The 143,038-nt window shown below is 40.1% G+C and overlaps 5 protein-coding genes across 5 annotated transcripts; 3 read left to right on the top strand and 2 right to left on the bottom strand.

Moving 5' to 3' along the window:
• Window positions 1-9,474: 9,474 nt before the first annotated feature.
• Window positions 9,475-18,016, top strand: RpL7 (ribosomal protein L7). Its single transcript, XM_065219779.1, has 3 exons — window positions 9,475-9,563; window positions 9,643-9,971; window positions 17,485-18,016. Exons 2-3 carry the CDS (start codon window positions 9,643-9,645, stop codon window positions 17,942-17,944), a joined length of 789 nt encoding a protein of 262 aa, XP_065075851.1. The 5' UTR covers window positions 9,475-9,563; the 3' UTR covers window positions 17,945-18,016.
• A 14,061-nt stretch (window positions 18,017-32,077) lies between these two features.
• Top2 (topoisomerase 2) lies at window positions 32,078-122,118 on the bottom strand. The gene is made up of 6 exons (XM_065219771.1): window positions 122,104-122,118; window positions 52,368-52,740; window positions 33,571-37,563; window positions 33,388-33,504; window positions 32,998-33,321; window positions 32,078-32,935 (listed from the first exon to the last, which is right to left on the bottom strand). Exons 2-6 carry the CDS (start codon window positions 52,380-52,382, stop codon window positions 32,849-32,851), a joined length of 4,536 nt encoding a protein of 1,511 aa, XP_065075843.1. The 5' UTR covers window positions 52,383-52,740; window positions 122,104-122,118; the 3' UTR covers window positions 32,078-32,848.
• Window positions 55,867-66,151, top strand: LOC135699486 (uncharacterized). Its single transcript, XM_065219767.1, has 3 exons — window positions 55,867-56,345; window positions 56,558-56,813; window positions 65,276-66,151. Exons 1-3 carry the CDS (start codon window positions 56,329-56,331, stop codon window positions 65,423-65,425), a joined length of 423 nt encoding a protein of 140 aa, XP_065075839.1. The 5' UTR covers window positions 55,867-56,328; the 3' UTR covers window positions 65,426-66,151.
• STUB1 (STIP1 homology and U-box containing protein 1) lies at window positions 78,926-108,616 on the bottom strand. The gene is made up of 5 exons (XM_065219777.1): window positions 107,873-108,616; window positions 80,167-80,507; window positions 79,994-80,099; window positions 79,878-79,934; window positions 78,926-79,807 (listed from the first exon to the last, which is right to left on the bottom strand). Exons 1-5 carry the CDS (start codon window positions 107,990-107,992, stop codon window positions 79,565-79,567), a joined length of 867 nt encoding a protein of 288 aa, XP_065075849.1. The 5' UTR covers window positions 107,993-108,616; the 3' UTR covers window positions 78,926-79,564.
• Window positions 112,266-115,973, top strand: LOC135699485 (uncharacterized). The gene is made up of 5 exons (XM_065219766.1): window positions 112,266-112,446; window positions 112,505-112,683; window positions 113,068-113,451; window positions 113,512-115,201; window positions 115,266-115,973. Exons 2-5 carry the CDS (start codon window positions 112,507-112,509, stop codon window positions 115,295-115,297), a joined length of 2,283 nt encoding a protein of 760 aa, XP_065075838.1. The 5' UTR covers window positions 112,266-112,446; window positions 112,505-112,506; the 3' UTR covers window positions 115,298-115,973.
• Window positions 122,119-143,038: the final 20,920 nt, after the last annotated feature.

Genomic DNA, 143,038 nt, shown 5'->3' with positions numbered 1-143,038 from the left:
TAGCCAAAAGATCAAAATGGTCGGAAGCTGTGAAAAATGTCAAGGAAAGAGACATCGTTATGATTGCTGAAGATGATCAAAAGGCAAAGTGGAAAAAGGGAATTGTTTTGAAAACACATGTAGGCAAGGATGGTCAGGTAAGATCGGCTGTTGTGAAAACAGCCTCTGGAGAATACACTCGACCAGTAGTTAAATTGGCTATTATGGATGTTGAGCCGCCAGGAGAAGCTTCTTCAAATGAAGACAATAAAAAAGAACAAGTAGCATCAAAACGGGTGTTGAAACACCAAGATGTTGAAACTATCATTAAAAAAGATTGCTTTGTGGGAATGATACACAAAGTAAATGACGAAACACTCGCGGAATAACGATCATATATAAGTAAACCTAGAAGGATTTACGGGCTCCGGAATGTTACCGCGAGGCAATTAATTTAAAACCAAAACCATAAGATAACCACATAGTTGCATCTCGTTTGCATAGCCCTAGCTGACGTTGATACCAAGGCCAAGAATATGAAATGAAAAGTAGGGCAAAAGGAGCGAGAGCTCGTTTTACATAATCTAACTGCAGTATTTACTTAGGAACGTTTCTGCGTTCAAGTAGGATAAACACGCCCACGCATGGCATGCTTGCGCATCTAGGTTACGTTTAGCTTTCCCTCTCTGTTTATCCTTAACGAAGGATATAATTATAATGTTTGAACGTTACAAATGTCTCATTCTTATTTGTAGAGCCATATCAGATCTGAGTTACGAAAATAAATAAACTTACAAGATATCTGAGAAATCCCAGATCTGAGAGGGCATAGTATATAAGGCCTGAACAACACAAATTTACCCTTTCAAGGGCGATCGGAATCCTAGTTAATTAGAATAGGCAAATTAGGTTAAAGTTCGGTATTGAAAGGGATATGTTAAACCCTGGACAAATCATGTAAAAGTTTTACATAATTATAAGTTGCTAATGCAACACGTAGCTGTAAGATCACTTTGTACAATTTTGTTGAATAAAATTAAGTTTCGTAGGTTACTCCAGATTCTTCTCTTTTTTGAATCCGAAAGAACTTTCGGCCTAGAAGTGAAAATTTCTCTCCTTAACCGGAGAAAAAAGTAGCTCCTAGAAGAACTCTTGACTTGGAAGTGAAAACTTCTCTCCTTAACCGGAGAAAAAAGTAGCTCCTAGAATCGAGAAACAGTGTCTGACCTAGTAAACGAAAGACTCTCCCTAACCGGAGAAGAAAGTAGCTTTTGGCGGCGACACTTAGATTATTTTACAGGAGTCAGTATTTTAACTGGGTTTTTGAATTGCTGAATCAATGAAATCGACAAATTTTATTTTCTGTCATTAAATGAGATTAGCGGCGCCAATGGTGATTGATGTTGTAAGCGTGATTGCCTCTCACCTCAAAAGGCCTGGGTTCATTCCCAGTTGGTGCAGCCGGATTATCTGAGGCATAAACACCTCACCTCACCACACCTACGGAAGGGAAGTGAAGCCGTCCCCGGTTCATGAGTTGATGAGTCGATAGGTAGGGTCCAGCTCGCTGGCGTCGTTAGCTCAGCACGGAAAACCAGATCGACGGAAAACAGATCAAAGGAAGAAAGAAAAAAAGAAATGAGATTAACAGAACTATATCTGTACAAGTTCGGAATAAGTTTTATATTTTTAAATTTTCTGCAGAGTTTTAAACTTTTGTTCGAACAGTCCGCAATTCAAAAACCCAGTAAAAACATTACTGACTGGATTAGTGTGTATATGTTATGTGCAGCTTATCTGTTGTAATATTCAAAGAATTGGTTCGGTATTGGTGTTTAGTTGAAAGTTCACAATCGCATAAATTGTTTCGTCCACGTCTTTGGAGTCGTCAGCAACATCTGGGAGCGCTGCCAATAGTTTTACGAATTTAATATCAATTGCAGCCGAGCAGACTCCGGCATCCTTAAGGCAGTTCTCCACGAGTCTTATCAAATAACTATCCGTTAGAAAATCGAATCCGTATTTGTACTTGAAGTCGACGACCAACCGAGCAAGGTCCAGCATTTCTCTTCCAGGGAGTAGCTGCACAGCAACCCGTATCCAATTGACCAAAAATCGCAACCCGGAGTCCAGCAGCGATTACTTCTTTTCGCATCCAAAATCATCCAGAGTTAGCATGTTATGCCTCATAAATCCATTGACCAATCCGACCAGTTCTGGACTGATTTCATGCCCGGCCTTGGACATGGTCATCGCCAAGTTTATCCACAAAATTCCAACTGGAGCTTCCACAGCGGGAGCAAATCTGGGCTTGATTCCTGTGGCAGTATTTACTGAATTTGACCAACGATTTGTACAATTCAATGATCGGCTCGGCTACCTCCAAAGCCTGCTGCTTAATTTGATCCAAATGTATCCACAGTTGAAGTGTGATGAATATAACGATTTCTACCAAAAGCTGATCAGGAGGGGATTTCCTACTGAGGATTTTCAATTTCTCAAATAGGGATTTCAGCGTTTTCATATCCAGAACAGAGCTGTTTTGAAAGTTGAGATACTTCCTCAAAATCCACACGGAACTTGCCGTTGGCTCAGGTTCTATTCTTTCAAAAATAGGGTAGAGAACTACTTCGGTCTAATCGCCCATTTTGGTCCTATCGAGCAGAAAACATCAAATAAATCCATGATTTCAGAATTAACAAGTCAATTATGTGTTTGGTACGATACTTTAGTCAATTAGCTGTCGAACGAAGTCAATAAGAATGCGTGATATGAAGCTTTGTACCCATTATTTTCACCGAATCAACTTTTATCTTCATCCGATAGGCCGAAGTGAATTCATTGGCGTTTCAATGCGTTAAGCCGAGTTTAGAATCCGTAGGCCGAGTTTGGCATCAAGAAGCAGTGTTAGACTTTTGACAATATCTGAACGATTGGTTTCTCTTTATTAAATCTTATGGTACGTACAGAAAGGTAAATAAATTTGGAAGCCATCAGTAATAATAACATTTCGTTTGATGCTAAACTGTGCTAGATTAAGAAAGACTAAGTGCGTGTTGTGCTTAATAGGCTGGAAAGGGAGTAGTTAACCCTAGTAGCTACTAAGAATCTCCACTAATTGTATGTACTCCTTGGTGTAATGTCCGACTAATAGAGGCAAACTGAATTCGTTGAGAAACCGTGATGATTTCAATAAAGAGAACGTTTTCTAGTTGATGTTTCAAAGTCGACTGAAACCCAGCTTCAGCTGTTGTTTATTTATCTCTATCTTTTTGTTGTTACAGAGTTACGCTTTTCTACTGCTCCACACACTACATTTGTATTACTCAAAATAAATATAATTTATACTCAATGAACTAGAGAAGTTTTTCGAAACTATCCAAATCGGATACCACAACTTCTTCCCCTTTCAAAAGGAAGTCAAATTCATAATTTGTTTGCAAAATATAAAAATTTGAAAATCTAATCCTTAAATTTCCAGTTTCTGAAAGAACCATTGAGTTCCTATATATTTTTATAAATTTCTTATGCATATTGCATCTCGAGTATTTGCGTCTTGTTTTCCGACCTCCCATTGGAGTTGTCATTTCTGTTTAATTCCCGCCTTTTGTGTGGTGTACCTTTACCATCTGCTGATCGATCCTTTGAGTTCGATGAATTATCGGACTTATTCAAATTGTTCTCTCTCCAATCAACCTCTGAAGTCATTCTAGAAACATTTGCCTTCAAATCGGAAATTATCATCATGTCCTTTTGGACTCCCAGGATGTATGCGCACAATAATGCTCGTGGTAGCCATAGTATACCCCTTCTAAATAGAGTCTGCTGAAAAATATCGTGAGAGTACATTTTAGTAATTATGTTTAAACATTTGAATAAATGAAAAAGGCAAATTTCATACCTCGTATAATCAGTTGCAACGTTTGTTTGGCTCGGGATTTCCCCGACATATTGAAGCTTTCTCTCCTTGTAGATAAATTCATGATTGAGTATTGATATCTTTCGTTTGTAGTGGTTCAAACTAGTTGATAAGAAATTTCCTATGCTATTCGTATAATAAATCTTAAATGTACACTTTTCATGCCATGTGTTATCCAATTCCATTTGGAATCTTGTCAAAATTTGCATTAGTGTTCTTATAAATCCTCTTCCCTTTATTGAGTCAAGTTTGTTGAATAAAAAATAAAGTATTCCAATGAGGTACACAAATAAACATAAGGTAAAATAAGAACTGTCGTATAACTTTATTTTCAATGATGCAATAGACGCTACCGACAAATTATGGATACATCGTAAATCTATACTTCTATACTCAGGGTCATAACTCCATTTGGAGAATACATTGAATAAATAGACAATGACACTACTTATATCACAATTAGAGATACAAGAGACATTTGTCAATCCTTTTAACTCATTGATAGTTTTTATAATCTTAATAATATAATGATTTTTATTTTTTTTAGAAATCTTATGACAGTCGTCGTTTTTAACCACAATATTATTTTCAAAACTATTGCTCAAAAATAACTTAAGTAACAAGTTTGAACAGAAATATGGACAGATATCACTTACAGAATTTTGGAAGCAAATCAGCTTAAACACATTTCCTGGAGTAATTACTCTCACTTCAATAAAATTCTCAGGTGTCCGAATGGTTGACCGTTTTTTATCGCTAATAATTTCAAAACAATATGGCTCAATGACTAATTGGTCACAATAATGGACATCAGCAATTGTGTTTGCATTTGCAAATCTTTCCAAATAAATCTCAGATACAAAGTGAATAATGTAATAGTTCATGAAGCCACCATAATATTCAATTAAATTACCGGAATCCCCGTGATTGGTGTCATGTACTGTATGTGTATCTACACAAATGTCCATGTTTATATCCTTTAACACCTGTTCACTGATATTGCTGAACGTGTTGTTATCAGAGTATACTTTTAGTGTATATGTAGAATACTTCCACCAGTTGTAGTAATATACTTGCATACAATTTTTGCCTAATAAAGAAACAACACCATTTTCCAAATCAAACACTAACAGTTGCGGCACTAAAAATGTATTTTCTTTAAATTGGAAGAAAAATGCTTTTGTTTCCCTCATGAATCTTCTACGGCTTTTATTATATTGCTTGATTTCTAGCCTGGCTTCAACAATACCTTTGCTGCTTTCAGTTCCCCTTTTATTATATGGTTTGTGATTGCTGCCTAATTGGAAAGTTTTAACTAAATTATTGAACGCTGTCATGTATTGTCCTCTTGACTTCGACACAATGGCTGATATCTTAATAAAACAATAATGCATGTACGTGTCAAAAGTATCAGCATTTGCTGTTTCTACAATCCACGGAGAACTGTATGTATCTGCTGTTACTAAGTTTAGTTGCCATTCATTTAAAAACTTTAGCCTCAATTTGCTACTTAACGGGTTCACAGCTAAGCGGTTAAAATTTGCAAGTTCTTGAAAACATTTAAGATCAAACAATTCGGCTTGTAGTATTAGAAGCAAGATAATTTTCTTCTGGGTTCCATCGGAAATTTGTAACATGAAACTACATGTATGACGTTGATGTAAATATGCTTCAGTTTTATTTAACAGGTATTTAGGCTTGAATACCAGATCATCTAAAATAACTTCCAAGAACTTACTGGTAGAGCGCATAAGGTTGATTTCAACAAGTAAAATTGGCTTAATAAAATAAACCATTTTGTTCAAACGGTAGAACAATTTCAAAATGGGGATCCAATTGTAGAGATAAGTAACACGATATGGTTCTCTTATGAACTCCGTATTATAGGACCTCATATTTAATGTTTGGTTAATTAATCTTCACTAAAATCCACAATGCACTGTAATTAATCTGTTTCAGTGAGATTAAAACCAAAATGAACTCCAGAAACACTTATAAAGGCAACAATCTTATCAATCAATCCTATGCCTTAAAAGACAAATCAATACTATTGTGCATCACAAAATAAAATGATAAAAGTGAACCAGAAATGAAAAGACACCTATCAAAACCAAATTCGTTCCTCCATTAGCATTAAAAACAAAAAAGTTTCAACTCACCTCCTAAATTCAAAATGTCCTAATCAGTCGACTTTGGCCTCACCGTGATACAACCGGGATAAAAGCACTTTCTCCTGATTTTTCCTATACCTTTTCACTATATTGTTTTCACACGCGATTTACTATAACTTTTACCGTCGTCGCCAAAACTGTAATGTCCGACTAATAGAGGCAAACTGAATTCGTTGAGAAACCATGATGATTTCAATAAAGAGAACGTTTTCTAGTTGATGTTTCAAAGTCGACTGAAACCCAGCTTCAGCTGTTGTTTATTTATCTCTATCTTTTTGTTGTTACAGAGTTACGCTTTTCTACTGCTCCACACACTACATTTGTATTACTCAAAATAAATATAATTTATACTCAGTGAACTAGAGAAGTTTTTCGAAACTATCCAAATCGGATACCACACTTGGAAGCCTCACCCAAGCTAAGAATTATTTCCAAATAAGGCAAACCTTGTGGAATAATTCTGCCATTTCCATCTCGCTAAACTTCTCTATATATCCCTGATGCGAAAAATTTCGCTGCACGCTTCTGATACACACTGAACAGTCAATACAGCAGCGCCGTTGAGTTATCGAACACATCGTTGTAGATCCCTACTGCTTTCGCCCGGATCGCAAACTTGTCCGACTCGGACCAATGCCACAACAATCGAATTGTGGTGGAGCAGATCACAACCAATTCAGACAAAATCAACTTTTGCTGATCCGTTTGCTTCTTCGTATATCGCCTTGAGAACCACCGGCTCACCCTTATCACACTAAGATTTTTTTACAGTATACCGTAATTTTTTACCGAATATGGAACAGCTGAACATTCGGTAATCTATTCGGTAATTTTTTTATTTACAATCCGTTCGGTAAATTTTGTTCCCTTGTGAGCTGTCAAAATGTACTGACCAGGACTGTAAATTTTACTGAATGATCGGTGAAGTTTGCAATATAGCGTTCGGTATAATTTTACCGAAATTGGCTGTACTTAATTTGCCTGAATTAATCATTATTGATTTTATTGATTAATTAATTCTTTATTTCTAACAACAAACCTGAAGATTCATTTGACTAATAATTTATTTATTTTCATCGCGCGTTCGTATATAAAGTAAATAAGAACCTGACCATGGTTAGCAACCAAGTAACGAACCGTGCACAAATTCGCTTTTTGCTGTTGTGGACGAGGTTTGTGTGTGGCATTTGGCCATTTAATGTCCATGTCGTCTGAAAGCTATTGGCCCAGAAATGAAAAAGAATTTGTATAATTAATACTTTCGATATAAATTGGACGGATTATAGGAAAAAAATAACGTACTTACTAGTCACAAAGGATAGCTTTAGAACAACTTCAAAATAACAGCAAAGCTTTACAGTGTGAAGTTTACAAATCTGTTGTGTATTTTTTACAAAAATATGGTACATTACTGCTGTTTGTTTTTGTAAAAGATTATGTTTACAGCACATTCGTCTCAATTTTTACAATATTGCGGAATTGCAGCAATTTACAATTTAGATCAGTAATTTTGATTTACAGTTTTCGGTAAATTTCTATAAATTACGGAAATTCAGCAGTTTTGATTGCGGAATATTGGTAAATCATTACTTTTTACAAAGCTTTCGGCAAAAATTATATTTTACAGAACGAATCCAGCAAAAAAGTACCGAACAAGATTTAAGAGATTTGGTGTGTACCTCTATGATATTACATCTATGGATGTAATTTTGTTTGCAAAATCGATGTACATCGTATAACGTTATATTACACAACCGATGGATTGACCTGGTGCAGCAGTTTGGATGTAATATTCAACAACTTTTTTTTCTGTGTACACAGTAAAAAAAGTTGTTGAATATTACATCCAAACAGCTGCACAGAGGTCATTCCGCTGGTGGTGTAATATTACGTTGTACGATGTACATCGATTTTGCGAACAAAATTACATCTATTGATGTAATATTTTATCTGCTTTTTGCTCGGCTTTTTGCACACTTAGAAAAAATCACCGACTTCGGTAATTCATTTACCGAATTCTCAACAGCTGAACGGTCGGTAATGTTCTCGGTAATCGAGAACATTACCGAAAAATCTGTAAACTGGATCAGCAAAATTAGCTGTCAAATTTACCGAACGATCGGTAACGTTTACCGATGTGCATTGCTTGATTTGTAGTCGACTTTACCGGAAAACTGTAATTTTGAGGACGATATGCAAATCGAAAATTACCGAGAGATTTGTAATTTTCTAAAAAGGTAACCGACTCAACTGTAATTTTCTTTAATATTGTTTCAAGGTGGCGGTCACTGCAACCCATGCAAAAATTTGGCTGTTGTCGTGATCAATAAGTTAGTGTTGCAAATTGCACCACCAATGAACAAAACCAAGTTTTTGTCGGAAGGATTCGGCACTACACTGAAAACAAGGAAGCTTTGGAAGAATATTCCAAATGCTGTTTTCAGATCGTCGCCAACGGGAATGGAACTTGGACCGACATAAAAAACAAGCAACAACATCGGCCATCTGTAATCGGTATTTATTTAGATAACGAAAATTAATTATTTACGGAAAATATCTACGATTCACTCATTTTGGTGTTGAATAACAGCTTCCATAATTTCACCTTCTTATTTTTCACAAGCACGAACGCTTTTAAAGTCGATCGAAAATAACAATATGGTGGATTTGACGTTTACCTAGACCATTACCGAACTCAGTAATAGAACGCTTTGTTTACCGAAAATTCAGTAAAATATTTCACCGAAGTCAGTGATGAGGCTGATTACAGACCTGCCGGTAAAAATGGTTACCGTTTTCGGTAAATTAAAATGAAATTACCGAAATTCGGTCAATTCATTTACAGTTTTCAGCAATAAAGCGAGAAAATACCGAAACATCTGTAATTTTTAGAATTACCGATCTAAGACGGTAATTTTTTTTTACCGAACTCAGGGTCTCTGTTTAAGTGTGTGCTTTTACATCATTATTTCATACATCAGCTTGAATTACGTTGATCGATATTACATTTTTTTTGCTGTGTATCTACAGGTGCACAGAAAAAAAACGTGTTGAATATTACATCCAAACTGCTGCAACCAGGTCAATCCATCGGTTGTGTAATATAACATAACATTGTACGATGTACATCGATTTTGCGAACAAAATTACATCCATTGATGTAATGTTGTATCTGTTTTTTGCTATTACATCATTATTTCATATCAGCTTGAATTACATTCTCGATTACATTGATCGATATTACATTTTTTTTTGCTGTGTGATGGTTTGATCTCGAGTTTGATCCTTTTGCGCAATTTGCACTAACTGAGACTGAGACAAACGGTTGATTCAAAATTAGAGAAACTCTCCACCCTGTGTAGACTTCTTCGTTTTCGGCAGTTCTCATCCGTTTTCTCAGCCCCCAACAGCTGTCAAATTCCATTGCTGCCAACTCATGACAACTTCCTTCTTTTTCGGTCTTTTCGACGTGAAACGTGCTAAACACAAGAAAGGTGCTTTGTTTTTCTCTGCCAAATAGTGGTGAATTTCGTCGTAAAAAGTTTCTAAACCGGTGTAAATTCTTGCTTTTAGATGCCTGCTGTGGCTAAAACTGCTCCGGTCACGATGGCGCCGGCCGACAAGAAGGTAGCGGAGAAAAAGTTACCCGCGGTGCCGGAATCGAAACTGAAGGCAGCCAAAGTGAAGGTGATCGCCCGTCCTGGTAGCCTCCATAGGCGCCGTCATCTGCAATCTGTCAAGCTGGTACGTCAGCGCCAGAATCTGCTCCGTGCGGCCAAGTATGCCAAGAAGTACCTGCGTTTGGAACGCGATGTGGTCGAGAAGGCCCGCGCTGCCAAGAAAGCCGGTAACATCTACATTCCGGCCGAGCCGAAGGTTGCCTTCGTCATGCGTATCCGTGGGTGAGTACCATCGTTTGAGGGTGGGAAAGGGGAGCAATTTCTTGTGGCTGATGAGAAGAGGAATAGGTGAACAGTGTGCGGGTGGAAAATGCTGAAAACAGCACCAGAATCTATTGTTTTCAATCACAGAAAGCGCCAGGTTATGTGCGAGAAATGTGTCAACAAAATGCTGCTACCGTGCATTGGTGAGCAATTGTGCTACTGTTCGGAGTGAGCATGCTTTCTGAAGCCGAAAGGCAGTAACTCAGCTGCAAAACGATTTAATGTTTTTTTTTTAAGTTTTTGGACGCTAGATAAGAACCTCGTTTATCAAACTATGTGGTAAAAATAGCGCGAGAAAGTCGATGAAAAGAATCGATCAATGCCAATAGGACGATATAAACTGCTCATCTCGAATGTGTTGGCCTTGGTTTCGTTATTACCACGAAATGTTCTACCCAAAATATTCCTAGTAGAGAGGGTCTAGTATACGAGAGGAGCGGACTGGCTGGTTTTGAGCCAAACGAACTGTCAAAGCCAGAGCCTTGAAGATAACTGCTTTTATCAAACTATGTGGCGAATATAGCAAGAAATGTGTTAACACAAAGCCATGGCTATCAAAAGAGAGGGTCGATGAAGATGTTAGTCTAGAAGTGAAATCGTAATGATTTTTCACTGAATTCGTTAAATTAGAGAATTTGTGGGAGAGGAAACCTTCAGCTTTTCGAATGTTGGACCACTCGGCTTAAAAGCCGAATTATGTACAGCAGGGATAAAGGTAATTTGAAAATTTTGAAGCCTTGAACGAAAAGCTAAAAATGTCAAGAGTTTGGTGATTTTGTAAGACATTCATAGTCGAGAGTCGAACATAAATGCATGCTAGAGGTGTGGAGAGTAGTTTCCTGTCAGTGATAGATGGGTTAGTCCATTTATATTAAACCCAAACAACTTAAAGGGTGAGTCCGGTGGCCATGTTCAGTAGAAAAGTATAGTTACGGGGATTTTCTTCGAATAGTCTGCATTACCCTACCCATAAAGGCATAATAGTTAACAGATAATGTGCTCGATTAGACTTGATAAACTTGAATTTCAAGGGCAGTTACTGTATGCTGCAGGTGTAGGTGCAGAGATGCGCAGGCGAACGTTCAGTGCAAGTTTAGTTAATTTTTAGGCACAACACTAGAATACTTTTAAAACTGTTCTGGAAATGTTCGGATATTTTTCCGGGAACATGAGGTCTGTTAGTAAATTATACATTCAGGGGAGTTTTCTGGGTCTAGTTCGTTTTAAACATTTGAGGTCGTATGTTTTGTTATTTAAAGATGTGTGCTTTCATAACTTCTCACTGCACATCCTCTATACTTGGCATACGCCAACTGTTCATTTGTTAATAACCTTTTACTCAGTTGTTGAATTTTTCTTCTTCTTTTAAGTAATTGATAGATTCGGATCATAGCTTACTATAGATATGCAAAAAGTAGATAAATCTTAACATTTGAATCAACACCAATGAATTTTTAATCTTAAAGTCCAAGATGTGTAGGCAGTTCTCACGTCATTTTAAGAACGAGAATTAAAATCTACTTTGTTTTATGTATATATAACAAGCTTAAACTCTATTCTATCTACTGCTTCAAAAATAACTATGTTTCGTGAACTCTGTGTAAAGTTATTAGCAAATGAGCAGCTTGTGACCAAAACTGTGTATGCCAAGCATGACATCCTCTTTGATCTAGAGTTGACCCCTTGAATTGGCTTGTTGTATAGAGGACTAATGTCGCTGATAGTGCATAAGTGTAATTTGTTCTTCTTATTCTGCGCATTCCAAGTCTATTGCTCTTATTGCATATTAGTTTCTTGCGTACTCTCAACTTGTTCTAGATACACTTCCATATTAATTGAGAGCTTTCGATGTCTGTACCAGTTTTGCGTTAGTATAATTGTGTGGCAAGTACACGGCGAATGAGAACGACCTAAATTTGAGTTTAGTCAACTCATAAATCACATAAAGTGTAGGAACTCAGCGATGAGTAAATTTGCCTCATGTTTTCCCAGGATTTTCCAGGGAAAAATTCCCGAATTTGAGAAAAGTAAAGATTGAATTCACTCAGTCTATTGGTACTACTACGAGACTGAATAAAATTTTCGTCAATTTCCTCATTTTCCGGCAGATTTTGTAAGTTTTCCTCAGGAAACCATGAGACAAATTTACTCATCGCTGAGTTCCTGCACTGGCGATTAAGAGTGAACTAAACTCAAATTTGGGTCGTTCTCATTCACCGTGTTCAATCATCATACCCAGGGAAGTCGAGACATTTTCCAACCCGAAAAATTCCTTGACTGGACCGGGAATAGAACACAGTAACCTCCAGTATGGTCTGTCTTTGTAGTTGCACCTTTACTCACTTAGCTAAGGGAGGCCTGTAATTTGTTGTTTTTAGAATAAAAGAAGAAGCACTCGGGAGTATTTTTCTCTAGAGCAAATATTCGAAAAAAGTTAGACTAGCTGAAAATGTCAAAACTGCTATAAGAATTCTGAATGAGAAAATAAGGTCTATCAGTAGTTTCTTATAACTTATCGTTGATATCCCTTCAGCAGCTTTTTTGATGTTTTTCTAGTTATTAATAAAAATTGCAGATTTTCTTTACAAAATATTACTTAATTCCATTGGCGGCAATATGAGCAGCACTGATATTTCAACTTTAATTCTTAAACCTCATCAAAAGCATTAGAAGCAATCCCAATCTGCTGTCCTTGCATGAACATGCGCAACTAGAACCGGAATGAAGTGCTCTAAGGCTCAAAAAATCTAAAAAAAAAGTCATGCCAGGTGATCTTGTTGGTCATCTAAGCATCTTACAATACTTCCAAAGAGGACCAGTGATGAGTATGAATGAAAACTGGAATAAACTCTGGACTAGAGGACAACTCTAGACCAACAATTGAAATAGATGGAACAACCAAACGTAAACAATGGCTTTAAATACAAAATTCTCGAGAATCAAAATACTAACAATGTCATTCGATAAAGGAAGTTTGCTCTATCAGATGATTATGTTAGATTTCTTCGATGTGCTTTGATTCTCAAGGAATTTACGTTTAAAGCCATTGTTAACGTGTGGTTGTTCCGCCTATTTCAATTGTTGGTCTAGAACTATGAAATTCCCTTCAACGTATGTGAAACGGCACGTTCGGATTGGGAAACTGGTGGTCCTAACGTTCGTCAAGGCTCAATCATATTTTTCACAGAAGATGGCTCAAAAATTGGAATACGAACAGGTGCAGGAATCTTTGGCCCCGGGCCATTTTCCAACAGTGTTTTAAGCGGAAATTGTAGCCATACTTAAATGTGTACATGCTTGTCTGAGGAGGAAATACAGATGTGCAAGCACTGCGTGCTTACAAACGTACATCAAAGATCGTCTGGGAATGTATTCTCTCGCTTCGTCAACTGTGCCAACGGAACTCAGTAAACTTATATTGGATATCAGGACACTGTGGCATTGAAGGTAATGGAAGGGCAGACGACCTAGCAAAGTTAGGTTCCAATTCACAGTTTTTTTTTGCCCAGAACCATACTGTGGAATATCATACTGTACGATAAAAATGGAACTCAAATGCTGGTAAAAGCAAAGGGTGATGGCCAATTCGATGACTGTTACAAACTGCAACCAGTCGAAGTCCTTTTATAACTCCTAATATAACATACACCAAAAAGCTCTTAGAGCTCAATAAAAGAGCTCTTAGTATATACACTGGTCTAGTAACTGGGTACTGTCCTAGTAGATAGCAAATGAAGAACATTGATCGGGTTCAGAGTGATATCTGTCGTTTTTGTAATTTGGAACGTGAAACCTTGGAACATCTGCTCTGCAGTTGTGGTGCATTACACAAGTGTAGATCTAAATTTCTTGGAAGTATTAGCTTACAACCTAGTGAAATTTGGTCTGCAAATCCTGAAAAGGTAGTTGGTTTTATAAACCACTCCTTTAAAAAAATATTAAATTTTACATTATTCCTTTCATAAGTAAGACTGTATCATATGAATTCACATTTTGAAGCAGCTACTTTGGTAAAAATCAGGTGTTCACTAGATTGAAAAAATAAGACCCTACATAGGCAATACTTCTTAAATTTAATTTATTCTACTGAAAATAATTGCTTCTTTTAAATCTTTTTATGCTAAAACTATTCATTGTTGACCCTTCATAAAGCCTCAAGAGAGAAGAATATTCTTACCCGTTGGTTACAAGGTCGCTTAAACCACCCCCAATGGGTGTTCATTTTACACCAACGGTTTAATTTCGGTTACAAAACGAACTTTTTTTTTTATTAAATCTTCTTCACGCAGGCAAAAGGACGTAAGAATTCCACAAGAAACACTTCTGAATGTTAGACATAAGAAATGAGTGTGAATTTCATTGATTTGCTTTATGAAAAATAATGTTGACAAAAAATAATAAATCGGAGCAGACTGAAACCGGAAAATGGACGTTGAGGTTAGGGGGCCATGTGTTGACCACTCGTATTTCAACGCTTGGGAAAATGAAATGGTTAACGGTGTATTAGAGCTACCTCATGTCACCCGAAAATTATTCATAAGTCACGCTTATGAAAAACATAGGGGAAGTGTCAGTTTCGGCATAACCTTGACCTATTATCGTCAGGGGGGTAAATATAGTCCTAGAGCACTCCTTTTATGGCCAATAGATGCTCTGAAACACAATGTATCCTCATGCCAAAATTGAGCTCTCAAGGACGTTGTTTACCCCCTGACGATAAAAGGTTAAGGTATTGTCGAAGCCGACATTTCCCCTATATGTTGTTCATAAGTCGACTCGAGTCTTATAAAATTCTTAGGTATATGTGCCTATGTGTTAAAATAAGTTTCAAAAGTTTACTTTTAACATTCAATTAGTATTCATGATGGGCTGGAAACTATCCATTTGGTTAAACATCCGAATTTTCCATTGAATTTTGTATGATTAGTGATGATTTGCTTAAGGTGGGCAAACTGCCCACTTTCCCCTAAACGGAGCGATTCAAGTCATGATGGCAGAGCTCTGGTTTTGAAAAGAAACGATTAAATAGATCATTAAGCCATTGGAGGAAAAGTAATTACCGTAAATTGCCATAATGTCGGGCACTTACATCTTAATTTCGCGAATTACCGAAAAAAAAAACCCCACAATAATGTGTTGGATATTTTGAATTGAATTGCAAATGTAGACAGGTATAACAGGGTGTCTACTATCTGGAAAACCTGGAATCTTCAGGGAATTTTATGTTTCCTGAAAAATCCTAAATTTCTAAGAGATTTATCAAACTCTTTATAAAGCAAAAGTTCTGGAACATGGATCATTTGTACAGATTTTAAACTTAGACAATTCAAGCTGAATATGGCATTAGGTCCTAAGTAACATTGTTAATAACTTGAGCACATAACAGTTTCTTGTTGTATTTGTCGTATTAGATGCTAGATAAAAACTTCTTTTATCGATCTGTATGGAGAAAAAAAAACCTCAGAATGTCTTTAATTGGCCGTGGGGATACAAAGAGAAAGTCGACGAAGAGAATCTGTCAATGTTACTTACAGTGTTGGAATAATATCAAAAATCAAATCTCACCAATGCTCAAGATCACGCTTGATTTTTGCAGACAAAAATCATCAAACACACAACTGCGGTTGATATTACAAGCTGTGATGTCGCAGCTCGGAATATCAAGCTAACAAAATTCATCAGCTGCAAATCTCTCCAAACTGTGAGATTGAGTTTCATGATTTTTGCTTTAAACCCGAACGCAACCGAAACTTCCATAAAGGGCCACCCACATTAGATCCGTTTGCGTTGCGTTGACGTAAATTTGACAGTTAGACAATAGATTTAGCTGTTAGCTGATTCAACTCTCAGCTTCAACTTTACACGTTGTGAATTCGCCTTGACACCATTCAAGTGACGTTTCTTCACACACATTTTGACAGTTTCTTATGGGGTTTTGCGTTGGAGTGAGAGAATAAGAAAAAGTTCGCCATGTTTCACACATAGACTGACAGTTACATATGAGATTTTTCCATAAGAGTGAAGAGTTACAGAGCTCTCGTCAACGCCAATAGTCTCGCAATATCAAAGGAGCTTGTAAAATCAATATCAAGCATTATATTTTCCAATATCACGCGTGATATTGAGAGCGTATGAGAGCGGAAAAATATCAATTTGCTAATGATCATACCATCACTGGTTACTTAGGACCTAATGCAATGTTCAGCTTGAATTTATTAATCTTTTAAATTTGTCGAACGTCTTAATCCCTTTATGAACAACAGAGGATCACGGATCTGGAACGAAATTAAATATTCAAGACTACGGACATAGAACAAATTCCAAGTATCCAAGATTAAGGACCTTACAAAAGTTTCAAAGCTTATGAACTTTAATAAGAATTTCCAAGGATCTCTTGAAACAATTTCAAGAAAATATCAGAGGATAATTTTCTGGTAAAGTGAAATTTGAGGATTCCGTTCGAATAAGTTCTGAGGAACCCCAGACTCGAGGTGAAACGTCGCAGTAAGGAGAATTCCACGGTAGTTCTTAGTTGAATTCCAAGGAAATCATGAGTGGGATTTAAAGTAAATTTACAAGAGGCAATTCCAAAGAGTGTTCTGACTAAAGCTGCTAAGTAATTTCGAGGTGACTTTTTAAGAGATTTGTGAAGAGAACTTAAAGGTACCGTAAGACAGGGTGACATTGGGTCAAAATTGAAAAATGTTTGATGCAAATATCTTGACTCCTGGAGTAAAGTGTCGATAACATTGACGAGTTGTTTCATTTCAATAAAAAATACCATACCCGAATGATAACCCATATGATAGAACTATTCCACAAATGGTTTCGATGATACACTGAACACGTCGTTAAGTAAAATAACCATACACATTTTATTAGGGAAGTTAAGTGTCATTAATAGTAGCAAAAACACGTTTTTTAAAATATCCACAGGCAAACAAAAGGTTGAACACACTTCTATGTGGATAGATGAGGGTTACACGCGATCATTATAGTGGTATAACCAAGTGGTCCATTTTCACCCTAAATCGAGCCTCAAATAAGGGTTTTCATTGGTCTATTTTTTATTTAATTGTAGGTATCAATTTCAATCTATCATTTCCATGACAGTCGTAAATATATCATTGCTTAAAATTGTTTCCATTTGCTAAAATGTGAACGATTTTTTTTTTTTTACTTTTTGGCCCAATGTTACACCCATTTACGGTACTATTTTCTCTTATTCCACGTTGCGAGTGAGGTGAATCTCCGTGCAATTCAAATCGAGAGTCACGTCACATTAATTTAAACAAAAACTTTTTTTTTATCGATCGCCTCATTAATTTAAACAAAAACTTTTTTTTATCGATTCGATAATTTCACACTGTTCGGAACATCTTTAGATCTAGCATTTTTTTCAAAAACACATCTTTGTAACTCAAAATAACGAAAACCTCTACCCTCTACCCGTTCAATTTCAATTTTCCAGTATCAACAAGGTCGCCCCCAAGGTCCGCAAGGTACTGCAGTTGTTCCGCCTGCGCCAGATCAACAACGCCACGTTCATCAAGCTGAACAAGGCCACCAAGAACATGCTGCGCATTGCCGAGCCGTACATCACCTACGGATACCCAACGCTGAAGTCGGTCCGCCACCTGCTTTACAAGCGCGGATTCGTCAAGCACCGACACAGCCGAATTCCAATCACCGACAACTTTGTGATTGAGCGCAAGCTGCGTGCCGGCTACAAGATGCAGTGCGTCGAGGATCTGGTGTTCCAGCTCTACACCGCCGGTCCGCTGTTCCGCAAGGCCAACAACTTCCTGTGGCCGTTCAAGCTTAACACCCCAACCGGTGGCTGGCGCAAGAAGAACAACCACTACGTCGAGGGCGGTGACTTCGGTAACCGTGAGGATAAGATCAATGATCTTATCCAGCGTATGATCTAAGTGGGACCGTTAAGTGGATAAGGTTTGCGAGAGAGCGAGTATAATAAAACAAAAATACCTTTAAAAATTGAATTTACATGTATAAGGATGGCTTATTTCCTAGTATTTTCTTTTACTGCCTAAGTTAGACGCTGGCTTGTGTTTGCAGATCCGAAATCCATAGTGCGGTAGTAATTGTAGTGCCTGGGTTTTGTGCAGGTCACTTGCGCTCGGCTGCCTTACGCATGTGAATCAGAACGAACAATGAAAGTAAATCACTTGGTTTCAGAACTGTCCGGATTTTCTTTTGCTCATTCAATACATTTGTACCTAGCTGCTTTGAAATCAAGAAAAGGATGGTGAGTAAGAATTTGTCGCAAATTAATACAGTACCCGTTCAATTTTGGCAACAGACCCGAAGATTTAGTTTATTTACTAGGCTCAGTAGTGTGTGACACTTTGCGGAGCCAAAAATCATTAATGCTTGAATTTACATTTTATACAGCAGTAGTTCTAGGCAGGGTTGCTTCCATTCACTTGCTATAAACAATATTTTTCGGAATTATGCAATCATTAGATGTTATAATGCTATGTTGCCCTTGTAAGTAACAACAAGAAGAGGGTGTAAAGTATGTGTTTGACTCATAAAACCTGTCAATTTCGCTTTGAGAGCGTCACAATCAGCGGTCTTATTATTCGTGAGCGTTCACTCAGAGTGAGCGCTCACGAGTCGTAAAATCGCTGATTGTGACGCACTGAAAGCAATATTGACAGATTTTATGTGTCAAACATATACCTCATGACCTCTTCTTGTAACTTACAAGTACTAATTAGCATTATACTATTTCATGATTACATAATTCCGAAAAACATTTTTTATAGCAAGTGAGTTGAAGTAACCCTAGTTCTAGGTTAGTATTGAGTACCAATTACTCGTGGTGGCTCGAGGTTAATGGGTAACAATTTCGATTGGAAGGAGCTAGGTAGGAAACTGGTTTCTGAAGCCTCCTTCAGAACTCTCGGACGGTTTACCAAATCCTGGCTGGGCAGGGGCAAGTAGCACAGAGACAGAAGGATAATAAGACTGGGACACAATGGCTGGTAAGTGTTCAGAAAGGAGAGGATGTTCACATCAAACTCTAACATCAGACAAACAAAGGAATTCGTAGATCGCCTGCATGTAGGGAAGATCACGGGTTCCCAATACATCTCTTACTTCACGGAAGGGTTGTCCCCCTCGGGCCACAAGGGTATGCAACAGTCGTGCTCTGAAGGCGTCATTACCCGGGCAATACCAAACTGCGTGATCGATGTCATCATAACCGGTTCTGCAACTACATATATTGCTGTCAACGAGGTTTATTCTGTAGAGATGTGCGTCCAGCGAGTAGTGGTTGGACATAAGTCTTGACATCACGCGAATAAAGCCCCGACTTACATCCAGACCTTTGAACCACGCTATCGAAGAAACATTTGGAATAATGGAATGTAACCACTGCCCAAGAGAATTACTTGTCCAATCGTTTTGCCAACTTAAAAGAGAACTCTGACGTACTAATGGGAAAAATTCATCTTGTGAAATTCTTCTATCATAAATCTCGCCTTGTTGTGCGCCCACCTTTGCGAGAGTCTACCTTTTCATTGCCTGGGATTGAGCAATGTGAGGGGACCCATACAAAGGTAACCATATATGGCTGCAATTGACTTGTTGGTACTTTTCCGAACTCCTTGAATAGCCTGTTTCATGGAGAGATCATAGTCAATGAGGGAACTGTAGATAGTAAAGCATACACGAGGAGGGTTATAGCACAAACGAAGTGACAGACGGAGCGGTTCGAAAACTTTGGTGACTAACCTGCTATTGCAATTTTTCAGTGTACCACATGGCAACACCACTACTACTAGATTGTACCACATGGCAACAATACTACGGTAGTACTGTATCAGGGAGGCAACTTCAAAATCATTTTCAGAACTTTGTTCTGAATCCTTTGAAGTGCTTTTTTTCCTGGTAGTGCAACAACTAGACCATATTGGCACAGCGAAAAGCATGGCCGGTCTAAAAACTTGTTTAAATATTAGAAGTTTATTCGTCAGGCAAAGTTTGGATTTTCTGTTTATAAGAGGTTACAAACATTTTATATACAGGGTGCGTGACGAATTTTTGCAGTAAATGGCATATTTGAGAAAAAATACACCAGTTAGTTATTCTAGCAATGAATTTTGTGCGATTTATTTTCTTTCGCAACATATGGAAGTTGTAAGTAAATTTATTAAAAAATAATGCCTTACCTTTCGACGACTGTAGTTAGATGCTTCCGGAAACTGCAGTATGCACGTTTTAAAATGTTTCGATCCATAGATGTCATCACTGCCTTGATTTTAGCTTTTAGCGACTTAAGTGTGGTGTAAGGGGTTCTATTGGTATCCCGTTGGACGACGCCCTATACAAAATAATCCAACGGATTGATATCGGGACTGCTTGGGGGCCAAATTTCTTCCTCCCAAATTTACGAAATATTTTCCGTAAGCCATTTCTGTGCTTTATTAGCAGTATGAGCTGGTGCTCCGTCTTATCACTTTCCCAAGCCTTTTTTAATATTATACACTGTTCTTTCAGACACATTTACCGACCGAATTATTTCTTTCATGCATACTCCGGCGCGCAACAAAGCGACAACGGCTGACAGATTGCTCTCTTGTTTCGACATCTTTACGTTTACTCAACATTGTTTGTTTAAATCTTACAATTTCTTCAATTTCAATTCAAGTGAGTTGATCAAGTCAGTTGAATGGCATGGTTTACACGTTCAATTCGCGTTCAAGTGAGTTGAATTCAACTGACTTGATCAATTGCCTTGCCCTGTGAAAACCCAGCATTAGCGGAAATGCCTGTGTCATCAGCGAACAAAGATGTGTGGCAACCCTGAGGCAAATCAGGGAGGTCCGAAGTGAAAATGTTATACAATATAGGCCCAAGAATGCTACCCTGAGGAACTCCTGCTCTAACACACTGAAACAAATCGACATGTACCGTTTATTGGATCCATCTTATAACATAGCAATGTCAGGAGATTTATTCATTCTATGTGATGATTAATAGATTCCAATGGATTATCACTTAAAAACTATGACTGCGATATGGAATGATTTCTATCGTAATTTCACATACTTAGTACTTGATAATACTTTGCTTCGAACGTGGTTAGCGATAGGTAAGATGTATATGAATATTGTCTGATATATTTCATGGTGAAAAACTGTTGATATGTCATGGGTGGGAACAGGCATCTAGAAACTAATGGAAAATCATATAAGTTTGCAATATGAGCAAATCGAGTAAAATGTACCTGTTTACATGATGAATATTGCTCACTAAAAGATATATGATATAAGATAATCATGTATATTTTATTGGAGTTGCTTTTAACGATTTTTGACGTTTGTTGATATGTCGCGTGTAAATAGACATGTAGAAACTATTGGACTGTCATTTAACTTTGCAGTATAGGAAAATATGTATATCTCATTGGAATAGCTTCCTTTGATTTTTGAGGTTTGAATATTGTAAAAAGATCTATCCCAATCATTAAATAGTCATATAGATTTGCCTTTTAAGAAATCCAACAGCAAACATTTGTTTTGGTATGTTTTTCTGGGATGAACATCGCTCCCAATAAAATACATCTTACATAATTGTTCTTTATAAATTATTGAAACAATTTTCAACTATGTTATCGTACACTCATTAGAATGATTAGTCGAACTAAATATTGCTTACAACAATGATACTGTAATAAATAATCATTGTTTGTTATTGTTTCATAAGATAAAGGGTTCCGGAAAAGAATGTTTTGAGATTGAAAAAAAAAATGATTCTACTGCAATATTTATTTGCTAAGATTCTAATTGTAAGCCTTCTACACGGCTAATTCAGATTCCAGCACTAGTACTCGAACTTCATGAACCAGTTCCATGAACTCATATAATGTAGTCGTTGTTTTATTGCACACAGGAGCATTAATAATGATTTGAATACACGACACCACTGAAACGGAGCATATATTGGTCAGTGCTATTTTTCTTCACTCTAGCAAAACGAGCATAACGTTGCTCTATATTCCATGTTGGGAGAGCTGTTATTACCGAGGGGGACGACTCTATCTACGATGCAGAAAAGATTGTGTTTTGCTGTGGCTAGCTGCGCGCACGCTGAGTTGATAGAAAGAAGATTGATGACGATTCTGAAGATTTCCTGTAAAAAGATGATGCTCGATGCAAGTAGATGCGACAAATGAAAGAAGATTTTTCGAAGATTGATTCGCTAGTGTGAGATTTGTTGAGCATCTTAACTTGAGATTTAGATGTGTCGCCCCCCTCGGTTATTACTTCATGCTAATTGAACGAGCTCAATATTGAAGTCAGCCGTGGCTCAATGGAATCGAGCGCAGACACGAAAAGCATCACAGCTCAACAGTTCTGGATCGAATCCCAAATCAGCTACAATAAAAAAACACAACTGTGAAAGCTCCCACTGCCTGGTGTTTATTTTTCGATTTATTTTTAGAAATCTATTAAATATATGTGTCAAAAGAATAAGTAAATTTCATGTGATTTTCACATAAACTTTACTTCGATTAATTTATGACACATATATTATATTACTATAAGTAAAGCTTATGCTTATGGGTTTCAAATCCATTTCAGTTAATTATTATAATTTGACCGATTTTCATTTATCATATGGCGATCATATAAAAGTTTTCAAATTATCAGCATTGTCAATGTATCAGATATTCATATTGAATTTACCTGACTCATTTTCAATCATATCATTTTCAATGGATTATCTTATAGCGCAAAATTATTAGACTTCCACATAACAGGAATATGTCAAATTGGTTCAGTGCAGGTAGTCGATTGGATTTGGAATTTTGATAATTTACCTGCACACTGAACCAATATGACATATTCCTGTTATGTGGAAATCTTATAAATTTGCGCTATAAGATAATCCATTGAAAATGATATGATTGAAAATGTGTCAGGTAAATTCTATATGAATATCTGATACATTTACAATGCTGATAATTTGGTAACTTTTATATGATCGTCGTATGATAAATGAAAATCGATCAAATTATAATAATTAACTGAAATGGATTTGAAACCCATAAGCATAAGCTATACTTTTCACCACAATATAATATATGTGTCATAAATCAATCGAAGTAAAGTTTGTGTGAAAATCACATGAAATTTACTTCTTCTTTTGACACATATATTTAATCGATTTCTAAAAATAAATCGAAAAATAAACAGGCAGTGGGAGCTTTCACAGTTGTGCCTTTTTTTATTGTAGCTGATTTGGGATTCGATCAAGGACTGTTGAGGTGTGATGCTTTCGGTGTCTGCGCTCGATTCCACTGGACCACGGCTGACTTCAAGATTGAGCTCGTTCAAATAGCATGAAGTAAGAACAGCTCTCCCGACATGGAATGCAGTGCAACGTTATGCTCGTTTTGCTAGAGTGAAGACAAATAGCACTGACAAATTTATGTTCCGTTTCGGTGGTGTGGTTTGTTGAAATCTTTCTTAATGCACCTGTGTGCAATAAATCAACGACTAAATTATATAAGTTGATGTAACTGGTTCATGAAGTTCGAGTACTAGGGCTGGAATCTGAATTAGCCGTGTAGAAGGCTTACAATTAGAATCATAGCAAAGTAAATATTGCAGTAGAATCATTTTTTTTTTCAATCTCAATACATTCTTTTCCGGAACCCCTTTTCTTATGAAACAATAACAAACAAAGATTATTCAATACAGTATCATTGTTGTTAGTAGTATTTAGTTCAACTAATCATTTTAATGAGTGTACGATAACATCGTTGAAAATTGTTTCAATATTTTATAAAGAACAATCATGTAAGATGTATTTTATTGGGAGCGATATTCAGCCCAGAAAAACATGCAAAAACAAACGTTTGCTGTTGGATTTCTTAAAAGGCAAATCTATATGACTATTAAATGATTGGGATAGATCTGTTTACAATCTTTAAACCTCAAAAATCAAAGGAAGCTATTCCAATGAGATATACATGTTTTCCTATACTGCAAAGTTAAATGACAGTCCAATAGTTTCTACATGTCTGTTTACACGCGACATATCAACAAACGTCAAAAATCATTAAAAGCAACTCCAATAAAATATACATCATTATCTTTTAAGATATATATTTTAGTGACCAATATTCATCATGAAAACAGGTATATTTTACTGGATTTTCTCATAGTGCAAACTTATATGATTTTCCATTAGTTTCTAGATGTCTGTTCCCACCCTTGACATATCAACAGTTTTTCACCATGAAATATATCAGACAATATTCATATACTTCTTACCCATCGCTAACCACGTTCGAAGCAAAGTATTTCAAGTACTAAGTATGTGAAATTACGATAGAAATCATTCCATATCGCAGTCATAGTTTTTAAGTGATAATCCAATGGAATCTATCAATCATCACATAGAATGAATAAATCTGCTGACATTGCTATGTTATAAGATGGATCCAATAAACGGTACATGTCGATTTGATTCAGTGCACAGTTCTGTCAGTTAAATAATTTTGATAACTTTTTCAATTTAGCAATCAAACCTTCATGCCAAACACTGTCGAATGCTTTTTCTCCAACTCCAACTCCAGTTGAGTGGCCTTCAGATTTGTTTGAACGAATTAAATTGGTAACTCTTAAGAGTTGATGAGTAGTTGAATGCCCATGGCGAAATCCAAACTGCTCATCTGCAAAAATTGAGTTCGTATTGATGTGAAGCATCATTCTATTCAAAATTATCTTTTCGAAAAGTTTACTTATTGAAGAAAGCAAACTTATTGGGCGGTAGCTAGAAGCTTCAGCTGGATTTTTATCCGGCTTCAAAATTGGAACAACTTTTGCATTTTTCCATTTATCAGGAAAGTATGCCAAATGGAAACATCTGTTAAATAATTTTACCAAGAAGGTAAAAGGGAACCCTCTCGGAGTTTTTTGATGAGGATATAGAAAATTTCATCATCACCTGGAGCTTTCATATTATGAAATTTTTTAGTTATAGACCTTACTTCGTCCACTGATTTGGACCAGGAATCATCAAAAATATTTTCCCGAGAGAAAATATTCAGATAATCCCGAGCAACCTGATTCTCAATAGGACTAGTAAGACCCAAACTGAAATTATGGGAACTCTCGAATTGCTTAGCAAGTTTCTGAGCTTTTTCCAAATTTGTGATCAAAGTTTTACCAACAATCAATACGAAACTAACGATTTTAAATTGGCTCACCACTTTAGTAGCCTATTGGTCCCAAGCAAACGATTAACGTACCCTATTCTAGTTGAAATTCTATTACTACACTATGTTTATTTTGATTCGCTATGAAAGTTTGACAGATAACATCAGGGGTGTGTGGATTCATGCAGAACATGCAGGGGTGAGTGAAATAGCTTGGGACTGCTTGGGACCGTTGTTCTGGTACTGAGTGAGCCAAAAATAATAATGATTTTCTTCGGGACCCAGTGGTCTTAGAGTTACCTCTATGGTTTTACCACCTTCTTTAAGCGCTGCAATAGGCTTTTGAGGTTTTTTCAATTTTTTTGTGAGTTTCCAAAAGGGTTTGGAACTCGGGTCTAATTTAGAAACATTATTTTCAAAAGTTCAGAGAATCGCTTTTTAATTTGTTTTTGCAAATCCCGCCAGATAACGTTCATGGCAGGATCGCGTGTTCTTTGATATTGTCTCCTACGGACATTTTTAAGACGGATCAAGAGCTGAAGATCGTCGTCTATTATAATTGAATCGCATTTTGGTACTGAGGCAGCTCTTGCTTCAACTATAGAAGTAGTCAGAGATTCAAGAGCATAATTAATTTCATCTTTGGTTTGCAAAGGAATGTTTGGATCGAGGTTATATTCCATAAATGTTCGATATTGCTCCCAATCAGCTCTATGGTAATTGAAAGTAGAGCTGTTGGGACTTAACTTGTTCTATTTCTTTCTTCCTCTCATGTACCAATATTACCTGCATGAGAACAAACACGGCCGAAGAACACGGCCAGATGTTCAATAGAAGGAAAAATAGCGAGAAAGCATGAGCAAGAAAAGAAAATAAGACATGCATCGGAAAGAGTAAGCTGTCAGAAAGGATCACGGCAGTAGGACACAGCCAATTTATACTGGACGGAACTGGTATCTAGGAAAAAGTCGTACGAGCAGGAAACCGTAAGTAGGATAAGAATTGTAAAAGGTGTGTGCTTGCATGATTTACCTATTTTAGAATTACCTATCAGAACCTCATTTCCTTCAATTAATCATTTTGTCAAGCTTCTGCATTCATGTTCCATCAGATGTCACTGCTGTTGTTTGCGGTGACATCTATCGGAAACTACACACAATCTGTTTTCCTACAATTGTTCACAGAGGACACTGCAGTGCAAAACATGTCTGGTACCTCTATATATGCATTTAGGTTATTATTCGAAGTCCCTTCTTTTTTACACATTCTGCACACAAAATAGCTCACGCCTCACAGAATTTCCTCCGATTTTTATGTATGGGGTGGGGCATAAAGTACCTTTTGCGCAGAATATGTAAAAAAGGAGGGACTTCAAATGTTAAAGCAAATGCATATATAGAGGTACCAGACATGTTTTGTAGTGTCAGGTACTCTATTTTGTAATCTGTGAAAGGGAAATCTCAAATCGAGTGTCAACAAAATACATGGCATGTTGAGAGATTCAGGTCGTGAGAGCAAACTTTCTCTCTCAAATTTGAATTTTTTGGCTCTCTGGGAACTGGTAGTAAAGTTGGTAAAACTGTATGGCGAAAAATCATTTTTATTTAATTGAAGCTTGTTAAACAATAATTTCCGGGAAAAAAAACTGAAAGACAGAGTCCCTGACTAATTTATTTAGGTTGTTGTTCACTTTTTTTTATCTGAATATGCACCGAAAGCGAATTATTCCCACTTCTCTCAATTTCTATATGGGGATTTTTATCACTTCCTACCAGCAGAACAGCGCCATCTCTGTGGAAAATCGTCGAACAAAATGATTAATTACTTCTCCATCGCAGCACACACCTAATATTGGTCACTAACCTTCATATAGTTTCAGCATTATCGACATTATAATCAAAAGGAAAACGGCGCCGGTGGTGTAGTGGTAAGCGTGATTACCTCTCACCCCAGCAGGCCTGGGTTCAATCCCAGTCGGCGCCGCCGGGATGTTGTGAGGCATAACATCTCTGATCACGCCTTCCTTCGGATGGGAAGTAAAGCCGTTGGTCTCCGGTTCATGAGTTGATGGGTCGATAGGTAGGGTCCAGGTGTGGGAGCTGCCTTCCTGGCACGTCGGTAGCATTGGTGCTCAGCACGGAAAACAAGATCGACGAAAAAAACAAACCGAAGGAAAAAAAAAAAAAAAAAAAAAAAATAATCAAAAGGTGAGTTGTAAAGTATCATTACCATGCATTGAGATAAGATAATGTAGCAGAACCTGGACGGACACCAGCCTACCCAGGGAAGGACCCGGATACGACCACCCATGTGTGTCTATAGTATTGCACGTGCTGACGAGTGCAACGGGAAGGACAGTAGGTGTATAGACTAGGGGATTAGACCCTAGATAAGCCAACTTAGCGATTGGCACAGCCTATACACTGAACAATTACAATAAAGTATGGATTAAGCCGTTGTATTTCAACAAAAGCAATAGCTGGGCTAACGGCGCCGGTGGTGTAGTGGTAAGCGTGATTACCTCTCACCCCAGCAGGCCTGGGTTCAATCCCAGTCGGCGCCGCCGGGATGTTCTGAGGCATAACATCTGTGATCACGCCTTCCTTCGGATGGGAAGTAAAGCCGTTGGTCCCCGGTTCATGAGTTGATGGGTCGATAGGTAGGGTCCAGGTGTGGGAGCTGCCTTCCTGGCACGTCGGTAGCATTGGTGCTCAGCACGGAAAACAAGATCGACGGAAAAAAACAAACCAAAGGAAAAAAAAAAGAAATGCCAATGAATTCTTAGGAGACTTTCAATGTGAGTAGAATTCCAAGGGAAGGAGTGAAATTGAAAAGGAAATCTGAAATGAATTCAATGAATATTTGGAGAATCCTTCGAAAGGGTTTCTTATTGTGGAGAATTCCAAGGAAAACTAAAAGAAAATTGAAGTCGGAGGAAGCTTCACCAAAATTTTGAGGAATATTTCAATGGAAATCTCCGTAGAATATGAGGTTTTCAGAACTACTTGAAAGTTCCCAATTTTTTCCTGAAGTTAATGAAAATGCCTTGAAGTTCTTTTGTAGTTTGAGAAACAAGCCTGAGACTCACAATACTTCTCATCAAATTCTTAAACTTCCCTGAACTTTTTAGGACTTCCTAAAGTTTCCCAATTTTTTCAATGATCATGGATCTCCTCTAAACGTTTAACAATTCGCTGACTTCTTCAATGTTAACGGAACTGCTCGGAGGTTCTTTGTTCTTTTCTTAAATTCTCGAAACTTCTCTAAAGTTTTAGCAGTTCTCATGAATCTTGTTGTATTGCGCTGAATTTAATTGAACCGCCCTAAAAATGTTTAAGCTTCAGTGAGCTTCTGAACATATGCGAAGACCTTAATTAACTTTTTAACGTCTCTGAAGTTATCTGAAAATCTGGGAACTTCTTTAAACTTCCCACTAATTTTCTGAAACTAAAGGAACTGGCCTCCCCAATGTTCATAAAACATCCTGAAGTTCGTGGATCTTTCCTTAAGCTCCATAGATTTCTATAAAGTTCTCGAAATGTTTGTGAAGACCACTGTCCTTCTGTGAAGTTTTCGAAGTTTTTCTAAATTTCTGGAACTTTTGTGCTACCGCAATTTTTTATGGAATTAGAACCAAATAATTAATATAGTTCTATGATTTTCATTGTTGTTTCAAGATTTTTTTGAAGTTCACTTCCCTTAAATTATCGACACTTATTTAAAACTTCTTCAAAAGTCTAGACTTTCCTGGTGGTATTTAAACTGCCCAAACGATTATTGAACTTCCTTAAAGTTCTCTAGACTGCCCTGAATTTTCAGTATTTTTAAGAACCCGCAACTTTACTGAAATTCAATTATTTGCCTTGAAGTTTCGACAATTTCCCTTAAGTATTATAACCATTATAAACGGTCCCTAATTTTCCCTGAACTTATCAGTGGTTACCTGAAGTTCTCTTTATTTGTTTAATAATCCGGCAATTTGTTTGATATATATTCATAATTCCCTGAGCTTCTCGCAACTTCTTTAAGGTTTCTACAATTTCCTTGAAATTTTTTGAACTGCCCTTTGATTCTATAATCTGTCTTGATGTTCTCGAAGCTTCCCTAAAACTTTCAATTCTATTAAAGTTCTCGGTTCTGCTGCTCGGAAATAAATTGAATTCCCGTAAAAACCTTTAAATTTCCCTGAAATTCTCTGGACTTCTGTGAAGTTTCTGAAATATTTCTAAAGTTTTCATAAATTCTCTGAAGGACTCTGAACTACCCTGAAATTCTCGCAACAGCACATCATGGAACTATCCTGAATTTTTCTAAATTTACGATTATAGATATTTAAACTGCTCCGAAAGTCTGGACTAAAGCTACGGAAACTGCTCTTAAGGTCTGAAATTCCCCAAAAAAATCTCTAGATCTAGCTTTTCTGAGGTAGTTAGAACTTCTTAAAAAATTGTACAATACCCCTCATGTTTTCTATTATTCTCAAGTTCCCTTGACACCTGTGAAGTTCTCTGAAATTCTAGGAACTTCATAAAAGTTCCCGAAAATTTTCGGATGCTAAAAGTTCCCCATATTTTCAGCGTATTAACTTCCCTTATGTTCCCACAGTTTGTTTATGGATCTTCACTGAAATTCTCATCATTGCTTTTCATTACTCATTACTTCGCCAAAGTTCCTACGAACTTGAAATAAATCATTTATTTTTTTTTCCTTGATTCTGGCACTTTGAAAATTTTCAATATCTTGAACTTGTCCATGGAATACGAAACTTCAAGATATTGAATAATTTTAGATCTTGGAATTACTCAAATTGGAAAAGTTTTTTATAACTTTATTAAGTGAGAAATTAAGTAAGTGATAAACTTCAACATTCAATTGATTTGATTGTAAAGCTGTTTCTTTAAAACGTTTGGGTAAATTGCTGTCACTTGCTGTTGTTTTTGATCTACAAAAAAAAAGAATATTTTTAACGGATTTAAAAATTAAAAAAAAAAACCTGGAAAAGTCAGATAATTTTATTTAGAAAAATGTATAGACACCCTGTAAATAGAAAAAGAGGATTTAACGCCCAGAGCAAAGAATGATCAATCTAGAAATAAATTCACGCTAAAAAAGTTGAAAATAGTGACTGATTATAAGAAATAGTGACTTTAGTGACTTGGCCTTAAAAAAATAGACTTTTTAGTGACTGGCTTGAAAAAAGTGAAGTGACTCGCTACCAGCCCTGCAATAGGAACAATAGAGGAGGCTGGTACCCATACTTTAGAGCAATTGAATTGATTTTAGAACCTAACGTATTTTTATACACCTTAAAATGTGTTGGAAGTGTTTCTATTCGCCCCATTTTACGGTACTAGGATTACGGTATGTAATGTGGGTCTAGTCCTTTCATTCGGCCTATCACGCAAATAAATAATTAATTAAGGAATATTACACAAAAAATAAGGAAAATATTGATCACTGATGGTTGATAAATGTGTACCACACACAAATCAATTTATATCACAACATTTCAATACATTTTCAGCTCTCGTAAGTAATAAAACTGGTTGAGAATATCACAATGTTCGGAGTTTTTAGCCGCCATGACTTATAAGGTTAAGATGGGAAGGTTGACTGACGATCATCAAATGGCCTGATTATGGCATTTATTGATTGGAATTACCTGATAATACACACTAGACGTAAAACTTACAGTTGCTGTTTGAATATTTTATGTTTATTTTAATTGTTTAACAACGTTTTCACAAGTAAAACATGGACCCAACTTTAGGGACACATTTCTTTTCTATGTTCCTAACTATGGCCCATGAAATTCATTTGACAGCATATAGCAATAAGAGTAACGTCAACAATGTTGTTTTGCATTTGGATGATAAGGAACGAACAGGAAGGGAGATTTTTTCTGCCAAACCTGTATAATGAACATCACAATGTTCTGATTTAGATATTCTGCGGTCAAAAGACGATAAGCGAAATTTTTAATTTTTAATTTTTAAATTGAGTGATTTAATGTAGTTTTCGTAAAATTTTCTCTAAGAAATGTTATGAGGAATGAAGAGCATTAAGTTAACAGTGATAGTGATAAAAAAAAATACATCAGAAAACGTTACCAAGAGCGTTTTTTTGAGGATCAAACAAGATAGGACGAAGTTGCATCCATAAATAGACCCAATTTGGGGACAATAGACCCATATTACATACATTTCCCTCGTGAGTTATTGTCTTAAAAAAAGTAAGTTTTTCAACTTTTCGTGGTTTCTGATAGCAAACGACATGATAAGCATATCTAAGCATACCATTTAGCAGTAGAATATCGTTTGCAGGTAAATTCATTGATGAGTTATGATTAAAAACGTAATCGATGGCTGCATATTAGACCGAGGTTAGGGACGTATACCCTACTTAACAACATTGCGTTTTGGTAGAAATAATTTATTGGTAATAGTTGGAATTAAGTTTTTCTTAACTGCGTAGAATTATGGCGGTTTACGGTACCATCACTTCGGATCTCTGTCTTGGTCTCCCGTGCAGGCCTACATCATGAGATTAGGCTCTTCTACTTAATTACTACTACTGAATTATTCTATTACTTTTGATCCAATAATTGACAATCACGCATATTCCCGTTCGAACCATAATGTTTAGTATGGTTCGAACAAAAACAAGAATGTCGTACAACCATCTGGGGTTAATTCTCAGCCAAGATCGTTAGGATTTCTGAGGCGTAAAATCTCTGGTCACATATTTCTTCAGATAAGAACAAAAGTCTTGGTTACGACACGTAGACTCTAAGGTGGAATCACCTTCACAAGATTCGACGAAAAGGGATGTGATATGAAATATAATCAACGATTGCTGAGTGTTCCATGGTAATATCTACAGCTCTTATTACAGTCAGTAATGAAAATACATTGTAATGGTGAATAAACGCAGCCAAAGGTACAATACATACATGAGAACCTCACATACACGTAAGAAAGATATTCACTTAATTTCGTTTTGGTTTTCGCTTTTAGGGGGGTGCTTGGAACTCCTCCCATCCGGTTTCCATTTTGCCTTATATACTTCATACAAATTCCAATACTTGTACATACAAAAAAAAATATCTTCCTTCTTACGATCCACTCGCGCTGATCCGTCCACACAACACTCATCTATTGGAAAAGCTTCCATCCAAAACGCAAAAGTTGTACAAAGAATGAGTGTCTAAATAAGATATCTTAACGCAAACGAACGGGTGCAAAAAATAAAAAAAAGTCTACACTCTACAGGTTTCTGGTTATTTAGTTGATCTTTCTATGTAAGCTACGTCTATCATACTGTCATTAAAAAGAAGCTGGTTGCTCTTGTTCAGGTCCAATTGAAACGAAAGAAGATGGTTAAAAATTCGATGAAATCATATCATCTCCACGATATTTTGTGTGTGACTGATGGTTAATGGTTTTTTTTTCAGTTTTCTTTGCAACGGTTAGAATGGAAAACGGTTCTCTGTGTTCTTAAATACTACACGAAAAAATGGATTCGGTCCAACACAGACCGAACTGCACACGACCAATAGAGAGAGACCTTCCACGAGAAGGTCCCAACGGGATAGGATTTTGTCCTGGCATCCTGGCGAGGAGCTTCCGTTTGCTTACTCAAAGTCCGAATCACCATCATCGTCGGCGGCGGGTTCGCTTTCCGGCTCGGATTCACTGTCTTGGGTGATCTTCTTGGACTTCTGCAAATGAGGGTGGGTTATAAGCTACGTTTGAAAGTGCTGGAATTGCGAAGACAGTTTACCTTCTTGGGCTTTTCCTCTTCGCTGCTTCCTTCACTAGGCTTCTTGCGACCACGCTTGGCGGTCGGTGCCTTCGCGACTGCCGGGCCAAGTTTCCTCTTCGGGGCTGCCTTCTTCGGTATCACCTCCGGAGAAGTAATAATATCGTCCAGCGCGACCACATCGTTGTCAGCCTCATCGATGTCGCTTTCGTCATCAATCACGACCTTTGCCGTTCGACTTTCATTGACCCGTGTTTCTGGATTGTTGTCAAACAGCTCATCATCCGATCTGTCAAAGTTCTTATCCTCCTCCTCGTCTTCGTCGACAAACGAATAGTTGATTTTCTGCAATTGTATTAACATGCTGAAATTAACAAACCATGCTTATTTCTAAAAATCTTATGTATTTACCTTTGATGCGGCTCTCCTCTCGGTCTTCTGACGAGTTGGTACAATGACTTTCACTCCAAAGTCCTCGGCGCTGGCATCTGAATTGAAGTCATCGTCGTCTGAGTTTCCCTTCTTTTTCTGTGATCGTATAAATGGTTTGTTTATATTTTTCCGGTAGTGAAACTAGATTCTTATCGAACTTACCCTTCCTTTACCGGCTCCCTTGGCTCCAAAGTTTAGTTTGGGCTGCTTCATACCGTCCTTTTCCTTCTTCTCCTTCTTCTCTTTTTTGGGCTTGGGTTCTTTCGGCTCCTTGGGTTCCTTCTTCACCTTGGGTTTCTTGCCCTCGATCAAAGCATCAAACTCATCAATTTCTTCGCCACCTTCACCCGGTTCATGCTTCTCTTTCTTCACGCGTTGACCCACTGGCAGCTTTTCATGTTTCTTGAGCACTTCTTCGGTAACCAGGAACTTGACCTCTTCGCCCATATCGCTCGGTTTCGTATCATCGATGGCGGACCTCTTGGCAAAGGACTTAACGCCACCTCGACCACCCTTGGCCGGTCCACCGCTCTTCAACTTCTTCTCCGTGGAAAGAGCATCCAGGCGTTCCTTTTCTTCGACTTCGTCCATTTTCTTGCTCAGCGCATCCAAATCGTCTATCCAGAGCACTTCCAATGTCTTAGCTTGAAGGACATTCAGCTCAGCCAATTTCATATCACGTTGCTTAAGCAGTTCGTTCTTGCGTTCCTCCGTCAGCATCCACATCGACATTCCGAGCAGATAGTCGAACTTCTTCACGTCAGTCAGGTTCTGGAACGCCTTCTCCGGATCAATAAGCTTCTTAGAGGATTTGCCTGGTTTCACATCTTCACCTTCCTCCTCTTCCTGGGCCTCTTCCGGTTCTTCTTCTTCATCCTGTGAAATCTTACGCTTCCATTCCTTAACCGGGTCTGGCCGATAACCGCGCTTGATCAGTTCGTCGATCATGACCTTTCGTTTCTTGTTTTCAACCACAACCGTGCGATCGCACTTCTCCATAATGAAGCGCGCTTGATCGGTCAAACGATCCGCCTCGGCTTGCATCATACCTTCCAGATAGGCCTTACGCTTGCCATAGTATTCCAAACGCAGCTTGTAGTACTCGTGGAATATATCGTTGGCAGTTTCAAACCGTTTCAGGTAATTCTTATCGTCGAAAGCGTTCATGGTGCTCAGCCAGATCGAGCTAGTCAATTTGAACACCCTGTGGAAGCCACCTTCCTCCCGGTAGATTCGATCAAACTCACCTGGCAAGAATGAAACCACAAACCGTACGGTCGTATCCGTGTTGTACTCCTTGTAATCGGCGATAATTGGTTTCTGTTTGTCCGACCCGTTATACAGCGGTTCCAGTATGTTCTCCTTATAATTCTGAGTCCAGGTGCCAATCGGAAGTTCGGAAATTTCGATCTTTTGATTTTCCAGCACTGACACATTTCCGACAGACAGATACTTCTGATGACCGACGGGTTCGATCTGACCGCGGAAATTCTTGTACCACGGGTGCATGATCTTCGGCTCCTCACCATTCAGCATACGTCGCAGATTGGAAATGATATCCCGCGGGTTATGGTTCGGAATCTTGGTCGACCAACCGGTGCCAATACCCTCCGATCCGTTGACCAGCGCCATCGGGATAATCGGTAGATACCAGAGCGGTTCGATTTTCTGGTTGTCCTCGTACTGGTATTCCAGCAGTGGATCATCCAAGGGGTTGAAGATCATCCGCGTCAACGGGGACATCATTGTGAAGATGTAACGAGGACTGGCACTGTCCTTGCCACCGGACAGACGGGTACCGAACTGACCACCCGGTACTAGCAGATTGATGTTGTTGCTACCGACATAATTCTGCGCCAAGTTAACGATGGTACCGCAAAGCGATTGTTCACCATGATGGTAAGCGGACATTTCGGCAACAGAACCAGCCAATTGAGCAACCTTGACCTCGCGCTTATCGTTACGCTTGAAGCAGGTGAACATGACCTTACGCTGACCAGGCTTGAGACCGTCCAGCATACACGGAATTGAACGTACATTATCGGAGTTGGAGAACAGGACCAGCTCGAGGTTAATGAATTCCTTGTAGGTGATGGCCTTGGTCGTCTTGGTGTAGAGGTATCTCTCGGGAAGGCCAACCAGCTTGCGATGACGATTCTCCTCCATATGGGCCGTGAGCCATTCCTTACGCTGCTCGATGCACTTCTTTGAAAAGGCCATGGTGATGGCGTCGTCGTCTTGGGTGTTATCGTACGTGAACAGGATTCGGTGACGTTCCATATTCTGGAAGTACTCCTTTGCCTCCTTGGAAGTCGAAGTACCCAAACCCTTATAGTACTTAATGTTATAGGTGTGGGCATTCGGTGTATCGGTTTTCCATTCTTCAAATTCCGGCAACGAAAAGAAGGAATGCTCGGCCCCATTCTTCTTCGTTGCCTTCACGATGGGCGTGATAAATTCTTCCAAGAAAGGCAATCGCAGCAGTTCCGGCCAGTTGGTATGGATAAAGTTGATCAGCAACCCTTTGATGTGAGAACCATCCTGATCTTGATCAGTCATGATCATGACTTTGCCGTAGCGAAGCTTCTTCAAATCCTCCGTGTTAAGGTACTTTGCCTTGTACTGCAAACCGATAATCTTTATTAGATTGTTGATTTCGGCATTTTCTAGAATTTGCTTGTGGGTAGCCTCTCGTACGTTCAGCAGTTTACCACGCAGCGGAAATACGCCGTAGGTATCACGACCGACAACACCCAAGCCGGACACGGCCAACGTCTTGGCTGAGTCTCCCTCCGTGAGAATCAGTGTACAGTTCAACGAATTCTTCGTACCGGCATCGTTGGCATCTTCCAGCTTAGGGACGTTCTTAACCTTTGACTTCTTCGAACCGGACGCCTTGTTCAGTTCGGTTTGAGCCTTGAACTTGGCCCACTGCAGCACCGATTCGACGATACCACTCTTGGCGACTCCTCCGATGAACTTTTCCGACAGGGTACATTTCGAACCGAAGCTCTTCGACTGTAGTGTCATGTTCTCCTTAGTTTGTGAATCGAAAGTCGGATTCACAATCAAACAGTTGAGGAAAACCCACATGTGATTCTTGACTTGGAATGGTTTAATATTAATACCGCCCTTGTTCTTCTTCTTCAGCACTTCAATCAGCTGTTTTACAATCATATCCGTTACGTAGTCAACGTGACGACCGCCCTTCGTCGTAGCGATGGAATTTACGAACGAAACCTGCTGGAATCCACGATCGGAAAGCGTTACAGCCACTTCCCACCGTTCGTTGGCGTTCTCGTAAGTGACCTTGACCGGTGATCCGATGTCATCCTGTTGATCCTTGATGTACAGATCGATGTAGTCCTTGAAGTTCTTGATCGGCAGCTTCTTGCCGTTCAAAAAGACCGAGACGCCTCTTGTCGAAGCAGCCACGTCGAATGCACGTCGCGACATCAACCCAACGATGTCATCGTCCAGTTTTTCCATCTTGAATTTCTTCAAGTCCGGAGAGAAAGTGATCTTGGTAAAGTCATCCCCGGAGTAATCCTCCTTGATCTTGGGCTCCGACGACTTCGCCATGTTGTCAGCCCAGATTTGCTTGAAGCACTTCTTGTACTGCTTGTTGGCCGTTTCGACCGTGAACTTGGTACTGAAAATGTTACACAGCTTGGCACCGTAACCGTTCCTACCGCCGGTGACCTTCTCCTCTTCGTCGTTGTAGTTGGACGAAGTCAACAGGTGTCCGAAGATCATCGTTGGGACGAACATTTTCTCCTCCTTGTGCATAACCACCGGAATGCCTTGGCCGTTGTTCCAGATCGAAATCGTGTTCGTTTCCTGGTTGATGTCAATCTTGATTGTAGTCATCTTCGCATCACGTTGCTTGTTGTCGGCCGCATTGACCAAGATTTCATCGAAAATCTTGTACAAACCCGGCACGAAGTTGATCTCCCGTTGGATCATCTTGCCGGCCTCGGCGTCGTAGATCCACATAGTCTCCTTGAGATGTTCGATCGAACCGATGTAGGTATCGGGACGCAACAGGATATGCTCCAGTTGGGACTTTTTCTGGTAGATTTTTTCGATCGATTTGCCGCCGATCTTCGGGCTGGAGGTGGCCCCAGCACCATTCTGCTGAGCAGCGAATGCTGTCTGCAATGAGAGAAGGGAAAGAAACTGGTTAGAATTGTTTTACCGTGTTATTTAGATAACGTATGCGTGATAATGTTTGCACCATCGTACAAATAAGGTTCCCGTTTCACCTGTGCATACAATGCCTTGGTTTTCTTTGCATGCACGTAACCTATAGCTCATACCGTAGTAGGCTGTGCATAAAAAAAAGATTTACTTAGTTTGACAGTTGCACCATGACGAAGTGGCAGCGTATTCGTGATTTGTCCCACGCGCACATGTCGCAAAAAGACACTTCAATCGCCGTGGGAGTGTCCCGGTGGACCGTCAAAAGGGTTTTAGACCGAGAAAAGAAAGGACACCTATCCGCGAAGGTGACCACAGGTCGTCTGAGGTCAGCTCGGGTTCCGAGGGTTATCGCTGCTATCAAAAGGAAGATTCGGGTGAATCCAGTGAGTTCAATAAGGAAAATGGCAAAGGAACACGGGATCAGTGATTTTACGGCACGGAAGATCGTAAAGGAAGATTGCGGGGCGAAGTCGAGGGAACGGAAAAAAAACTCACATGATTACCAACCGCATCCGGGAGCTACGAGTCGAACGGTGCAAGAAAATCTTGAACTTCCTTAAGCGAAAAAATCCGGTAATCCTTTTCACCGACGAGAGTATGTTTACCGTAGATCCCGTATCAAATTCCATAATCGACCGGTATATTAGTTCTCTTCCGGTAAAAAACGTGCCCGACGATCACAAGAAGGTGTATCTGACCAAGCATCCGGCTAGCGTTATGGTGTTTGGATTGGTGGCTTCCGATGGCGACAAGGTCAACACGGAGGTCTACATCGGGATTTTAAGTAAGTATGTTCTTCCGTGGATCAAAGAACAGTACGATCCGAAGCCAAACGTTGTATTTCAACAAGATGGGGCTCCGTGCCACACCTCGAACCGCACTCAGAAGTGGTTGCAGGAACATCTTCCGTTCTGGGCGAAGGATATGTGGCCTCCATCCAGCCCCGATCTCAATCCGCTGGATTACTCAATATGGCGCGTCATGAAGGCCAAGGCCTGTTCTAAACACCACCCTAGTACAGCAAGCCTCAGGCAAACATTGACCCGTACCTGGAGAGAAATTGATCCAGACTACATTATTAGAACCTGCCGTGCATTCTGGAAGCGTGTGGAGGCCGTAATTGCAGCAAGTGGAAACTCGATCAAAGATTAACATAGTTAATCTAGAGACATAACGTAAAGAAACATCCCCCCTTTGAATAAATAAAAAAAAAACTCAAAAACGAAATTTTTGAATTTTTTTTAATCTTGACATTGCTCAATGGTGCAAACATTATCACGCATATGGTAGAGCCAAATCCGCTTGTTTCACGTTTCCGGAAAATCTATCCGGAGGGTCTCAATTTCGTGGCGTTCAAAACGATATTTTACGATAGCCTTAAAAACATTTCATTTTCATTTTGCAGCGTTTGGTGGGGAAATGGGAGCGCAAGTGGTGGAGTTTATTTGCAAACGTTAATTTTTATCGACTGGCAAATGACTGGGATAATGCGTACCACCGGACTTCGCGTATTTGAAGTTTATAAAATAGACCCGTCACGTAAGTGAAAGTGGTCCTTAGCCTCTTGCCCAATAGCTCCTATCCCTTCTTCCCCGCGGCGCCGGCTGGGGTACGAGTAACCTTAGGGAAATTCGGATTACCAACCGGTGGGAACTTTGGTCGTATACTGACAAGGAAGGGGGAGCTGCATCCTTTTCGGAGGATGTGGCTTACAAAACCCGAGCGTCTGTTCTCCGTGTTAGGGGTGGGTCAAACAGCGTCTGACTGGCACCCAGCGGCTGAATACGAAATGCTTCTCCCCGAAAGCTATACCCAATATGGCAGTTACATCACGGCGCATAGGAGACCTTAGGCCAACCACCTACTGTCTCCGAAACCTATAGTGAAAGATTACGAACTGATTTTATGGCAACGATTTTTAGCGCTAAACAACGAACAAGAATTGGAACATGGAATGTACTGCACGCATTTGTGCACGCTAGCCGTATGAAGCTAGAAATCCTGGGACTTAGTGAAGTTCGCTGGCCGACCTTTGGAGAACACAAGCTGCCTTCGGGACAGGTACTTTTATATTCTGGTATGCGGGGTGAAAACGCTCCGCGACATCGTGGAGATGGCTTTATGCGTAGCGCCCAAACACAGGCTGCGCTCATCAAGTGGGAACCTATCAATGAGAGAATAATCGTTGCTAGATTTGCTGCCGAATTGCAGGACAAAGAGAACTTTTACAGTCAACTGAATGCTGTCGTGGATAAGACTTCAAGAGGTGATATCAAGATCTACACAGGCGACTTCAATGCGAAGATCGGTTCCGACAACTCGGACTATGGGCGCATTATGGGACGCCATGGTCTCGGAGATATGAGCGAGAACGGCGAGCTGCCTGCAGAGTTTTGTGGCAACAACGACATGGTGATCGGAGGTTCGCTCTTCCCCCATCGCCCAGTGCATAAGGTCACATGGGTCTCCCGTGATTGATACACAGAGAACCAAATCGAACACATCTGCATCAGCCGAAAATGCAGACGGAGCCTTCTTGATGTTCGAAATACACGCAGCGCTGACATCGCGTCTGACCATCATCTCCTGGTCGGTGAGATCCGCCTTACGCATTGCGCGGGTTCAACGGCAGGAGGAGAGACTCGGGCGGCGATTCAACACACCCCGACTGGAAGACCCAGCAGTGAAGAGATTGTTCGTCGAAGAACTCGAGGCTCGCGCAGCTAATATTCCGGAAGGTGGCAGCGTAGAAGAACAGTGGACGAGCATCAAGAATGCTTTTATTGAAACAAGCGAGAACAACCTGGGTGAGCTGCGCACTCAGAGGAAGGAGTGGATCGAGGGGAGCGGAGAGAAGCAAAAGCCACGATAGAGCGAGCAATGACCCGAGGAGCCAAGAACGAGGCCCGTCAGCGGTATTCGGCTCTAGAGAGGGAAGTTAAGCGTTCCTGTATACGGGACAAGCGAGCGTGGGTAGACTCCCTGGCTGATGGAGGGGAGAAAGCCGCAGCAACTGGCGATATCCGCCTTCTCTATGAAGTTTCACGACGTCTGAGCGGGGCAAGGATGAACCCAAGGATGCCTGTGAAAGACGCGACTGGACAGTTGCTCACCGACCCCACTGACCAGTTGAAACGTTGGTTTGAGCACTTTGAACAACTTCTCGAAGTTTCAACGGTCAATCAACCATCAACATCTCGGCATGTTCCGCCAAGGGTGAGGCGCGTTACTCGCGTCAACACTGAAGTTCCATCATTAGGTTTTGCACCGTCGGGGTTAACCTCAATCTGATGACAGTTTAGTGGTACTGTTTACGTGGACTTAGCCGATTTTCCCTTGGGTGGATTTTCTCGATAATTTTTCAGACTGCAGTGAGATGTAAACCACATTTCTGCAATGTTCACGAGCAAAATCCTTGCAACGCGCTGTTCCTCGACAATTTTCAAGTTAAAATTCGGAAATCTTAGATTTTTTTTTTCGAAAAAACGACTAAGTGCTTGTAAACAGTACCACTGAACTGTCAAAAAGGTTCAGCCGATTAACACTGAGTTCATTCGTGACGTCACGCTGCAGAACCTAATTAGGTACTTAGTCGTTTTTTCGAAAAAACAAAATCTAAGATTTCCAAATTTTAACTTGAAAATTGTCGAGGAACAGCGCGTTGCAAGGATTTTGCTCGTGAACATTGCAGAAATGTGGTTTACATCTCACTGCAGTCTGAAAAATTATCGAGAAAATCCACCCAAGGAAAATCGGCTAAGTCCACGTAAACAGTACCACTAAACTGTCATCAGATTGAGGTTAACCCCGACGGTGCAAAACCTAATTGCGGACTGCAGAGCAGTGATGGAAAAGTTCGCGTAAACTCACTATGACTCGCGAACTTTTCCCTTGGTGAACTTCGTGAAATATCGCGAACTTTTCCAACACTGCTGCAGAGAACATATGCAACAGAGTTGCATTTGTTTTCGACTTCCATCTCTTTCGTGATTCGCTTCGTCGAAAGTTGTCTTCTGTTTTTCGCCGGCAGGAGTAACTGACTATAAGATATATGTTTTTTAATTTTTTTTTTTATGTTATGGCCAAGCATAGGAAAAATCGTTTCATTTTGCATTTACTACTCACTCACACGCATACATCATCAGAAACGAACAGCAGCTTGTGCGAGCCGCACTGATTTCGTTCGTATAGATGAGTGCACGGATGGATTTGAGTTCACTAACTCGACAAAAAGTGACACAACAGCGGGGCCCTGTTTACTAAAAATGCTGTTGTGTCACTTTTTGTCGAGCGAGTGAACTCAAATCCATCCGTGCACTCGTCTCAGCGTTGCCAGATGTACCGATTTATCGGTATTTATACCGATTTCCGAATTAGATACCGATATACAGATAAGGTTCCTCAGAATACCGATTTTCGAGATGTTATACCGATTTTCAAATAATCAAAATAATTATTGCCTGCCTGCACTCAGAATTTCTGATAAAATTATTGTGTAAGTATCTTTTTGAATATCTCAACTTTTTTGAGTCTTTAAAACTTAAAAAAAATCATCTTCAAAAATGTCTTATGGATACTCTTTCGATTAATGTTTCGATTTCCTCACCGTTTTTGGCTACCCATGAATCGATAAACAGTCGATAGCTCTTTCTGGTAATTCCGGGGGAATGTTTAAATATTATTTAACTTCCTGGATTTTCTTCCAACTTTCCCCTGAAATTTTCTATTAACGATTCCACTCGGAAACTTATTTCGACTTCCCTTGGAAGCTTCTTCAGCTTTCGCTCGAATGATTCTTCCCGGAACCTTCAGGGATGCTTCTAGATTTTGATTGCGGATCCACACTAGCTGCAGGAACTTTTAAAAAGTTCTGAAGCTTCACCGGAGCCTTCATAATAAAGATAACTAACTTCAGAAAAGCCCAGACTTTTAAGTAAGTTTCGATAAATTAAAGAATGTTTCAATAACTTCTGTTCAAATTCTAAAACCCGGTCCAGCGAACTCCAGTGAACTTAAGGAAACATCATAAATATTTTGGATACTTCACAAGCCCAAAGAACGTATGGAAAATTTAATGGTTTTCGGGACAGTTCCATTAGTTTCAGGAGAATTGAGAGAACTTTGGGATGCTCCGAGAACATCAGGTTAATCAGATCAGATCTATAAATTTCAAGGAAATCGCTGAAATTTTAAAGGAGTTCCGAGAAACTCAGACAATTTCCGAAAATTTCAGTAATGTTCCGAGGGGCTCATGCAAATTTAAGAAACGTAAGGGAAGTTACACGAACATTAGCACATTGTGAGAACATTTTATGGGAAGTTCCGTGCTTATTAATGGCAGTGTCGAAAACTGTTAAAAATTAGAAAAATCGGGAACATCAGAGAACTTCAATGCTGATGTTACAATAAATTCAAGAAAATTGTGAGAGTGCCTAAGAAATTTCTTAATCTTCAAGAAAGTCTAGAGACCTTCAAAGTTGATTAGAGATATTTAGGTAATCTCATCATAATCAGGGAAGTTCCAAGTATTTCAAAGATGATCAGAGTACTCCAAAACAGCTCGAGAACATATGGAATAATCCTAAGTACATTTCAGGAATGTTCCAAAAACTTCAGGGCATTGCGCGATCTTCAGAGATGTTTTGCGACCATTTGGAACATGTTCTGGATCATTAGAACATCCCTCATGAGCTCTTTCTTCCGGAATTATGTCCTTGTTTCGTCCGACTTCCTCCAGATTTTTTTTTTCAATCTACCTGTCAGCGTCTCCAGGAAGTTTCTTCTGTCTTCTCAAGGAAGTTCAATGAAACATCTCATATGTTCTGGAATTTTGTCCAGTTGGTTTTTTTTTACTTCTATCGGAAGGGTTTTCCGAGCTTTTTCTGGCTTCCCCTGGAAATGGCTACTTCTGAAATTTATTTCCGATTTCCGAAATTTGAATGTGAAATCCGATTTTCTTTTTAGAAAATTTCTTTAAATTTTCGCCAAAAGTTTCTCAATTTATGCCTTGGAAGATCCGCGGATGTGTTTTCTCTGAGAACTTTCCTCAAATTTCCTCCAGGAGTGCTTATTTCTTCTTCAGGGTGTCGACTCATTCAAAATTTTGAAATTCCCTGATTTTTCCAGGTTTTGTAAAAAAAATTCCAGGTTACAAACATACACTTAAGACTATGATTTCCATTACTTGATACTAAGAATCAGTTCCTGCAAGAATGATTAAGCCATATAGAAGACTTTTTCAATTTTTATTAACGAGATTTTTAGAAGACACAGTTAAATATGATAGACAATTTGAAATGGTTATGGTGAAAAATAGTTTCTCAAGCTTCCCCCAAATGGTGAGTTATTGTCCCGGTTACTGTAGCTGTTTACTCTTATGATAAATGCCATTAAGTATCATTCTGTTGGGCACGAAAATACGTGGACTGTTCCTTTCTCTTTCGCTCCATTCAAGCCGTCAAAGTGAATTGACGGACGAACTTCGCGTCGTGTGAAGTCAATTTCATTTATATAGGGCTTTTGATCTAATTTCCGTCCTACTAAGCACAACGCGTACTTTACCTCTCTTTCCTGAGCGAGTTTAAACTAAAAATGGAGTATTTCTGTCAAAGATGACTTCTAAATTTATTCACCTTTCCATTGGATTTGATAAAAAGCCACAAATTGTTGAGATATTGTTTAAAATCTAATACTGCTTCTTGATTCTAAATTCGTTCTACGAGTTTCAATTCCGTCCAAACACATTGAAACGCCATTAGATTTTCTTCGTCCTACGAATAAACGTAGAAAATGGGGATCTGCTAGGAGCGCTTCTTTTGTTTTGAGAACAAAGAGCGTAAATATTCATACAATGCGCTCCAATAGGATTTATGTTGTAGCTAATGAACTAAAGCATCGTAACAAACTGATTATTGATTTGTGCACGTTGAAATCATTGATATTATTGATCTTTACCGATCGATAGAACGGAAATGGGCGATTATGACGAAGTAGCGCTCTACCCTAAGGTCCAGGCCAACAGGCTTAATTGTGTTAGTGAAATGTGCAAATTTTTAGTGGGGTTCGTATTTCATTGCAATGTTTATCTTTTTACACGAAACAGCTGTTGGCATTGACGTCAATCTCACTGTTGACAGCAGGGAATGTTGGTAGAGTGACGTCACCATTTGAGTGCTCAGCAATGTTTACAATAGTTTTGCTTCTAACACCAGCAGGCTGCCTGTTGGCACATACACATACCTTATATGAATTCATTGGTGTGAAGTCGCCAATATGAGGTGTTGGTGAAAAAAGCAAGGGGGGGAGGTGGCTGTCAAATACGAACAATCGTCGCCTACCTCGCATAACTGGTTCCAAACGTAAACAAGCCATAAGAAACCTACAGCGTTTGTTTACGTTTGGAACCAGTTTCATACAAGATGATCAGTAGGCTGATTTGACAGCACGTCCTCCCCAGGAAAAAGCGATTTACCTTGCGTTACAACTGTCATTGGACGGATGAACGCATAGTTGTTTGGATTGCACTTTTTCGGTGCACAATCGGTAAAAAATATTCAGAACAAATTTACTTTTACTTAATTTGGAAGGAACGATGCATAAGCAAAAAAGTTCCCTGATTGTTTCGAGAATTCCCTGATTTTTTCAGGGAATTTAGAGTTCCCTGATAATTCCAGGTTTTCCAGGTTTTTTTCAGGTAGTCGCCACCCTGTTCTTTCTATGGATGTTGTTTTCAGCTTCCTTCAGAAGCTAATTCCAACATTCCCAGAAGTTTTCTTCCAGAATTTTCCGATCATAGTCCAAAAGTAAAAAAATGTCGCCTTCAAAAATGGCAAAAATATAAAATTATTTTAAATAGTAAATACCGACTTTTTAAAACCTTTGATAACGATAAGCTTTAAAACATTCTGGCAACGCTGACTCGTCTATTCGCATTGCTTCTACTTTTTTCGATGAACGCAGAATTGAGCAAAACAGACAGCTGAGCGTAAAATGAGTGATTCTGAGTGTAGTAGTGTGGATGATTCATCACTTATTATTTTTTCTATGCTGAGAATTTTACAGAAATAATCACTTTTTATTTTCTAGCTTTAAACATACATTGACACATTTAAAGTGCAATTAATATGGAGAAAACTGTTACACTGTCACACATAAACATAAGCGTCACGCAAATACCGTAAAACAGCTGTGGCCAATTCAACTGATTTCAATCAGTGAACCAAAAACTACCTTAATCGGCTATTTAAATCAGTAGCATTCGGATTTTACGCATTCAATCTGGTTCTCCCTCGGTAGAGAAAATTGTTTAGCTGCCTTTCAGTTTATCCTTCTTTCCTTCTACTGCTGTCAGTTCTGAGTCGAACTGCAGAGTCACTTGGATGCAAGAATTTACGCTCGTTCTGCAATCTGCTTGTAGGTGAGGATGGCTATTTTGATTATGTAGTGCTCGCGCAAGTGAATGAATTTTCCCATGCTTGGTTATGACCATGGTTGAATGTATTTTTTTTATCATTGTTGATAAGGTTAACATCATTGGCGCTTCATCCAGCCTGTTGATGTAAAACAACAATAAAGCTGTCCCAATTGCAGGAGATAGAAGCAGCCATCCGAAGTATGAAGTCCGACAAAGTCCCGGGGGTCGATCGCATGTTGCATCAACTATTCGTCAATAGCTGGGACACCGCGACTTTTCCGGCCGACTGGATGCAGGGCGTCTTAGTGAACGTCCCAAAGAATGGGACGATCTGACTGTGTTCGACAATTGGCGAGGCATCATGTTACTGTGTATTGATCTCAAGGTACTGTGCAAAGTTATCCTGAATCGGATACAGGATAAGATCAAAGCGACTCTCCGACGACAGCAGGCAAGATTCCGTGCTGGAAGATCCTGTGTGGACCATATTGTCACGCTCCGTATCATCTTGGAGCAGGTCAATGAGTTCCAAGAGTCCCTGTACTTGGTATTCATTGACTTCGAAAAAGCTTTCGACCGGCTAAACCACGAAAACTTGTGGGGCGCTCTGAGACGCAAGGGAGTCCCTGATAAGATCGTCAACCTCATCGAAGCGCAGTACGAGGCTTTCTCATGCAGAGTGTTGCACAACGGAGCTTTGTCTGACCCGATTCGGGTTATCGCGGGTTTGAGGCAAGGATGTATATTATCACCGCTACTGTTCCTCATCGTAATCGACGAGATTATGGTTGGAGCCGTGTACCGAACAGTGGGTTGCTGTGGCAGCCTATTACCATGGAGCATCTCAACGACTTCGATTTGGCTGATGATGTTGCGTTATTAGCACAACGGCGCTCTGACATGCAGAGTAAGCTCGACGACCTTGTGGAACGCTTCTCTGAAGCAAGTCCAACCATCAACGTCAACAAGACCAAATCGTTGGATGTCAACACGGAAAACCGTTCCAATTTCACGGTAGCTGGGCAGGCAGTGGAGAAAGTCGAAAGCTTCCAATATCTTGGCAGCCAGATAGCGTCGGACGGCGGCATCAAGAGCGACATAGGTGCACGGATTAAGAAGGCGAGGACTGATTTTGCCAGTTTGCGAAATGTATGGAGAACGAATCAGATCAGTCGACGCACCAAAATCCGAATTTTTAACTCGAACGTGAAGTCTGTGCTGTTATAGGCCAGTGAAACATGGTGTGTATCAGCGGAGAACATTCAGAAGCTGCAGGTGTTTATCAACCGATGCCTGCGGTACATAATTCGGGGGGAGGTAGCTCATCGATTCTTCCGGTTCGCCTCCTAGCATCGTGCTATAAGGTACCAGGCGATAACCAGGATAGTTGATCGATAGCTCGATGACGTCATTTCGTTGGCGTCTGCAATGGGAAATTCTCATAGCATGCGTTGACGATGGAATGTTGTCGAGTTGTTGAATAGCAACTATCGTGGTAACTCACCGATTACCTGTCGATCTGCCAAATTTGGAAAGACGTCTGCATTGAATTGTCTCATATAATAATATTCCGCCCACTATATCACAAGAAATTGCGAGTAGCTGAGTGGAAAGGAGATAAGTTAAGCATTGGGTACAGGACCAAGTCTCCCCTGGGTGGTGCCAGAAGATGAGCGCAATAGAATCATCAAGTTGCCATAAGGCACGGAATGAGACTATTGCATGGCTGGGTAGTCAAAGTCTTCCATTCGTTAGTCATTTCAGGTGGATTAGAACAGGTTTAGGTTTAGGGTGGGCGTTAAACCAGATTTGGATTTATCAGATATAATCCTAAATAGGACCATATACACTCAATGGGTAAAATATCAAATTTGCGGTAAATTTGAAAAAAAAGGTAACTTGGAGTATAGAGCGCACTGCCCACTGGACGATTCTGAAGCCTGACCAAGTGAGTGGGTTACGGGTTTATTTGATTGTACGTCATTTCCAAGTTATATATAGATACATTCATACCATTGGCATTTTGTATTTGAGATAAGACAGAGACAGGATGCGGAGGGCCTGCTTAGGGGGAGCGTAACCCATGTGATGGCTTCCATTTATTAAATAGTTCAGATAGGCTGGAAATGATAGGTTCATGGTGAGAAAATGTACCTTATGGTGCCCGTTCACTGATCAAAATTAGATTCAAATCGTCAGGCCCTGCCCTGTAATAAGGGGATTGACGATGATTTGTCAAGTTTCATTTTGCATTTGCATATAATTGTAAGTTTAGGTTTGCTTTTGTAATTGTAAGATAGATAGTTTGCCTCAATTGAAACATAGAGTTGTATAAACTTGACGAATCATACCTCTAAAATAGTAGTAGTTACAGTGCCGCATTATCTAACAACCACTGCCTGCAACTAATGTTGAGGGGTCGGCAGGGCTGATTACGGATCAAAACTAACATAACTCTAACACTGAAATGATCCCGAAACTAACGCTCATTCATTGCACTTTGAGTCATAAAGTAGTTTTATTTATTTTCCTACTAATCTATCTACACACTTAGTTTTTTTCTACCGAGCTCGGCTGTGCGGGTCTCGGCGGGAAGGGGGTTTCGCTGAGATCTCGGCGGGAGTGACATTTGATTGCTGAGTCTCGGATAATGCCTTTTCTAATAATCTGCCTACGTTTCTTTTCTTTGTTATCTACTTTATCCCCTTTTTATTTTTCTGCTCTTCTTTCCTCTTCTCTTCTTTTGTTTTGTTTGTTTACATATAACTAATACTAATACCTCCTTGTTTTCTCTCTAATTTGTCTACTATGTCCCACCATCACGATGAGAGATGAGCTACCGTACATGGTACACGCTCATATACACTCCCAAAATAGTATGCCGCAAGTAAGTATATCACAGAGGCAACTAAAGATCCAGAAACGCCGATAACGCTGAAGATAATGAGCTGTGGTGATTTAGATTTATATGACTATATAGTATTATTTATTTATACTAACCTAAACACAACGTGGGGTGACCCAAATCCAAACGATCACTAACCAAAATAATAGACTTATCTTTTTTCAACAGGTGTAATTTCGTTTAGTTCTGTTTCTCTCTTTTCAGCAAAACAACTACAAAAAAAACCTCTATAACTCTTCTCCATTCTTTTAATCTCCTACTATCCCCTATAAATGTATCGGAAACTAGTGGGACTATCTGTGCAAACAGAAACAGACCTGCTAGTGGAAGAAGGTCGTTATAACTCGCTTAACTCGTTTTCGGATTTGAGAGATCGTCGGTTACAGTGGCCTGCTTACTGAGCAGGAAAACGCGGTCCCAGGTCCTTACATATCAGAGAGATTTATGGTAAAATCGCTTGTGTATCGTGTATTTTGCGAAACTCGTTGTTGTCGTTAGTTCCGGGATTGAATGGATACAAAAATTTGAGCAACGGTATTATGTGATATGAGGGGCTCGGTGGCCTTAGAGCAACCGTTTTTGCTTACTGAGCAGAACATCATAAGTCTAATCTCAGGCCCATCCACATTCAAGATTCGTCAATCCTTTTATTTGTTAATATGACTACATGGTAATAACAGCAACTCGGTGATTAAAAAGGTGCTCGTCTGCCTAGTGGCAAACGTTTTTGCTTACTGAGCAGAAGACCGTGGGTTTAGTCCCAAGCTCCTTCGCGTTATATGATCGTTAGGACATCAATTCAGCTTATCGTTTACCAAAACGAACCCTGCTGCAAACCCAACCCTCTTATCCAACATCCCAGTGATTCCTCGTGGAAGTGCAGAGGTGTTCTCGGCTTCCATCAAAGCGAGTGTCATGTCAACACAATCCTTCCCATTCCTTTCTTGACCTGTGTTCGGGCGCGGCCGGCGCTGGTATTGCCTAATTTAAGATCACCAGTTTTTACATATTGAGGATGATTGCTAGTCCCAAGCATCGTCTATTGGTTCTCTGTGTAATTACAGCTGATCTGGCAGTAACAGAGTAGCAACCGTGGGCGGTCAATCAAGCTCAAGCTCGATGCCTGCGGTACATAATTCGTGCCTGGTGGCCCCACAATTGGATCTCAAATTCCTAGCTTCATCGTTTGTGCCATCAGAAGCCGATAGAGACAGAAATTCGTGAACGGAAGTGAAGATGGGTCGGCCACACACTACGACGGAGCGGAAACAAAATATGCAAGCAAGCACTGGACTGGAATCCAGCAGAACATCGAAGCAGAGGCAGACCCAGAGGCTCGTGGCGGCGGAGCCTAAACAGTGAAATTAAGAACGTTGACCGAAATTTGACTTGGGCACAGGTCAAGGCCAAAGCTAGTAATCGCCCAGGATGAAAATCTTTCACAAAGGCCCTTTGCACCCCTGGAGGTGCGCAGAATCATTAAGCTAAAAAAATGATTCACAGCCTTAATGCAGACGGGAAAGTTGAAAGTTGGGACAACAATTTCTCCTACCTGATGGTGGTGCTGGTATGCGTGAACGAGCTACCAGTTACACCAGTTACGACACAACTGTCGACTCTATTTGACAACCGAAGTCATTGTTTACAAAAGCAGATGCGTCGTTATGAACAGTGACAACGGCGCCGGCGGTGTAGTGGTAAGCGTGATTACCTCTCACCCCAGCAGGCCTGGGTTCAATCCCAGTCGGCGCCGCCGGGATGTTCTGAGGCATAACATCTCTGATCACGCCTTCCTTCGGATGGGAAGTAAAGCCGTTGGTCCCCGGTTCATGAGTTGATGGGTCGATAGGTAGGGTCCAGGTGTGGGAGCTGCCTTCCTGGCACGTCGGTAGCATTGGTTGGTGCTCAGCACGGAAAACAAGATCGACGGAAAAAAACAAACCAAAGGATATGAACAGTGTTGCGCTTGAATCAAGCCTTCGGAAAACGATTTTGTAATAAACACGCATAGAAGCATCGGCAACACTGCCTACGTAAAACGGAAAGCAACCCCTCCTGATCAAAAGAACAACCTGAAAGAACGCAAGAGGCCTGCATCAGCTACATCCTACATCAACAAAGGCAGAGAAGGGAAGCAAAAATAAATTACCCACGAGCCTACCCTGGCTGCTGCCTTCTTAAGTGAACCTTACACGATTGCTTTTATTGCCAATAATCGTACAGTGGAAATTTCCCCTACCTAATAGTGGTGTTAGTATGTGTGGGCGAGCTACCAGTTACGCGAAATCGACGATCAAATGCATTGTTTACAAAAGCTGAAACGTCTCTTCGAAAAAGTAATCTATTTTTTTTCGGCACGTTTTTATTTTTCTAAAATTTTTGGGAAAAAATTATCAAAAATCCAAGAAAAATTTTAGATTTTTTAAGTTTCACTATTCCATGATGACTTTCAAAAGATGTTTTTGCATGAGAATTTTCCTTAAGAAATTAGAAAAAAAAAATGTTTATTTTTAGATTATTGTTATCTTTTCCGAATATTTTTAGAAAAATCACAACGTTACTATTTAATTCAGAGCGTTGAACTACCCCTTATATGTTAATAATAATTCACATGTGTTCGCATCATCAATAATATTGTCCATCATTCCCCTTCGCATCAATTATTGATACGTGTGGGGTTCGCTTAAGTCAGCGCTGCCCATCGTGCGGCCGAACGTCGTCTCTAGTCTAAGCAAGGATATCATTTTATTCATCATTATGAATGAATGAATGAATGAGAAATAAACATAATGCATCTTGAAACATGTTAATCCATCAATCAATCCATTCAAAAAAAAATCAAGTTTAGAAAGGTTGGGCAGACCTGGCTTAAGTGGACCCCACACGATTGCTTTTATTGACAATAATCGAATTGTAAATACATTATATATTGACGTCAATTCATCGGTATTAACAATAATTCTGTATTCACATCAACAATATTATTGTCAATAATTTCCCTTCGCGTCAATATATTAATACGTGTGGGGTTTGCTTAAGATGAGCTACTAGGACGAGAGCAGCAAGCAGATGGGCCACAACGAAAATGGCGGCATAATATGGCTAAAATTCCATCGCTCACCGGTATGGATGAAAAATAATGCAAGAATTATAAGCGAACCGAACTAGATTAAATAATTTCAAGAAACAACATGTTAGTTTCGATAAGGGTGCCACAATATTGCATTTACAACAGTGGTTACTCAACTGATGGGAAGCGCTAGCGTTCTTAGTGCTATTCCTACTATCACATTTTAGGCTCGTCGGTTGCTGTTCATCCCCCGCATCCGTCAATTGGTCCACCAACTCATCCCACCCCCTTATGCCGTACCTATCCGGGGGAAGCTTCTGCTGCAAACCAAGCACACAGCACCTTTTTTCAACAACTACGCAACTTACCCTGATGTCGGCCATGCCGATCGCTAGCAAACGCCTCCGGTTGTTGATTAAACGGTGAAAAATATCACTCGGACGCTAACTGCAGGAAATGAAACACTCTAGCTTTTCTGCACCGCAACGATAAAAATGCCCAAGCGCAATTACTTTTTTTTTTTTACCACCGTCCAACTTTTACGGGCGACACTTTTCCACCGGGAAAATACGGAACACACACACAGCACAATCCAACACGCGAAAAACTACTTTTTATTTGCCACCACCGATAGCGCAACTGGACGAAACAGAACAATTTAATCCGCGAACTTGAGAACCGTCTCAAAAGACCGCCATTTAAAAGAACGCGAGCAAAGGGAGTACAAATTTTGTTTAGCCTCTGTCTGCTGCTGCTGCTGCTGCTGCTACCGCCGCTGACTGCCGTAAGTGCTAGCCGATGCCCGTCACAAAGCGAAATGACTCAAATTGAGAACAACGCAGAAACGGATCGACCGGTGGAAAAGTTCAACCATCGCCAGCGGGCGGCTAACGAACTCGGCGGCTGGATGGAGATTTGAATTTGCGTGCTGGGCCCTTGCAGCACAAAAAACTCGTTGCACTCAAAAAATATTACACTCAAAGATAAATTAAATCAAAAAAGCTTAAAAATAAAGAGGCTAAATTTCTAAAGAGGTGACATGTCAAAAATAGAACAATCGCTTGTCTGTCAAAGTCATAGGAAAAGTCATTCCAATCGAGCAGAAGACCTGTCAAATGGATAAGATGTCGTCTCTTTACAAATTCAGGCTCTTTACTTAAAAAGTGTGCCGTTTCCCGCTTCACCTTATTGAGTCCGAGCTATGATTACTTTGGCAGTACCCGCATAAACGCGAACCATAAATTGACCTTACCTAAAATGGTTAAAAATTGTTTATAATCCCTGCTAAACTTTAACTGAAATGGTTATGGAACTTTACATGAACGTTTAATGATAAAGTTTCAACCTTATGTATTATGGTTTTTTGGAACTGGACCTTACAAATAATGGGTTGTTAAGAACCATTACCATTCCAAATTCTTGTTTTCTCTATACATTTTCAGAAAGAGAACTATATAAGAACGTTTTTACTTATGATTTAAGAACATTAATGGTAATGGTTATGGTAGTCAGTAAGGTCCATTAATGGTTTTGTATTATCGCTCAACTTTACGTGGAATATATCGTGAATTGGTAATCAGTAAATTACAGGCAACCTATTCGCGATATATTCCACATAAAGTTGATCGATGTTACAAAACCATTCGTGGACCTTACTGACTACCATAACCATTACCATTAAAGTTCTCAAACCATAAGTTAAAAGGTTCTAATATAGTTCTCTTTCCGAAAATGTATGGAGAAAACAAGAATTTGGAATGGTAATGGTTCTTAACAACCCATTATTTGTAAGGTCCCCTTCCAAAAAACCATAATACATAAGGTTGAAACTTTATCATTAAACGTTCATGTAAAGTTCCATAACCATTTCAGTTAAAGTTTAGCAGGGATTATAAACAATTTTTAACCATTTTAGGTAAGGTCAATTTATGGTTCGCGTTTATGCGGGTAGTCATGCATGATTAAAATCGAAATAATCTTTCCATTATTAAATTTTATTCTTTTTCAATACTGATATGTAATAAAAAAAAAAAGATTAACATCCAATCAAAAATGTTTAAAATAGAATCAAAAATAATTAAAAAATATTCAAAAAGAGATAATCTACAATCTAATCAACCATGATTAAACTGGGATTAATATCAGATGCTTATTTTTTAGAAAGAGGATTAATTTTTAATCATTCGATATGATTAAACTGAGTTTAATGTCAAATTGATTAAATTTCAAGCAAAATGGGAATAGTTCAATTTATCAGTGTACAAAACGAATATAGATTAAATTTTATGCATTTTATGGTTTTTAAAAATTTATATTGCGCCGCTTATAATTTATTAGAGTCTGGTGATGGTGATAACGCGCAGGCGAAGATAGCCGCGAGATAGCCACCACGTCAAATGCATAGGAAAAATTTCCCGCGCAAAATAAACAAGCATATTTCTTCTACTATAAAGCAGATGGCTCTAGTGTGCTCACTAGCTGCCATAGAGTCACTCAGAAGTATACTCAAATTTATTACTAAACGTACGTAGATTAAAATTTAATCATTTTATGGTTAAGCATTGTTTATACATTAATCCGATTAAAATTTTCTTTAAAATTATACTAAGTCCAAATATTGGGCTGGGATTCGTTCAGTGTATACCGTTAATTTAGAATTTGGATGTTTGTATGTTGAAAAACATCATAACCCTCTCGGTCACTCGCAGTTAATTCCTTCAACTAAAGTATTCCTTTTAATTCGTGGTTTTTGTTTGCGTTTTACGCAGAAGAAGTGATTCATTCGGTGATTCGGCTTTCATCGTTAATACACCAGCATCCAACGGTTGGGTAGTAAGCGGAAGTAGAACCACTTGTGGGTTGAACACCAGCGTTGCATTGCCAGCATGCTGCGCAACCCGAATGGAAACAGTCGAATACGAATCGGTCCCAAGGGCAACGTGGATCAGTTGCTGGAGGATTGGCCAATGTCGAAGCGTTTAGGATCTGAATCTTAGTGCACTACGCTAGTGTCATCAAGAAGGAACTATTTTCCACAGATTGGACACCAAGGTGATGTTGGATTGCAACTGGCCCACGCCATCTTGCCGGAAGATACCTATACCAAAAGACAATGCACCTACATCAACACGGAAGGCCGCACTAAGAAAATTCTTGTTGCAGTTACTCTCCCAGGTCTGGCTCGCGAGGAGTGGAAGATCCTGCGTACCATATCGGATATTGTCAGAGCTTTTATGCCTTACGACACCTTTGATAAACTGCGCTCCCGATTGGAGAACATCGATTTTCAATGAGGTACATTGATCGATTTCACCTGATGCGCAATGGCCAAATGGAAGATCCTGCAGTGATATAACGACTTCCTTCTGCAGAACATCAATTGAAACTCACTACGCTGTAACAAATTATTATATTGTAATTTTCTCTCGAAATAAAAATAATTAGTTGCTTTGCAAACTTTTATTTATTTAACCGTGAAAGAAAACAAACAATTATTATCACCCTTCAGATATATCCAGAATAAGCAACTCAAGCATAAAGTCAAACTATACAAAAGGGACATAACATGGATTTATACTCGCGTCCGTATAAACAACTTTTATACTAAGTATGTATTTTCTCCCTTTATACCGAGCTATGCGTCGGTCGGGAGAGTTGCGATTTAGCGTAGCTTTTATACTATTTAGATTTGAATATTTTCTGAGTGTGCACTGACTGGGGACCCCTTGAATAATTAGAGTTATTTTGTTGCATGGGAATATTCTGCCCGTTGACATTTGACATAAGTCAAACGGGCGGCTGAGCTTTAACGGATTTTTGACAGCTGATTCCGTTGCCACTCGCAGTTCTGTTTTCATTACCTTCTCGCACATAAACATCTCGCCAGTTCCGAACACTGTCCACCCATCCTCGCCACCGCGCGTTTCAAGCCATTTTCGCGTTCGAGCAAAAATCCCTGCGCACACCCGCGAAACACCCGTTCCACTATCCGCACCTTCACTGCGATAGTGGTAGATCCGCGAGCAACCTTTCATTTTGAAGCATCGAGTCCGAGAGAGAGCGAGCAAGACGGTTTTCGATTTGCTGTCAAAACAAAGGAGAAAAGCCAATCTGCAAAAGCAAAAGTGGCAGCAGCAGTTTTCGAGTGTGGAGAGGGCTTTTATTTTCATTTTTTGCAGTTTTAACCCGAACAGAAAGTGGCATTTTCCCGGACAATTTGATCCGTTCTACGTGAGGAATCCATCCGAATCAGTCGACTACGGCCAGCAGTTGATCTGCGAAAAGAATTTCCTGATTTGCATTTTCTTCGAGGTTTTCGAGGAGGAAAATATGGAACGAGGCATTGGGTAAGTGGTTTATCTTTTTTTTTTCCACGTACGGAATCTATAATGTAGTTGGCTCTTCCGCATATGTGTAACTACTAGGCAGCGAGAGAGGGGCACTATAAATTATGGTCTGCGTGAGGATTGGTTTGATTGCTTGTCGTACCCCCTTGGAATGTTTTGATTTCTAATATTTTGATAAATAATTTTTTGCTGTTTTTTACACGTCTCAACAGACGACAGGGACCGATGATGTCGTCTCCGGGAATGTCCCGACGGCCTGGTGGAATGCCACCACGGGATAGCTATCAATCACATTCATACCATCAGCAGCAGCAGCAGCAGTCCAGTCCACATCAACATCACCAGCAACAGCAGCAGCAGCAGCAGCAGCAACAACAACAACAACAACAACAACAGCATTCGCCAAGTCAATTCCAGCATTCTCAGCACGATGAGCTGATACGATACATTCATGAGGCTTGGAATAGCGTAAGTACCGAACCCTAGTAGAGTCTAAAAAATTTATCACCCAGATCCCGTGGGGAATTCGATGGTAACATTATTGCTGCTGAGCTGCAATCAGCTTTCACTTTTTTTTTTCGTGTGTCCCTTGCTCTCTAATACAGCCACGACGATGGTGGGATGCCCTGCGTCTCCCGTTGTCTTCTGCCTATCGAAAATGTATCAACCCATCATGCATCGAATGCATTCGGTGGAGAGGTATTTGTCTATTACTACTGGATGGTACTGTCGGTGCCATGTTCACAGAAGTGTGCTTGTTTGCAAGGTTTAGTGGCAATTAGTAAACCTTCGAAGAGGGCTGTGATAATCAGCTTTGTTGTTTTGTTGTCTATGTACGCTCCTGGACTGTCGTGAGTAGTACTTTTTTTTAATGGGGATGATGTGATGATTCGCATTCAACCGGGTCGTCACTTTGGCTCCTATCGTCTATAAAAGGTGGCGAAAAACGCAATACTGACTGAATACTTCATGAGCTATGGTTTATTCGGTTTGGTTAAACCTTACGTTTAACGAATTGGTTGTTTACGTCTTCAGTTGTTAAAAGGGTTAGCTTGAAAGATTTCCATCCTGGGCGATTATTTGCTTTGAGTCTTGATATGAGACTGGGTCAAATTTATGTCATAAGCTCTGGGTCTGCCCAGGCAGCTGAGATGTCCACGAGAGTCTTGATGAACTGAGATATTATAAAGAAATCTCTTCATACGATAAAAATTCACAACTTTAGCAATGTTTCGAAATCAGTTTTTAAGTATCTAGGATGTTTAAAAAAAAGTTAGGGGTTGTGTCCGAAGCACGACGTGGTTTGTTTTCGGTGAATATATAGCTACGAAATTAATTTGTAAATTAAATTTCAAAATCAACAAACATTCAATTTATTATTCTAAGTTCTATGTTTCAAATGTTACTAATTGAAAATAAGGTTACACAGCTTTTCAGTACAAAGCTTTTTTGGTTCCAACTATGCAAAATTTGGGAACGATTTAATCGTCTAATTTAGTTGTAACCGGACTTTTCGCATTGTGTTTGAAATTTGTTTGGGCATTAGTATGGGAAAACCTACTTTTCCCATACTAATTGTTTAGTGAGCCCCTTTCCTTCCCAACATCGCATATGAGATAGAACAATATTGTTTTTGAATAATTCATCTGAACATACCAAATCGATAAGATAAGAAACTCCGAAATTATTTCAGTTTGGAATCTGACTTCCATTGGTACACCGGCAGTGTTAGCAGAGAAAGTGATTTTTGGCATTTAATTCAAACCATAAATATTTTAACAGTTATAACCTTTTTAGAGACATTCTAGCACCATACATCAATCTGCAAAGTTGTAAGGCACTTCATGGACTAAACTTTTAAATAATTGATCATTTTGTCAAGCTTCTGCATTCATGTTCCATCAGATGTCACAGCTGTTGTTTGCGTTGACATCTATCGGAAACTAGATACAATCTGTTTTCCTATAATTGTTCACAGAGGACACTGCAGTGCAAAACATGTCTGGTACCTCTATATATGCATTTAGATTATTATTCGAAGTCCCTCCTTTTTTACACATTCTGCACACAAATTAGCTCACCCCTCACATAAATTCCCGCCGAATTTTATGTATGGGGCGGGGCAAAAGTTTCTTTTGCGCAGAATATGTAAAAAAGGAGGGACTTCAAATGTTAAAGCAAATACATATATAGAGGTACCAGACATGTTTTGTAGTGTCAGGTACTCTATTTTGTAATCTGTGAAAGGGAAATCACAAATCGAATGTCAACAAAATACATGGCATGTTGAGAGATTGAGCTCGTGAGAGAGAATTTCTCTCTCAAATTTGAATTTTTTTGGCTCTCTGGGACTGGTAGTAAAGCAGGTAAAATTGCATGGGGAAAAATAATTTTTATTTAATTGTAGCTTGTTTAGCATTAGTTTCCGGGAAAAACTGAACGACAAAGCCCCTGACTAATTTATTTAGGTTGTCGTTTACTTGTTTTGACCTGAATATGCACCGAGAGCGAATTATTCCCTCTTCTCTGGGGATTTTTATCACTTCCTACCAGCGGAACCGCCATCTCTGTGGAAAATGGTCGAACAAAATGAATAATAGATACGTTTTCGGGTTTTTTTTGACAGATAATGCATGGGCTAACTATCGAAAAACCTGAAAACGTATCTATTGTGCGCCGGCCTTAACTCTACAACCAGAAGGTCCCGAAGAAACGTGCTCAACTTTTTGGCTCAGCTCTGGTACGCTCTTCGGTCCCAAGCTAATCGATGCACCCCTTAAAACATAGGAAAATCCACGAACCCCTCATTGTGTCTGTCAAACTTTCATAGCGAATCAAAACAAAACATACACGGAGATGAAAAACTACTCAAAATTACGAACTTTTCCCTCACTAGAATGGGGTAAGTTAATCGTTTGCTTGGGACCAATAGGCTAGTCAAGTAGTGAGCCAATTTAAAATCGTTAGTTTCGTATTGATTGTTGCTTCAACCACCATGAGAACCAATTTTTAAATCTTTTCTGGCAGCACTGCCTAGAGCCAAGAATGTTTACATTCGTTTGATGCCTTTTTTGTTTTGGCTGATTTTTTTTTCAGAAGACATATCCCTCCAGCAATCTGTAGGATTCCACAGAAAATTGATCAGGACATGGAAGTAGAACTGACAATTTAGCCTCTAGAACAAACTAAAATATCTGCATCTGTGTATGAATGAAGGAGCGGATAACAATTATCACGTCAATTATTGACTGATACTGAAAAGAGATATTTCTTTCTAATTTGGTAATTCCATATACACAATACCATATGAGAGAAATCCATCCTACTAGCTGCGGCGTACAAAAAAGTTCGTATTCTTTGCGAAATTTAGAGTAAGAGATTGCTTAGAGGCATGCTCGGCTGGGTTATCAGGGAAGTAAAAGCCGTTAGTCCCCGGTTGAGTTGATGGGTCGATTGGTAGGGTCCAGGTGTGGGAGCTGCCTCCCTGGCGTCGGTAGCATTGGAGCTCAGTACGGAAAACAAATCTTGCGTCACTTTTCAATAGGTCCTATCTACATTGATCGATTATCTTCATCGACACTCTCTTTCGTAAATAACTCGGCTTCACAAATGATTCCTGCCATCTTCGTCGAATTAAATGCTAGATTGTTGCTTCTTCCATCGAAAATATCCAGCCGTGGCGATTCAAAGTTGATCAAGGTTGATCAAAATAATTTGTACCCCTGCTTCCAGTTTGATTACATGAGCATTTTGTGTGATCGTTGGTTCTGATATGTAATAAGCTTGGTGGCCCTGAAAAGAGCCGTTTTGTTGCCAAAGTTGGTGATGATTTAACCTCCGAAACCAAACAGAGTGTCTCTGTCACTTCAAAACGTAGATGACATCCATGGCCGCTTACGCTTGACGTGTTTAGTGTAGGTGACAGCATCACGGATCTAATTTTTCAGGAACACCTTCAGCACACCTCGTAAATCAGACTCTAGATACGTCAGACACCGCAACGGCGAGCCAGACGACGGATGGTGGTTATCTCGAAGAATTTGCGTTTGGTTCCGAATATGTCGATGAGTGTGCTAAATATTACGCAAGTCCATCCTCCCTATTCGCACGCGCCCGAGGATCGGAGGCGAATGCCACTTCGACTTGTTTCGTCTACTTACTACTCTCTGGCGACTGTGCTGGGGAAGCAGCATATGCATGTAGGTAATTGGTTTTGTTAGTTAATTCGACGCTTTTGGACAATGCTGGACATTTACCAGTTTTTCAATAGTTTCTTGTTGAAAATCAACATTCGAAAGCATTGTTATCGATGCGTAGCCATATTTCTGATCGATTGGTGATAAAATTATTGAAATTGGACCAGGGGCAGCTGAGTTATTAACGTTCAAAATCTTTCTTAATTTGTTACATGTTCCATTTTCGGTTTTCATAAAATGTACCCCCATACAGAAATCAAAGGCGTAGTCCTACGTCAAAAAAAGAATTCTGTTTGTAAACAAATGTGGATGTAATGGTTGCCAGTAATCATTAATTTTCGCTCAACGTTTTGACAACAAGGTCGACATGCAGAAACACGCAGAAACACTTTCCAACACCCAAAGACACAATCAACACAGTCACAAGGTGGCAGAGTGACTTACCCCCTGCCATCCGTATAAATGAGCTCGTATCCATTCAGCGTTGTTCTAATTAAAGAGGCTGAATTTATAAAGAGACGACATGTCAAAATTGGAACAATCGATTGTCTGTCAAAGTCATAGGAAAAGTCATTCCAATCGAGCAGAAGACCTGTCAAATGGATAAGATGTCACCTCTTTATAAATTCAGGCTCTTTAGTTCTAATGAGCTCATTGAAGCGCGAGACCACAGTGTGGAGGTTCAGATTTTCTTTCGTTGGTTTATTTAATGCCCATATGAATTGTCATGCTTTTCCCGTTCGGAACTCTGATTGGATACTATTCACTCCCAAATAGTTTTCCTTAAGTAATTAGTATAAGTTAATGTAGATACATGACAGTCTCCAGTATGCAACGCAACGCAAAGCAACAAATTCCTTAGATTTATTCTCATAATTTATTTGGCAAACTCTCCTGAAATTCTTTTCCGAATTCCTTTGAAGATCTCTTGGAGTTAATCTCAGATTTCATTGCAATCCGCTTAAAAGCATCCCCCTCACCCCTTATTATTCTCCAAAAATTTCCAAGGTCGTATGCTCCGGATTCGTTTTCTCAGAATGCCCTTGGAATTTTCCTATGAAGTACAGAGTATTTTCAAATATTATTAATTAACAATATGGTTCACTTTCAGAATTCCCATATGTTTCTGAAAAGACGCATAAGTAATACCAACAATCAATACGAAACAAACGATTTTAAATTGGCTCACTACTTGACTAGCCTATTGGTCCCAAGCAAACGATTAACGTACCCCATTCTAGTCGAAATTCTAGTACTACGCAATGTTTGTTTTGATTCGCTATGAAAGTTTGACAGATAAAATGAGGGGTTATTGGATTTCCGATTTTTCGAGGGGTGAATCGATTAGCTTGGGACCGAAGAGAGTACCAGAGCTGAGCCAAAAAGTTGAGCACGTTATTTCGGGACCTTCTAGTCTTAGAGTTACCTCTATGGTAATACCCTCTCCCGGTGAGAAAGGTGACTAAAACATTCGTGACGTGGCCTTATTATTTAAACGTGCTAAGAATCGTTAACCCAAATTTGGGTTATAGATTAACAAACGCGGTAAGAAAAAAACACTCAACATTGAGTTTAAAAAACTCAACTTTAAAAAAAAAAAAAAAAGAATTCGATTTTCAGTTAAAAGTACTCAACCGTCATGTTTTCACCGTTGGAAACTTTTAACTTATTTTTGGATGAAAATACTAGCAACCTGCGCTGCCTTTGATGCTGTCTTTTTTGTGTGCTCCATCGCCTTCGTTTGTCCTTCATTATTGCATTCGATTGATCGTTTGGTTCTTTTCGCGCAATGGATTACTGATCAGGATTACTCAAAATTTAGTTTTCATCATTAATTTAATTTTACCTAGCCCCTACTTTAAAGTTAGCGTGTTGTGTACCTCGTACCCCAGAAACATGTGCAAAGGAATACAAGCCAAATGTAAGCAATGCATTTAAACGTCGGTTGTTCCCGAATTGCAACATGCCCACTCAAACTAACTATAGGTATCATCTGATGAAGCAAATTATCTCTCAGATGCTTATAATGAGAGAGAGAAGGATTAGTATTTTCCATTTAATTCCACTACTTTATTTGCTTATCCTCGACAGATACGCGTATTTCGTCTACAATGTGCAGACTTCTTCAGTGCCTTGTACTAATACTCGACTTCGAGTATTAGTACAAGACACTGAAGAAGTCTGCACATTGTAGACGAAATACACGTATCTGTCGAGGATAAGCAAATAAAGTAGTGGAATTAAATGGATAATACTAATCCTTCTCTCTCTAATTATACAGGTATTCCACTAAGACGCCCACATTCATCAGGATTCTCAGATGCTGGTGTCGGCTTGGCAGATTGAGTCTATTCACGAGAAATCAACGTTTAAAGTCATTCGTCAAACGCTTCTTATATGTCTTTAGACTGGTTGATTTCCCAAGTATTGACAGACGAGTGGTGAAGACGCACAGCCCAGTCTATTTCCTTTTTTAATTTTTTTGAACATCATTCATTCCTTCCAACCATCAAGTAATTTCTACCCAACCAAGCGCTTTGTTGTGAGTACTTAACATTAATTATATGATTTTAGTAGTACCTATACTGAAGATCTGAGAGATGTCGCCACTTCAATGGTAGAAAAATCATTTTTGCAGTATGGAGAATATCAGAAAATCCACGATTTGTGACTAAACATGCTTTCAGAGAAAACAAATTAACGAGTTTTTACCTTATCACCATAGTAATGTACTCGTGCAATTTTTGTGCATCTAAAACTGCTCATAAAGACGATAATGAATAAAAACTGAAACTTTTCGCCAGTGGTGGCGGGGGAGGAGGCACCCCTCACCATTACTCTACAAAGAGGGAGTTTGGTAAAGAGAGATGAAAAAACCGATTTGTACCTTCCTTAAAAGTTATATGCAATTTTCACACTGCCGTACTCTAACGGAACTATCAACTCTATGCTTTTAACTACTCCATCTATCGTATAAAAAATTACCACAACAGTTTGTTATTTGAAATTAGCATCTTCAACTATATTTTTTCTTACCGTGTGAGTAAAATTTTACTCAATTGGGAGTTGTTTTTGATAGCCTTGTTACGCTCAATTTACAGTGTACTAGTCACCTTTCGCGTCACTAGAGCCGCTAGTGTCGGGAAAAATCGTGTCTTGGGGATAATAGAAAAGTGAACCATATTGTTTATTTATAATAATTGGTATTTTTTAGAAATTCGAATAAAAACTATCTCAGGATTCACAAGAAATCTAAAATTCCTCAGAGCTATGAAAGTAGATTACACTTGATTTTTTTATCAAAAACATTTTCCTATAAATCCCTTGTTCAAATTTAAAATTTGGGGGAAATATCGAGGGGGCGACTCTATCTAAGATGCAGGAATTTTTGCTTTGCTGTTGTGAGATGCACTCGCGCTTAATAGATAGAAACACGATTGATTATGTTTTTTTTTAAGATTTTCTGCAAAAAGGTGGAGAGCGATGCGAGTAGATGGGTTTAGATGCAAGAGATAAAAAAAGATTTTTCGTAAATTGATTCGCTAGTGTGAGATTTTTCGACCATTTAGATGTGTCGCACCCCTCGGGAAATATGCATATTCCAGAACCAAAATAAAAACATTTCAAGCCTTGGATTTTTAGAGGCGCCGCGCTGGTGTAGTGCTAAGCGTGATTGCCTCTCACCCCAAAAGGCCCGGGTTCAATCCCAGTCGGCGTCGCCAGGATGTTCTGAGGCATAACATCTCTGATAACGCCTTCCTTAGGAAGGGAAGTAAAGTCGTGGGTCTCCGGTCTATTAGTTGATAGGTCGATAGGTAGGGTCCAGGTGTGGGAGCTGCCTTCCTGGCATCGGTAGCATTGGTACTCTCAGTACGGAAAACAAGATCGACGGAAAACAAATCAAGAAAAAAAGCCTCTGAATAAAAAAAAATTGTTTATTATTGAAGATTTATTCACTCTGGATCTATAGGAGGGACTTCGAATGTTAATCTAAATGCATACCAGAGGTACCAGACATGTTTTGTAGTGTCAGGTACTCTATTTTGTAATCTATGAGAGGGAAATCCCAAATAGAGTGTCATCAAAATACATGGCTTGTTGAGAAATTGAACTAAAGAGAGCTAATATTCTCTCACAAATTTGAATTTTTTGACTCTCTGGGGACTGGTAGTAAAACAGGTAAAACTGTAAGGGGAAACATAATTTTTATTTAATTGTAGCTTGTTTAACAATAATTTCCGGGAAAAAACTGAACGACTAAGTCCCTGACTAATTTCTTTAGGTTGTCGTTCACTTTTTTGACCTGAATATGCACAGAAAGCGAATTGTTCCCACTTCTCTCATTTCTTAATAGGGATTTTTATCACTTCATACCAGCGGAACAGCGCCATCTCTGTGGAAAATGGCCGCACGATATGATTAATTCACAACCTACCTACACTGAAAAAAGTGTTCACTTAGTTTCTATTAGGAACGCACATAGTATTTTTCCAAAAACAAAAACAATGATTTTTACCTGAATATCACATAGCATTAGAAATTCTATATGAGAAATCATATAGATTTCATTGGACACATAACGTTCATGTGATGTAGTGGTGCAATTTCCAATTATGGGATCACATGAAAGTTATGTGAAATTCACATGGATATTTTCCATTGGTTATGTGATTAATTTTATGAGTGTACGTGAACTGAACATCTTTTTTTTTCCTATTCCCCTCTATCTTACAGATTACGCAAGATAAAAGCCAAAATCCCCCAGTATTCTACAAGAGTGTACCTGAGCCGCGGCTGGCCGGTTTCACCCCGTTCGATCTGGAAGCCTACTGGGGCCGACGGTTAGTACACAAGATCAACATCTCCGCCCACGGTCACCAGTAGTCATGTTCGCCGACGACGACGGCGACGGCGACGATGACTGGCGACGAATGGGGGAGGTGGAGAAAAACAAATTCAAAACAACGGATAATTCAACAACTGTCAAAGAGTAGACATTTAAAACAACAGCAGAAACAAACGAAAGCGAAATGTGAACCGACACAACTGGGAGCGGAAAATGGACCTATAATATCGGCATACATACAAATACGCAGACACATACACATACACACACACACACTCAGACGAAACAAACACACTCACAGACATAGACACGGTTCCATCTAGTAGTACACAATTATTTTTTTTATTAATTTTCGGGAAATGGGACGCATTGGCAGGATTTGTATTAATGATTCAGAAGCAAAGTTTTTTTTTCTAAACGAAACACTAGAAAGACATTTAAAATTCCGAGTAAAAGTTAAATCCTTGTTGCAAGGATTAAAAAACAAACCATGATCATTGAGCGTTAAAAATGTCTTTTTAAATTTACAAAATACGAGTGTAAATTGAGGTTAAAAGTAATTGTGAACCTAAAATCTAAAACTGAAAAACAATAAAGAAACTATTGTTTTCTCTTTTTTTTTTAATTTGTTCTGTTTTTCGTTTCCTCTTTTTTTTTAAACACACATCTCTGTAAAAACAAACTATGGATGAATTGAAAATGTAATAAACAGTAAAAGGGTAAACCTGTAAAAGTTCGTTTCCTGATGACTACGAGCAGTGAGATCTCAATATTGTTGGAAAATGGAACCGAAAGAAATTTTCCGTTTTGAATGCATTAGTGTTCTTCATCAATACTGAATTGGTTGCGGTTCTGCCCGATCCAATTACTACTGCAAGCCAACCGTAAAAATCAAAACGTATAGGAAGCAGACAGAAGTGAATAATTTATTTGAGAAACCACAAAAGTCCATTTGATCTCCTTCTTCTTCACATTTCAAGTTTATTGCTTATCGCATATTAGCTTATTGCGTGCTCTCAACGTAGTGTTCTAGATGCACTCAGTTATTAATTGAGAGCATTCGGTGCCTGTACCATTTTTGCATTAGTATAATTGTGTGGCAAGTACAATCATACTCTATGCCCAGGGGAGTCAAGACATTTTCTATCCTGAAAAATTTCTATACCGGACCGGAAATCGAATCCAGGTTCCTGCAGCATGGTTTTGCTTTGTGACTGTGACTTTATCGACTGAGCTGCAAATTCTGAAAAACAGCAAACAATCGAACCAAAGTTCTATGTGATTGCCCAACAAATTAAAATGTTGAGTTCTAATTTAAAGTGAGTGGTTTCTCTCATTCAACTTGTATGATATTTGTAAGAGCGGTGTATCAATCTAAGCGGATCCAAAAACTATTAAAAGGTCGCTTTCGAAAAAAATGGGACTTCTGCACTGCCTTTAACCGCATATCAGTCCCATATGTAAAAACAGCAAACCGAGAAAACAGCAAGTAAAGTTGGAATCATATGTTTGAACGTACATATATATGTCGCATGATATAAAGGGTGATACGGTCAAAATTTGGTCAAGGGAAAACGCGTGTAAATCGGTGAAATCGTTTATTTAAAAAATCAAATTAAATTTCTTTTTCAAGTTCAATTAGTATAAAATTCAGGAAAAATATTCAGTTAGGCTTCCGCTTTTCCAAATCCGAATTGCCGGGCCTTACGCTTGACCCCTGCCATCAGATTTTGTACAGCCACCTTGTCCACCTTCTTCGCCGCAGAAAGCCAGTTTGCCTTGAACTGCTGCTCGCCCTTAGCAGTTTTTTTGGTCTTCTTTAGGTTCCGCTTGACAATAGCCCAGTATTTCTCAATTGGGCGGAGCTCTGGCGTGTTGGGAGGGTTCTTGTCCTTGGGAACCACCTGCACGTTGTTGGCGGCGTACCACTCCATGGCCTTTTTACCGTAATGGCAAGATGCCAAATCCGGCCAAAACAGTACGGAACAACCGTGTTTCCTCAGGAAAGGCAGCAGACGTTTATTCAAACACTCTTTCACGTAAATTTCTTGGTTGACAGTCCCGGAAGCTATGAAAATGCTGCTTTTCAAGCCACAGGTACAGATGGCTTGCCAAACCAGATATTTCTTTGCGAACTTTGACAGTTTCATGTGCTTGAAAACATCTGCTACCTTTCCCCTTCGTTTTGCCGTATAAAACTCCTGTCCCGGAAGCTGCTTGTAGTCGGCTTTGACGTAGGTTTCGTCGTCCATTACCACGCAGTCAAACTTCGTCAGCATCGTCGTGTACAGCCTCCGGGATCGCGCTTTGGCCGTCGTATTTTGTTTATCATCGCGATTTGGAGTCACTACCTTCTTGTAAGTCGATATTCCGGCTCGTTTTTTGGCTCGATGCACGGTTGTAGACGATACACCCAGCTTATTTGCGGCATCTCGGAGAGAGAGGTTAGGGTTTCGCTTGAAACTACCGGCAACTCTCTTTGTCGTCTCAGCGGCTTCCGGTTTTCGATTTCCCCCCGATCCAGACTTCCTGGATGTCGACAAACGTTCCCCAAACACTTTAATTACATTTGTAACGGTTGATTTGGCAACTTTTAGCGATTTTGCCAACTTTGCGTGCGAGTAGCTCGGATTTTCGCGATGCGCGAGCAAAATTTTGATACGCTGCTCTTCTTGCTTGGACGGCATTTTGACAACTGAAGAGTGAATTCCAAAATCAAAATAGGAGCAACATTCTACACACACACACACCTTCAAAATGAGGGGTGTTCAGGTTTTTTAAATGCAAAATTGAAAGAAATACGTCAAGTTGATATTGACCAAATTTTGACCGTATAACCCTTTAAATAAAATCTTTTGTTCATTTACGTGCATTATTATGTCTTTATTATTTATTATTTTTTATTTTTTTTTATCCTCATAGGATTGCAATGATCGGGGTTGATGAGAAAAATTTTCAGGTGACTACGATGCCGGACGGATTAGTCTGGTGACCAATTAAACACCGGATTCACGATCTTGATTAATCAAAATCTTCTTGAAAATCTTTATGGCTCGGTAGTCGCTGGTCTGTCTTTGTCTATGTCTTCTTCTCATTCGTACATTAGTTTTAATGTCTGGATGTTGCCTTGTCGAATGTCATGATGTGTTTGTGTATCTGTGTGTGTGTTGTTTTCTCTCTCTCTCTCTCTCTCTCTCTCTGTGTGTGTGTGTTTGTATTTGGTGCAAACCAAATGATTATATTTCTTCCTCATCTCCTACTTAACTGCGTTCAAGAATAATTAACTAAAAAAACGTCGCAAAAGTTCATACCATAACATATCTAACTTACTATCCACATTTGCTAACTAATACCTAAATGTAATTTTTAATTTTATGAAGATAAGTTGCTCAGAATAGCAGCCTGTAATTCCGTACCAGAATCCGCCTCCAATTTTATGTCTTTTGTGGACTTTGCTACTAAAGTTGTGCTAAAAGCTAAATAGTTACCTAAAATACTACCTAAATCGTTCACAATCAGAGCCGGACCACTGATGAAAACCAAAACTACAACCCTGAAAAAACGTATCGATATTTTCGAAGGCGAACACTATTCTTGCTAGTGATTATGTCCAATTGTTAGGTATCCAAATTATAGTCATTCGTAAATTTATTATTGAATATATGGATGAATTATCTATTATTTACGATAATTACATGAAAGAAATAAAATATAAACTACAAACAAAACGTGACTACTAAAATCTCAAAAAGATATTCTCACAAATATATTTCACGCAACCAGGAATCTCAATGCGTCAAACACCCGCCCTCCAGTCTCCTCCCGCATCCAACAACACAAATCTCCATTACAACATCTAACGACAGAAAATCACTCATCTATAGCAAGTGAGTGGAAGCAACCCTGCATGCAACCATTCTTCATGATACACTTTTTCTGTCTATCTTTCTATTAGGCCTGTGGACATGCGTTAGCTTCGAAACTTCTAACCAAACTAGGAAAATTTTGAGATCACAAAAAAAAACTTTCAAAGGTAATTAGGTACACGCAAAATAAATATTGATTATTTTACGCAAAACCGAGCAAGTAATATTAAATCTCTTGTGTTGTATGCTAATACTGATTGACTGTAACAAAATATTATGCTTAAATAAAATAAATATTAATAAAATTAAAATTATATGCAAAATTTACTAGAAGATCATTACTTTATTGGTGAGAAGTTTCTAATAAGTTCCTCTGTATACAGAACAAATCTGATACTATAATCAGACTTGTTCAGTCTGCATGAAGCAGCCGATTTCATCAAGGAAGTTCTATTAACAACCAAGAATTAATCGTTTGAGGCATACTGAAGCATTAAGAAGGTGATATGTGTCACTATAGGAAACCATCATCGTTGCAAATGGCTGATATGCGATTATTTTGCCCGTCATTCACAAAAATAATCGCATACCAGTCCCACTCTGTTTCAACGCTCCATGGCAGGCATCTGTCAAATACTACCAGCTTGAATCAAAACAAAATTAAATTTGTCAAGGACCGCTCGGTTTTACCGTTCCTTTTTACGAAATCATGACGTCCGCTTTGAATCTAGTCCAGATTTACGGTGGAAGTAGTGATGAAAGTTCCGACGAAGAGTGCAGTGGATTTGATGTGGTGACCAAAGACGGTGAATTGTTTTCGTGTAATGATGTGGAGAAACTACAACTCTTTCGGTCGTATTTCGCTACTTTGCCGTCCGTGGAGCAAGAGCAGGACCCAAGTGACGAGTCAGCGGGAGATGGTTCAGCAAAACTGGTTAATGATTTAGATTGCAGATCTTCTGATATCGAGTCAGATTCAAATGAAAGGAAGACAACTGGAAGGCAGAATAAGAGCGCGAAAAAAGAAATCCGGAAGTGTGACGTTGCGGAAAGACGACGCTCTGCTCATGTCGTAATTTGGGAGGATTGCGAGTGCAGTAAAGAGTGCGGCAATTTGGTCTGCAGAGATGACAGGATTGATATGAATAAAATCTTCTGGAGTTTGGACGCTGCTGGTCAGAAGCATTTCATCCGAGAACGGGTTCTGCGTACAACCGTACAAAGGCGGAGTCGTAATGTATTCATCGATGACACTTTGCGAAAGCACCACTCGTACAATTTTCATATTCGAACGCTGGCTAGTGATGAAGCACCCCTTGTTCGAAGAAAGTTCTATCTAAATACTTTGGGATACGGGCAACACTGCGGGTAGGAGTTTAATGAAAATAATATAGAATAGGATTAAAATTAATGCATTAATTATTTCCTTTATATTACAGAAACATTATCTATTGTAGATGATGCTGACGATGATGAAGAAATCGGACCAAGGGCTCTCAAACGAGGCAAATATGAGCGTAGCACTGAAAAGAGTAGCAGCGTCAAAGCACACATCGCTAAGTACAATCCGGCCATTTCGCACGCACGCTCCGAATCGGTTGTATTTGCCGTCGGACTTATCTATCAAGAAAATGCACCGGAACTATAACCAAACAAACGAGACTGATGTAAGCTACCAGTTTTACTGCCGAATACTGAAAAAGATTAATATTTCAATGGTCAAACTGGGACATCAAGAGTGTGAGACATGTATTTCAGCAATGCAGCATATAAAAACGTCTAGACATTCAGCAGAGGTTTCAGTCCCGAATAGCTCTTGTGCTATATGCGAAAAATACCAAAAGCACCTTCAGTTGGCCAAAGCAGCCCGAGCAGAGTATCGAGAGGACGGAGATTCAGTTATGCCTGGACATGTAGTATTAGCGGTCGACCTACAAAATCTGTAATTTGTAACGATTTGTAATAACATAAAAATTGCTTCTTCACAGGTTATACAGTTGCCACGATTGGACGGTCTAAAAACGGTCGTTTTTCCACAGCGGCTATTGCATTCAATGAAACTTTCGCTCCTGTCGGCAAGTACACTCGGACTATACCAGTAGTCGCGTGTGTATGGAATGAACCAGTGAGCGGTCGTTCCTCCAACGATATAATCAGATGTTTTCATCGGGTTATCGAAAGATTCGGAGGCGTGGAAAAGCTTGTCCTATGGTTGGACAATTGTGCGGCCCAAAATAAGAATTGGAACCTTTTCCTTCATATGATGATTCTGGTGAATTCCAAAAATATTCTTTTGAAGGAATTGGTTCTGAAATTTTTTATTACGTACCCGAATTTCAAAACCGCGGTTGGAAACGCTAAAGGAAACGTTGAGGTATTCGACATGCTGCCGGAACATTTTTTCCCCAGTGTTTTCATTATTTCACAATACGTGCTTAATAAGGTCAAACCTCGCCCGTATATCGACAATATTAGGCGTGTTGTCGTAAAAAAAGGTTCATGGAATCTGCACTACAAATGCTCAGTAGATGGCGGTGACCTGAATAGCTGCAATATATTTACAAACAACCAGAAAAAGCTTATTTCGGCTGATGGCTTCAATTTGGAAGACCACTTGAAAAGGAAGAGTCAACCTCGAGGAATTGACGCTGAAAGGAAAAGCGAACTACTGAAAACTATTTTACCATTGTTGGAGGAAGAAAAGAAGGCATTCTGGATGGAACTACCCCAAACCGAAGGAGAAAAATGATTGGCAGATTTTGAACTTTTTTTTTTGTTACGTATAATTTTGTTTTGACATTATTGTTCTTGTTATTTATCCTATTAATTAAAAATATCAAACATACAAAAAATAAAATAAAATAATCATAATAGAAAATTGACATAATTATCGAGGGGGGCGACACATCTAAATCTCGATTCTAGATGCTCAAAAAATCTCACACTAGCGAATAAATCTTCGAAAAATCTTCTTTCATTACTCGCATCTATTTGCATCGCGCATCATCTTTTTGCAGGAAATCTTCAAAATCGTGATAAATCTCCTTTCTATCTACTCAGCGTACGCGCAGCTAGCCACAGCAAAACACAATATTTTCTGCATCGTAGATAGAGTCGTCCCCCTCGATAATTATTCAACTAGTATTTCAATAATGGGACTCATATGCGGTTACTTTCAAGATGGGACAAATCGACCTGATATTTTTTGACATTTTCTAGAACAAAAAACTAAATTTTATAATTACCTTTTAAAATACGATGAAAAATAAGGCCAAGATGCTACATCTAACGCAAAGTCATATAAGACTGATATGCGGTTACAGGCAGTGCAGCTTCTCGAAGTAATGATAATAGTACTGTTGGAGAAAACAAATGATTAAAGTACTGATGCGGCCCCGACTACTAAAACGTACTAATGAATGGAATCATTAGGGTGGCCACACTATATAAGAAATTAAATTCCCGGGTTTTTCCGGTTGCCTAACATATTTTTTACGGTTTCATACAAAAAAGCTAAATTTGGTAAAAAAAAGGAATACAAGTAATCGACGTCACTGAAAAAATTCGCAGCACTTTATTTCAAATTCAGGAAACAAGTGATACTGCCCCCCACTATTAACATAATTAACATAATTTAGACAATTTTATGAAATCCGAAATAAGAAGTGCTGTTAAATGTCTCAGAATTTTGAAATTTGTCTAAGGAACCGTCCACAAGGGACGTAGGGTTGCTTTCAGAAGTTGTGACCGGCAATGTATTAGGTATAGAAATTTTAACGTCTGGTTGTAAAATCCGAGAAAAATACATAACAAACCGCTGTCAAACTCATTTTGACAGATCGAATTACATACATTTTGAGGTTAGCCCAAGAAAAATAATAAACAACTTTGCACGGGTCCAAAATTGTCAAAAATATGCTACGTCATTTACAGGGCTGTTAGAAGATTTCAAAAATTGGGTCCGCGAAATTTGCGATTCCTCAAAAGAAATTCGCGATTTTAAATATTAATCCGGGCTAAATAAAAACTGTTTTCATTGCTTAAACATACCATTTGCATTACTACTACATGGCATCAAACGATTAAACTGTGGCCCACTAAGTAATGGAACAAACTCTTTTATTTATTACAGCGCTCCTAGTGGACGTGGATGGTGACGAGACAGTCACCATGTAAGAGGAGCGTAGAAAAAAGTAGAAGAGTCTTGGCGTAGGACCGCTAGTGGACGGAACAAATATGTTAAGCCTTTAGTTCTTTTAACATTCCGAACACGATGCCTCCGGTAAAATATGTAACGGGAAACTTACAATGTTTGAAAAACCATAGCTCAGCCATTTATTGTTAAATCTCAAATCTATCTCGCCATTTCAAATAACAGACTTTAGAGATATTTTCGGTGTCAATAGATTTAAAATGTATTGATAAATTGATGAGCAATGATGTTTCAAATATTGCCAATTTGACGTTACACATTTTACCGAAGGCATCGTGTTCGGGGTGTTAATTGATCGATATTCTATTATGTTAACTCTTCCCGTTTTTTAATTGGTAGCCCAGAAAAGAGCCGGTTGTTTTTCGAATGGTGGCCCTGAGAAGGGTTCGTTATTTGTTTTCTGGTGTCCTTTTGATCGTTTGGGACGGCTACCGTGTAGCTGATGAAAAAATAGTGATTATTGATACCTGTAATTTTAAAAGTTTGTATGTGTCATTAAATACCGAATGATGATACTACTACTTACCTATATCAGTAAGTATTGGCCGATGGTAAGAGAAACAGGTGATGAATAGTTTACATCTGAGATCTGGAATATGTAGTGCAAAGGCCGTGAGTGGTCGAAATAAACGTGTTTGCTCCGAGGTTTGCTCTTAGTTCTTTTAATTATTCGAAAATCTACTACATAAACTCCTTCTCTATTTGACTTGGTGGCCCTGAAAAGGGCCGTTTGTTTGTTGGTTGTTGGCCCTGAAAAGGACCTTTGGTTGTTTTTTTTTCTGGTGTCCATCGAAAGGGTTGTTGGAGTTGGAAAGAATAGGTACTAATCGCAACCAATTCCACGCCAAATCGGTCAGTCACCAAGCTCGACTATCTTCGATCTGCATGATACTTGGCACATATTTTCAGTATGATAGACCAAGTATTTTCCGCTAGAGAGGAGACCCTTTTGACTCAAGGGTAATTTTTGAAAAGGGCCTATGTGTTTTTGCACACATACTTTAAAAAAAATGTAGTTCGAAAATAGTTGGTTGTAGAAAAAAATTTACTAAGAAGGAGTTGTAGGAAACTAATAAGGCTTTATAAAAAAAATATACACGGATTTTTTTTCGTGTTTTTACAAAAGAAATTAAAAATAAACCTCAAAATTCAAATAACAAAAAAAACGTATTTTTGATTTTTTTTATATTTTTTTTAATAAAAACTCGAATAGAAAGCAGAAGTTTTGAAAACAACTCCAGGATGGACAAAATTTTAATAAAAAAGTTTTTCTAAGAGCAACTTTTAAGGCATTTTTGAAACATTCATTATTTACGGCAAAATGTTCAGTTTGATGTCAGTATATGATGATAAAAATCATTTCAAACGATAGTGCTCATATCGATAACCTTCCTAAATGTAACCGTTTTCGAGATATTTCAAATTTACTTTCATCATAATCATTTTTTTGTAGAAAATATGCCCTTTTCTTAAGTTATACGTGATTGTCCATCAAATATGATAAGTTTTGCAAGATATGCATGTACTTACCTTCAACTTACCAATAGACTATTGAAAAATTGGTTTTAAACTTATAATATAAATAAGATAAATAAATGAAGTACCCATGCGTTTTTATTTGCATCTTACATTTATTACTTTCGATCGTCTTTAATAATAATAATTTGTACATAAGCCTTTTCGTTGGATATATTTTTATTTGATGAACTAAAAGTCGCTTTTGAATATGAATCTTCTTACCTTCCTTCTTCACTGAAACGTAATCATTTAGTCCTGGCGTGGCTCTGCTTATCTGGTCGCTTTCGAAGAACTGCAATACCTCGTTTTTAATTTCGGGATCCAAACCGTGTCCTAACCTTTCGTTGGGGGTGGCCAATACTCCTTTCCCGTTTGCCAAGCATCAAGCTTGCAATACAATGTATTTATTTGTTTCAAACTCGTCCATTACCGTTTGCGTTGACCAAGATTTCGGCAAAATCGTCAGAATCCTTATTTGATCGTCTCTCGATGAACCTGGATCAGCAAATCTCTCCTTCAGTTGTCCGATCATCTCATTGTGTTGCGCAGCTTTCAATTTTAGTTGCTCCAGGTCATCTTCTTCCGCTTGAAAACCGAAGATGCGTTTCTTAATGCCATTGGTAATGTCCATATGCTTTCGCCGGGGATAGTTAACATTCTGGAATTTTTTTGTCGATATTGGCGATACGTTGATACCAGCTATGCCCTTGTTGAATAGCTCAATATTATGCGTCCTGGAAAATTGTTGCTCTCCATTATCCTGAGATGATGCTGTTGTTATTGACGTAGTTGATGGTATTTCTTCGAGGCCATGTCGAGATGTAGATGGCTGCGGATTTTCAGCACATGGTTCGATTCTATTTAAATTCAAGCGACACGTATCACAGATTGTTAGAGCTGTATCCAAATTAAATTTCCACTCTAGGAACTTATGTTTTTCAATCAAATTTTCGGATAATTTACGATGCTTTGACGAACACCGTTTATTAGGAAACGGCTTGCAACACTCGACCTTCTTGAATTCCATATTCAAATTATACTTGTTCACTCATAAAGATTTTTTTAGTGATGTCTGTTTTCAAAAGGATGGTCATGCTTATATACAAACGTAGGTACCATTTGGATATTCAGGTATAAATATTGTTTTGGTAATGAAGCTACTCTAACAGAGAAGCTATTTTTTTCATGAAAAATACCATGGAAGACATTATAATGTACCTAAAATAATAAGATGGATAGGTACATCAATATTAACAACTTAAATAGGATTAAAATAAGTGCAACTTATCTTGTGTTGGTTTCTATATTTAAAATAATAGTGTTTTCATTTTTTGAGCTTGAGCTTGATTGACCGCCCACGGTTGCTACTCTGTTACTGCCAGATCAGCTGAAATTACACAGAGAACCAATAGACGATGCTTGGGACTAGCAATCCTCCTCAATGTGTAAAAACTGGTGATCTTAAATTAGGCAATACCAGCGCCGGCCGCGCCCGAACACAGGTCAAGAAAGGAATGGGAAGGATTGTGTTGACATGACACTCGCTTTGATGGAAACCGAGAACACCTCTGCACTTCCACGAGGAATCACTGGGATGTTGGATAAGAGGGTTGGGTTTGCAGCAGGGTTCGTTTTGGTAAACGATAAGCTGAATTGATGTCCTAACGATCATATAACGCGAAGGAGCTTGGGACTAAACCCACGGTCTTCTGCTCAGTAAGCAAAAACGTTTGCCACTAGGCAGACGAGCACCTTTTTAATCACCGAGTTGCTGTTATTACCATGTAGTCATATTAACAAATAAAACGATTGACGAATCTTGAATGTGGATGGGCCTGAGATTAGACTCATGATGTTCTGCTCAGTAAGCAAAAACGGTTGCTCTAAGGCCACCGAGCCCCTCATATCACATAATACCGTTGCTCAAATTTGTGGATCCATTCAAACCCGGAACCAACGACAACAACGAGTTTCGCAAAATACACGATACACAAGCGATTTTACCATGAATCTCTTTGATATGTAAGGACCTGGGACAGCGTTTTTCTGCTCAGTAAGCAGGCCACTGTAACCGACGATCTTTCAAATCCGAAAACTAAAAACTACGAAAAAGTACTTAGGCCTTCATTAAGTTCCACTTTCACGCGACGTTCAATGACAGGGTCCTATCCAGGATTACATCTGAAAAATCCAAATCTGACCAACGCCCACCTAAACCTGTTCTAATCCACCTGAAATGACTAACGAATGGAAGACTTTGACTACCCAGCCATGCAATAGTCTCATTCCGTGCCTTATGGCAACTTGATGATTCTATTGCGCTCATTTTTTGGCACCACCCAGGGGAGACTTGGTCCTGTACCCAATGCTTAACTTATCTCCATTCCACTCAGCTACTCGCAATTTCTTGTGATATAGTGGGCGGAATATTATTATATGAGACAATTCAATGCAGACGTCTTTCAAAATTTGGCAGATCGACAGGTAATCGGTGAGTTACCACGATAGTTGCTATTCAACAACTCGACAACGTCCCATCGTCAACGCCTGCTATGAGAATTTCCCATTGCAGACGCCAACGAAATGACGTCATCGAGCTATCGATCAACTACCCTGGTTATCGCCTGGTACCTTTTAGCACGATGCTAGGAGGCGAACCGGAAGAATCGATGAGCTACCTCTCCCCCTATTTAAAATAATAGTGTTTTCATTCCCCCTGTTAATTCTAAACGGGTTGTCTGATCGTTCAATCGTCAAAAGACAAATTGAAGGTAAATATATGTGTATCTTGCTAAACTTATCAATGCTGATGGAGAATCACGATTAACTTATGAAAATGGCATATTTTCTACAAAAAAAAAATGATTTTGATGAAAGTAAATTTGAAATATCTCGAAAACGGTTATATTTAGGAAGTTTATCGATATGGGCACTATCGTTTGAAATGATTTTTATAATCATATACTAACATCAAACTGAACATTTTGTCGTAAATAATGAAATTTTCAAAAATGCCTCAAAAGTTGCTCTTAGAAAAACTGTTTTATTGAAAGTTTGTCCATCCTAGAGTTGTTATCAAAACTTCTGCTTTCTATTCAAGTTTTTATAAAAAAAAAATATAAAAAAAAAATCAAAAATACGTTTTTTTTTTGTGATTTGAATTTTGAGGTTTATTTTTAATTTTTTTTTTGTAAAAAAACGAAAAAACAAATTCCGTGTATATTTGTTTTATAAAGCCTTATTAGTTTCCTACAACTCCTTCTTAGTAAATTTTTTTCTACAACCAACTGTTTTCGAACTACATTTTTTTTAAAAGTATGTGCAAAAACACATAGGCCCTTTTCAAAAATTACCCTTGTGTCAAAAGGGTCTCCTCTCCTGCGGAAAATACTTGCTATATCATACTGAAAATATGGGCAAAGTATCATCCAACTCGAAGATGGTCGAGCACGATTTCAGGTTTTTTCAGCTCATTCTGGATGGAATCCCTTTTCTGTGTTTTCTATATGCCCGAATGGCAGTTTGATATTTCAAATAAAAGTTTTATGTAGAAATAATATAGCAGTTGGACTAATAATTCAAACAACATATCCTCACTAACAAATGAACGGACAAGTGGATATTAAATATTTACACTACAACAATTTTCGTTTTAAAACTACATATAGAGAGATTTTCATGGAGATGCATATTAGAAGCATTTTCAACAAGTTTGTAAAAACATTAGGTTGAGTTAATAGGTATGATGCCCAAACGAACGGTGGCCCATCTCGCCCCGTATGGTCTTTTTGCCCCCATCCCTCCTAACGATGACCCACTCTAATATCTATAGATGTAGAAACGCTTGGCTAACGTATATGAGTGGGCCACCCTGTACGCGTATATAGTACCCAAACATCGATCAAAGGTGATTTCGGATAAATCCAGCGTTCAACAATCCGTCGAAATAAACATATTTTATTCGCTAATTACTTACGATAGATTTTCGAATTTACACAACTTAAAACTAAAAAAGAAAGAATCACTAAGTGAAGAATTTTATCGGATACTGTTTCTCCCAATCACTGCCATCAATTTTTCTCATACGTCTGCCTTCTTCAAGGTATAACATTAAACAATGTAAATGAATGAAAATTTTCTAACAATCCAACCATAAATCATCACTCATGTTGTTGCTGTTGTTGCACTAAACGGTGGAAAATTTTGCTTTGAGCGTACAAAAGGTAACCGAACTAAATCTCGTCAATTCACATCTATACGATTCTGGTGATTTTGGCTTGAGTGAGGATAGATTTATTTAGTAAGACGGCAGGTAGGACGATTTATTATAACGATGAAAATTGTAACAATTTTAGCCAAAGTCGAAAGAAATTGTTTGAAATCTTCTCTTCAAAGCCGGACTGCAATTCAAACAAACTTCCCGCGCGGTGAAGAATCGAGAAAGTGTTCCAACATACCTGTTAGTTAGCCTTATCCTCTGTCGTCGTCGCTTTTATTTTGTATCTCTTATTTGCATTCACTATTCAATAGGAGCTAGGTAGGTTTATGTAGGTGTAGTAGGAGGTTTCTGCACTTTTTTTCTAGTAATCTAGAGCCCATTCATTATCTCCTAGGAAGGCATCGACCACCTCCTTCATGGAATAATTGGAAATGAGCTGATCTTGGGTTAGTTTGACCCGAGTCACCGGGTCAAAATGGCCTACCCGTTGCAGGTGCTCTTCGATGTCCTTCCGCTCGTAGGTCATACCGGATGGAGTGATGACGGGGTCCACTAGCAGCTCGAAGCTTATCTTACCGCACAAGTAATCAGGTACTTCTCGTTTCTGGAAATGTACGATTTTAAGGAGTTAGTATTGTGCCGGTCGAAGTCAAGAAGTGATTGCAAATTCTTACCCTCCTTCTATCATCTACTTTTGCGAAAATGTTGTTTAATTCGGTGGTGTGATTTTCCTGTAAGGTAGCAAACTTATAGAACAAACGTTTCAGGATTTCAATATGACCGAACATACACATTCAAGTTCAATTTCCATGGTTTTATCTCTCACAGAATCCTCGTTTAGTGTGTCATCTAGCTTTAGCTTGGCGAGCCTGTTTTCCATATCCTCACTGATGAGCCTGTAAATGGTGTTCAATCGGAATCCGTGATGATGCACAATTCCCCACAAATGCTACCAAGACTCACCTATTCAGGTAGGACTGCAGTTCGATTTCCTGGCAGATGCGTTTTTCCTCCTGAATGTTCCAGCGTTTTTTCCGTGCCAACCGGAGCTGTGAGGCAATATCGTCTCCGAAGTTCAGCTTCTGTTCCCTGGCCAGATCGTGTGCTCGCATCAGATGTTTGATGGCTTCGTCGTACGATTCCAGCTCCATCAGGCTGAGACCGAGGAAGAAATGGCCCTTGACCAGGTTCGGATCCATGTCTAGGGCACGCCGGCAGTCAGTGCAGGACGATTCCCATCGTTTCATCTTGATATGGCAGAGGGCTCGGTTGGTGAAGTAGGTGGCATTTGTTGGATTTTTGATCTGCAAAAAAGAAGGAACCAGAAAATGGGCTAAGTTCAATGGAATTCGTTTCGGCAGCAGTATTTAAGTGTTTCATCGTAAAAACTCGTAGCGTAGTGCTCTCGACATGCTCTTTTAATTACAATACCAGAGGCATGTGCAAGGACTTACGGCAGCTCGAAATAGACAAAGAACGTCGCTAAACAAACAGCAAATGGAACAAATGACAATTGCCGCCGGGATTTCTGTTCTAATGGACGTCACCTTTGACACTTTTTGACCCCCATCGTTGTTGCCCGTTACTGCCATTTGCCGTAATCATGCAGCAGCAAACACCGGCTATTTTTGCGTTCATTCCTATGTACATAATAACGGATGTTGTTGTTCTAGGACTAGGAACCAATTATTTTACGCTGCATCATGCACATGCGAGCCAACAACTTCACCCACGCTCGGGTTTTGTCCACCGTGTTCGGTTTTCTAATTCCGTTTTTTTCAGTAGGTATTTTGTTTTTCTCTTTTTCGCTGAATGGAAACGTGACGGACAGGGTGATGATAGTAACATTGTTTGTAGTCGCCGGGGGGAAAATGTGGTGTGATGTTTCTTGGCATGTGAATGGATGCCACGAAAATCGACCGTTCTCTAGCGAAACTGAAATGTTGTGCGTTATCCAGCTAGAATGTTGCAGAAGCTACCGGTTGCTCTACCAGAGTGGGAAAGGGAGGCAGGTGAATGGGACATACCCACAACAGGAACGCGTCTGGTCGGTGGAGCTAAAAATACAACACCAATTTACAATAGCAATTGCAGACACGTTCTGTTCATTTCCGTACCATCAGTATGGAACGTTGGACAAGTGAATCGCGTTATTTTGGTTTGCAGAATTATTTTTATTGCTATGAAGTTATGGTTTCGGCCTGTGTTCAATTGATCAATATAGATGGTCAAGTTTCGAACCCACCACAGTATGCGTTTGGCGCTACTGTATATGCACGATCAAAAGACAAAAAGAACTTAAGAATTCCATTCGGCATGACTTATGAACCAGGGAAAATTGTTTTATCCCCATAGGATTGCAATGATCGGGGGTTTAGAAAGTTTTTGAGTGAATATGCCGGATAGATTAACCTATTGGTCCAAGCAACCATTTTGGTTTATGAGGGTTCTGTAGACCATCATTTGGACTTGGACTGCCCGATTAAACACCGGGCTTTCGAAATCAGTTCACATAACCTTCTCAAAGTTTTGTGTGGATCATTGTCAGTCAGTGTCAGCATAGAGGGTAGCTGAATAAAACGGTCCCCTTGGTTTGAACTGTCAAAAATTTGTAAACAAACCCGAGTCCGTATCTGATTCTCTACATAAGTGTAAATACGTTCCCCTGGTTAGTAATCAGCGTGATAAAAGTTTTGTCATTGCGGAAGGTTGTTACTTACGCTAATCCGGTGTTATTTTTGAGTTTTTTTTTTTTTTTTGAAAGTGAAATTTTCTAACGAACAATTTTGTGGATTCTCGCTGAAGTCGTGAAAAACTTTTTCTCGTGAATTGATAAAACAATAAGTGCTTCCAAGAACAGAAACTAACAGAAAAAGAAACGTGATCAAGTTCCTACAAGATGGCTGCAGTCGGCGGGGGTACTGAGCCCCCCGACAAGCAAGATCCAAGGAAAGATGGCGAAAACAAAATGGACGACAACCAACACCAAAACGAGCATGAGTCATACCTGTACACTGCAGATGATGAAGCACCATACAGAATCTACATCGAGATCCAGGAAAAATCAAAAACGATTAACAAATTCTCAGTTGGACAATTATTGAGGAAACTGCCACGTTATCGCAACTACATCGAGGAAATGAAGTATTTGGGAAGAAAGAAGATTATTGTATTTGTCAGTTCGTGGATGCAAGCCAATTTACTGGTTGGAGAACAAATGCTACGCGATCGAGGATACCACGCATATGTTCCACGCCATCTGGTGTGCATAAAAGGAGTTGTGAGCGGAGTAGATCCAGAAATCGACATAGAAGACATCAAACAGGAGATCGAAAGCAACACGCCGGTGGTGGATATCTACAGAATGAATCGATGGGTAAGAGAAAAAAGCAGAAAGGAAGCGTCAAATCGAGTCAGTATTACGTTCAGAGCGAGAAACCTGCCGGAGAAAATCAAGTTATTTGGAATCACAGCAAAGGTGCAGCCTTTCATACGACGGACGGAAATGTGCAATAACTGTCATCGCTACGGACATAAGCAAGACAACTGCAAATCCAGGAAAAGGTGTGAAAAATGTTCACAGGTACACGACGAAGAATCAAACCAATGTAAGAATGAGGTCAAATGCCTGCATTGCCGCAGCTCCAATCACCGCAGTACAGATCCGGAATGTCCGGCACGTGAACGTGAAGCAGGAATCAAGAGATTGATGGCAAAACAAAACCTAACGTACGTGGAAGCAAGGGAACTAGTACCAACGATCCTATCAAGTAACAAATACGAACTGTTAGCGAACGCTGACGAATACCCTACCATCCCGGAAAGTTTCGCAAAAATGACAGCTGGAAATTATGTGCACAAGCAAAACACCAACAGAAACAAAACAACACGCAGCAATGGAGTACAGAATCAGGAGTATCAAGGTCACAGCCATACGATTGTAAAGAGGAAGAAAACAGAGCACAGTACGACCAACAGCAGAAATATGGAGGCGAGCTCTTTGTCTAGCTCCGTGGTTTATCCAACAACAAGTAAACCATCAGACAAAATTTGCGGAACCGGATTGAACAATCCTTACGCTACCACGAGTGCAGAAAAATGTCAATCGATGTACAAAAAAGCGAAAGAAGATGCACAGGAGGCTGCGTATCGGAACGTGCAAGGAGAACTCATGACTTTCTACACGGCACTGCTTCAGATCCCTGATGTTACCGAGGAGACGAAAGAAAGAATCAAAGAATGTTCAAAAAAATATTTACATTTTGACCAAGTCATAAATTGAAATTTCGTTGACAGCTGGATGTCTAATTAATGTCATATAGATTGATTTTTTGTTATTATTTTTTATTTTTTTACAGAAATGGCTCAGTTCAAGTTTTTACAGTGCAACATACAAAGCTTGAGTAAAAATAAAGATGAATTACAACGAGTCTTGGGGGTTGGTGACTATTCAGCAGCCTTCATTTCAGAAACATGGACCAATCCAGATTTAGAAGATACAAGTAAGTACAACATTTACCGATACCACAGATTTTTAAAATCTAGACCAGATAATTACGGAGGATGTGCAATATTTCTTAAAGACACCTTAGGATATAATATAGTTGATTTACCCACTACTTCGAACTCTATGCAAACAATAGCAATTAAAATCTACGCGTTGGATATGGTTCTTGTTTCAGTTTATATAGCTCCGTCTATAACTAAAACAGAGTTAGAATCAGATCTAAGCAATCTATTCCACTTTTTAAAGCAGTTTAATAAAACCATTATTGCAGGGGATTTCAATGCCCATCATATTGCATGGGGTAATGACACCAGTGATGCAAAAGGAAAGATTGTAATGGATATCATAAATGATTATAATACAATTTTACTCAATGACGGTTCAAAAACTTTTGTCCCGATTCAAATAGGTAGAAGCCCTACATCAATAGACCTCACTCTTTGCACACCAAACCTAGTCACTGACTTCACATGGAGAGCCCTTGACTATAGTATAGGAAGCCATCATCTGTTAATCGAAATAGAATTCAATAATGGTACTCCTGAAAAAACTAAAATAGTCTACAACTATAAGAAAATAAGACAAGATTTAAATCAAATTGAAATGGCAAACTGTCAAGGTATTGAAGATTTTCAAAAACAAGTTTCAGATATCCATAGAAAAAATGTATTGAAAAATAAATACATTCCCAAACACTGGTGGTCAGAAGAACTTAGCAAAGCATGGGAAGATAAGAAAGTCGCAAGAAGTTCTTTCAATAAAAAATCATCGGTCGAAAACCTTATAATTTTCAAGAAAAAAGAAGCAATTTTCAACAAATTAAAAAAAGAAGCGAAAAATAACAGTTTTAAAAGTTTTGTGGCAGAAATTAATCCTTCGATGAATTCTAGCGAACTATGGTTGAAAATTGGCAGGTTAACTGGTAAAAGAAAACGAAACCAAACTAACAATATATTATACGAAGATGAAAAAATGGCGGACAATTTCTTAGATAAACATTTTGGCGTAAATGAACCACACTTTAATATTGATTCAAACTTCAGTATAAACTATGATTTGTTTGATTTAGAAAAGTTTAATGATATATTATATAAAAAAAAGAAAAATAGTTCTCCAGGTGAAGACTTGATATCTTACTCAATGTTAAAAGATCTAAAACCTAATATTAAAATTGGTCTAGTTACACAGTTGAATAAAATTTGGAAAGACTGTTATCTTCCAATGACATTGAAAACAATTAAAATAGTCGCAATATCAAAACCAGGTAAAGACCAAGCCACAATGGAAGGTAAAAGACCGATTTCATTAGTCCCTATATTTACAAAATTAATAAACTCTGCAGTTTTACATAAACTAGTTCAACATTTAGAAACTAATCAGTTAATTCCGGACACATCTTTTGGTTTTCGTAAAGGCACCTCAACTGTAACGTGTTTAAACTATGTAATAAATTCCGTGAAAAACAACAAAAGAGACAAAATGTTAACAGCAATAGTCTTCATTGACCTATCTAATGCATTCAACGCAGTTAAAAGCGACATCTTAGAGGCAATTTTGCATAATTTTAAAATTCCAGAAGAAATCTCGTCATGGATTGTTCAATTTCTTAGAAACAGAAAAATTATTTTCAAAACGAAAAACCAAACTTTGTCCCGTTTTATATCAAATGGCTTACCGCAGGGAGATGTTTTATCCCCCACTTTGTTTAACATATATACTGCATCTTTGCATAGCATTGCTAGTTCGGATACCTGCTTAGTGCAATATGCCGATGATTTCGGTTTAATAATAAAAGCCAAAAATCTGGAAGAGTTGAATAAAAAAGTCCAGGAAAAAACAAACATACTAATAGAAAATTTAAATAAACTAAATTTTAGCGTTAACGCGCAAAAAACTAAAATAATCCTATTCCAGAGCAGTAACAATAGATTATCCGTAAAAACTGATAGCCAAGAGATAGAAACAGTTAATTCACACGTTTACTTAGGAATAACATTAGACCGATATTTGAGCTTCGGTATACACATAAAAAATACAAAACAAAAAATAGTGGATCGTCTTAACATGATAAAAGTAATAAACAGTGTAAAAACTGGTGCACATCCGGAAACCATGATAACCATATATAAATCAATATTCAGAAGTGTAATTGAATATGGATCAACGATTTACAATAACGCTAGCAAAACCAATAAACAGATACTCAAAACAATAAATAATCAATGCTTACATAAAATTACAGGATGTACTAAAACCACCCCAATCAATTCTCTAATGGCAATAGCTGCATCACAACCACTAGAAATTAGACACCAATTCATTGCCTGTAAAGAAATAGCCAGGTACATTCATACTCAAAACCCAATTGCTGACCAGTTAAAACGTGTAGATGTAAATGAAAGTACCGATTTAACCTACCTGGAGTCAATATACATAGATGAACTTAATACTTTTAATAAAATTTCACCTCTTATGAATGTACAAAATAGAAATATTCAACTCAGCATAGAATCAGTTTTACCTGGAGTTACCTCTGCTAAAATGAATACAAATCCAATTAAACTTAAACAGATAACGTTGGGATTATTGAATGGGAAATATAAAAATAAACCTGCAATATTTACAGACGCTTCTAAAGATAGTTCAATTTGTGGCATAGGAATATATAATTCAAACAACAAACAAAGATACTCTTATAAACTGGATAACGAAACTTGCATTACTACAGCTGAAATAATTGCAATAGATACAGCCTTAACCATTATAGAACAAAATCAAATTTCAAATGCAGTTATATACACAGACTCAAAATCAGCGTGTCAAATAATAGAAACAGGATCACATAGTAACAAGATTCCTGAACTAATAAATCAAATAGTTACCAAAGCTTATTAATGGAAAACAATTATTCAATGGGTGCCAAGTCACGTAAATATTCTAGGGAACGAGATTGCAGACAGATTAGCTAAACAAGGATTAACTGAGAAAAGAACCATATCCAATTGCATTTTATTAAAAGATGCTTTTGTAATTTTTAAAAATAAAATGCACAATAAAACAAATCTGTGGTATCGGGAATATTCTGATTCAAAGGGAAAAACATTTTTCAACTTTCAACAAACAATCGAAAACGTATCTTGGTTTTACAATAAAAATTTGAACAACTACCAGATAAGGCTGCTGAATAGATTGCTAACTGGTCACGACTGGTCAAAAGTTTGGAAGGCTAAAATGAAGCTAATTGACGACGAAAATTGTGAAACTTGTGATGAGCCTGAAAATGGTGAGCATATTGTGTTGCACTGTTGTAGATTTGGACGAATACGAGCAAAATATTCATTCGATAATAGATTCCGTACTTTAATTGAATTATTCAACAGCAGAGATTTGAATTTTTACGTCGAAGTTTGCACCTTTCTAGGAGAAATTAAAATGGACATTTAGTCGATTTTTCTTTTTTTTCTTAACAATTTTTTGATTCGATTTTGAAACGTCGGTGACTCCAGGGGTGTGTACGGTTCGTTTGGAGACTACTGGGTAATCCGAACACTAACGACACCTGTCTTTTGGAGCTAAATACCCATGCGTGAACCAAATACGCTACGAAGAGATAAATCAATAGGGCTTTATAGTCGTTGTCACTTTGCCCTTTCCCAGGAGCTGTCAAATGATAGCTCAAATAGAGAAGAAGAAGAAGAAGAAGAAAGTTTTGTGATATTGTGATGTTACAGAAGTATGGACTGGGAATCGAAGCATCTCGCAGCTGCTGGAGACACAGAAGTCGGTCGGTGAGATAACCAAGCTGCTTGGTGTGAATCGAAAGTTTGCCTGATGATGCAAAAAACGATTGGAGGATGGAAGTGGAGCTTCAAGAAGACCTGGGTCAGGGAGACCCCGTTATGTTCGAACACGGGCGTTGATAAAGGCGGTGGCCAACCAAATTCGTCGGAATCCGGTAAGGTCTATCAATCAAATGGCCAAGGACTATTAGGAGTCACGTATGACGATGCAAACCGTGGTTAAAAGGGATCTTGGCCTCTATCCTTCTAAACGGCAACAACGTCAACTCTTCTCAAAAGCAGCAAAGAATAAGCGGTTGGAAAAAAGCAAAATCCCGAAGAAGTGGCTCGCGGATAACCCTGACGTCGTGGTGATTGATTCGGATGAGAAGCTATTTGACGTCGGCCGCAAATTGAGGTATATCTGAACAGAAGGTGCTGCCGTGGGTCCAGTCGGAGTTCACAGGCACAGAGATTTGCTTCACTAAAGATTCTGCACCTGCCCACGCAGCCAAACGCGTTCAAGCGTGGTGTCAACAGAACTTCAATCATTTTTGGTCGAAGGAAATGTGGCTTCCTTTTTCTCCGGATATTAACCCGCTAGATTTCGCGATGTGGAGCATCATAGAAAGGGCGACTAATGCTAAGCCAAGAAGCAATAAGGACGCTCGTATGATAGCTAAAGAGCCCGGAACGATGTTTCGAGCAAAAGGCTCCCATTTTGAATAAGCTGATGCTGAATAAATCTACACTAACTCTCGAATATTTTGATCAATTTTCGTAAAACTTACTTTTGGAATAAATGAAATATTGAGAATTTCAATGGGGACCGTTTTATTGAGCCAACCTGTACATGTGATTGTCAATGTCTTTACTCTTATCAGTGATTTTGTCAATCAGTGTTTTTCTCAATCCATGGACAAATGTGTGAGTATGATCATTATTGTTATACATGGACTAGGCGGACGGGCACACAGGAAAAGACATAGTCTTAACAACTACAATTAACGTTTATTAGATTTTTAATGTGGTCTTTACAGTTTAGAAGCTATATTGGGAATGCCAGCTTTTGATCTTCCACATGCGCTTGTCAGCGTTTCAAAGCCTACTTCTTCGCCCCTTCTCGATTGTGGAGGCCAATAGTCCGACGTAGATTTACGAATCTTCCAACGTTCAAAGCTTTTGTAAAAATATTTGCCATTTGTTCGTCTGTCCTAACAGGTTCCACCCGTACACGCCCGGCTGCGATGTGGTCACGAATAAAATGATGCTTAGTGTCGATGTGTTTTGCTCGTTTGCACTCCAGGTTTTGGGCCATTCCTATACAGCCACGGTTGACTTCATAGATGGTCACAGGTTTTGATATCTTCACAAGAGTTCAGATAGCCAAATTGATTCTCCCATACCAGCGCTCAATGTTACGTATTTAGTTTCACTAGAGGAGGTGGCCACCGTCGTTTGCTTCTTTCTTAACCACAAGAATGTGTTTCCATAAACCTGGAATAAGAATCCACTCACTCACTTTCGATCCATGGTATCCGTTGCCCAGTCTGCGTCAGCAAATCCAACTAATGGCTCCAAATTCTTGTCACGAGAATATTCCCAAAACATTTTCCTTATTCCTTGTACCTTTCATATATCTCACCACTCGATTCATAGCAGTCCAATGTGGTTACTACTGAAATAGTCCGAGAAATCTTACCGGCGGGGAACAAATGTCCGGTCGAGTCGACATAATAATAGGCTGCCCAGAACTTCAAGGTATGGTTCATCAACGATTCATGCCTCACTGTCACTACGGATCAGCTGTAGTCCTTTCTCCATGGTTTTTGTTGGGTTACAATGATTCATATTGAATTTCTTCAAGACCTTCTCAAAGCTTGCTTCTTACGATAAGTGCATTTTTACCGATGTCCTCTCGTACACGATTTTCATTCCAAGAAAATGTTGTAATTCGCCACAATCCGTCATCTTGAAGAACTGCGATAACTGCCTCTTTACTTCTTCGACCGTCTTGATTTGCACTGCCATGATTAGCGGGTCATCGACGTATATGACAAGGTAGACATCATCGTTCCCCCTCTTGTCGATCCGGGTGTATAATCAATAGTTATGCTGCGATCTCTAGAATCCAAGCGTCAACAATATCTGATTCAACAACCAAGGGCCTTCCTGTCCGTTTGATCCCATTTCGCGCGAGCTTCAGGAACAGTTGGGACTTCTCTCGTCAGTACAGAAGATACTTCGAATGCATCCATGTATAGCTTGATCCGGAAATGCCAATTTTCATAGTTCAATCTGGTCAGAAGCGGGATTCCTTCCTTGACTGGGCCCATAACCTATCTATATATCTTCTATATAGGTATATATAAAAATGAATTTCTGTCTGTCTGACCCTTATAGACTCGAAAACTACTGAACCGACCGGCGTGAAAATTTGTATGCAGGGGTTTTTGGGGCCGGAAAAGGTTCTTAAGATGGTTCGAGACCCCTCCCTCCTCTGTAAAGGGGGGTCCCATACAAATAAAACAGAAATTTCTGCATACTTCGAGAACTAATCAAGAAAATGGAACCAAATTTGGCATATGGAGGTCATAGGGGGTAGCCCCTTTAGATAAGAGGGGGGGGGGGGCTACATACAATATAGCATGCTTTTTTTAAATTGGCGCATAAACTCAAGCTAATATTGAATCCGGAGCAAGGCCGGGTACACTCAGCTAGTTGTAAAATATGGACTAGGCGGATAGGCAGACAGGCAAAGCCACAGTCGTAACAACTACAACTAATGTATATTAGGTTCAAAATGTGGTCTTTACAGCTTGGGAGCTAGTTTGAGAATGTCAGCTTTTATGCTTTCACAAGCGCTTGTCAGCTTTTCAAAGCCTACTTCTTCAATCATATTTCTTCTTCGCCTCTTACTTTTAACTACGATCAAGATTATATAACATAAAATAACGAAGTGCAATCAAAGTTCCTACCACAACATGTCTAACTTACTATCCGAACCGAAAACATCACATTTCCTTCGATCTTGAATTTGGTTCTGTATTCGAAGCCTTCAAAATTTGTCACACGAAAAAAAGGATTTTATTGGATTGTTCTAAGCCATTTCCATTAGACTCATTTCCCTTCACAGAGTTCATTTCAAAAGTCTTCAAACATAAATTTGAGATTCTCTCTAGTAATCGCTAGAAATTTACTAAATAAAAGTCTATTCGAAGGGCTAAAGGGTGTCCACGATGAAATTGCCACACTATGAAATTGCTCTAACTTTTTAACCGTTGGGTAGAATTTAATAAAAATTTGGGTGGATTTAGTTCATAGTGCATTATTTACATTATTTTGCAAGTTTTAAAGTCCTGTGATCAAAACTCGCGGAAATGGAGTCGAAAGAACAGCTCGTGCGTGATAAAATCTTGCGCATTCATCACGAGAACAAGGATCTCTCGCATCGTTCCATCGCTAAAACGTTGGGAATCGCGAATTCCACGGTGTCGCGAGTGATTAAGCGGTTCGAGGAACGGTTGACCACCGATCGGAAGCCCAGAAGTGAAGGAAAAAGTATTCCGTACAACACCAAAAATCACAACCGCGTAGTTGGGGCCTTCAACCGAAATCCGAACGCCTCCGTTAGGGATGTGGCTAAGAAGCTGCACCTAAGCCGAAGTTTTGTCCAGAAGGCCAAAACTAAGGCTGGGCTTCGAACGTTCAAGGTACAAAAGGCCCCTAATCGCGACGAGAAGCAGAACAAGTCCGCCAAAACCCGTGCCAGGAAGTTGTACCTCAACATGCTGACGAAAGTTGAATGCTGCATCATGGACGACGAAACATATGTGAAGGCCGACTTCAAACAGATCCCCGGCAACCTGTTTTTCACGGCCAAGGATAAGTTCAGCGTTCCGGAGCATGTCCGCACTCAGAAGATGTCCAAATTTGCGAAGAAATTCCTGGTTTGGCAAGCCATCTGCACGTGCGGGAAGCGGAGTGCACCTTTCGTGACCCAGGACACGATGAACGGACAGGTGTACATAAAAGAGTGCCTCCAGAAGCGGCTGCTTCCTCTCCTGAAGGCCCACAATGTCCCAACAATCTTCTGGCCGGATTTGGCCTCATGCCACTGCTCCAAGGACGTGCTGAAGTGGTATGCGGACAATAAGGTCAATTTCGTGCCGAAAATGTTCAACCCTCCCAACACTCCGGAGCTCCGCCCCATCGAGAAGTACTGGGCGATTATGAAGCAGCACCTTCTTAAACGACCTAAGGTAGTGAAGACAGTCGAGGAACTGAAGAAAGTATGGGTTTACATGCAAAAAACGGTTGATTCACAGGTTGTGCAGAATCTTATGGCCGGGGTTAAGGCCAAGGTGCGGGCATTTGCGTATGGACTGTAAATAAAATACGAGTAAAATGGTAAAATGAAGTTTAATAGTTATTTCTCAATCCCTGAAAATTTGATGGCAATCGGATGAAAACGAATGAAAACGAAATTTGCGAATCAATTTTGTGTGTGGCAATTTCATCGTGGACACCCTTTAAGGTTCAATTTACTTTGATGCATTTTCGAAAAATTCAAAAGCAGTTTTTTTCGACGCATTATTTCAGATTGCTAAAAGCTCGCGTCATTTTGTGTAGAATAGCAAAAGGAATCGAATAGTGCGAGCATTTTGCAATCTGAACTAATGCGTCGAAAAAAACTGCTCTTGAATTTTTCGAAAAAGCATCAAAGTAAATTGAACCTTAATAAAAGTCCTGTGTTTTAGGGTTTTATAATGCCCTCAAAGGCAGATCAGAAACCTAGCCTTTCGTACTGTGAAATGAAACGGTCTATTAGCGGCCGGAAAGAGTTGGAACCGGTGGGGAACATTGTTGGAGACCGACCATAGAGGATGATTAATAGACTTCTGTAGTTGGTTTTGTGTGAGTTGCAGCATTATTTGAGTTAAGGGTACTAATGGGGTCTGATTAACTGCCTCTTTCTCTTGAACCCACTTGAGCTGGTTCTCTTGAGGCCCACTTGAGCTGGTCTGAGTTCCCCTGGTGTATTCAATTAGATGATGTTTCTGAATATACAGTCCAACAGCACGTAATGTTGCGAACAACTTCAATGACAGTTGTCCAGCAGTGCTCCTATTTTATTTAGATTTAGAACAATCCAATGCATTCGAGATCGGGCCGAAGGTATGCCAAAGGTGTGCCGATGAATGTGCCGAATCTAATTTCGGCACAATGTGCTGAGTGACCTACCCCTTTGTATATTCTCTAATTCTGTATATGGCACTCAAAAAAATGAAATTCATCCTTAGATTCTGTTCGAATTTTAAAGTATTTTCTTCTAATAATTCACTGAAGTTTTATTTTATTTTTTATTAAATTTACTTGAATTCTCCTCAGAATTGTCAGTTCTCAGAGTTCTCCTCTAAATTCTCCTAAAAATTCATCAAAAACTCTTTTGGAATTATACTAGGAATTCAATTAGCACTCTTTGCAGAATTCCCTTGGAATTGTACCACCGACAAACCGACATGAATGAACATAGCAAAAACATTAAAATTTCTGACCAAATCACACTACTGACATCTGGCTCCGTGTTCGCGGGAAATATTTAGCTCAAAGCAAAAGTTGTGAATTGGTTCGTGTCTGATCTATTCTGGACAAATTACTTTTATCTAAATAAAAAAAAAACCTATGGTTTTGACAGTTCAGATCACTGCACATTTAAATCTGCCGTTTACGATTTTCGGGCATAGGTCAGAAATAAGTGCCATGTCGGATTTGCAATGATTGTACCCTCAAACATATCTTCGCTTGGATTTTTCTTACGCATCCATGAATCCTCTTAACAATCGTCATGGAATTTTCCACAGATCTACTTTAAAAATTTACTCTGAACTCTCACAATTGACTTCAAGTTCTTGTCAAACACTCTATTAGAGTTCCTTCCAAAACTCCATTGGAAGTTTTTTCTAAAATATCTTTGGCCAAGCACCTCCGGCCAACCACTGTCTCCGAAAATGACAAGCGCTACAGAAACGAACTATAGACGACAACGAACTGCAAGATCATTCATTGAATAACATTGCGTTCAGAGACTTTGAGTTGAAAATGGTGACTTTTTAGTGGCTGGCTTAATCAAAGCGACCACATCATTTATAGTGAATTCGTTTATTATTCAGTTCCAACCTGGACTGGGTATAAAGATTGGGTCTGCTTGTTTTCTGACAAACGTCAATTTGATCGTTTGTCTTTAAAAGCTACCTCAGATTGAGGTTCGCACTGACAAAAAGTTCGGTTTCCCACTGGGTTGGAACTGGTTCCAATCCTAACAAAAAAAAACGAATTCGCTATAAGCTGTGACCTATTAATACCATCCTTGCTATATATGTCGATAGTATTTAGAAAGCTTTGAATCGATTTAAAAGTCCTGTACAGTTGCTCCAAAACCAGCAGGACTTACTATGCAGATTAGCCCATATCCACATGTTGATCTAGATTTAGAAAATAGCAGCTTACGCTCAATACTATGATTTATTTACTGACCTATAATAGAGACAACCAATCTAGGCTAGCATAATCTTTTATTCACTGCTCTACGCTAGGCGGTACAAACAAACGAAACTAATCCAACCCTAGCCTCATTCACCCATTGTTAGTCTGCCTATGTTTGTCGTCACATACCTACTAATCGTTGTGCCTTGTCTTTTAAATCACGTGCACCCAGTCATTCATGTGCTGCCCATAGAGCCCAAACCTTTTTCTTTTTATCACAAATGTGATAATGTGAAGATGGAGAAAGATGGCTTTTAACAATGCACGGCAAACATTAGGTCTGTCCCCGTACTCCCGTGGTGCCGGAAACCATATTATTTTCTTACAGCAAAAGCAGCACATCAAGTACGGGAACAGACCTATTGACTACGTCACAGATAAATGCAGTTTGCAATGCACGACTCACAAACAATGTGTGTATCATCATGAACCGCGGCGCGGTGTCTGAGACTGATAAAAGGCGCACGGCAGTTCAAAATCCTTTACATGGGCGCAACAGAGAATCGCAATGAACTTTGCGCGGCGTCTTCAGTGAAAAATCAACTGTCTCGGTTCCGTACAGCTTGAAAACAGAAATCACAGCCAATGGACTCAGGTTTATTGGTGGATAATGACGTTTCATGTCGCAGTGTGACGTGATGTCTTCCGACGTTTCGCGATACTAACAAACGGAATACAGAAAGTGCAACCGCCGCAATCACACTATCAGTTGGGTAATCGACACCAGACAACTAAGGCATCATATGGTGGGCTTCCCTGGCCGATAATGTAAAAAAAAAACACAAGTGCCCATATGACGAAGACTTTCTTATTTAATCAAACGTTATTTATAGGTATTCTATCTACCAGCAGCAGTGGCACACTGGACGACCACGAAATGCATGTAGGGAAATTGCGGTAATTGAATTATCTTGAACAAAGCGAGAAACTATTCGGTGCTTGAAGAAGCCGAACAGATTGAACGTGTTGGTGTCCTGCGGAAAGTGACAACTTCCGAATATTTGTCTTGAAATATGGGAAACTGAGGCTAAGTTGACTATTAGGGCTAAATCCCAAATAATTTAAGTCTAATAAATACTGAAAATAACGACTTTGATTTCAATTTAACTTCTATTCACAATAAACTTGTGTTGGTTTGTACATACTCTTTCTGCAATCTTTGCAACAATATATGTATACAGTAACCCTCCATATATGCGGTGGATGGTACCGTCCACCCATCGCTATTTCTCGGCTATCCTTCAACCAATTGAGCTGATTTTCTGTAGATAACTAGACACTAATCACATAGGGGAAATGGATGTAATATCGGCCTAAATGTCCCTAATTTGGGCCCATACATAAATTCAGCAATCGACTAAATTTTCAATAGCGACCAAAAATATCCATCAGTACCGTCCCAATGACGCGTTCATCTAGATAAAATTGATAAATAGCAGATTTTTAGCGATGGGCCCAATCTTAGATCCATAGGCCAACATTAGAGCCATTTCCCCTACAAAAAATTAGCAATTGGTTGAAGGACAGTCGAGAAACAGCGGTTGGTGGACGGTACCACCCACCGCATATTTGGAGGGATTAATGTCTAATAAGTTTGAAAGGAAGAGATGCGCATATATGATACGCACGCTGGACTTGCATCGACGAAAGTATCAAAATCAAATCAAATCAGATTGACCGCCCACGGTTGCTGCTCTGTTATTACCAGATCAGCTGCAATTACACAGAGAACCAACAGATGATGTTTGGGACTAACATTCATCCTCAATGTGTAAGAACTGGAGATCTAATATTTAGCAATACCAGCGCCGGCCGTGTCCGAATGCAGGTCAACTAGGGAATGGGAAGGAATGTGTTGACGTGGTACTCGCTGTGAAGGAAACCGAGAAATCCTCTGCGCTTCCACGAGAAATCACTGGGATGTTGGATGTGGGGGGAAAGGTTGCACGCACTCGCAGGGATCGTTTTTTGGTAGAGCGATTATAATACACAAACAAACACACACACACACACACACACACGCGCGCGCGCACTCATCCAATTTCTATTTTTAGATCAGGACCTACACTGTGGTAAGTGATGCGATCGGTGTTAAAGAAGAATTTGTTTTCATTAAAATCTAGTGGGTATAGAATAAGGCAAAGTGAAAAATTGCAAGGAAGGGGACGGGCCTGGGATTGAACTCCCGACCTTCTGCTCAGTAAGCAGAAACGGTAACCACTGAGCTACCGAGCCTCGTCTGGACTTGCATCGACGAAAGTATCGACCTGAATGTCTCGCAAACATTCTCTCGAGATATTCCGGAAGTAGCTGCATGGGATGCGCGCATCTCATCAATATTCCTGAGTATTACGGTCCAGGCTTGCTGCCAAGCCGAGCGGATTAAACAGTGTCATCATCAAGGATGCGTAAAGTGGGTAGAACACAATTCCGTGGTACTTTACGGGATGTAAGATCTACCACCGATTCATAGTCCTGACTACTTCAAACTTTTTAGTCCTTGTTACTTTTTATGCCTTGTTGATAGTTGAAGGAACTACATGGACAGGCCGGGGCAATAATGAACAGCCGAGACTTAACGAGCAAAAGAATGTTTATTAAAGCAAACTTGAATTCCTCACATCGAGCCCTTGATTAGAATCAAGTTGATAGGTTGTATCGTTGTCGAGAAATCGTTAAAAACGTACCGTGTAAATCACGAAAAACCGTGTAAAAAAGACTTCAGTGTACATCCGAGAACAATGATTCCCGGTCGTCAATATCGGTGGCCCAGTCTGAATCAGCAAACCCGATGAGTGGCGCCGCTTGATTGTCTCGAGTAAACGTCAAGCAACCCTCCATCGATCCTTTTAAGTATCGTACAACCCGTTTCAGAGCTGTCCAATGTTGTTGTCCAGGTTGAAGTTGGAATCTCCCCAGATAACCGATAGGAAAGCAAATGTCCGGCCTTGTGGACATCATCACGTACATCAGGCCTTCCAATAATTTACGGTACGGTTCTTGAACACCTTCGGCCACTTGACGATCCAATTTCAATCCTTTCTCCATTGGCGTCCTTGTTGCATTGCACTCCGCCATACCGAACTTCTGCAAGATCTTTTCCAGGCTGGTTTCTTGAGACAGCATCATTCTACCATTTTGTTGATCGTATCGTATCTTCAACCCTAGCAAGTGAGTAAACTCTCCACAATCGGTCGTTTCAAACATCGCCGACAGTTCGCGTTTCAGCTTCATTACGGTGGTCAGCTGCATACCTGCTATCAGGAGATCATCGACATACAGCACGATGAAAACAACGTCTTTCCCCCTCTTGTCGATACGGGTGTATTATATAGGCAATAGTCGTGCTTGGAACGTGTGAAACCTAGCTTCAGCAGCGCTTGATTGAATTTTTCGTTCCAACATCGAGGAGACTGCTTCAGACCATACAACGATTTCTGTGGCTGGCACACCAGCCCAGGGTCTGCATTGACGCCATCCGGAACAGCCATGAAGATTCTCTCTTTTAACTCACCATGAAGGAACGCCGTCTTGACGTCCATCTGATGGAACTGTACTCCCCTTTGTACGCCTACGGCCAGCACAATTCGAATCGTCGTCAACTTCGCAACGGGCGCATATGTTTCATTGTACATGGGAAAAAAGAGTTCCCATATTCGTGAACCACAGCCGTGAACCATAGTTCACGGTGTATATTTGAGAAAATTTTGTTCTGGATAGCTGGCCGTGATTTTTAGTTCACGGTCCGTTCCCGTTTTCGGGAACGGATTTTTTTCCGAGTAGTCCAGGCCAGCCTTCTGCAAGAAACCTTTAACTACCAGTCTTGCCTTGCATCGCACATGGTTTCCTTCTTCATTCTCTTTCACGCGAAAGACCCACTTCGACTGCAAGGGCTTGACACCGGCAAGGCATTCCACCGTCGTCCACACCTTATTCTCCTCAAGAGATTTTAACTCGTCTCTAACTGCGGTCATCCAGAGCTGTCGATCTTCTCGATCTTCGATTTCGGCGTAGAGTTGAAATTTTACCAGCAGATGTTGCTCTAAAACCAGTAAAGAATCCAAGTAACTTACCTGGGAGCCTGCGCTCCCGTTCACTCGCCTAGTGTCAGGCTCTCAATAGTCATCACCTCTATGTTGTGAAGGGAGCGCTCCAGGGTTTTCGGATGGAGCTTCTTCGGTTGGTTGTTCATCCAGATCAACGGTGCTTTGCGTATCCGGATCGACTTCATTTTCGGTTTCGCTTTCGATAACAGCTACTGCTTCTTGTTCGACCGACGAATTGTCCCCCTCTGGCGGATACAGCATGAAAATCTCTAAGGGAACCTTCGAGCCTTCATCTTCTTCATTTGCGTATGGTAAAGAAGCTTCATCGAACTTGATGTCACGAGAGATGAATCTTGCTTCTCTGTCCCATAAGCGGTAGCCATTTGGAGCATAGCCAATCATGACCGCCTCCCGACTCTTGTTGTCCAACTTCTTCCTCAGCTGGCTTGGAACCCACGAAAACGCTTTACGTTTAAAGATACGCAGCTTGGATCATGTTTCGCACCTGTCCAGTGCTCAGCAGGTGTACGATTATCCGACAGAGCAGCAGTAGGATACCGGTTCAACAAGTACGTTCCAGTAAGTGCTGCCTCCAACCACACGAACTTTGGCATATTTAAGTCGTTGAGCATGGTTCTCACCTTTTCTACTAGGGCTCGCCGTTTTGTTGAGGCGAGTATGCAACGGTTGGCTGAATGTGAATTCCCTTTCGTTTGTAGTACGCTTTCTGTTCTCCGGAGCAATACTCACGTCCCTGGTCGACAGTTAGTTTGCAAATTCGTTTTTTAAACTAGGTGGTTACCATGGCTTCATACTCTTGAAAATGTACGAAGACTTCGAACTTTCTCTTCATCAGGTAGATGCATGTAAAATGGCTGTAGTCATCTATAAAGGAGACGAAATATCTCGATCCATCCCAAGCCGATCCGACTTATGATTGGTCCGCACAATCGACTGGCTCGCTCACAAGTTCCGTTGAAGGGTTCTCTGCACTGCTTTCCAAGCACACATGTGTCACAGAATCCAATTGAATCTACTTTTGGGCCAAGACCTTCCACCATATTGTGTCGAGCTAACGTATTCATCGTGGTCTGACTGGCGTGACCCAAACGACGATGCCAGAGATTTGCTGTAGGTCCTACCACGTCCAGATCTAACTCCAACTCGTAGAGATTTCCTCGCAACTGTGCCACACCGATCGCCGCATCACCTTGCTTCATCAGCGCCTGATGTTTTCCGCCGCGGCTTGTGAACAACACGTCAATCCCGGCTTGGGACGTCTTCTTAACAGAAAGCAGGTTGCCTCGCAGCTCTGGTACGAAAATTACATTTTTCATCTGGAACAGAATACCTTCTTTGGATATCCCCTTGACTTCGCCTTCATATTTCCCAACAATCGACACACCATCTTTGGCCACATCAATAACCAAAGGTTGTTTGAGCTTCCGGACCGACTGCATGCAATCTAAACTGTTAACCAGATGGTCGCTACATCCGGAGTCCACCTAAAAGATGGTTTGCGTGTTCTGCACCTTCGGTTGCTTCTGGTTCACCATGAACGAAACTACTTTGCTTCCAACCACACTGCGTTGACGTTACCATCGGTCTTCTTGACACGACAATCTTTCATCATGTGGCCAGTTATGCCACATCGATGACACTTTCCGTTGAACTTTCGTTGTTTCTTATTTCTGCCTTCCAACAAACGCTGCTGCCTACCATCCTATGCCCAAGAAAATAGAGAAATTTTCCAAACCGAAAAATTAAAAGACCGGACGTGAATCGAACTCAGTCGCCTCCAGCATGGACTTGCTTTGTAGCTGCGCCTTTACCAACTGAGCTAAAGGAGTATCGTTTGTAACCTTTAATTTTTTTTTATTGCCATGTATACCATATGTTTTAAGTTCTCCAAATCGTTCTGGAGTTCAGATGATTTAGTCTACTAGATCAACCATGATTGGGATAAAGTCTGTAGTATCGAAATATGTCCAAACAGATTCATAGTGTCTATATGGATAATGTTTAATTATTTCCACGTATACCAGATGATCTAGGTTCTCCAAATCGTCCTGCAGTTCAGATGATTTGTTTTACTAGATCAACAAAGACTAGGATAATATCTGTAGTATCGAAATACCGATTTGGAAATCCTAGAACATTTGACATACACGGAAATAGGTTACCCGCATTAGTGCATTTTGGATCAACAGAAAATAGGAAAAAGTGAAATCGATTTCGGGAAAAATCTATGGCAGCCATTTGTGTTTGCTGGAAGTGTCCCGTGGTGTTCGATTTATAAGCCTGCTGCGTATCAGGCTACAAGTGCGATTTCCAGCTAGTAATCGTACCCGAATCGGACCAATTTTCCCGGCAATTTTCTTGAATTCGGTGAAGAAGGGGGATACCGGAAGGAAGGCAAGAATCGAGGGAGAACCAAGGGAATTTCAAACCTAACCTCAACTCGTCGACTCGAGGGTGCCGGGTTGTAAATAGTAACAGAAGAGAAATTATAGTTGGTGTAGGCCATCGACTGCCCGATACGGGAATTTTCCGGGGAAATTCGGGAAGACGGAAATACGTAAGCCGTTGAATCAGGGAGTGAAACCTATCGACATAGCAAGCTCTCTCCGGATCTACCATGGCAGGATCAAGTGCGGAGGCCGCAGAAAGGATCAAGCGTATTGCTGACAGCAGGAAGACCGGGGCTGGACGGGTCACCAGACAGACGAAAAAAAAGGACCAGGAAGCTGCAAGTAACACACTGGAACAGCAAACGCAAGACGGGGCACACAACGAGGAAGCCCAACGCAAAACCGTAGTCCTCGAGATGATCGACATTGGAAAAGACTTCCCAAGTCATCCTACCCTCCTTGGAAAATACCTAAGGGACAAAGGGTTCCACGATTTCTCTGAAATCGCCAAGCTAGGGAAATTCAGGTTCAAGGTTGACACCGAGTTCGAAACCCAGCTGAGACAGTTAAAGCTGGCAGATGCCAACTTGAGACTGTACGAACCCAAGAGCAGGGATCATACCATCACCTTCATCAGGGGAGTCCCTACCAGCTTCAATGAGGAAGAGATGTTGCAGAACATAGAAGCTGAACACCGAGCGACCAAAGTTCAACGCATCAAGCGACGGAGCAGGAATGGAGAGCTTCTGGACACAACGAACATCAAGGTAACAGTTGAGGGTGCGCAAGTGCCAAAACGGGTAAAGATCTTCGGTTGTAATTTCAGGCCCGAATTGTACAGGATTACAGGATAGCATAGAACAAGCCAGCTTCATAATCAAAGATAAAAAAGGAAATTACCTGAAGCGCTGGTGGTCCGAGGACATCAACGAATGCTATAAGACCAAACGAGAGAAGCTCCGAATCTACAACCGAAACAAGAGCATAACCAACCACCTGGAACTCCAAAAAGCACGGGCTATCCTCAAGAGGCTCATTCGGAAGGCAAAGCGGGCTTATTGCCAGGAACTCGCTGAAACAGTTGACGAGGACACTCCCCCCAGACAGCTGTGGAACATCATCAAGGGTTTGGATACCGCGCTAACCCAGCCGGTAAGCAGAAAACCGGAAACCACGCTTGATGACGCAGTACAGTTCCTCGCATACTACTACGATGGGAAGCTGAAACCGGTTGGGAAACCCACATCCGTAACCCCCTCCCACTTAAAGGGCTACGAAATGGCGCTCCAGGTCGAGGAAATGTTGGAAGCCCTAAAAAAGAAAAAGTCCCACTCGGCCCCAGGAGAAGACGGCATGTCTTACGGCATCCTGAAGAACCTCAGGCTAGACATGCAAGTTAAGGTATGTGAGATGCTCAACGAAGTCTTCGTTTCGGAAGTAATTCCGGAAAGGTGGAGGACCACCCAAATAAAGCCAATTCCAAAAAACAAAGGTGACCCGCTCAACCCAGGATCGAACCGACCCATCGCTCTAATGAACATCAATCTCAAACTGATCAACTCGGTGATCAACAGCAGACTGGCTGATATAGCAGAAGTAGAGAATTTACACCCTCCTCGATCGTTTGGCTTTCGGAAACACCGTTCGGCACAGAGCTGCGTCAACTACGTCGTCAACAAGGTGAAGGACACCCAGCTGGCAAAGAAGGACACCGTCGTCGTATTCCTCGATCTATCACAGGCTTTCGACTGCGTGAACCTGCAAACACTGCTCAACACCCTAAAAACCTTAAGCATCCCAAACAAGATCATCTCCTGGCTTCACACCTACCTCAGCGACCGACATCTTGTCCTCAAAACAAACGAAGGAGACGCTCACAGAGAGGTTAGCCAAGGCCACCCCCAAGGATGCCCACTGTCACCCATCCTCTTCAACCTCTACACCAGTGGTCTGCACCGGATAGAACACGAAGGATGTTAACTCGTCCAGTTCGCGGATGACTTTGCGGTGGTGGCAACCGGCAGCAGTCCAGAAGATGCAGCAACAAAAGCCAACAACTATCTATCCCAGCTCCAAACTGAGCTCGTCAGACTGGAACTCAAAATCAACGTTTCCAAAAGCGCTGCAGTCGCTTTCACGAGAAAAGACACCAGCGTAGTAAGGATCAGAATAGGACGAGAGAACGTGGACCTGAAAAACACTCATCGATACTTGGGATATACAGTCGACAGGACTCTCACACACAGAAAACACATCGAGGACATCCGAGACAAAGCAGCCGCAAAAGTAAAAATAATAAAGATGCTCGGGAAGCGCAGCAGCAGTGCCAACCCGAACACACTAGTCAAGATTGGGAACGCCATCATCCGCAGCCGACTAGAGTATGGAGCTCAAATATACGGAAATGCGGCCAAAACAAACCTTCAGAAGCTACAAACTGTACACAACTCGTACCTTCGCAGCGCTATGCGTTACCTAAAAACCACACCAATCCATGTAATCCACGCCGAAACCGGACAGACACCGCTGGACATCAGAAGGGAGCTGCTCACTCTGAAGGAGCTCCTGAAAAGCACCTACCACACCAATCAGCTACAGCCTTTCTCCGATCGTTCAATCAGGAACAACTTGGGAAACGGATCCTACTGGACGGAAACGGCCGTCAAATTCAACTACATCATATGCCAAATGAACCCGAAAGACAGCGAAATAGCCTTCTTGAATAGACGGCAGTACTCGGACTACACACTGGAGAGGAACATCAAAGAGGACATGTTTGAGCACCAAAACAAAATGGAAAACTACAGCCAGCAGTTCTGGAACCTAAAATTCCTGGAAATAAAGAATCTCTACTATGAAGACTTTCACCACCTCTATACGGATGCATCCAAAACGACGACGGGAACGGCATTGGCGGTGTACGACCACACAGACCAGCAAGTTTTGACGCAGAAAATCAACCCTAATTACACCATCACCAACGCCGAACTACTGGCTATTCGCTCGGCCATCGAACTCGCAAAGGAGAAAAAATATCACAAAGCAGTGATTTTTACCGACTCCAAGGGAGCCTGTCAAACCATCCGAAACAGAAGCAAGCAGAATGAAAACTTCCTGGCGTGGGAAATCGTCAAACTGCTGAAACAAGACAGGAACCACAAGATCAAGCTGCAATGGATTCCCAGCCACCAAGGGATTCCGGGTAACGAAAAGGCTGATGAAGAAGCGGTTCGAGCCACTCAAGGACCACAAACAAATTACAACTCCCTGACACTACCCGATGCCATCCTGCTGGCGAAAGTTGACATCTGGGACGACTGGATAACATCGTACAGAAAAATTTCCGAGGAGAAAGGAATATGGCACCTGGAAATAATGGAAACGCCGGGGGAAAAAATCTGGTTCCATGGATTAAACCTGAACACAGAAGAGAAAACTATCATCGGGCGGATACGCACAGGACACACAAACACAAAGGAGCGCAGATACAAGTGGGGATGGGAAATAAACGATAGTTGCGAATTGTGCGACGAAACGGAAGACCTACAGCACCTACTATACTACTGCCCCAAGTTCAACATCGAAAGATCAGAGCATATCGTGCTAGAATACTGCAAACCGCTGACCGCCATCCTACACAGCAAAAAAAATGTAATATCGATCAACGTAATTCAAGCTGATGTATGAAATAATGATGTAATAGCAAAACGCAGATACAATATTACATCAATGGATGTAATTTTGTTCGCAAAATCGATGTACATCGTACAATGTGATATTACACAACCGATGGATTGACCTGGTTGCAGCAGTTTCGATGTAATATTCAACAACTTTTTTTGCTGTGTAAAAGAGAACAACGAGACGGACCTGAAAGAAATTGTAGCTTTCATTAAACGAACAAAAATCCAAACATAAACTGAAACCGACGATACAACATCGAAGAAACCACCAAACACGAAACACGACAACCACAGTGGCGAGATGGACCGTGAGCGGTCTTAGCCGTCCAAAATAAGGACAAAACAAAGAAAAAAAAAATACCCCATGGGATATTTCGAACTAATGAAAAACAAATCAGTAGTTTGCTTTACCAAGTATATTTCCCACTACAATTACGCCTCATAGACTAGGAGTGATCTTTATGGCCAAGAGGGCTTCTCGCCTTCTTTCAGAACTCTGCCATATAGCGCACTCTTATCACGGAACATGGTCATTCGTTCAGTTTCCTTGTTATCTAAAAACCACCCAAAACCATATCCGGCCAATGGGATAGCTGCCAGGAAGTACTGTCGAGTTAGTCCGAACATATTGTCCTCTACTGAACTTGCGAAACGTTAGCTAAGCGTTGTTGTTGCTTCCACTTGCGTGTATAGGCGTAATCTGCGACGATGGAACTGATTGCCAATGTCGGGAAGATTACTACAATACGATATCGGCGCCAGGAAGCCAAAATAGACATGAAGCCTGAAAATATTGCATAGTATATTATTAATTTTACTAAATTTTCATTATGTTAAAAAACGTACCTGCTTTGAATTGTTACGCAAAACTTTGTTTTGATCGAATTGACAGATGACACAGTCAAGGTCGATGTCAAACATACGCACGGTAACCAGCGTAAACACATTAATGTGTAAAATTTCACACATTTCATGAAAAAAGGGGCCTACTCATAAAATGTGTAATACCCCGTACAGACTATGGCTTAGATCATGTAATATAGACTGTCTTGCAATGAGCACTCACATATAGGATTTTCAGTGAAAACTAGATGTATGAGGCAGTCGTTCGATTCCTTGTTGCAAGCAGGACGTCGTGATCTTCTACCAAAACGCCGGTGGAATGAATTCTGATGTTGAAGAGTACCGCCTAGCTGTATCGGATTGTTGCTACGATGTTATTGTCCTGTGTGAAACGTGGCTCGATTATCGAACGCTTTCCAGTCAAGTCTTCGGTCCAGACTACGAGCTCTTTCGTTGCGATCGGAATCCTAACAACAGCCGTAAATCTACTGGTGGAGGTGTTCTTGTAGCTGTCCGTGGCGGGTTAGAGGCAAAGACCATCGAGAACGATTCATATACAGCCATCAATCTGGGTGATCGCACACTATTTCTATGCGTTCTGTACATTCCACCTGATCGAGTCCGGGACAATGAACTTATCGATACTCACTGTCGGTCAGTTTTCACAGTTATCGAAAGTGCCACTCCAGTTGATGAGATATTCATTTTTGGTGACTTCAATCTGCCAGGCGTTTCGTGGAGTCCATCTCAGAGCGGATTCCTGTATCCAGATCCTGATAGCTCTACATTTCACGCAGGAGCTATTAGCCTTCTCGACAACTACACTGCCTTTACACGCATAAGACTCCCACGGTGCATAAGGATTGCATAGAACATGGGACAGTTATGCGTAGAACGGCAGTACAGCGCAGCGACGCTTTCTCAAATTAACCATGTAGTTAACGAAAATGATCGTAGTTTGGACCTCTGCTTCGTGAGCACACAGGAGAGGGCTTCATTAATTTTCTCGGCTCCTTGTGCACTAACTAAGCTAGTTCAACATCACCCTCCTCTAATTGTCACTGTTGAGGACAAACTCGTGCGTGATTTCGACGATTATCCTGCTGCGGTTTCCTATGACTTCCGTAAAGCTGACCACCGTAGCATCATAGATGTATTGTCTAGCATGGCAGGGGAGAACATCCTTGATCCAGATGACGTTGAGGCTGCAGCGCAAACCTTTTCACATGTCATTGGCAGGCACGTCCCGAAAAGAACTCACCACAAAGTGTCTCACCTTCCCTGGCAGACGAGAGAGCTACGTAGGTTGAAGTCAATCAAGAGAGCAGCATTGGGAAGATTTACGAAGTATCGCACGCTTCCTTTGAAACTACATTATGTGAGTACATTAAGTGGTTCCGAGAATAAGGATGTCACAGCGATTCACCTTAATCAAGGTTTTTTTTTTCAAAATCTTTGGTGCCGTGGCACCATAACATGTAAAACAAAAATGTACATTTTCTCTCTGCACACTGAACAAAACTGAAAAAAAATTTCTTTTAGTTTATATTCTGAACGTAGAAGAAATGGATGTAATGTCGGCCTAAATGCTCCTAATTTGGACCCATACATAAATTCAGGAATCGACTAAATTTCCAATAGTGACCACAAATATCCATTAGTACCGTCAAGGTGACGCGTTCATCTAGATAAAATTGATAAATAGCAGATTTTTAGCGATGGGAAAAATCTTAGATCCATAGGCCAACACTAGAGTATTATACATTATACATAATATTTTTCCAATAACAAAAATAATAATTGTTTTCTGAATATCACATAGCATTAGAAATTCTATACGAGAAATCATATAGATTTCATTTGACACATAAGATGTGGTGCAATTTCCAATTATTGCATCACATGAAAGTTATGTGAAATTCACATGGACATTTTCCACTATGTGATTTATTTCATGAGTGAACATCAAGCAATCACTACACACTCAAAGCAAATCAGGCAATTTGACTATGTCTATTTTGATTTTAATTTAATTGCAAAAAAATCACGACAAAAACAAGCTACAATGAATTCCTTGTGTACTATCTACGGCTCCCTCCCAGGGTTAAGCTACTTTACTTTAAAAGGGAAGAACATTTTACCCATCAATGACTATACTATGACTGTACTATCCAGTTACAGTGTGGACACCAGAGCGCTTACCGTTTGCGTGTAACGTACCGCGAGTTTGAAAAGTATTTAATATAAACAACAAAGAGCACGGACGAAAAAGTTCGTTCGCTGCTGCAGCATTAGCAGCGCTAGCATACCATCTTCGTTGATTGAAGATAATGGGTTGTTGCCTTGGCGAGAGCGTTTTCCCTGCGTATCACGAAAAATCGAAACTAAACCGAACCGTTTATCGATATAACAGTAACCTTGAACTCGGGCTGGAAGTTTTGTTTGGGAATCGTCGTCCCGCAGGATTCTACCTACCCCAACGTAACCGGAATTTGGGTTGTTGGGTGACTCGACCTAAAATGAATTTTGCTTTAGTAAATGCGCAAACATTCGGTCTTAATTTTCTGCCTAGACAGCCTTCGCATTGGTTGATGGTGTTGGGGAGCTGCTCGTTATAAGAAATTTCCTGTTAATTGAAACAGCAACATCCACAGGCATTCGCTTGTTTTTTCCTTAAGCTAAAAGTGATGATGGAATAAACAAAACAGTAGACACCCATCACAGACGCGAGTAGATAAAAATACCGTCTCGTAAGTGACTAGTGGAGCTTGCGATGGGTGTTGCGTTGTAGCAGTATTGGAGCGGAGAAAAATACCCAAGTCTAGGGAAGAAAGACAAAAAAAAAACTACTTACAATTGCCTTCGTGTAGAGATTGATGGCATCGTCGTATTTTCTCGCGGAAAACATTCGATTGCCTTGGTCTTTAAGCTCTACATCGGTCAGATTGGCCGTCGAATACATATGCTTGCTCATGATGGTTTGTTTTTCTCTCCGTAACACCGTTCCGAATACACTGATTCGCTGACAAAATATCCGAGGCGTAGAAGGGCGCAGCACTAATTCCACTGGAGCTGACGAAAATACACACCAGGTGATTTACTTCTTCGTTATCAACAAACTTTAGAAACACTGGAACACGCTTGACGATGGCACTATCACAAATTGAACTATTTTCTCAATCAAATATTGGCAAATTGCACTTCTTGTCCGGGCCAGAGATTTTCTCCCTTCGGTGATGGGCGTCGTGACAAGAAAAGAAACAAAACTACTCCTTCTGTGCTGCCGCGGAACCTTTCTCCAGATCGACTGTCAAACGGAAACTGGCTGCCAATGGAAGCGAAAAGAGGCAAATAAAATCTATTTTCCGTGTTATGTGCGCGACAAAAGACACTCACTTGCTCGACGAATAATATCAGCTGTATAGGTAAACAGATTGTATTACGCCACAGTTTGCATCGAATCGAATATGTTTCCGATGACAGGTGGGGGGTAGTTTGAGGCTGACGGAGACGCGAACGAATTTTCACCACACAAACGATCCGCGGAAAACCTACGCTTTCTCGCGAAACAAAAGCAAACACTTTGGACACTGACGTGACGACTGACTGGACTGGACTAAAGCCCTACAGTAAAAGTATGGACGACTGTCACCACAAAACTGAAAGAAGCTGTTCCAATCGAGCAAAGCGGTGCATTTTGACGGTTCGATTGGAACAACTTTTGACAGACGGCCATACTTTTACTGTAGGGCTTTAGACTGGACGAATCGGACGAATGCACCGATAATGACAGCTATGACAGTTCTCGATGGTTTGTGATTGGTCCGTTCAAATATTACGTATTGTGAAAATGCTACACGGAGAAACGAAACAACTCAATAATAATACCCCGTTCACATTTCAGCCTATATCACTTAATATGGGCTGTCTTGCAATCAGCACTCATACATAGGATTTGCAGTGAAAACTAGATGTATGAGTGCTCGTTGCAAGACAGCGTATATCACGTGATATATGCTGTAATGTGAACGGGGTATAAGTCTTTTGTATTGCTGATTGCATCTGAAACTGGACTGCCCCAAAAATGCAAAAAATGTCATAAAAGTGCACCTTTGCATCAAATCGTTTTGGTGTCTTCGGAGCACTTATTGCTTGCATCATAAGAAATAAGTGCACCGAAGACACCAAGACGATTAGACGGAAGCTCGCACTTTAATCACACTGTTTAATAAGTGAAAACACGCTTATTAGTCCAGTGTGGTGTGAAATGCGCAATAATCATCTTGACACCTAAGTGCAACCTTGGTACTGCGCAGTCAACCAATTTTATTTTGCAAGCCAATGGAAAACTGCTTGAAAATTTTCTCAAGTTTAAAACTGGTTTGCTCTTTTTCAGTTGATTCCTGCCAAAAGCTTTGAGCCAGGAGTGCTCGAGCCCCCATGACTCTATCAAAGTTTGTTTACATACATGTTTCGCCAAAGTATGTTTTACTGTAATTGAAAACTTAGTTGTCTCATAGAAACTATGCTGGTTTTTATACTTTCATCACTAAGCCTGTTGGTTTTTATCTTTCAGCTTAAAATTAAGAATGTTTTATTCTGCAAAGACTTCGTTTTGGGTGGAAATTAACTGTTTCAGAAAGAATGAATGTTTGATAAAAACTACGCAATGCCGGGTTTTCAATGTAGACAATTTAGTTGAATAGGGCATTTTACAGTTGTTTTCTATAATTGTGATGAGTACTAAAAATCAGTTTTATGTTCGACTTTATTGAACCTTATTACAATAAAATTTACGTATCCTTGATGAAACAATAAATCATAAATTTTTAGATCCCTCATGTTGTGTTAACCATCTTCCGGTTGACCGGGTAAAATTCCGAACTTCTCCATTTTCATCAAATTCACTCTCGGCTCCCGATTCCGGCTGGTGCACGGAAGGAATACTCTGTGTTGGCGAAAAAATTAAAAAATAAGCGAACATTAATCAACTTGAAAACTGGATCGGAAATTAAAATGGCATTACCTTCATTCATCCGAAGGCTGGGTAATGATTATCCCACTAAAACCTGGTACGCAGCTGAAAAGTAATGACGTTTTTACGTGCTACGGGATAGGACACGGAATGCTAAAGAAATTATTTTTCTTTAGCATTTCTTGACCCAGTACGCAGTTCAAAAGAAATCGGTAAAGGAAAGATCGATTACATTAGTATCGTGATCGACATGAAGGTGGCGCATTCTGAATGCAATTTCACTTTCCTTGCGGAATAATGGTCTGATCAATTATTCCGTTAGGTAATTTTAACGTTTGTTGTTAAAATGATGCTTTGGATGCATTTTAAAAACATAAAAACTGATAATTGTTGATATTAAAATTAGACGACACCCCCTATGATCTCAAAATATAGCAAAAGACACCTCCCTATAGCTGTCAAATTTACTTTTGGGAATATTCCTCAAAAAATTACTTTTCCGTTTTCTTTTCAGCTGCGTACTAGGCTTAACTGTGGAGTCATCGGTGGTTGACGGTATATCACGTGATATACGCTGTAATGTGAACGGGGCATAAAACGCCAATTGGCGTCTTGCAATGAAACTTTTCCAAGCTTTCGCCACCTACATTTCGAAGTGAGAACTACTATAAGGAGGATAGTTTCCAGATTTTCCAAGTAAAACAGACGATTTTTGGGGCAAATAATTCCATAAAGAAAAACTAATAATATCTCTTGGAAAATTTTGCTTGAATCGTGTTGGAAAACGTGTTTGAAAACAATTTGTTATTATTTCGGTATGGATCGGAGATGTTTTCATGTTAAATTATGCATAACAAGTTTGCACCCACAGGGAGAGGTTACCTCCTGCGCAGCTGCATAAGGGCGTATACGCGATGATCGATTCTCTTCATCGATTTTCTCTTTTCTTAATAACTCGCTAGATTTAACGTTTGTCGGTGCGTTTGTTGTTGCTTTTGAAAGCCAATACAACCTATTACAACTCTACATTGAACAAATTCTACAAAATTGTTTCGCTTAGCTGTAGCAATGCAAAGAGAAAAACGATGGAGAGAATCGATCATCGCGTATACGCCCTTATGCATGCTCACTGTCGATTTCAAATTTAAGGCCGTACCTGGCCGTACATAAAAAATGATACAATTTGAAAGGGACCGGGACTAATCACAAATTACGTTCCCATGGTAACTGAAATAAACACGAGTGCGGACCGGTTTGTGATATAGGCTCGGTGATAGGATATTCACCTCAAAATACGGTTTTTCCTCAGAAAAATCAACCGGTGGAAACTAACGATTTTAAATTGATTTGGTATTTTAGTTTTAACGTGTACGCATTAATGTATTTTTATGTATTTTTTAGTTTGTTTTTTTGAAGTGTATTTACAATTGGGAAGACGTGCTCCTACAGGAACCAACGCTGAGCGATTCCCAAATCGACCTAGCGGAAACTCACAGGTTCTCGATTTTTAAATCAAGATTCAAAGCTAAATAATAACTTCGACAGTGAGCATGCATAAGGGCCTATACGCGATGATCGATTATCTTCATCGATTTTCTCTTTGCATTGCTACAGCTTAGCGAAACAATTTTGTAGAATTTATTCAATGTAGAGTTGTAACAGGTTGCATTGGCTATCAAAAGCAACAGCAAACGCACCGACAAACGTTAAATCTAGCGAGTTATTAACAAAAGAGAAAATCGATTAAGAGAATCGATCATCGCGTATACGCCCTTATGAATGCTCACTGTCGACTTCACTGTTTGACACTAAACTGACAGCTCCCATACAAAGTGACACCGAGGGGCGCTAATAACGTGATTTTTGCAAATGTAATCGTACTTATTTAAAATAGTTCCTGTGTACCAAAATTGTTGAAATTTTGGGTTTGGGTTCAATTTTTAATGCAGATTACGAATATGCATTTACCTGAATACCCTTAAGGAACCCAATTCAGCTAATTTATGAAGTTGATCCCCCCTTGGTTTACGCTGGTTACCGTGCCTCCGGTTGATAAATCTCCTTAACTTTTATTTTACTAGCGACATCTGTTGCAAAAAGTCAACCATGATTTTAATCCATTGATTAGCTCGAATAATCGAGAAGCAATCAGACATCCCTATATAGGCAATAGGCATTCCAAAACATTGCATCATAATGCAACCATCTGGCTACCCCTCATCTTTGTTTATGCGCTTGTACGTTTCAGTTATTAAAATCCGTTGCAGTTGGCGGCTACGTTTTATTCTGTTTGTTTGTTTTAAATGTACTTGTAATTGTAATTGTAATTTATTTAGTTAAACGTAATCCTGGTGGATGAACCCATTATCGGGATCCTTTTTCGAGTTGCGATTCATAAAAGACATCATCGAAAATATTGAATAACGAACAATATTTCTCGAGTGATTGGTTAGGTGCTTCGGGAGTTTCTAATATTGTCAGTGCTGTGGTAATCAACGTTTTTTCTTTCAGTAATGGCTTCCAGGAAAGTAACGTTCAAACAACCGTCGGCCTCCGTTGATCAGCTGCACCAGAAAATAATCGCCCTTGGGGAAAATGTTCGCTCCCATGCAGCATCCGCCAAGCGGAAAGTCGAAAAGCCGCCAATGGCGGTGAAGTTTGTCGAGCCGGAGATTCCAGCACCGCCACCGGTAGGTAATGGGTGGGTGTCAGGGTGGCCACAGGCACCGGGCAATATCCGGACATTCAAAAGTAACCGGGAAAATCATTAACCGTCTACAGTTCATTTTTTTTTAAATTCTGCATGCTTTCTTTCGAAAAAACCCCCCTAAGGCAGTATGAAAAAATGATGAAAATTATTTTGATGTAGGTATAGATAGGGTTAGTATTCCTTTAAAGCTTGGAAAATTCAAAGAATTTTATTTAGCAAAATGAATAGTCACCCTGAAGAATCTTCTCACACCACTTCCACACTCACATCTTAACCGGGCAATTGTTAGGAATTAGTGAATTAGTTTAGTTTAGTGAAGAAACAATCAATAATTGATTGATAATGTTCCTTCCCGGTACAACAGGTTGTGTCGAATGATTTGGCTGATAACCAGTACGCACAGGAAATTTTCATGTGTAAAACCAACATTCGCGATATTGCGAGGGAGATTGCCGAGCGTAGGGGATGTGACCAAAGCGAGAAAGTTCTTCGTCCATTTCGGAAAAAGCTCTACCGACTGTATGCCAGTGATCCGAAGACACGCATCCGGGAACCGTTGGATATGGTGCGTTTTGAAAGTCAGTACTACGAGTATCGGTTCTTTCTGGCGCTGAATAAGCCTTTGCATAGCGAAGAGGAGTACCAGGAATATAGGGAGCAACTGGAGGCGGCCGGAGTTGCTGAGAGTTGGGTGTCAATGCGGAAGCACAATCGGCTGCTGAAGTACGAGGGCATGATTGTGAAGAAGGTGAGTTTTGAAAGATCCGTTGCAGCTTGTAGCATGTGATTGGGGTTGATTTTTTTTCAGTTAAAAAGGAGCTTCAATAAATGGAGTCTGAAATTGGACAAATTGGACTTTTATCTGATGGACTTACACGCGAGACAACCCCGTGCTGCATCTCCGACGAAGGCTGCAGCGGAGAAAACTACTGAGGACGATCAGCTACTAGATAACATATTGAAACGCTCCAACGCAAAAAACATGCTTTCCGAGGCACAAATCCGGGCCAAGTTTCTTCAGATTAAACATAATTTACTGGCACCGGAAAAAGCTGGATTTCAATGGTTGATTTTTGATGACGACGAGCTAAATAAGCGCTTCCAGCTCGGAATGCAACGATCGGAAGCTATAGCGGAAATTGAAGTGGATGAAGCCGTTCCACAACAGGAAAGTACCGTGTCCAGTAGTCGACCCAGTAGCGTGTCATCTGGTGATTCAGAGATAGCTCAAATGAGGTCGGAAATGGCAATGACGCAACCGCAAGAAATATTCCCAATGGAACAATCTCAGTTTGCTGATACGAACGAATTGGTGCGTGTGTTAGGGACTGTCGCAGAACCTTCCTTGCCGGAGATGGGAACACTTGATGAGCCTCAGATCGAACCCATGGAAACCGAAAATCTCAACCAGGAGTTATCCCCGATGATAACTCCAGCGCAGGTCGACGTTGTAGAAATATCCGACTCTCCCGTCAAAGACGATGGTTTGGTTGAAATTAAGGAAGAATTTATCTTTACTTTGGATTACATGAAGAACTTTACCAACATGGAACAATTTGTAATAGACGAGATCAACCGGCAGTCGTCTCGTGAAGCTAAGCTTTGTATGCGAAAGTTGGACTTTTATGTGGAGAAGTATTATGAGCTAAAGAAAAACATGTTCCTTCAGAACGTGCTCCCCAAAGAGCTGAGAATGTTGACGCGAAAGGAGCGAAGGGAACGACAGGCAAATGCGGCTGCATTAGTGTCCGATATGAATCGATCAAGGGGTTCTTCTACTGCTTCGGACGCATTAGAACCGCCGACACAAATGGAAATTAGTCCACACACGGAAACCCCATCGGTACCGAGAGTTCCACGGAAATCCAGATTGATCGTCTACGCAGAAGATGACGAGGAGCAGCCGAATAATCCACCCGTTGAAGTTCCGGAAGACACCCTGCCGATGCCGCATTCGGAGGATTTTCTTCCTTCGGTATATTCCACGCAACTACCAGGTGATAGCGGTGTACCACCTCGTCGGCAAGACACACCTTTCCAGTCTCCGGTCAAACCAGTTACTCCTCGATGCACATCCGCTTCATCCTCCAGGGGTCCAACGCCAGCCTTCGCATCGCACAGTCCGAATGCAACGGTAATAGCCAACAGCAATGACAAATCTCCTCGGAAAATACCTTCAATCAAGCATGAACTGAACAGCACATCATACGAAGGCGAAGTAGAGTTTGTCGAGTTGAGCGACACACCTATCGTGGTCAATGACTCAATGGATGCAACCAGCGAAAACATTCCGGAACTGCTCGGACGTCAACCAAGCTGTCTTGCCGCGTTGCCGGATAATCTGCGAGGATTGGTCAACACGCTGTTCCGGGAGAATCATGACACGACACTGTCGCAAGGAAGCGGAACTAGCAGTGGCAGCGGCAGCGGTAGATCGAGGCTTTCACAGGACACGGCCAACGCATCCGCACCTTCGATGGGGTTTCACCAAGCAACACGTAAGTGAACTGTTTTCTTATTCATATTCATCTTACTAACCGCACCGCATTCGCATCCTTTCAGCTCTACCGAAAAATGCACAAAAACCCAGCTAGCAGTTCCTCGAGCAACCATCAGCAATCAACCTTCCATTTTCACGATCTCTGTCAAACGCTCCCTATCGGAAATAACCCCATCACCGCCGTTTCGATTAGTTTCCGACCCGTTCCGAACCAGTCAGTTCCCAGAATCCACTGCCGGATCAGCCACCCTACGCTTCCTCACCCGGCCGGACATCTTGGCGGTTGAGTTTTATCGCAACCCCACTGCCCACCACCAGCGACACCATTTGGCCGTTACCCTCAATCACCGGGGATGCGATGGCATCTTCCGACTGACCATAGCCGATCACGAGGTACGCAAATTGCTGAACCTGACCGGGGGAGCACGAGGCTGGCGTGCACTGGTTGGGACGTTGAATCGAGTCGGACGGTTCCAGTACGATCGGTTTCGCTGTCCGAATGCGTTCCAGTTCCACCGGATGAGTATCAGCGAGAAAATTGTGCACCTGTTTTGTAACACGTTTCCGGATTGTCCTCGAGGGCCCGGGTGGATGTTGCGCTTCGATGATGTTAGGAACTATTCCGAAGGCGAAGGTGTACGGTTAGAGGAGTTTAACTGTTTTTTGCATACGGCGACCGTGGAAGTTGACCAAATTGACCTCAGTGACGGGTTGAATCCCTATATTGTACAAAGAATGAGAGAGGCGAAACTGAAAATGAGTCATCCCAGTTAATAGAGTGTAGTTGTTGTATTTGTCTATGCCGTTTTTGTATTGCCTAGCAATATCACATTCATTGGTGTTACATAGGCCTATTTCTGCGCGGCGTGTGAGGTGAGGTGACAGTGAAGTGACAATTGTAACCTTGGGTGAGGTGACTCTCCGGGCAAATCAAATGGAGAGTCACCTCACCCGGGGTGAAAATTGTCACTTCACCATCACTTCACTTCACTTCACTGTTACCTCACCTCACACGCCATGTACAGAATAGGCCTATGTTATTCTCGATTCCACCGGGTGACTTTCCTCCTTATTCTGCGAGTCACGTGACTCCTAAGCTTATTCTGCGCGGTGTGTGAGGTGAGGTGACTCGCTCTCTCTAGTGAAGTGACAATTTTCACCTCGGGTGAGGTGACTCTCCTGCAAATAAAATACCACCACCATCACTTCGGGGGGCGACCCCGGCGTAGTGGTTAACATCCATACCTCTCACGCCAAAGTCACGAGTTTAAATCTCGCCCCCAGACAAGTCACGAATCACCCAAGAGTGTTAAAGTGACTACACACTTAGTTTTTTCTACCGAGCTCGGCTGTGCAAATCTCGGCAAAAGATTTTTTACTGAGATCTCAGCAAACATTTCATTTGTTTGCTGAGATTCAGCTAAACATTATCCGAGACTCAGCAATCAAATGTCACTTTTGCTGAGCTCTCAGTGAAACTTATTTTGCCGAGATTTGCACAGCCGAGCTCGGTAGAAAAAACTAAGTGTGTATAGTGACAATATAATAAAAAAGAAAAAAAAACCATCACTTCACTCCCCCCTATTCTGCGAGTAACGTGACTCTCTCTCACCGGTGAGGTGACAATTAGGCCTATTCTGCACGGCGTGTGAGGTGAGCTGACAGTGAAGTGACAATTGTCACCTCGGGTGAGGTGAGTCTCCGTTCAAATCAAATAGAGAGTCACCTCACGCGAGGTGACAATTGTCACTTCACCATCACTTCACTGTCACCTCACCTCACACGCGCAAAATAGGCCTCAATACCCGCATAAACCCGAACCATAACTTTACCTTACCGAAAATGGTTAAACATTGTTTATAATCCCTGCTAAACTTCAACTGAAATGGTTATGGAACTTAACATGAACGTTTGTGTGATATTGTTTTAACCTTATGTATTATGGTTTTTTGGAAGTGAACCTTTGAAATAATGGGTTGTTAAGAACCATTACCATTCCAAATTCTTGTTTTCTCCATACATTTTTGAAAAAGGAATTATATTGGAACCATTTTATTTATGATTTGAGAACTTTAATGGTAATGGTTATGGTAGTCGGTAAGGTTCACTGATGGTTTTGTAACATCCATTAACTTTATGTGGTATATATCGCGAATTGGTTGCCTGTAAATTGCTGATTATCAATTCGTGATATATTCCACGTAAAGTTGACCGATAATACAAAACCATTAATGGACCTCACTGGCTACCATAATCATTACCATTAAAATTCTCAAACCATAAGTAAAAAGGTTCAAATCAGGCATAACATTTGATAACGGCACAAAAGCATTTGTAAACAAACTTTTCAAGGCCCTTTACACGCGAATCAAAGTACTCCCACGCAAACCAATAATTTCATCGGATAGGAGCAACTATCACCTTTCCGAAAGTGGTATTGGTTTGCGTGGGCTTACTTTGGTTCGCGTGTGAAGGGCCCTAGAAAGTTTGTTTACAAATGCTTTTGTGCCGTTATCAAATGTTATGCCTGAAATATAGTTCTCTTTCCGAAAATATATGGAGAAAACAACTATTTTGAATGGTAATGTTTCTTAACAACCCATTATTTGTAAGGTCCGCTTCCAAAAACCCTTCATACATAAGGTTAAAACTTTATCACACAAACGTTCATGTAAAGTTCCATAACCATTTCAGTTAAAGTTTAGCAGGGATTATAAGCAATTTTTTGGTCGGTTAATGCTGGGTAATGCGCAATACAGATCCCATTGAGATCACTAGCCTCTTCCCAGCAACTCCTATCCCTACCTCCCCGTGGTACCGGCCGTGAACTGTGAGCAACCTTAGGGAAGATCGGGTAACCAACCCCGGTAGGAACTTTGGTCATAGACTGACAGGGAAGGGGGGGGGGGGGGGTTTGCTTCGGCAAGCCTGAGCGTCTGTTCTCCAGGAGGAGCGGCTCACAACAGCGTCTGTTCCCATGTTAGGGGCGGCTGATCTACGTCCGAGTGCCAGTGAAGGACTCTAAGCACAACTGTGCACCCTGGTCCTCCGGAAAGTTAGGGGGTTGGTGTCAGGCCCTGCGAGCCAGCCGTAAAAAAGCATTGCAACGGAAAATCAACAACAGAGGAATACGAACCGAGACCAACGGCAACGACCCCAGCGACGAAATAGGACTTGCGATTGGAAACTCAGTACGTGGAACTGTCGATCTCTCAATTTCATCGGGAGCACCCGAATACTCGCCAATCTACTGAAGGACCGCGGATTCGGCATCGTAGCGCTGCAGGAGGTGTGTTGGACAGGATCCATGGTGCGAACGTTCAGAGGTAATCATACCATCTACCAGAGTTGCGGCAGCACACGCGAGCTGGGCACAGCTTTCATCGTGATGGGCGAAATGCAGAAGCGCGTGATCGGTTGGTGGCCGATCGACGAAAGAATGTGCAGGTTGAGGATCAAGGGCCGATTCTTCAACTTTAGCATAATCAACGTGCACAGCCCTCACTCCGGAAGCACTGATGATGACAAGGACGCATTTTACGCGCAGCTCGACCGCGAGTACGATCGCTGCCCAAGCCACGACGTCAAGATCATCATAGGAGACCTAAACGCTCAGGTAGGCCAGGAGGAGGAATTCAGACCGACGATTGGAAAGTTCAGCACCCACCAGCTGACGAACGGGAACGGCCTACGACTCATCAATTTCGCCGCTTCCAAGAACATGGCCATACGTAGCACCTTCTTCCAACACCACCTCCCCTATCGTTACACCTGGAGATCACCACAGCAGACGGAATCACAAATCGACCACGTTCTGATTGATGGATGGCACTTCTCCGACATTATCGACGTCAGGACCTATCGTGGCGCTAACATTGACTCTGACCACTACCTGGTGATGGTCAAACCAACAATCAATACGAAACTAACGATTTTAAATTGGCTCACCACTTTAGTAGCCTATTGGTCCCAAGCAAACGATTAACGTACCCTATTCTAGTTGAAATTCTATTACTACACTATGTTTGTTTTGATTCGCTATGAAAGTTTGACAGATAACATCAGGGGTGTGTGGATTCATGCAGAACATGCAGGGGTGAGTGAAATAGCTTGGGACTGCTTGGGACCGTTGTTCTGGTACTGAGTGAGCCAAAAATAATAATGATTTTCTTCGGGACCCAGTGGTCTTAGAGTTACCTCTATGGTCAAACTGCGCCCAAAACTTTCCGTCATCAACAATGTACGGTACCGACACCCGCCACGGTACAACCTAGAGCGACTGAAGCAACCGGATGTCACCTTAGCATACGTGCCGAATCTCGAGGCAGCGTTGCCAGAGGAGGGCGAGCTCGATGTACCCCCTCTAGAGGACTGCTGGAGTACAGTAAAAGCAGCCATCACCGACGCAGCCGAGAGCACCATCGGGTACGTGGAAAGAAGTCGACGGAATGAATGGTTCGACGAGGAGTGCAGAGTGATTTTGGAGGAGAAGAACGCAGCGCGGGTGGTAATGCTGCAGCATGGAACCCGACAGAACGTGGAACGGTATAAACAGAAGCGGAAACAGCAGACCCGCATCTTTCGGGAGAAAAAACGCCGCCTGAAAAAAGCGGAGTGCGAGGAAATGGAACTGCTGTGCCGTTCCCAAGAAACACGGAAGTTCTACCAGAAGCTCAACGCATCCCGCAACGGCTTCGTGCCGCGAGCCGAAATGTGCAAGGATAAGGACGGGATGACGGACGGACGTGAGGTGATTGAAAGGTGGAAGCAGCACTTCGATGCGCACCTGAATGGCGAGGAGAACGTAGGCACGGGAGACCAGCGCAATGGAGGAAACGACTACGTCAGTGCAGCAGAGGACGGAACTGACCCAACTCCCACGCTGAGAGAAGTTAAGGATACCATTCAGCAGCTCTAAAACAACAAAGCAGTTAGTAAGGATGGTATCGTAGCCGAACTCATCAAGATGGGCCCAGAAAATGTGGCCACCTGCCTGCACCGGATGGTAGTCAGGATCTGGGAAAGGCGACCATTTGGAATGTGAGAACTTCTGAGCGATCACCATTTTGAATGCCGCCTACAAAGTGCTATCCCAGATCATCTTCCGTCGTCTATCACCTAAAATGACCAAGTTCGTGGGAAGTTATCAAGCCGGCTTCATTGACGGCCGATCGACAACGGACCAGATCTTCACCGTACGGCAAATCCTCCAGAAATGCCGTGAATACCAGGTCCCAACGCATCATTTGTTCATCGACTTTAAGGCGGCATACGACAGTATCGACCGCACAGAGCTATGGAAAATCATGTACGAGAACGGCTTTCCTGGGAAGCTGATCAGACTGATCAAAGCAACGATGGACGGTGTGCAAAACTGCGTAAGGGTTTCGGGTGAACTATCCAGTTCATTCGAATCTCGCCGGGGACTGCGACATGGTGACGGACTCTCATGCCTACTCTTCAACATTGCTCTAGAAGGTGTAATGCGACGAGCCGGGCTCAACAGCCGGGGTACGATTTTCACGAAATCCGGTCAATGTGTATGCTTTGCGGAGACATGGACATTATCGCAAGAACATTTGGAACGGTGGCAGAACTATACACCCGCCTGAAACACGAAGCAGCAAAGGTCGGACTGGTGGTGAGTGCGTCAAAAACAAAGTACATGCTAGTAGGCGGAACCGAACATGACAGGATTCGTCTAGGAAGTAATGTCACGATAGACGGGGATACTTTCGAGGTAGTGGAGGAATTCGTTTACCTTGGATCCTTAATGACGGCTGACAACAATGTGAGTCGTGAAATACGAAGGCGCATCATCAGTGGAAGTCGTGCCTACTACGGGCTCCAGAAGAAACTACGGTCAAAAAAGATTCACCCCCGCACCAAATGTACCATGTACAGAACGCTAATAAGACCGGTGGTCCTCTATGGACACGAGACATGGACTATGCTCGACGAGGACCTGCAAGTACTCGGAGTTTTCGAGCGACGTGTGCTAAGGACGATCTTCGGCGGTGTGCAGGAGAACGGTGAGTGGCGGCGAAGAATGAACCACGAGCTCGCTGCACTCTATGGCGAACCCTGCATCCAGAAGGTGGCCAAAGCCGGAATGATGCGGTGGGCAGGGCATGTTGCAAGAATGCCGGACAACAACCCTGCAAAGTTGGTGTTCGCTACTGATCCGGTTGGCACAAGAAGGCGTGGAACGCAGAGAGCACGATGGGCGGACCAGGTAGAGCGTGATCTAGCGAGCATTGGGCATGACCGAGGATGGAGAGCGGCAGCCGCAAACCGAGTATTGTGGCGTACTATTGTTGATTATGTCTTATCTTAAATGTGATGTTGTACAAATAAATGTATGTATGTATAAGCAATTTTTTAGCATTTTCGGTAAGGTCAAGTTATGGTTCGCGTTTATGCGGGTAGCCACCTCGTGTGAGGTGACTCTCTATTTGATTTACATGGAGAGTCACCTCACACGAGGTGACAATTGCCACCTCACCGGTGACAGAGAGTCACGTGACTCGCAGAATAAGGGGGGTTGTCACCTCACCTCACACCCCATGTAGAATAGACCTTTACGTGCATATCAAATGGAGAGTCACCTCACACGATGTGACAATCCTCACCACACCGGTGAGAGGAACTCACGTGACTCGCAGAATAGGGGGGAGGGGGGGGGTTATCCTTCTTATTATGCGCCGCGAGTGAGGTGAGGTGACAACTCTTCGTGCAAATCAAATAGGCAGTCACCTCACCCGAGGTGACAATTGTCACTTCACAACCTAATTCTGCGTGGTGCGTGAGGTCAGGTGACTCGAGTCACTTGTGTCACCCGAATCCAGTTGGCTAGTGTTGTGAGAAAAGTCACTTGGGATGAACCCGATGAACTCTCACCTTATTAGGTACTGCAGCGTGACGTCACAAATGAACTCAGTGTTAATCGCCTGAACCTTTTTGACAGTTCAGTGGTACTGTTTACAAGCACTTAGTCGTTTTTTCGAAAAAAATATATTTTAAAATTTCCGAATTTTAAATTGAAAATTGTCGAGGAAATGCGTGGTGAAAGGATGTTACTCGTGGACATTGCAAAAGTGTGGTTTACATCTCACTGCAATCAGAAAAAAATCCAGAAAATCTGCCCAAGAAAAAATCGACTAAGTCCACGTAAACAGTACCACTGAACTGTCATCAGTTTGAGGTTAACTCCGACGGTGCAAAACCTAATTCTCACAGTCGTTTTTCGGTGACAAAAGTCGTTCTGAAGTGACGATTTTAAGTGACAAGAGTCGTAACCTTCGTTGCAGTCGACTGGATGGAAACCGTTGGAGTTATATAAGCGATGGTTGCGGTTTTCGGTAATTTATTACTTCTAAATTTGTTTCAATCAAATTTTTTATTGTTTCCAACCCGGTTTCCTCAATATGGGTATTTTTGGAATCGGAGTGACGTGTAGCGATCGGAAACCCATGTCTGACGCCATTTTGAATTCAATATGGTAGTTTCCGGTTAGAGAAAAGCTGGGAAATGCTGCCAAATTACTCACAGTATGAGTATTTTTGGAATCTTGGTGACGTGTAGGGATCGGATATTGATGTCTGAGGCCAATTTGAAATCCAATATGGTGGCTTCCTAATACAGAAAAACTAAGACACTGTCAAATATCCCGCAATATGGATATTTTTTGGAATCGGGGTGACGTGTTGGGTCCGGAAATCCATGTCTGATGCTATTTTGAGATCCAATATGGTGGCTTTCGGTTACAGAAACTAACGGAAAGCCACCATAATGAATTCAAAATGTCGTCAGCCATGGATTTCCGGTATCGACACATCACCAAGATTGCAAAAATACCCTTATTGAGAGGTATTTGATAGTATTTTTAATTTTTTCTATAACTGGAAGTCGCCATCTTGAATTTCAAAATGGCCTCAGACATGCTTGGCATGCACAGCTGTACACACCAACTGCTCATTTAGTAATAACTTTTCACTCAGATGTTGAAATTTATTTTTCTTTAAAGTAATTGATAGATTAGGCTCATAGTTTACTATAGATATGCGAAGATTAGGTAAAGCTTAACAATTGAATCAATACTAATCAATTTAACGCTTAAATTGCGAGATGTGTAGTGAGCATTTCTCACCTCATTTTTACAATGCAAAAACAAATACAGTTTACTACTAGCATTAAAATCTACTTTTTTTTTACATATCTATAACACGCTTACACTATATTCTATCTACTGCTTCAAAAAGAACTAAAGGGTGATACGGTCAAAATTTGGTCAAGGGAAAACGCGTGTAAATCGGTGAAATCGTTTATTTAAAAAATCAAATTAAATTTCTTTTTCAAGTTCAATTAGTATAAAATTCAGGAAAAATATTCAGTTAGGCTTCCGCTTTTCCAAATCCGAATTGCCGGGCCTTACGCTTGACCCCTGCCATCAGATTTTGTACAGCCACCTTGTCCACCTTCTTCGCCGCAGAAAGCCAGTTTGCCTTGAACTGCTGCTCGCCCTTAGCAGTTTTTTTGGTCTTCTTTAGGTTCCGCTTGACAATAGCCCAGTATTTCTCAATTGGGCGGAGCTCTGGCGTGTTGGGAGGGTTCTTGTCCTTGGGAACCACCTGCACGTTGTTGGCGGCGTACCACTCCATTGCCTTTTTACCGTAATGGCAAGATGCCAAATCCGGCCAAAACAGTACGGAACAGTTGACAGTCCCGGAAGCTATGAAAATGCTGCTTTTCAAGCCACAGGTACAGATGGCTTGCCAAACCAGATATTTCTTTGCGAACTTTGACAGTTTCATGTGCTTGAAAACATCTGCTACCTTTCCCCTTCCTTTTGCCGTATAAAATTCCTGTCCCGGAAGCTGCTTGTAGTCGGCTTTGACGTAGGTTTCGTCGTCCATTACCACGCAGTCAAACTTCGTCAGCATCGTCGTGTACAGCCTCCGGGATCGCGCTTTGGCCGTCGTATTTTGATTATCATCGCGATTTGGAGTCACTACCTTCTTGTTAGTCGATAGTCCGGCTCGTTTTTTGGCTCGATGCACGGTTGTAGACGATACACCCAGCTTATTTGCGGCATCGCGGAGAGAGAGGTTAGGGTTTCGCTTGAAACTACCGGCAACTCTCTTTGTCGTCTCAGCGGCTTGCGGTTTTCGATTTCCCCCCGATCCAGACTTCCTGGCTGTCGACAAACGTTCCCCAAACACTTTAATTACATTTGTAACGGTTGATTTGGCAACTTTTAGCGATTTTGCCAACTTTGCGTGCGAGTAGCTCGGATTTTCGCGATGCGCGAGCAAAATTTTGATACGCTGCTCTTCTTGCTTGGACGGCATTTTGACAACTGAAGAGTGAATTCCAAAATCAAAATAGGAGCAACATTCTACACACACACACCTTCAAAATGAGGGGTGTTCAGGTTTTTTAAATGCAAAATTGAAAGAAATACGTCATGTTGATATTGACCAAATTTTGACCGTATCACCCTTTATGTTCCGTCAACTGTGTGCAAAGTTATTAGCAAATGAGCAGTTCGTGACCAAAACTGTGTATGCCAAGCATGGCCTCAGACACTAGGGGCACGCAATAACCTTTAACTCCAACGCAGGCAACGGCTGTAATAAAATCAATCCCATTAACTACTGCTTTAATTACTTTAACTACACAATGTAGAACATAAACTACTTTTTAACTCCATTAATTACAGTTGAAATTTCGTAATTAAAGTACATCAATTACGGATAGATAATTTTAATTACCGTCAGTACTACTTCAAAACGCATTAATTACGATAAACGAAGTCACCAAAAAGATCTACAATACTCTTCGTACGTTCAGGTGCTTCCGTGGAGTGCTTTCCAGACAGATTCGTATGAAGCTCGTCCAAGCTGCGGTGATGCCGTTCTTGGCATACTGCGACGTCGTGTACTACCCAGGACTGTCCACCGCGCTCAAGGCTCAGTTACATCGATGCTTCAAGTCGTCGGTGAGGTTCATGTATAGAATCCGAGGGCGTGACACGACCAGAGAAGTGCGACACACCATACTCGGATGCGATCTGCCGGAAAACTACCACCGTCGTATCTGCTGCTTCATGTACGGGGCGTACCATGGAAGCCTCCCAGAGTACATCACGCAGTACACACCTAAAGGTCGGAACGAGCGAGCTAGATCCTTTGTCCTACCACATCACACCACAAGTTCCCGAAAAAGTGTTCTAATATTCGGAGCGTCCACCTGGAACGCACTACCACTAGCTACAAGGCAGCAACGGACTCTCTTAAAGCGGCGCTCCACAGAGCTGATTAATTCTCTAGGCTAATACCAATAGTAGCTGTCGATTTAGGAAATGTCAAATGTTTAGACATAGACTTTAATTTCATTCTTAACTCCCCACTAAACTGATTCAAAATGGTTGCTTCCTTGACCTGATTTATTATTCTGTAACTGACAGGTTTTCGTTATACTATCAATAAATTACAAATTACAAATTACCCTAAGTACTTTTGATTGCATTTTAACTTCAACGCACCGGTTCTTTGTATTGCGTGCCTCTCGCTCAGACATCGATATCTGGTCCCTATACGTCACCAAGATTCCTTTAAATACTCATAAGGTAGTGTATTTGACAGAATATCCCAGATTTTCTCCAACCGGAAGTCGCCATCTTGATTTTCAAAACGACCTCAGACATCGATGTCCGTTCCCTACACGTCACCAAGATTCCAAAAATACCTATATTATGGCTAATTTGGCAGTATTTCCTAGTTTTTCTCTAACCGGAAGCCACCATATTGAATTTCAAAATGGTGTCAGACATGGTTTTTCGGTCCCTACACGTCACCAATATTCCAAAAATACCCGATATTGTGGGTAATTTGGCAGTATTTCCCAGTTTTTCTCCAACCAGAAGCTGGCATATTGAATCCCTCCCCATGGACATGGAGGTTGACGGTATTGAAGCAAAGGGTTATGTTTAATTTCTTTATATTTGCAACGATGATGATTTCCTATAGTGACACATATCACCTTCTTAATGCTTCAGTATGCCTCAAATGATTAATTCTTGGTTGTTAATAGAACTTCCTTGATGAAATCGGCTGCTTCATGCAGATTGAGCAATTCTGATTATAGTATCAGATTTGTTATGTATACAGAGGAACTGGGAGGGCTTATTAGAAACTTCTCACCAATAAAGTAATGATCTTCTAGTAAATTTTGCATATAATTTTATTAATATTTTATTTTATTTAAGCATATTATTTTTGTTACAGTTAATTATAATTAGCATACGATACAAGAAATTTAATATTACTTGCTCGTTCTCGCGTAAAATAATCAATGTATATTTTACTTGTAATTACCTTTAATTTTTTTTGTGATCTGAAAATTTTCCCAGTTTGGTTAGAAGTTTCGAAGCCAATGCATGTCCACAGGCCTAATAGAAAGATAGGCAGAAAATGTGTATCATGAAGGGTTGCTTCCACTCACTTGCTATAGATGGAAGTTTTTAGGAGTTTTGAATTCGTTAGATGTTGTAGTGGAGATTTGTGTTGTTTGATGCGGGAGGAGATTGAAGGGCGGGTGTTTGACGCATAGAGCCTGTCAATTTCGCTTCCAGAGTGTCGCAGTCAGCGGTTTTATGATTCGTGAGCGCTCGCGATTCGTAGAATCGTTGATTGTGACTGACGGGTTTTGTGTGTCGGACGCTTGCTTTTTGGCCTCTTCTTGTGTCAAACATGTGCAGAGTATCATTATAGCGTCTAATGGTTTTGAGATTCCTGGTTGCGTGAAATATATTTATGAGAATATCTTTTTGAGATTTTAGTAGTCACGTTTTGTTTATAGTTTATATTTTATTTCTTTCATGCAATTATAGTAAATAATAGTTATTCAATAAAAGATAGTTCATCCATATATTCGTACTTTGACGCGAAGCGCTGTGGATTATGAGATGCTCGATGACCCTGAAGGAATAGATTTTGCTTACTGAGCAGAAAATCATGGATTTAACCCCAAGCTCTTCAACGGCACAATAAATCGCCACCATCATTTGTATATTTGATATTGAACATTCACGTAAGAAACTATTTGCATACCAAGTGAAAACGTAGTCCTGTATTGTCGTGAAGCGTTATGGTTCTGAGATGCTTGATGACCCTGGAGAGATCGTTTTTGCTTACTGAGCAGAAAATCATGGGTTTAATCCCTGGCTCTCCGTCATGACTCTTAAATTCATGATCACTAAACAAAATGAATATGTTCTTTCGATAGCCGGCTATCGAGAGATTAAATAAACACCAAATAAACAATACATACTTTTGGTTGCATCGCCAACTTGAGGTGAATCCTAACCGAATATCCTACCCATCCTCCAACTCCGTAGCTTTTATGAGGGTGTCGCTAAGTCGGTGGCCTCTCGTTAATTAAGTACTACAAAAACATTTCCTTCCCTATCCCTAGTTATGGTAAAGATGGGCGTGGCCGGGAATAGCGACAGTCATGCTTCTGTTACTCTTGTTTAGATTGGAACCAATGTTTGCTCCCTAGCATTATTCCTGAAAGTAGTCTAACCAGTGTTCGGAAAAACTCAAAAACTAAAATCTCATGCATTAGTTTATGCACCTATGAGTTTTGCCTTGCAAAATTCAACGTCGCAAAAATCACGGATAAGTTTTCAGGTTAAAAAATTCATTGCTTTCTATTTTGGCGTTATTCATTGATATTACTATTGTTTGCGCATCAGGGGTTGGAAAACTAACACAACATGCATAGGCATGATATCAATTGACGTTTGAGTGGTTTTTATGAGTGTAAAGCTGGAATGATTTTTCGGCGTTGTGAGTGTGAGTGCATGAATATTAGACTGATGCAAAATTTGACTTTTTCGCTCCACAGTGCTTAAATGGTTTCAAATCGGGTCCTGATTAGCCTTTCAAAAGTTACAACTCATTTGGTTAGAAACAGACTTCGCACAAACCATTTGAACCAAATTTGAAGTTTACATGCAAACTACAATGGGAAATCTCAACTTTTTGTTCATTGCCTTCTCGTCTTTTTCTATATTGAGCTGCGAAACAGTTCGATAACAATTATAACAGAAAATTTTCTCAGCTACAACTTTGCTGAAGATCGTTTCTATGTAAAACGAGACAGAGTTATTAATTATTTAAGAGATTGGTAAACTTATGACATGATCAAGCAACTGCTCTGTAGGCAACACTGTATTTTGCAGTGTGACATAGTAGCCATGATTTTTGTGTCCTATTCAACGCCCCAGAAACACCAATGTTGCCTGCTGATCAGTTGATTGAGCATGATCATAAGACATCAGCGCATTGAACAATGGATAACTTTCGATCCTTGCACTTAATCAAAAAATAGTCTTGAGCAAAGTTGTAGCTGTAGTTGTCCTACAAGTACAATTAAAAGTTTTTGAAGCAGACTGATATGGTAAATTATTAGATAGACATGAACAAAAATCTTGGTTTTACCATAGTAATTCCCATACAAACTTCAAATGATTTGTGCCATCTCAGTTTCTCACCAAATGGGCTCAAATTTTAGGAGGTTAGTCAGGATCAGATTTGGAATCGTTTAAGTATTGTGGAGCGAAAATTTCAAATTTTGCATCACTCTAATGAATATGCATGGGAATCTCAAGCGTGAATTTTGTTAACCAGATTCGCATGCGAGTTTATTCTCGCTGGGAGGCTCAATGAATGAGATTTGAGAATGATTTTCCGAACACTGAGTCTAACTGAGAATTTCAGAAGAGACGTGAGTGTCGCTTGTATCCAATCTACGAAGTATATCATAACAACGCTAACGCTAGCGCTAACCGGAAGCTGGTATATTGAATTCACAATGGTTTCATACATGGGTTTCCAGTTCTTACACTTCACCAAGATTCCAAAAATACCCATATTGAGAGGAATTTGACATAATTTTCAAGTTTTCCTCCAACCGGGAGCCGTCATCTTGAATTTAAAAATGACCGCAGACATCGATTTCCAACCCTTACACGTCAGTTGCATGTTTCAAAAGTTGCTTTCTGAGAAAATCGCGAAAAATGTTTCGAATCATTTCTGCTCATTGGATTGTACGTTAAAATAAGTTAGCGCATTGTTCACATTTCAATCAGAATCAATATGTTTAAGTGAAAACTACAGAAATTACCTTCAATGAAATCAGTTAAGCCTATTTTTATACGAACAATATTTTAGAAATTTGCAATGAAGTAGGAAATTCTACGCATGTTCGTCCCACTAGGAGCTGTTACTTTCAGTGTTGCTTTGATGGCCACGTTGCGTTTGACGTCTTTACTCTTGTGCTTGCGTTCTCCGCGAAGTTTGGAAGATCCTGGATAGTTTGTATAGCTTTCCATTATTAAATTATACTAACAATAAATTTGTTGACACTTCTATAAAACTATTAAAAGTATGGGCATCTCAAGAAACTAATAATGAATGCACTATTTAGGACATAAACTTCTTAGCATCTTGTTTTACTCCTTAGCTAGATGAACGTAGGCCTAAAGGAGATTGTGCTTAATCATTTTGAGTCCGACCATAGATTTATGGCTGACATGCTGTGGACAAAAGATCAATACGGCACACGATCGTTGACCGTGGGCTTCGATATTTTCAAGAAATACTTTGAAAGAGTTGACATGCACATGCAAATTTCTTCCGTACGGAGTTGACCTTTATCGAAGACTACAAATCAAGCAGACTGGCAACTCTGCCAAAAATCAGGAGACAGTAACGGCAACGCCTCTTCTGGGCAAAAGTGGAACCTGTGTATGCTGTTGTGTGTTAATTCACGAGTGCATCCACACACATAGGTAGAAATAAATAGCTGTCAATTATTGGTTTTGTTATGATTGTCGTAAAAAGTGGAACGTTTCTTTCTTTGCTTTATGCTGATAACGGGTGAAATTCCAGCTGAATTGCGTAATTAAATTTAATTTGAAAATTAAAACTATGGCCATGATGCCATTCACAATGATGGTGGAGCCTGTTTTTTACCTTTATTAGAGAGACTCGATGGTGGTACCTTCCTCGATCATTAATTTTCTATCAGGGGCTGTTCATAATCTACGTAGACAGTTCAATTATCCACGGCCCATACAAATTTTAAACATTTTGTATGGACAATTGTCTACGCAGGGGGAGGGGGTCAAGAATCCCAAAAAACTATCTACGTAGTTTATGAACAGCCCCTCAATTATCTTTCACTTTTCCTAAGCCTTTAGTGATGCATTTATGGTATGGTGCATTAGTAAAATGCATGCCCGTTCCGCACGGCTTTGTAACTTGATCACAGGAAAGAGGGGGAAGGGGAAGTTGTGACGCTCGGCAACTTGGAACAGTATTCGCTGACCATTTGAATGTCACTGGCCAATACGACACTGTTGTTATCATTTTCTGGAAGGGGCCGGTCGATTCCAAGAATTGTTTAAGCATACAGACAACCACCCCTATGCTGTATTTCGTTTCGAACGAAATTCTCATACAAAAAAAAATTTTTTTGTATGAGAATTTCGTTCGAAACGAAATACAGAATAGGGGTGAACATCTAAAATGGAAATGTATTTTTTTTTATCAATACGTACCGTTTGAGATTGTAGTCCTTGAACCTTTATATTTTTATTTTCTCCGATATCAGATCCTGCTACGCCTTCCGAGGATCGTGATGTAGGTACCGGATCTTTCTTTTAGAATCCTTGAATTTTCAGCTTCCGAATGACGGTAGTTCACTCAATGGTGGTGGAAGCTGCCAATTCCTTATAATTGATTGCTTCCAACAGGCAAAATAAACAATATTTCGGTTACTCTTTCACAAGTAAAAGTTACTTTCAGTAGGTATCGATCCGAGTTTCAAACAATTTTTCGGTTTGGAGTTGGAAAACCACCGACTTGCTAGGCTTCTTCTCCTTTCATTTATTTAACGTCGGTCTCTGTTCCGCAATCTACACTCACAAAATTCCACACGTTTGATCGAAATGTTTAAACACTTGATTTTTTTAAATGCACAATCACATTTACTTTAAGTGTATTTCACCTTGGTTTAATGTGTTATACACGTTAATTTCTAGTGTTTCAACTTTGAAATGTTGAAAATCTTTCACTATCTATTCAAGTGTATTGCACATTGAATCACACTACTGTTCAAAACAGATTGATTTAAAGTGTTTTGCATTTCAATGCGATGTGAATTGCTTGCTCAGAAACGTAAACATCGAAAACAAGAGTTATGACTTTATCCTATCAACCCGCCTCATATATGGGAACAACCGAGGCACAGTGGGATCGAACGAAGACTCCGGCAGCAGCACACCCCAACAGTCCATGATCGAATCCCAAATCAGACCCATTAAAAAGATATGTGAAAGCTCTGGCCTCTGGCAGTTTTGTTTATATATTTGCCGATTCATTTTTAGAGTCGGCAAAATAGAAGTCGATAAAGTAGAATATTGTAGAATATTGAACTATGATGTGCAAAGCTATTGATATCACCATATGAGGCACATAGAATCCAAGTGTGTCACAATTCAAATCCATAGTGTTCAGGCATGATTCATAGCATAAGATTCACATGATGATGACGTGTAGAATTTTTTGAGTGTAGTGCCAATCACCGACGGACATCGATTACCATCCATTGACGGCGAGTGCTGACCGGTTGCCTATAGTGTCTACGTGTTTCATGAAAAGACCCTTATATAATATAATAACACCGACGAACCGACGTGTCAGCTCATAGAATCTATTTTCAAAATCTTGCCCGAGATGCCATATTTAAATTACGTTAAAAACTACCGCCATCATATCATGAACAAGGCCACGTACACACGTAAAATTCATATTGAATTGGTTTGCGTCTCAGTTCATTTGACAGATCTGATCGCCCGTTTGACAGATCGAATCGCTCATTTGTCAAATTGAATTGCGGACGAAATGCTCCAGTGGCATGTTGGTTCGTCGGTGATATTAATACCAACACTCAATACGAAACTATCGATTTTAAAATGGCTCACTACTTGACTAGCCTATTGGTCCCAAGCAAATCGATTAACGTACCCCATTCTAGTCAAAATTCTAGTACTACACAATGTTTGTTTTGATTCGTTACCCTAGCAGCACACATGTCACTGAACAATTGTGGTTACTTGTGTGCCACTTATTCCAGTCACAATCAAGTTGCAGCAGCTTATTTCGATCGAAGTGTGCTACTTGGGTATGAAAGTTTGACAGCTTGGGACAGAAGATAGTACCAGAGCTGAGCCAAAAAGTAGAGCACGTTTCTTCGGGACCAACTAGTCTTAGAGTTACCTGGGGGTGACCCCGGCGTACTGGTTAACATCCATACCTCTCACGCCAAAGTCACGAGTTCAAATCTCACCCCCGGACAAGTCACGAATGACCCAAGAGTGTTAAAGTGAGTATAATAAAAAAAAAATTAGAGTTACCTCTATGGTAGCAACATAGAGGTAACTCTAAGACCAGAAGACCCCGAAGAAACGTGCTCAACTTTTTGGCTTATCTCTGGTACTCGCTTCTGTCCCAAGCTAATCGATGCACCCCTCGAAACATAGGAAAATCCACGAACCCCTCATTTTATCTGTCAAACTTTCTTATCGAATCAAAACAAACATAGTGTAGTACTGGAATTTCACCTATAATGGGGTACGTTAATCGATTTGCTTGGGACCAATAGGCTAGTCAAGTAGTGAGCCAAATTAAAATCGTTAGTTTCCACCGGTTGGCAGTACTCTTCCCCACTGAACCTTGTTTAACACTGATCCGCATTCAGAGTAGTGAGCATCTGAAATTTTAAAACCATACTGCTAATATTTTTTAAGGGACTGTTTCGAGCAAACAAATCAAACACTTCCGGTTTCTTTTTTTATTAATAATTTTTATCATTTCTTTATTCCTCTTTTTGTTTAGTTTTCCCTCTTTGTCTCTCGGATCTTCAGTACAGTTTTTTGTTTGTTTCTTTTTGTTTTACAGTTTGTTGATTTGCATTTTACCTTCCTACTACATGTCATGACTTTCTTTTACCACCATCTTCTGTTACATTTGGTTTCGTTACGTTTTTTTTAGTGTGTGTTCTTCTGGGTTTACAGTTTGGTTGTCCACTTAACACGTTTTCTTTTACCATTTACATAAACGGTTACGGTAAGCTACTAGTTTCCATCGATATATTTTTTTATTTTGCTTTAGTTTGCGTTCGGTTATACAACACATTCAGTTTTTTTTTGTTATTTGTTTGTTTACTGCTGCTGCGGTTGTTGGTTTTTACTTATTGTTTCGTTTTTAGTGTTTGTGTTTTGCTGGCGCGCTGTATACATCGCTTGTTGGTTGTTGGTTTCCTTCGCTTCTAAGTGGTAAACATGCAGTTTTTATTTTTTTTTTTTACGAAAAGCGTTCCTCTGCTGGCATTTGTAGGACATTTTTACTTGTTTCTTTTTCTCACTTCGGTTTTGGTTCTCGTTTTTGTCGTTTGTTGTTCATTATTTGGTGAATGTCTCTTCCTTTCTCACTCTTCACACGTGTGCTTCATTTTGATATATCGTTTCGTTCATCTTTGTTTTCTTTTTCGTGTTTCTTCAACAATCAATAGAAAATTAAACAATCCAACAGAGTAAACTAAATTATATTTGCGTAACTGCATTAATGTTCTCTTTTTCTCGATTAAATAAGTTTTGATTTCTCTGGAAGCAATGCTCTTCTATGTACATGATTCTGATTCGAGATGTCTCGCCATATACTTTCGGCTTGTTTATATATATGTATCACTGAACTTTGTTTGCATTGACTTTTTTGTTTGTTATATGTTCGAGTTTTGTAAATGATATAATGTGGTGTGTTCTATACTTTTCTCTATGCTTGGCCTAATAAATATACCTATGTATTTATACTGTTTCTATATGTACGCCTTTTTTTTATTATCTCGTTCCGCAGTGTTGCATTTAGCTTTGCTTGCAGTTTTAGACTCCATCAAAATAGAGATAAACTTAACACGAAATCGCAATGATATATGTACTTTGTTTGTGTAGATTGTGAAGTGCCCTTTGCTTTGTTTATATCGTTTAATTAAAGTTTGCTATAATCCGTTGCCTTGGTAACAGGTTCAAAGAATGCTATAATTTTTGCTTCTATATTTAAAGATTATAGTAACCAGCATTTAACTTAGTTAACAATTGTTTAAATTAATCTTTTTGGTTGGCTGTTCTTGGAACATGTGAATGTACAGACTAGTGATGATTTCAAATATATTTATATGAAGCAATTTATTTTTATTTTTTGTTAATTAAGAAGAAGATTAGTAAACGCCTTTTGCCAACTTATGCATGGTTGCGCTGAAACATAACGGTCGGATTAATTTCATTCGATACTCATTCCGGTTTCGACAGTCCGATTATCTCGTTTAGGTGTTTGGAAGGTTTTTCATGATTTATTTTTTCATGGGTCGAAATTGGGTTTGGGGTAGGTTTCGTTGCAGGTGTGAGCAGTTAGTATAGATGAGATTTTGTTTTGGATTCGAAATTGAAGCGATCTCTTTGCAGTTGGAAAAGCTCGTAGCTTTTTAATATGCCTCGCATTATAAATTATTAAGGCTCTGAACCATTTGGTGTATTTTTTTTTAACTTTTGGTTAAAATTTGACAGATGGAACGTTATCGATTAACCCTGCTATCCGAGCGTGGTTATTTCTGACAGACAAGAAGTTAAATATTGACAACTGTGGTTCGAAAACCGGTCGATCGACAGCACGGGGATTTTCGAACATTGAAAATAACTTTCGAAATGTCACTTTTAACCACGAGTTAAATTTAACTCGGCAAATGGTTCACAGCATTAGTGGGAGAGTCACTGTTACTGAGGTGTTATAGGAATATCATCAAAGTGATGTTCTCATTCAACTTGGCGGTTGGCCTTATAGAAACTGTAAACTCAGCTGACTCAGCAGGTGAGAGTAGATTTATAAACCTCGTAATAAATTTGGTTCTACAGAGCTCCTGTACCTTGATTATACTTGTTATAACGCGAATTTACCGTTTTGTTGCACGGTTAATTCAGACACGAGTTAGACATTTATTTGCTTCATTCTGTTTTTAAACTCTGAGTAATTCTTGTTGAAACCGGAAATTTTTTGTTCGAGGTTCTTTAAAATCCATTTATTTCGTACTAATTCGGTAGCTCTAGTTATGAACATACAAACATTGTTTAACAGTTTGTTCAATCGCGTGAATCCTCGATATTTTTTTAGCAAATTTGTGAATAATTTATAGCGACTGTAACATCACGACGTCACTACGCAGTCTAGTCGCATAGGAGTATTGAGCAAAAACACAAAACTTGATAACTTCAAAAAAATTTAACTCAAAAACGAAAAAAAAAACACATCGCTGATTTGTTTACATGTTGTGTAATACTAAATAAAGCCTAAATTTTCAAGGGAAAGTATAGAAACATATTGCGCCCTCTGTCTACAAAGCATAACAAACATCTACGTTTTTCAGTACAAAATTAATACTTTCTAATATCATTATATTTTTTTATAAGTGTATTTTTAATTATATTTCATTTTATTTTTTGATCAATATATCAATCTCAAAATTGTAGCAATTAACATAATGTTTGCACGCCATTTGAAAAGGGGAACACCAGGGCTTTCATTTGGCAGATTTAGAATTTTCAGCAGCCATACTGAATTCAGCCGCCTGGATTGGATTTTTACCAAGAAATGAGTTTTTCATAAGATTACCTTCGACCAATTTAAAAACTAAGCACGCCATTTCAAAGCTGAACATTTTATAAGATGCACATCAAATTATGATAAAGCACTTCGTTTTTCGTAAGGAAACTAGTAGGCTCATTTCAGCAAGAATCGCTCCCAGAGGTGGTAAATGTGCAGTGGTTACTGCAGAGATGTCACAACTAAATTGTATGGGGAAACTAATGTCACGACATTTTCCCATTTTTTATGACATTTATCGCCTCTGATTACTCCTCTACAAATACAATATGTAGACATTTTCAATTTGTTGAAATTTCAAAATTTGAAAGTTTTTGACGAGCTAAGAAGTTGTGGTAAATATTATCATTATCTAACCGAGTGCACTTGGAGAAGTGATGGTTTGTTTTTAGGCCTAAAAAGCTTCGTCTTTCGTCGCCATCTTGAAAAACAGTAAGGTATCGGAGTGAAATCTAAAAATACCCAAGGGGTAGGTCACACCGCACAACAGTCTTGGGTCATCTTTTTTGTCAGTGTGCCTCAAGTGTGCCGATTGTGCCGGCCATAGAGCAAGCTGCGATTGTTTGTAAAATATCCATCCCGGCAACTCGGTATTTTTGACACCTTGAATGTTTTGGTTTGAAATCGCAAGGATGAATCGGATTGAGGATGACGCGGAAAGTGGCGGGTGTGCGAAATTTTGGTGTTTTGTGTTCATAGGATAATAAAAGTCCTGTGTTTTAGGGTTTTATAATGCCCTCAAAGGCAGACCATAAACCTAGCCTTTCGTGATGTGAAAAGCAATGGTCTATCAGTGGCCGGAAATAATTGGAACCGGTGGGGAACATTGTTGGAGACCGACTATAGAAGATGATTAATACATATACCTCTGTAGTTTGTTTTGTGTGAGTTGCAGCATTATTTGAATTAAAAGTATTATTGGGGTCTAACGAGAGGCGCGCACTATCAGGTATGAGTGTATCAGTATTTAAAGTATTTAATGAAATTTAGAATGTATTTAAAGTAATGAAAGCAGCAATGACAAGATTTTAAATATTTGGTCAGCAGGCTGCGTAGTATTGAAAGACTAGTGCGTGCCCCTCGGGGTCTAATCAACTGCCTCGTTCTCTTGAGCCTACTCTAGAACCTACTAGATCTATAAGTGATCTGCTGATCTGAGTTCCTCAGTCAGTCAAACAGCACGTAATGTTGTGAATAACTTCAATGACAGTTGTCCAGCAGTGCTCGCATTTTATTTACAACGATCCAATGCCTACGAGATTGTGCCGAATCTAATTTCGACACAATGTGCTGAGTGACTTCCCAACAAACAATTTGAGTTGATTAATAGTCGAATAAGCTATTTTTTAGCTGAAGAAGCATATTTTTGCCTGAATAAGCTCTTATTCAGCTTTCAATGTTTGTTGGGTTACCCATTGAAAATACCTCTATTTACCAAATACAGCTTTTGTTAATTTTGCCGATGATTTTACTGGTGATGGGGCTACTCAAGAAGTATTACATTATATGTTTAAAACCTAAAAAATATTTTTCGAAAGTGGTTCAGATAGATTTTGACTTTTTATCACCTCTAGCAGCATTGAAAATAACTAGGCTAGATGCTGCCAATGACCAATCATTCATAAATAATAGTACAACGGAGCGTACGGTACGAGACGTTTCCGTTTCATCCATTTATGGAATTCTGAGGCATCGTGTTTAAATCTTTGATTTAAACAGGCCCAATGTTTCTGAATCATCATGCCCCTTAAATGCTGAACAGTAAGCCTGGCCGTTTTGATTTATTTTGTGCATCTCTGATGTTCAACATATACTAAATAGACGAGAAAAACTATGGAGGTATATCTATCATTTTCCAGGATGCTTTAATGAATTGGCTATGTTGGTGTTGATTAGATTAGAGATCTAGCAACTATCACATTAATTAAATTTACTTTATTCAAGCGTTTTAAAACTTCCCTCTCATACCACGCCATGCAAAATTTTGAAATCAGCATCATTATGATCAGTGTCTGTTTTTATAATATATCATCACACGCAAGGATAAGCGCTTCAACTTAGGGTAGATGAATTACGTTCATTTTGAATATCTTCGCTACGAGAGAAACGAACAAATGAGTTGATTATATACCATTATATACCAGTGCTTGATTATCCATCTCAAAATTGTCAAAAACAGTAACGATCCTCAAAAGCAAAGTAATCAAATTCATTTTGAGCCAAATGATTGTTATGAATATTGTCGACCCCAGAGCCTAAAACCTCGATATTACGATATTATCATCAATTCAGCATGAGGCAATAATTTCCCATCGATCTGTGTGTAAAAATGAACACGATGCGTTCTTCAGCGCTATATTTGTGTAAAGTGAAAATAATCATTTTGCATTTGATCCTCAAAATCATTCCCACCAAGATGAAGACGAATATTAATATTGACAACAACACAGGCGATAATGAACAGCCAGCCCCGAATGAACAAAATCAAATTGTCTTTGATACTCAGAGGTTGCCTTGATCAAGAGAATGTTTTTACGTCAAAATTCAAATGCATGCAGGTAGTTGGTATATCAGTTAAGGTTGTCTTCAGTTTTCTGAGCTTCTCCCTCTTCTTAGTGTTTTTGAACAATGCCCTTCGGAAAGTTGTGCGTGGTGTTTGACGGAGTTGACCAATGATGCCAGGAATGTAATTTTTTTTTTCTATTTTAATTTGGATTTTATTTAGAGTTACTACCGCAGTTTAACAGCTTGTACATAATGTTTGCTCAACACAATAAAAACAACGATAAACAAACAACAATATCCCTCGCTTAAAACACGCAGTGCACTCAACTTTACGACTTTCCTTTGGCAAATATAAACAATTAACAACGCCATTGACGTTAACATTGATTCCGGCATCACTGCCAGCCAGATTGATGCGATCCCTCTGTTATTTTTATTCCACGATTGCTACTGTCAAATCGACCAATCAGAAACTGGCTCAGATTTGACAGTAAATTGGCTCGAAATCGCTACCCGTTTGTCAAGTCCCGTCCCAGGGTGTAACCACCCCCGCCATTAAGGCTGTGAACCATTTGCCGAGTTAAATTTAACTCGTGGTTAAAAGTGACATTTCGAAAGTTATTTCATAGAGGTAACTCTAAGACCACTGGGTCCCGAAGAAAATCACTATTATTTTTGGCTCACTCAGTACCAGAACAACGGTCCCAAGCAGTCCCAAGCTATTTCACTCACCCCTGCATGTTCTGTATGAATCCACACACCCTTGATGTTATCTGTCAAACTTTCATAGCGAATCAAAACAAACATAGTGTAGTAATAGAATTTCAACTAGAATAGGGTACGTTAATCGTTTGCTTGGGACCAATAGGCTACTAAAGTGGTGAGCCAATTTAAAATCGTTAGTTTCGTATTGATTGTTGGTTATTTTCTATGTTCGAAAATCCCTGTGCTGTCGATCGATCGGTTTTCGAGAAGAACTCAGCCACAGTTGTCAAAATTTAACTTCTTGTCTGTCAGAAGTAACCACGCTCGGATAGCAGGGTTAATCGATAACTTTCCATCTGTCAAATTTTAACCAAAAGTTAAAATAATCCACCAAATGGTTCAAAGCCTAAGAGGTGGCATAATGGGGCCATGATGAGGCGAAATAGGGCGAAACGTCAATGGCTCATCGAGGAGGAGAGAGAATAGGTCAGTCGCCATAGTTGAGAATCATTTGATTGGCGATACTCAACAGCGATACTTCGTAAAGCAAGTTCAAGCAAGTTCGAAATTCAACAGTAAAAACCCATGAGGACGTGAAAAAAGTGAAGAAGGAGAGTGAGGTGCAGAACCATCCAGGTAAAATTCCCTTCTAGAAAAACACCTTCTCGATCGCCAATGACCGCCATCGTGATTCCCCATTATGTCCACAGGACCCTGTAGTTTACCTCTGGAAATTCATCCACGGCGTGGTCAGACCCCGTAGTGTCCGTCATTCGGCATACGGTGCGGTCATACCAACAATCAATACGAAACTAACGATTTTAAATTGGCTCACCACTTTAGTAGCCTATTGGTCCCAAGCAAACGATTAACGTACCCTATTCTAGTTGAAATTCTATTACTACACTATGTTTGTTTTGATTCGCTATGAAAGTTTGACAGATAACATCAGGGGTGTGTGGATTCATGCAGAACATGCAGGGGTGAGTGAAATAGCTTGGGACTGCTTGGGACCGTTGTTCTGGTACTGAGTGAGCCAAAAATAATAATGATTTTCTTCGGGACCCAGTGGTCTTAGAGTTACCTCTATGGTCATACCCCGAGCTTCTTCCGATGCGAAGGTATCCGGGAACACAAACCAAACGGCCCATCGACCGTTAGACGTCACGAGTATAGTGAGGAGAGAGAGAGAGAGAGAGAGAGAGAGAGAGAGAGAGAGAGAGATAGAAGAGCCGTCGCGGAAAGTACCGAAGTACGCGACCGGCTTGCGAACCAAGTCGAAGGAAAGGAACCGACTGGACTGTGAAAAGTTAAGAAAACTGCCCAGAAGGGAGCTGAGGTAGGTGAAGGAGTGGCTGTGGAAGAACCAAAAGTGGGAAGAATAAAGGTACCTGTAGCTAAACAAGTGTTGTGTGTGTTGGATATTTGAGTGTTTCTTTGGCCGCGATATTTGAGCGCGTATGCCGACCCTAAGGCAGTGTAGACAGGGTCTCATTAGTGCTGGGCAGGGAGTACCCCATTTGTTACAAAGGAATAATTTTTATCTAGGGGTAAGACAGGTTTCAATCATGAGTAATTTTTGAGCAAATCTTGAGTTACTCTGAGTTACTCGCGTTGCTCAGTAATGAATATCGTTGTCAAAATGAAAATCTGTATCGCAGCAACTCAGTTGAACAGGTTTCTCTCCGTATTTACATATTTGTGATTCTGCTCAAGCAAAAATAAACAACAGAATAGTTCTCGATGATCTAGGAAGAAGAATACGGGTTTTGATGAGGCTACAACTTATCGACGATATAAGTTATAACACAATCCTTATCGTGACTACCGAATGTAATAATCATTTCTTTAAATCCATATTATAGTTTATGAAGTTCGTTTGATCGATACATACATTGGAACATAGACAAACGTTTTCGTCGTGGGTCTCCTGCCCGTGCAATGAGATGGACTGAATTGAACCCGCACGACCGTTTTAGATTATTCAGGAAAAAAGAAAATTGAGGCTACTTAGTTATTTTTTGAGTAAATACGAGTAACTCATAGTAAATATATTAGCACAGAGTATAGCTGACTTGCACCTAGATTTTTATCAGCACTGGATAAACATCATTCCGTCTATAACGTTTTTCAAGATGGCCGCTAGAGGACATGTTTTATAGACTTATTATACCAACGTCATTATTCACTGTGGAGGTTCAACCAAACAAAGCCGGTTCATCTCCACATGTAATTGTCAAGAAGAATGCAGTAGGCGAGGTATTGCCCATTTGATTGAAAACTGATGGGAAGTTTTGTGTGCAAGTGTAGCTTCGCATCGCATCTAACTCGCGACTCCGGATTAGTGCAGTGCTAAGAGGACTAGGTATTTCCATAGAGGTAACTCTAAGACCAGAAGACCCCGAAGAAACGTGCTCAACTTTTAGGCTCAGCTCTGGTACTATCTTCGGTCCCAAGCTAATCGATGCACCCTTCGAAACATAGGAAAATCCACGAACCCCTCATTTTATCTGTCAAACTTTCATAGCGAATCAAAACAAACATTGTGTAGTACTGGAATTTTGACTAGAATGGGGTACGTTAAACGATTTGCTTGGGACCAATAGGCTAGTCAAGTAGTGAGCCAATTTAGAATCGTTAGTTTCCACCGGTTGGTATTTCCGTTTAATCTAATTGTTTCAATCAAGTGGTCGAAAAAGAGGAGGTTATTATTGAGGAAATCTCCCCGTTAATCATGGGAAGTTTCGGGTCCTTATGGACTCCCTTGAGAAGCCCAACGGATATCCCAGTGAATTCGAATAAACTATCCGAGAAGTCCTATAAACGCCTCCAAGCACAATTTGTTTGCATCAAAAAAATCCTTTTCTCCACTTTAATTGTTCCAACATAGATTTCAGGAGAACCGCTTCGGCATCCGGGAGGGACCTTAATTATTACTTTTCGATTTCTCATATAAAATTCGTGTGAAATAGTATTCCGTATCGCATCATTTTTTTCCTCTACTTGACTTGATCCAGAATTGATTCTGAAGGAACTTGTCCGGAAGATTAAAAAGTCCATATGTACTTCCAAAGGATCTGCGAAGTTCGCTTTTCAATTAAAAATGCATTTGAATTGATGTTTCACATCACATAAATCGTCTATTCCAGTGGTGAAGTACGATCACAGCAAGCGACGATTATTTGATGTTGTTTGCTACTCAAGAATTTCAAGAGTATCAAATAAATTATTTGGTAAAAAAGCCCATCACACTATTTTAAAAAATTGCCAAATAAATGGAATGACTTATACAAACCAAATATTAGCCATAGTAATATTTGGACAAATGTATTTTTCAAAATTTGCCGAATATTTGACGTCTTGTCAAACAGTGTGATGTCAGCTAAGGCAAATTTACTGAAAATTTGTACACGTCCTTTTTTATTGTATTATGAATCTAAAAATTCTAGATGTGCGTGATTCTGAATATTTTATTTTTTAAATCTTTATATGTATAGAGTTCAATAAATACATCTGAAAAAAAAGTCAAGTAGTTTAGGTGTACCAGTTATGGCTATACGTTCCTATTATGATGTGTTCCAATTGTGGCCTATGGCATTCCCATAGGCCATAAATGGAATACACCATAATAGGAGTCCCGCCAAGAGAAAGTGTTGCGAACAAGCAGCACTGTTTGTGATATATTTTTCGTCAGAGTAAACGGCAACCAGATTTTTTGCGTTAGCATCGGATGACTTTCATTCAGAAGTAGAAAATTTGATGTCGATAACAGAGCTTCTGGGAGACAAAAATAATTATAGAACCTGAAAAAGTGCATGGTATAACTTATAAATACCACAATG

The sequence above is a fragment of the Ochlerotatus camptorhynchus genome, unplaced genomic scaffold, assembly GCF_037179485.1.
Source record: "Ochlerotatus camptorhynchus isolate MF236.1 unplaced genomic scaffold, CSIRO-AGI_Acam_v1.1 ptg000111l, whole genome shotgun sequence".
NCBI classification, from domain to species: Eukaryota; Metazoa; Arthropoda; class Insecta; order Diptera; family Culicidae; genus Ochlerotatus; species Ochlerotatus camptorhynchus.
This window is presented reverse-complemented; position numbering and strand designations above follow the sequence as displayed.

Bases quoted from the DNA above. Each gene is read 5' to 3' on its own strand.
- STUB1 (XM_065219777.1), bottom strand. From the start codon at position 107,992: ATGAGCAAGCATATGTATTCGACGGCCAATCTGACCGATGTAGAGCTT. The intron at 80,100-80,166 runs GTGAGTCTTGGT...CACCATTTACAG, and splicing joins CTGCAGTCCTACCTGAATAG to GCTCATCAGTGAGGATATGG. The intron at 79,935-79,993 runs GTATGTTCGGTC...GCTACCTTACAG, and splicing joins TGGAAATTGAACTTGAATGT to GAAAATCACACCACCGAATT.
- LOC135699485 (XM_065219766.1), top strand. From the start codon at position 112,507: ATGGCTTCCAGGAAAGTAACGTTCAAACAACCGTCGGCCTCCGTTGAT. The intron at 112,684-113,067 runs GTAGGTAATGGG...CCGGTACAACAG, and splicing joins AGATTCCAGCACCGCCACCG to GTTGTGTCGAATGATTTGGC. The intron at 113,452-113,511 runs GTGAGTTTTGAA...ATTTTTTTTCAG, and splicing joins AGGGCATGATTGTGAAGAAG to TTAAAAAGGAGCTTCAATAA.
- RpL7 (XM_065219779.1), top strand. From the start codon at position 9,643: ATGCCTGCTGTGGCTAAAACTGCTCCGGTCACGATGGCGCCGGCCGAC. The intron at 9,972-17,484 runs GTGAGTACCATC...TCAATTTTCCAG, and splicing joins TTCGTCATGCGTATCCGTGG to TATCAACAAGGTCGCCCCCA.
- LOC135699486 (XM_065219767.1), top strand. The intron at 56,814-65,275 runs GTAAGTACCGAA...TCTATCTTACAG, and splicing joins TTCATGAGGCTTGGAATAGC to ATTACGCAAGATAAAAGCCA.
- Top2 (XM_065219771.1), bottom strand. The intron at 33,505-33,570 runs GTAAGTTCGATA...ATACGATCACAG, and splicing joins AGGGAGCCGGTAAAGGAAGG to AAAAAGAAGGGAAACTCAGA. The intron at 33,322-33,387 runs GTAAATACATAA...ATACAATTGCAG, and splicing joins AGAGGAGAGCCGCATCAAAG to AAAATCAACTATTCGTTTGT.